Below are 141,867 nucleotides of genomic sequence, written 5' to 3'. Positions count from 1 at the left end.
GGGTTTCAGGCAGAGAAGCTGGGAAAGGAAATTTTCTCACTGTAGGCAACTGAGTGTCTCATACAGCTAATTGACTTCCACTGTTATTTGGTGCTGCCTAGTCGCCTGCTGGTGCTGATACAGGAAAAGCTCCAGGAAGAATCAATCAGCTGCATAGCTGAGCATAAAGAAAAATGTTAGTATGGCCTCAGGGATGTGGAGGAAAACGACCTGAGAAAATAATTGCTGCAAAAGAAGCAATTCTGCCTGCTGCTAAAACAGCCCTGGTAGTAGAGAGAAGTCTGGCTGTATTCAGGGACACCTGAATTTCTACTCAGGGAAGCAATATTTCCAGGTGTCTCACAGCAGTGGTAATAGATGGAAAAAGTGATCTCTGCTTAGCAGAATTATTTCCTTCCTGCTTTCTTTGCCAAGACATAAATCTCTTCCCTGTTCCCTAGGGTATGGTTCTCCTCATGGAAGCAGGGAACCCCTCAATTCAACAGCAACATTCATTTACGTTCGTTTCCATTTGCCTAAGGCTGCAAGAAGCAGAGTCCTCCGGCAGCCACAGCCTGCAGATCCCTGCTCCAGCAATAGTCCCAGGCCACGGTGAGCCCTCCATATCTGCTCTCCCCTCTTCACATCAGAAGATTCACACAGATTTGAGGCACTGCTTCTTCTAAAGGTGATGATTGCCTCTACTCTGCACCATCTCCCTTCATTAAGATGAACAGCTGCTTATCCAGCAGCAAGAGGTAACCAGTTTGGTATCCCACAAAGCTGTGTGAAAAGAGGGAAAGCTGCAAGACACAACCTCAAGACCCTCACATGTGATCCCTTCTCTTCATCCTGTTCTCCAGTCTCCCCGAAAATCCTGCCTACACCTACATAGCATAGAATCATAGAATGGTTCGCGTTGGAAGGGACCTCAAAGATCATCTAGTTACAATCTACAAGCCACCTGCCATGGGCAGGGCACCTTCCAATGGATCACATTGCTCAAAACCTCATCCAGCCTGGCCTTGAACACCTCCAGGGATGGGGTCGCCACGACTTCTCTGGGCAATCTGTGCCAGTGCCTCACCACCCTCACAATAAAGAATTTCTTCCTAATATCTAATCTAAATTTTTCAGCTTAAAGCCATTCCTCCTGCTCCTGTCCCTGCACTCCCTGACCAAGACTCCCTCCCCAGCTTTCCTGTAGCCCCTTTCAGTACTGGAAGGCTGCTAAAATGTCTCCCTGGAGTCTTCTCTTCTCTTGACTGAATAACCCTGGCTCTCTCAGCCTGTCCTCATAGGGAAGGTGCTCGAGGCCTCAGATCATCTTCATGGCCTCCTCTGAATCTCCAACAGCAAATCATTCCCCCAGAGAAAAATGGGATGTTATTTCCCACCAACGTCCAAGGAAGAGGCAGAATCCCTGGCAGCAACAGCTTCTTTCCTCAACCTGTCCTTTAGAGCCTAGAAAGATCATTTGGCTTATGGCCTCTTCGTGGCCAGGCATAACTGCTCTGTCCCCATAGGCACAAGCCCATGGGGTGATTAATTCTCTGGAGGCTTCGTTCGGTCCAGCCAAATCAAAGAGACAACAATTCCTGTGCTGGAATACTGCTCTGAGGAGAAATTAGTGGCGATGGGTAGCTACCTGCGTAAGCGTTGAAGAGTTTGCAGTCCCACACTAACAGCACCAGAGGGGCTGATCGACTCTTTGTTTTTTGCTGGATCAGCTAGTTGATAAATTCAGTGCCAGCCAAAACTTAAATTTAAATAGCAGAGTCCTTTATAAATAAGTAATGCCAAAGAGGCAAGGCTGGATTCTCAGGTGATAAAGCTGTATTGATCTGCTTCAGCTTTCATGGAGCTGGTCTGCATAGCTAGTTGTTGCCTACACTGCATGAGGTGGAAGGGGCAAAGTATCTCAACTCTGCATCCAGAGTTCTGTGGAATTGCTCTTAAGCCAGACCTGTATGTTGTTTTCTGCACAAATATCTGCAAAATCTCTGAAAACATTTGTATATTTTGTTTAAAAAGGCAAATAAATGTAAGATTTATGCGACTACATTACAGACCACTTTCTGACAATGAAAAAGACTCAAACACTTTGGGAGAGTGCTTTAATACCCATCACCGCTGACTTTTAAGAGCAAGTTAGCTGAAACAGCTGAAAAAGAGCTGATGCTGTCTGGAGGCAGGTGGACAGTGAATGATCTCCGGGATCCCCTGCTTTCTGTGATTTATCTGCTACTGGTAATCAGTGCTGATTTTAATGGTCTTTTGCATGAGAGTGATCCACCCGGGCAGGAAAGGGAAAGGCAGGGGTAAAAGGCAAGGAGAGAAAAGTTATGCTTAAATTGTCACAAAGTTGTTCTTTGTCCTCTTATGCAAGTGGGTTTGCCAGGAAAAGTCCTGCCAGGTACATTCTTAGCAGATGGGAGTGTGAACATCGGAAGGGATAACCAACAGCCCAAAGGGAGCACTAAGATTTTAGGTAGACGCTAGGTCTCCTTCTTGAGATGTTTCTCTGTCATCATTGACTGCTAAAGTAGCCCATGGATTCTATAAATGTAGCCAACGTAGCTCGATGTCTCAATCGCAGGGCTCAGGCAGGTGCAGCTCTGTGGGGGTTAAAACCACCACAAGATGATGGTTTCTGTTTGGGGGCTGCTTTGCTCCTAGCTGTCTAGGAATACCATCAGTGTGCTGCAGTGATGGAAGCTGAGAACCCCCCTGCCCAGAAACCCATAGAGCAAAGGTGGCAGCTGAATAAATTGAAAATTTCCTACAGTAAGTCCCCTGGGAACTGCTCTTGCCTTCCAGCATCTGACTTCCCACATTTAAAGTGTGCTTTCAGGCTAGAGGAAAAGGAAATCAGACCACCTTCAACCATTCCACCGCAGCACAAGCCATCAAGAGCATGTTCATCACCTTTGGGCAGACACTTTATTTTTTTCAGACCTGGGAGAGAGTGGGATGGTCAGTGTGCTGCAGTAATAGACCCAATCCATGCAAAGAACAGTGACGTCTGGTTCCAGAGGCAGACTCCCCTCCTCCATGTTTCCTATTTCTGAGTACTGAGCAGTTGTCATTTTTGAAGAGCACCTGGGTAAGAGCAATCCCAAGCACAAACATAAGCTGGTTGAAGAATGGATTGAGAGCAGCCCCCTGAAAAGAAGGACTTGGGGTGCTGGTGGATGAGATGCTCAACATGAGCCAACAACGTGCACTTGCAGCCCAGAAAGCCAAGCGTGCCCGGGGCTGTATCCAAAGCAGGGTGACCAGCAGGGTGAGGGAGGGGATTCTGCCCCTCTGCTCCACTCTCGTGACACCTCACCTGGAGTCCTGCATTCAGTTCTAGAGTCCTCAGTACAGGAAGGACAGCAATCTATTGGAGAGAGCTCAGAGCAGGCCACAAAGATTATCCAAGGGCTCGAGCACCTCTCATTCAAGAACAGGCTAAGAGAGTTGAGGTTGTCCAGCTTGAGAGAAGGCTCCAGGGAGACTTTACAGCAGCATTTCAGTACTGAAAGGGGCTACAGAAAAGCTGTGAAGGGGCTCTTTATCAGGGAGTACAGTGACAGGATGAGTGATAAAGCTTTTAAGATGAAAGAGTAAGCTGAAAGAGGGGAAATTTCAATTAGATATTAGGAAGAAATTCTTTACTGTGAGGGTGGCACTAGCACAGATCGTCCAGAGAAGTCGTGGCTGCCCCATCCCTGGAGGTGTTTGTTGGAGGCCAGGCTGGATGAAGATTTGAGTAACGTGATTCAGTGGGAGGTGTTCCTGCCCGTGGCACAGGGTTTGGTACTGGGTGTTCTTTCAGGTCCCTTCCCACCCAAACCATTCTACAATATTATTTTATGATGTGATATAAGTTTACAAGAGCCACCAGTTGCCCAAATTACGGATTTTGCTATAAAGCCAGGGCAATTCTTTTTTCTTCCAGCACCTGGACTTACTGGTTTTCCAGTGAAGGTAAATTATATTGCTGCCTGGGGACAGGTTTTCAAATTACCGGAAAGATGCCAGCAGAACACAGAGAAGGAAATCCTAACTCTTTTTTTTAGCATTTCCAGATTTCAGTGCATGCCTTCCTCACGCAACTGTATTAGGTGCTTTGGTTGCCCCCAAGGTGAAATCAGCTCTTCTTTTTATAAAAACTTCTAGACTGCCTGTGCAATTTGTTCCAAAGGCATAATGTAGTGTTTTGTTGTCTGTCTTATTCGCCAGTGATGCACCAATTGATCATACTATTCATCAACTTATTTCTTGTTTCAAATGAAGAGAAATAGCATGGGAAATAAGCTGGGATCCATAGATTGCTCATGATTGATTTGATTCAAATATTTGGCAGTTCTGAAACTCAGTCATTTGTTCAGATTGCGAAGTATTTCTCCATACTCACACAACAACTGCTTTATTTTCCTTCCAAAATTACTCCTCTTGAGAGCTTTTTCTCCTAAAGTTTCAGCAAATGGGCACAAAACTTCCTGGAAGTAAATTAGCTGGGTTTTTTTTTTTTTCCCTCTAGACTGTCTTTAAAGACCTGAATTTCTTATTAAATGGGTTTGAGTCTTTGGCCAAGATCTACTTCCCAAAGAAATGTTGTTCTTTGCTCTGTTCTGATGGAGTTTGTTGTTGGGTTAGGGCAGAGGGTTATTAAATTAAAATATTAAATTGAAAATAAATATTAAATTGAAAATAAATCATTAAATTGATTTAATGATTAAATTGAAAATAAATATTAAATATTTATTTTAATATTAAATTGAAAATAAATATTTTTGCTAATGGCTTCCCATTAGAAGTTATAAAAGGGAGCCTGACTTATGTGGGAAATGAGATGCAGTCTCCAAATGATAACACTCATGTGCAACACTGTCATTCTCACCAAATATTCTATTTCCTGATCTTACCACAAATGTAAAATAAAAATTGTAATTTTACCAAAATTCTCCGTTTCTGGACAATTTTCATTTTGACAGTTTCCATTCAAAAAGTGTTCAAGTGGAGATGTCCAAGACCAGGTTGGATAAGGATCTGAACAATCTGAGCAAGTGGAAGATGTCCCTGTCATAGCAGGAGAGTTGGAACTGGATGAGTTTTAAGGTTCCTTCTGACCCAAACTGTTCTATGATTCTAAGTTAACACAGGTTTAGGTAATAATTAAAGGAAGTCATTGCAAGGAAAGGTGTGCTATGTTATGCCCAGCTTCATATCCTTTCTCTAGCTCAGCACTCAGGTATGAAAGTACAAGGCCAGCTCTGGCAAAATGTTCTCCTATTTTGTGATCATAATTTGTAGTCAAGGAGGGCTGAAACTGACGTGCCTTTGAGTTTGCTCCAAAATATGTTAACCAAAACCAGTTATTTGTCCTGGAGCATATTAGCTATACGGTACTTCCATATCCTCTGGATTTGAACGGCAAATTGGAAACTATTTCTCACACACACACACACGCCCTCCCAATTCAGAGCACAGCATTAAACTCAGCATCTACTCTACCTCACATCCATCATCATGGGGGTATTACCTAGCAAGAGCAATCCTGGCCTTTCACACAGAGCTTTTCTCTTTTTTGAAGAAAATAACTTTGGAGCTTTCAATAGAGGGACTATTCCCTCCACTCTCCTCCTCCTTAGAAATGTTTTCAAAGTTGTTTTTCCTCTCCACAATACTCAAAACATAAAAAGGTTGAAAAGTTACAGCCCAGGCTGATAACAGAAGGGAGTAACTACAGCATCTGCTCTCTGAAACGGTTAGAGGCAGAGGTTATTTCTTTCTCCATCTTAATGAAGCAGAACTGGCCAAAAGTGGTTGGATATTAGGAAAAATGTCTTTTTTGAAAGAGTGGTGACGCATTGGCAGAAGCTGCCCAGGGAAGAGGTGGAGTCACCATCCCTGGAGGGGTTAAAAAACCTTGTAGAAGCGGTGCTTTGATACATGGTTTGGCAGTCACAGTGGAGTTGGGCTGACAGTTGGAGTGGATGATCCTAGAGGTCTTTTCCAACCTCAGTGATTCTATTATTCTATGGTTCTACTCCTTCCTGCTTCTTCCTCCCCTTTCCAAAGTAAAAGAGTTTATGAACTATGGGATTCAGTTTGCAACAAAAGTGGCACCTGCAGTTTGTGATCATCTGAAATTGGTAGTTTGAAGGACAACACAATATTCCTTTCAGAATCTAATTAAACAGGAAACATTTATCATTGCAAATCATTCATTTGCACTTAAAACATTGAAGATGCTTTCATTTCAGTGTCTCACTTCAGTTCAGAACAAAAAGCAATTGCAAACCATCTGCCTTTTACTCACAAACCCTGGAAATAACTCCCTGAGGCCTGAAAGGGAAAATACTTTTAAATACATCTCAGCTGACACTGACTCCTCTCTGCACTAGGGAGACTTAAGAATACCATGATCGAAAAGCCTATCATTTTCATTGAGATGAAAATTAAATAACATGAAATTAGTACTGTATCACACAGAATCACAGAATCACCAGGTTGGAAAGGACCCACTGGATCATCGAGTCCAACCATTCCTAACACTCCCTAAACCATGTCCCTAAGCACTTCATCCAACCGTTCCTTAAACACCTCCAGGGAAGGCGACTCGACCACCTCCCTGGGCAGCCTGTTCCAGTACCCAATGACTCTTTCTGTACTGTCAACCTTCTGCCTCCAAGAAGAGTTCTGCCACTTCCAACCTACATCTTACCTGGGATGCACTCCTCAAACATGTCAACTGTACCATGACATCTCTAGCACCAGCTACAGGGGCAACCTTCCCACCAAGAGGTTTAAGAAAATACATACAAGCAGGAAACGTTCCCTCCCCTGCACTGCCAATGCTCCTGAGCTCACACTCATCTGCCCTCTGCCACAGATCCCTCCTATGGAGGGACTCGATCGGTTCTCCACCTGGGCATGGTGATACAGAATCTTCAACCTGAACATCATGAGAGGAACGTCTAGGTTTTCCCCAAGCCAGTAATCCATGATCAGATCTCTCCTGCTGGAGATGCTTTGCTGCATGGGAGTGACATGGACCGAAACAGGATGGGCAAGAGGTGGGCAGATGGCAAGTTTCTGCTCCCATCCACCACCCTGCAAGTATGCAGGAGCATAGCCCAGCTGCATTTTCCAGGAGTCCTGATGGAAAGGTCATTCCTCCCCATAAGCAGGAAGCACAGCCTTTGTGCCGAGAAGGGCATGTTCAGTGGGAAAGTATCAATGCCAAACAGTGGTGGACCACACTGCCATTTTTCAACTTCCTCATTCGGTTGTCTCCAGCATCTGTTGGAAAAAAAAACATTTCAACTTACAGATCTTTTCTGCACGGGCATCTTTAAGATTTCTGCCAACTGTCAGCACGTCTTGCTCATCAAGGAGAAGCAGGGAAACTTCTAAGCAAAGAGATCAAGCGATTCGATTCCCTAATCATTTAACTTCTCTGATTAATCACTCAAGGCTGAGGCTCTGAAGGTTTATTTATCCTGGCGCGAAGCGTCCAATTAAACATCCAATGCTTCTGCAGGCTGTCAGGGAGGTGTCACTCCCAGCCCACCTTGGTTGCCAACATTTGGTGGCAACAAAAGGAATTAATAATGCATTCTTTGAAAAGCAAAGTAGAAAATGTTAGTCGGCTGGAAAGGAAATGATGTGCTGGAAGCAGCCTGTCCTCTATACCTATCTGCACCAGGCTGCTAAAAAACAGGAATAGAGTGACGCTTGCTGTAAGGAGATGGAACACAGAGCAATATGGCCAGCTCTTTGCTTTCCCTGATTTTCGCTCCAGCTTCTTCAAACGAAATGCAGCCAGGCTTGTGGCCTTTGCTGCCACCATCCCTTTGATAGACTGCAGCTCCCATTTGTCTGTATTGCATTTTGCATGCATAGAATCATAGAATGGGTTGGAGGGTACCTTAATGATCAGCCAGTTCCAATCCCCCTGCCATGGGCAGGGACACCTTCCACTGCATCAGGTTGCTCAAAGCTCCATCCTACTTGGCCTTAAACACCTCTAGGGATGGGGCAACCACAATTTCACTGGACAACCTGTGCCAGTGCCTCACCACCCTCACAGGAAAACATTTCTTCCTAATGTCTAACCTAAATCTCTCCTCTTTCAACTTAAAACTGTTCCCTCTCATCCTGCACTCCCTGATAAAGAGTCCCTCCCAGGTTTCCTGTACGCCCCCTTTAAGTACTGCTTTAAGGTTAATTTATAAAGCTTACATTCTAATTATTTTTTAATTCACTGAGAATTGGGAAAGCTTGAATAGGAAAACAAAGCAAGCATCTCAAGACTTTACAGTCTAATATTCATTGAAAATTGTCCAGACATGAGTAGCACTGTCTAACAAAAATGATACTAAAACATTAACACTACAAGTGGGTTCGCTTCAGGGAAACTTAATATCCTTATATCTCAATATTTCTTCCCAGACCTTCATACATAATCATAGCATTTTGTCCACCGGCATAAAAGGGCATAAGCAGAAAGACACCGATGCAGTACAGCACAATTAATTTCTCCAAACAGTAAATTGACCCATGTGTCACGAGGGTCAGATTGAGAGAGTCAGAAAATATTCCTCTGCAAAAACTGAAAATTGGTTGTATTATAAGGTTCTTTATTCTGCAGGCATCGGAACAAATTAAAAATCACAGATTGAGAAAATTGCCCAAACAAATAAGAGCTCAGCTCCTGTGCAATCACAGCAGCGAATGCTTATATATATTCAAATGGATTTGGACCTTTTGAGGGAGAGGGGAACATCACTGTTATCACCATTTTACAAACTAGGGACACTAAGGCACAGAAGGATGAAGCAACTTGCCCAAGATCACCCAAAAAGCCAGCAGCAAAACAAGAAAATGAAACCATGTATCTTAAGATCTATCTCTGGGTTCACGCTGTCTCCAGGAAGCAGTTTAGCTCCCTGTCATCTCCACCAAGGTTCTCTGCCAAGCTGAGAACCACACACAGGCCAATCTGGCCAACATGCAGACCTCAACACCAACAAAGAACCTTGTAAATCTTGCAGTGGACCTACCTGTTCCCTGCAGCAGATGGAGATACATGGACCTTCATGCTTGCCTTTTGGGCAAATGGAGTGAAGTTGGATGTTAGTGACCAGACTATCATCCGGAAGTTCACAAACTCGGAACAGAGCTTCCTCCACCCACCTACCTCCTGGGGAGCAGAAAAGCACAGCAGTCACACAACAGCCTGAAGCCATGAAACATATACAACATATAGGTCTACTGATACTATTCACAAAACATAGCCATTGCCTGCAGGAATACCAGAAAACCCACACCATCAAAGATCACATCCTTGGAAACACAGCATTAGCAGCTGGAGTCACAAAATAATGCAGGCTGGCAAAGACCTTTGGAGATATCTTGTCCCACACCATGCTCAAAGCAAGGACACCTCAAGCAGGTTGCTCATGGACCTGCCTGGTTGGGTTTTGAATGTCTCCAAGGAGGGAGACCCCACAGCCTCTTTGGGCAAGCTGTTGCAGTGCTTAGCTGATAAAACAGAGAAATCCAGACTTATCCTCTCTTGTTTCAGCCTATACACATTGCCCTCTTATCTTCCCAATGTGCAATGCTGTGAAGAGCCCAACCCCATCTCCTAGATGACCTCTTTGAAGAACTGGGGATTCTATGATTCTATCTTTTCTTAGATCCTCAGGTACCATCCCTTCTCTGGACTGAATCTTACAGGGCAAGTGCTCCAGCCCAATCACCTCACTGATATGCATGACCTGGGGCTCTATCAGAGCATAGAGAAATGTGCAGAAGACAGAAATCCTGCTCTGGACAAAATGGGTGGGCCAGGATCCGTCCCGCTCCATGAACATCACTGTGTATGCAATCCATTTTCTCCTGATCCTCCCACCACCCCACTGTCCCAGTTATTCTGCAGCAGACTGATTAATTATTCTGATTCCAGCAGGCTGGAACAAGTTTCCTTCTAGGATCAGCCATTCATCTTTCCTTGGCAGCCCCCAAGATCCCGCCTAAATACTGTGTTCAGGCTTGCAGGGCTGGAAGTTTCAAGAAATTTCATTCAAGCACAGCCCAGTAAATGTGATTTGTGGTGTTGATAGTAAAAGGCCATGAACTTTCTACTGCCCTGATGGTGCAAGATCTCAGGGCATGTCTTGGCCCAAACTAACTTTGGCATTTTTTAGCTGTGACTCTAGATTCGAGCCTAACTGCATGCAAGGGTGATACCTGAGGTCCCAGTCCACGAACACAACCTACAGTGTGTGGGTGGCCACTACTGGAGTGAGCATGTAAGAGCACATAAGTAGACAATGGTAAAATATACAGAAATAAACACACCACTTCTCTGAGAGTCCTCCATGTCAATATTTCATAACTCAATATGAACACCCAGTTTTTCCATGTGACTCAAACAGAAGTCTCAATCAAAGGGCCCAGGAGTGGAAGCACGAATGTGACACCCATGAAAAGGAATGGATAATGGGAAGCTCTTGGATGCAATGTCAACCATTTCTTGGATGAGGCTTTTCTAATTGAGTCAGGGCAAAGCCCATTAATTCAACTAGAAGTGTACTACTATTACTACTACTACTACTACTACTACTAATACTAATAATAATAATATCTTCTTGTGGTATTTTTGTTATTAAGGTTTTACAAAGGACTGCAAATAAGCACAGTTCAGGCAACAATGACTTGTGCATCCTTACAGAAGTGATGGCAGGCAAGCAGGGAGAAAAATCCACGCTGCCACCCGATTCCAACTTCCACCAGATTTGTGTAAACCTCCCCAAAACCGCACTGCTTCCATTTCCATCCCTCATAGCACAATGTCAGGGGCTGAGCTTTAGTCATCCATGGTGGCTGAGAGCATCCCAGATAACAAGAACAAACCCTCACATAAGGTACCATCTGAAAGTCTCCTACAGATAAGCTGTTATTTTAATGCACAGCTTCTTCTGCCTTGGAAACTGCTGGTACCTTCATTGGGGTCTTCTCTGAGCACCACTGTAAAGTTCCACAGGTTCTACCTGCACTGCTGGTCAGAGTTAAAGAACAAAGTAACCAAAAGCCACCCTTAGACATCCTTCATTCCCAGAATGTTTTATTTTTGGTGCAGTCTAGAGGTCTTACCTACTTTTTATGCTGTTTTATAATAATAAAACCAACACATCAGCAAAACTCACCTATGATAACATTAAAGCTATTATTAAGGGCAAAAGAGACAATTCAAGTCAGTTTACTCTGATGCAAACTCAAATTAGTAAACTGAGTGTTCTCTCAGGTCTCTCAATCCTCAAAAAATTGCAGCAGGTGATCAAATCTGAACGGGGACAAAATACAGCATTTGCTGCTCTGGTCTTGGTCTCCAGATGAATCTGAAAAGGCGCTTTCCCTCGGCTCTGGCAATGGCCTCAGAGTCCAGCACTGGCTTTGACCAAGTGTTGAGCCAGATGGGTCTCAAGCAAAAGAAGTCACCTATGTCAGGCACAAAAGGAACTCAGTTACTAAGCACAAAACCCGAAAGGTTTCCTTCAGTTTCACTATAGTGTTTTCTCCTTATATCGAAGAGTAGGTAAAATAATCATCAATCTATCTGCTCTTATAGAAGCTCCCTTTGCAAACCCAGTAACTTACGGTTAAGACGCAGTTGATGACAAGGGAAACATCAATATAAACTTTTGGTGGGTTTTAGGAGCTATTTTGCTTCCAGGGAAGTAAGTGATGAAGTCTTCCACCTCTCCAAGCAGGTGTCAAGTAGAGTAGGACTTTGTGACAGAGCACTCTGCGGATTCCAAAAATGCAAATATTTTTCCCATATGTCCAAGTTCAATGAGGCCAGGTCGGCTGCAGCTTTGAGCAACCTGATCCAGTGGAAAGTGTCCCTGCCCATGGCAAAGGGGTTGAAACTGCATGATCTTTAAGATCCTTTCCACCTCAAACCATTCTATGCTTCTATGATTCTATGACCACAGGAATTCTATGACTATGAGGGCTCAGAGAGGACATCCTTGCTTCCCCATACTCTGCCCTCATAGCACTACAGCCGGTGGTCGGTCTTACTACCAAAAGCCCCTTGTGTCTCACTCAACATCTTGCATTCACTCAAGTACTGCCTCATTAAATCCTGGCTGGCCATTAGCAGCAAATGAGGAATTTAGACATGCTTGACCTGGGCACAGCCAGGACCATCCCCAAGACTCTGAGCCAAGCACTGTCAATTAATTTTTGTACCTTCGTGACCTTTTCCATTTGACACAAGACAATTTACAGTTTTCCAAGTCTCCCCTCAAACAGAGGCCTGTCATCCACACAGGGCAGAAACAAGCTTTTAACTGATGGCACAATATCCCAGCAGAAAGCAAGCAAACAAAAAATTATCCTGATTTGCATGTCTTCTGCACAATGATCCAAATAATACTGTATATCATATCATTGCCACAATGCAGCCTTTTACATCTGCTTGAGTTGCAAACCATTTAATCTCAACCTACCTTTAAAAAAGGCTTGTAGAAAATGAGACACTTGCTTTATGCTGATGCAGTTAAGGGAGTTCATTTCAATTCCAAAGCAAACAAGATTTATGCAAGTTAATAGCCTTCGTGGTCCAGGAGCCAACTAAAGTAAGGCTCTCATCATTCTATTTTAATAATCCATAGGACAATCCTAAGCATTTACATAAGTTGAACCCTCCAAATCTCATCTATTATCCATGCAATAATTTCCTAGGGGGAGAATATTTGCTGCTAATTTTGGAAGAGTGTAATCCCAAGGACAAATATAGGCTGGATGAAGAATGGATCAAGAGCAGCCTTGAAGAGAAGGACTTGGGGATGTTGGTGGATGAGAAGCTCAAGGAGCTGGCAATGTGCACTTGCAGGCAGAAAGCCAACTGTATCCTAGGCTGCATCCAAAGCAGTGTGACCAGCAGGGTGACGGAAGGGATTCTGTCCCTCTACTCCATTCTCGTGAAACCCCACCTGGAGTCCTGCGTTCAGTTCTGGAGTCCTCAGCACAGGAAGGACAGTGATCTGTTGGAGCAAGTCCAGAGGAGGCCACAGAGATGATCCGAGGGCTGGAGCACCTCCCATATGAGGACAGGCTGAGAGAGTTGGGGTTGTTCAGCCTGGAGAAGAGAAGACCTCAGGGAAACCTTATAGCCGGCTTCCAGTACTGAAAGGGGCTACAGGAAAGCTGGGGAAGGGGTCTTTTTCAGGGAGTGCAGGGACAGGACAAGGGGGACTGGTTTTAAGCTGAAAAAGGGAAGATTTAGATGAGATGTTAGGAAGAAGTGTTTTTCTGTCAGGATGGTGAGGCACTGGCACAGGTTGCCCAGAGCTGTCATGGCTGCCCCATCACTGGAGTTATTCAAGGCCAGGTTGGACAGGACTGTGAGCAACCTGATCCAGTGGAAGGTGCCCCTGGCAATCTTCAAGGTCCCTTCCAACCCAAACCATTCTGTGATTCAATGACATGGCTTTTGCTGGCCCAAAACCATGATTGGGATAGCAAAACTACGGTTTCCAACTTGACTCTGATTTCCCAGGATTAAATGTCACTGATATAAAAAAAAAAAGTGGTCTCAGTGTCTTCAGAGTCATTGGTTTACTGCTCTCCACTGCAGGATCTGCCAGTAGAAGCAGCTGGTATTCAGCAGCCTCAATATCTACACGAAATGCAGTCATGTGGCACTGGAGTGAGGCACTGGCCCAGGTTACCCAGGGAAGTTGTGGATGCCCCATCCCTGGAGATGTTCAAGGCCAGGTTGGATGGGACTTTGAGCAACCTGATCTGGTGAGAGGTGTCGCTGCCTCTGACAGGGGAGATTGGAACTGGATATTCTTGAAGGTCCCTTCCAACTCAAACCATTCTATGATTCTATATGTCAGCAATTTTTCTTGGGAAAGCAATGCAAAGTTCTGCAAGAGCATCATAGAGTGCATTTCAATTAGGCCTGAGAGCTGAAGAATCCCTAAATTAATTTAATCTGTCATTAATATAGTATAACTCTTGCAATTCATTGAACGTGCTGGAGAAACATCCTGTTTGTGCCTCTTTTCTTATAGCAACATATTGAAAAACAGCCAATTATTTCACCAACAGAAGGGACTATTTCCTTATGCAGAGCTTGGTTCTCCTGAGGAGCTAGTCCCAATGAGATATCTACAGGGTAACATTTTTATCAGAACTCAAGAAAGTTCATAGCCCTTCCCCACAAACATTCATGTCAGTATCCATCTAAAATTTCTAACAGCCACAAATGCAATTTGTCTGTTTGTTTGCTTCTCTAAGCACCTGCCAAGTATGAGGACAGTGAAGGATCTGCAGTTGAGGATGCACATATTTCAGTGCATTCAGTTACCATGCTTGCTTACACAGCCTCAGGACCTGTGCTTGCAGAGGCACGACCGAAGCTTTGCAATCATTTTTGTCACATCTGAGCTATCTAGCAAAATTCATTTTCTGTTGCAAAATGAATGGAAATCACAAAGAAAAAGAAAAGTTCATAGAAGCATAGCATCATTAAGGGTGGGAAAGACCGCTAAGCTCATCCAGTCCAATTGTCAGCCCAACACCACTGTGTCTACTAAACCATGTCCCAAAGTACCATGTCTACATGTCCTTTTAACCAACAACCCAGCACCAAAACATGAGCACACAAGCTCCTCTCCCACTGAGAAGCAGAGCAGTGCAGGACAAAGCATTTCCATGCTCCGTTTCCCACCTCTCTGTCTGATTCCCACTTGGCATAAGCATTACAACGGCAGCTCATGGCATACAGCCCTTTGCCCCGTGTGGGCTCCGGCCACTGTCACAGCTATAGGTGCTGCTGGAGCTGCTAGAGGTGTTTTAGCAGAACAGGGAAGCCCTATGTTTGCTTCCGGGATGCTTCTGCAGTCTTGATGCATGCTAGAGGTGTTGTTTGCTGGTTGCAGTGGCATTTAATGTCCCTCAGATAAACCATACCTCTGAATCAGAAAGCATGGCTGATTGTGTCTGTCTGGAACGTAGATGGGGAGATGTTTCCTCCTTGCTCCAGACTGAGCAGATGAGCAAGAACGTGCTTATAATACAACACATATTTTTGAGGTCTGCTGCATGTTAAGCTCCAGATCACAAGCACAAAACATTTTTCAGGTTATACATAGCATCAGCTGTGGCTGTGGAGGACAACCATTTTCATACCAATATTCTTCAAAAGACAGGGAGAAAACCCAGAAGCACTGAAGACTCAAGAAGTATCTTATCTTGATCTCAAGGAACGCAATAAAGGAACTTGCCCAACTAGGGGTAGATACATTTGGTTTTGCTCTCCACACTTGCACAAACAGCTCAATTATCCTCAGAAGCAGGACAAGAAGATGGAGTGAAATAACTGTTTTCTTCAGTTTACAGATCACCTGGACACCAGGTGCTGAGAGGTGTCTGTTGGCAATGGAAATATCCAGGCAAAGAGCTGAAAAAGTAGTTGCTGATCTTGCAGTAGAGCACCTATTTGGGACACCCAGGATTTCAAGGGCCTGACTGAGGCAGCAACAGTCCCTCTAGTGCCCTTCTGCCTGGGTGATGAAAGAGAAACGCGGCTCCAGTCAGGCTGTATTCTCAAGGAGGCACCTGGAAGGAGGTGGTCATGTACATGCTGGGACAAAGGACAGGGCTGTGGCAGATGCCTGGCTCTACTTCGCTTTTGCTAAAATAAGAAACCAGCCTGCCTTGTGTCCCCAGCCTGGTCCTGCATCCCCTGTGAGATGGTGACCCCGTGTGGAAAGCTTGTAGGTTACATATATGAGGCTGCAAGAGGTGACAGCCTTAGATCGGCAATGGGGAAAGGAAGGCTTTACTTCACCCGGGGTATCCGGGACCACCTTTCCCTGCTGGAAAAAACATTCTTTACTTTCAATTCCCATGCTCTTCCCTGCTGACCATGCCATGTCACCTGACTATCAGTAGAGACACAAGAGTGGGAAAGGACCACAGCATCAGCATTCACTCACCACCTGTCCCATACAGAGGACAGAGCCACCAAAGTCCCATCCCAGGCTCCCTGCACTCAGCATTCAGCAACACGATGCCAAGCACATCTGAGCAATCACCAGCAGGGAAAGAGTCATGTACAGCCCAGCCCAGGGAGGGCTGCAGCCAAGGACATCCCTGTGTCCCAGTCCCACTCTCCAAAACCAGAGGCTGATGTTGTCTTTTAATGGGCATGAGCAAAGGGAGCCTGAACACTACATCTCCCTGAAGGCAATCTCTTCTGGGTAGACAACTCTGCAAGTAAGGTGTGTCCAGGTGAAGGACTGCTCACAGGCAGCATCCCATCCACAGAACCAAGCACAGACGGCTCTGCAGCCCTGGTGCAGAGCCCAGGCTGGACCACAGAAAGAAGTAAGTGGAGTTTCCTCCAGGCTTCATGCAGCAATAGTGCCTTTTTTTTGCCCCCTCATTCAGTCCTAGGAGACACAAGTGTGATGGTCAGACATCATCTGTATTTCAGAAGTGCTTGTGAGATGACACACACAGTTGCCCCAGGAAAATGCAGATGGTGATGATCAAGCCCAGGAAAGAGTAGCCCGAAGGCCAGCAGAAGGACATTCTGATCACATCTGCAGCTTATGGACTGGTTTCAGATCCTAACACACTGCAGCTTCCTCAAGGGTAGATATTCCTTCAACATTCCCTTTAAAATAAAATTTTTAAAAGTAAAGATATAAATACAAACCTTGCTTGCCTGTGTCAGTATTTCATACCAAGGTCCAGCCCACACCTCTCTCTTGGCTAAAGCAGGGTTTCTGCAGCATCCTGCTCCCTTTAAACTGGTACTTTGGCACCACATGAAAATTTTAAAGGTGCCTGAACAACCAAAGTGCTTCAAGATATCACATCAGGTGATGTACAGCCTATCATATGGGGCATCATCTGGCCCAGTTATGGACAGCAAACACAAGATTCAATGAAAAGCTGAAAACTATCTGTGACTTCAAATTTGGGAGCCCATCTCAGTGCAAGACCCTTTGCTGTCTGCTCTGTCAGTCCCAGGCACTGGACGCCCCACAGGCAGCAAAGCATCCTGCCACAGCTATTGTGTCGGCTGCCTGTGCTTTGGGCAGTGTCAGGGTGAAGAAGCAGACACCAGCCCTGTGACCACCCACTGGGATCACTGTCAGGACCAGTCCCTGCTCTCCAGCTCAGCTGGGTCAGCATGGCTATGCTGATATCAAGTGGGGAAATGATGCTCACTGAGCACCACAGTCCTTTCATGGGTCTCCTCTCAGCAGCGCCCAGGGGGTGTCTTTCCTTTGAAATGCTTGAAGGACAATTGAACCTTTAAAGATTTCTCCAAAACTCTTTAAGAAATAAGAAAAATAACAGCAAGGCTAGAAGGCAGCTTATAGCACAGGCCCCACGGCAGGGTCATTTCCAAGCAAGTCACTTCAGTGCTCAGTGTTGCTTTAGACAGAAAACTGTCTTCCACACCAGACTCCCCCATAAGCATCACTCCCAGGATGGGCAAAGATGCTGGGGAGCGCACCCCTGACCCACAGCCTTGCACCTGCCCAGAGGTTCCCATCCTGTCTCTGTGCAGTACAGTAAGCATCTGTCCTGCCTGGAAGCTCTCCAGATTGCCAACATTTGGGGAGACAACATCATCATCTTCCTTTCTCCCCTCTTAACCCCAGATGTGGTAAAGCAATGAGCGCGTTTCCCCTTCTGAGGACAAACAGGCTAATTTCAGCACGCCCAGTATAATATGTGGTAGGTATCTGAAATGCAACCAGAACACGTCAGTCTGAGGCCGATGTTTACTTTCTCACTCACTCCTCGCTGTTCACTCTCTATATTTCCCATTCAAACTGGCCCCATTGATAGCCAGAGAATGCTGGAGTTTTTCTAATTGTCAGCACTGTAAACTCAACAGCAGCATTTTCCTCCAGACTTCTCCCCCTGCCATCAGTCAAGAAGCTCTGCGGTGTGTACGGAGCTGACAATCTCTATGATGAGGTGGAATAAGCATACAGCTCTTCCCTGATGAATCCTACCCTACCAGATGCAGGCACAGGCCAGCAATTTTCCCTAGGAAACCTGCCTGCACATCAGCCCGTCCCACAACGTGCACAAACCACACTGGCTGCCCTCATGCAGGTACAGGCACCACGGACCACAATGACATCTACTTGGTGGATTCAATGCCAAGCTCTACCCTCCTGTGATGCAGGGTTTCTCTACAGCAGCTGCTTCCGCCAGTGAGTGCAGACATTGGCTTTTTTAAATCCCATTATAGGTGGTACAAAAAGGGTAAAAATGAGATTTATCCAAGAGCTTTCGATTTGTGCCCAGTTGCTGAAAGAACACTTGTGTTCCTTTTCCTCTCACATCTGAACTCTGCTGCTTCTTGCTTTCCCAGCACAACCACCAGCAAGAAGCATTTCTACACTTGAGAGAGAGTAGTTTAAAACAGCATAGAACAAAAAATCTCTTGCCAGTTCTGCAGCTTCCTATCGAACTGAAATAATAGAATCATCATCATAGGGCCATAGAATCAGAATACTTTGAGTTGGAAGGGACCTTAACGATCATTCAGTTCCAACCCCCCTGCCATAGCCAGGGATACCTTCCACTGCATCAGGTTGCTCAAAGCCTCATCCAACCTGACCTTGAACACTTCCAGGGATGGGGCAGCCACAACTTCTCTGGGCAATCCGTGCCAGTGCCTCACCACCCTCACAGGAAAACATTTTTTCCTAAGATTTCATCTATATCTCCCCCCTTTCAGCTTAAAGCCATTCCTCCTCTTAAAACCCAGTGCCAGTTTTGCTCCAAAGCCTGAGCAAGCCAGCTTGGCAAAAAGCACATTGGAGCTGTCAAAACATTACATTTCATTTTCCTCTCAACATTTTGCAGAAGAAATAATTTTCACAGAGCCCCTGGGTTGTGCAGGAGACAGACAGAGTGTCAGATTAAAGAGGAAAAATATTTCCAACTATGCTCTCTGGCCAAGCCAGAAAAAAGTGGAAAGATCACAACTTATGGAGGGAAAATACATAATTAAAAATCTGTAGAATCATAGAATAGTTAGGGTTGGAAGGGACCTTAACGGTCATCCAGTTCCAACCCCCCTGCCATGGGCAGGGATATCCCACTAAATCAGGCTGCCAAGGCCCCATCCAACCTGGCCTTGAACACCTCCAGGGATGGGGCAACCAGAACCTCCCTGGGCAACCTGTTCCAGCGTCTCACCACTCTCATAGTGAAGAAATGCTTCCTAATGTCTAGTTTAAATCTGCCCCTCTCCAGTTTATACCTGTAGTCATCTTAACAAGTCCTACGGGTTTTACCAGGGGAAGGTCAGTGTAATTAGCCAACCTACCCAGCCAAGCCATGCTCAGAGGTCCAAAGCTAAGCTCATTTTATAGGCTCCTGCTCTATAGGGGATTCTGTTCCTGAAGAGTTCCCAGATTTCCCTTCTGGGACCAACCCTGCGGCCCAGAGTTCACTGAAGTGCACCTCTGCTCAGTTGGAGCTCAATACATGTGGCTTCACCCAGACAAGATGCAACACCGCACGCCAAAATCATCTTTTCAAAAGTCTCTGGTGCCCCCTGTCCTTCAGAACTAGTGTGTGGCTGTGTTTGTAAACCAAAAGTCGGTAGTTAGAGACAGCCTACAGAAAACCTGGGGAGGGGCTCTTGATCAGGGAGTGCAGGAACAGGACAAGGGGGAACTGTTTTAAGCTGAAAGAGGGGAGATCTAGATGAAGTCTTAAGAATAAGTGTTTTGCTGTGAGGGTGGTGAGGCACTGGCACAGGTTGCTCAGAGAAGTGGTAGATGCCCCATCCCTGGAGGTGTTTAAGGCCAGGTTGGACGGGGCTTTGAGAACCTGATCCAGTAGAAAGTGTGCCCCGTTGCAGGGGGGGGTGGAACTTTATAATCTTTAAGTTTTCCAACACAAACCTTTCTATGATTCTATGAAAAAGTCCAGATAAACATCTCCAGCCTCTTCATTATCTGCTTAGTTGTCCATCAACAAGCTAACGCCAGGATCATTAGCCATGAAAGCCTCCTGATTGTCCGATATGGGGAAAAAATCACTGTGCTTTTGGTACACAGAGGTAGAAACGTCCCAGAGCAGCTGCTTGAGAAGGGTCCTGGCACAGTTTATCTTGCACCAGGACTGCAACAATGATGGAGCAAAGAGTGGGTGAGTAGAGATGCAGTTCACCACATGACATAGGGTGGCATTTCATTTTCCTCTCTGTCACGCAGCAATCCACAGCCTGGAAGAACTTGTCAGTGCAGCAATTCAAACAGGAGATGACAGGGGGCCAGAGATGTTCAGAGAAAAGCAGTCCATGCCTCCCTCATCACTAGTGAGGGCAGTATGTCCTGCACGGGAATACTTTGAGGGTGACAGCATTAAATCTTATCTCCCACCTGCCGGTGGGTGATATTACTGGAAATTAGGAGGATTCAGGCTTCATTGATGTTAATGCCACAGGTTTTAAACCACTCTTAGCCGTTTATGACATTCCAGGGATGTCAGCATTCCCTCCTCAGCCCCAAAAGTAGGGAAGAAAAACACTGCTCACCTGTACAGATGGAGGGACTTAAAACCGTGGACAAAGCAGAGGGGGATGATTAGTTAACATTACTGCTTAACCTGAAACTACTCTTTTCCTGCTAACTTTTATATCCAAGATACAAAAATCAATTCCCCAGCCAGGCCTGAGACCCAGTTTATTCTCCAGCTGGTGGGAGAGCCCTTTGTTGTACCTGTACTCCATGGGAAGATGAAGAGGATCATCCTGGGTTTGGCTGGTCTATGGGATCATCTTGTAGATGACTACACACTCACATTTACTTCAGAAGAGTCCTTTAGGGAGGAATTTTCACTTTTTAATACTCATAATGGTTCCTATCTGCTCATATGATTTTTATTTTTGATTAATATAATGGTTACATGCCTACATTTTAGTTTAAGCTTCTTTTGTTTTTTCCCCTTTTCAATCTCCAGGTTAAGGAGGGAGGATAAAGTGATGTTGTCACACTGTGTCCCCTACGGACTGCGGCTGTGAACAGAGAGGATGTCTGTTTGCACGGTAAGTGGCAAGAGCCACCTCCAGCACTACCCACCTACAAACACGTCCCAGGAGACAAGTAGAGGCAGGACATGATGATGGCTTCACCCCAGCTGCAGCCAGATCACCCCAGAGTGATTAAGAGAAAAGAGGTGGAGATGGCATGACATGAGGTATGACATTTCTCAGCTGGTGGGACAGAGGAGACAACACCTCCCGGCAAGGCCCAGTTCAATGAGGGCACTGTGAGTCACTGGTGTTTTTTTCTCCAGCTGGAAGCAGAGAAAGGTTTCCCCATCGTCAATCCTATGAATGCACACACCCATCACTCACCCCACACTCATGCATCAGCATGAAAGATGAGGAGCTGATCTTCTCTTCTTCCTCTGTGTTGCAAAGCCTTATGGAAGGAGCCTAACAGTTCATGGAGGTTGAGCAACGCCATGGGAGTGAGTGACAACATGGGAGAGAGGCTTTAGCAAGTGTCATCTCAAGCCCCAGGGTCCACTGCCACACTGAGCTCTGTCCCATGTGAGAGAGGGACAGCGTGGAGATGCCTCACGAGGGATTTGCGCTGTGGAGCCTGCAGGCTGGCTGGTCTAACGCAAGTCAGGGTACCAAGAGTCCTCCTCAGCTGTCCTCGCTAAGCCTGGGACAATGCTGCCTGCAGAGAACCAGGCATTTGCCTTCCCATCTTCTCTCCAGTAGACCACCAACAACACTGGGTTACAGGGGTTGTGGAGAAGCCCAGCAGTGACCTAACTTAGGACATTTTCCTGCTTGATCCTGGTAATCTCCAGATAACCATGGCATTCTGCAAGGAATGGGATCTGAAGTCCTACCTCTCCGGTGTCATCACCAACAGATAAAGCACTATGATTCAAAATGGGATGTGGGCTTGGATCAGTAAATTTTATCTCCTGAAGGATCCACACTATAGTCATTCTGAGGTATTTGATGTTAATAATTAATGCAAACAACCTAGTGTCTTCAAACACTCCATGCCTTAGGCTAAGCATTTTTGTACATCCCAAGTATGTGCACAATGGCAACAGCAGTGGGTGGCCCAACCCTTGGGCTGCAGGGTGACTTGGACACTCACATGGTCATTTGATTTCATGAGTGCAGGAAATTGCAATTTAAGCTGTATGTCCATACCTGACAGGAGTGCAAGTAGCTTCAAGGATCTCAGAAAGACCCTGCAGGGCCACATCCCAGAGAGCAGCTCAAGGAGGGGTGAGACTGGAGCATGGGGGACCCCAGTACTGGCTATGCCCTCTCCAGCAGGGCACAGTTGCACAGGGCCTCAGCACAGCTGGTGGACCTAGAGGTGGGACAGAGTCCATCAACAGCCCCAGACACAGCGAGGGGATGAACTGAGACCAGGATCCCTCCAAAGGGCCACGTCTGGAGCAGGAGGAACTGGAGACAAAGCTATAAGGCAGGTCCAATATCCACACAACAGTCAGGGCTTGAGATAAGGATGTATCAAATGCAGCACAAATAGACCCAGGCTAAAGCTTAAATGGGGTCCTGGCCCGTGGGCAGAGGAGGTGTGGGGGTGCTAAGGCAAAAAAGCCAAAGGCTTCCTGTACCACATTCCTCAACGCAGTCTGGGTTCTTCGGTTCCTGTGGCAAAGCTGCTTTTTGTCACAAATTCTTACATACATACTGTTCGAAAGAAAACAGGTAGGCTGAATGCCGCCAGCCTGGTTAGGTTATCAATACTTCTGCTTATTCACACTGATGAAGAGACAGCCCTGTTGTCTTCAACCAAGCATGTGATAGTTGTGGCACATCCGTAATGTCCACAGGCTCCAAAAACAGCACAGCTATCACAGCTCTGTGTCTCAGTTGCACTTTGCAGAGCCGGGAGTTACAAGTCCATGGGAGTATGGGTCTGCAGGCATGAGCACTGCTAAAGAATGTTACACTTCTCAGCAGGCTGGCCCTAAATCTCTCCCTGAGTCCTGGAGCCAGGAAAAAGCTTCGGGTTCACGAGCTGTAGCAGCAGCTAAGCTCTGACCATGCCTAAGTTTAAGGAACCATGACCCCAGAATTGACCCATTGGATGCAAGCAAAGCACAACAAGAAACAATATGAAATAAGTACTTCCCTGGTCAGTCATTCATGCCTGTCATCCACATTTGAAAATATCAGCTAAAAATGAGGGCTCGACGTTCAACTGATTGAGCTACTGCCACCCAGCCAAGTAGAAAGACAGGCCAGGCAAAATGCTCTAGGCAGGGGATCTTCCACTAATGGTCTTGGCCTGTTGCAAATGCAAAGTAACACAGCCCATAGTTGAAGGTGTTTAAATTAAGTTGGGCTTTTGGGGAATTTGCTCTGAGCGCACAGCACGTAGGGACGATCACCCATGCTGACACACAGCAGCTTGTGAGGATAGAGTAATATGTGCTATTCATTTGTGCCCTTAGTCATTGGCATTTCCCCATGAAAATGCAATTCTTTTGAATTCAGGAGCTCCTAACACCCAAATTCTGATTTTCTCTGGCATAGCCACTTTTCCCCATGTGCTGTTTGGAGCTGCTGGCTAATAAACACAGCTGAAGTGGTGAAAATGCCTGGTTACGCCCACCTGCATCCTCATTTCTTGCCTAGCCACCTTACTAAAGCAACCAGCGTGATTACCCATCCAAGTCTTAAGCCAAGATGACAGAAGGAAATATCAGGCAAACCCACCAAAAGCATAATGGAGCACCTTCACCACTGCATACTGCTCTTATAGACTGGGAAATGGGGAATAAGCATGTACAAATGAAGGGAACAGTTAGAAAAATGACAAGGGAGGGAACGTGTGTAGCTTGGCAGGAGGATTTCCTCAGTCAGCAGGGTTCTGACACAACAACAAGGCAGATGGACACCTCCCCAGTCACTAACCTGGCTGGTAAGAGGAATGGGCCATCTTCCTGCACAACACTCAGACAGAATGATGGTGGAGATAATTCCTATCGTACCTGAGCACATCCTGGATGGAGATCCTTGGTGTCAGGCAACCAGCTCATCCTCTCTGACAACATGAAGGTCTGGCCTTGTGCTCCGTGCAAATTCATCAAACCCTGGCAGCGACTGGAAGGGGCATTTCCCTTCGGAGAAAGAGCAGCCCACAGAAGATGCACTCTAGGAAGCTGCATTTCCCACCAGAAGCTGATTTTCTGGTTACTCTCTTGTTTTGCTCTCCTTCATTAGATCTGAACCCCCCTGTGGCCAAAGACATGATTGTGTCAGCCCTTGTCAAGAGACCAGTTTGTAAGCAAATAACAGCATCCTTATGCTTGTCACCTCAAGCTGCTTTCCCCAGACACCGGATCAATTCTGCAGCTCTTCTCAGCACCTCTCCCACCTTCCTCACAAGACAGGACCAACAGATCTGAAGGCAGCACTCCTAGGCTTCAGGATTTACATATGGCAGAGCACTGGACTTGATCCCCAAGTGAGATTTACATCAAAAAGTGACATTTACTTCAAAACATGGAAAAGCAAAGACACAAGACAAAGAAAGGCACTGTTAGGACTATGCAAAACAAGAAGCATCCTTGTTGATTGCCTCAGCACCTTCATCCACTGCCAAGACTCATTCTCTTGATCTGGCACAGTACTCTGCTAGCTACAGATGAAATTTCATTCAAGGGGATCCTGCTCCTTCCTTCCAGTCTTCTCCCAGGAGTAAAAAACAAACGACTCCTCCTATGCACAATCTCCAGCACCAGCCTCACTTGCCCTCTGCTTAGGGAAGCTTCCTTGCCTCTTTCGCTTGAGTTCTGGGACATCATATTACAGGAGCCAACAGGGTTTCCTGGTGGCCCAGAAGGCCAGCAGCATCCTGGCTTGGATCAGCCACGGTGGGGCAGCAGGAACAGGGAAGTGATTGTGCCCCTGTACTCAGTTCCAGTGAAGCTGCCTCTTAAATCCTATGTCCAGTTTTGGCCCCCTCACTGCAAGAAAGATATTGAGGGTCTGGAGCACAGGATTTATGGGAAGCAGTTGAGGGAACTGGGGCTGTTTAATCTGGAAAAGAGGCTAAGTGGAGACACAATTGCCCTTTACAACTGTCTGAAAAGAAGTTGTTGCCAAGTGGGTGCTTGTCTCTTCTCCCAAGTAACAAGCAATAGGATGAGAGGAGATGAGCTCAAGTTGCACCAGGGGAAGTTTAGGTTGGATATTAGGGAAAACTTCTCTACCAAAAGAGTGGTAAAGCATTGGCACTTGCTCACCAGAGAAGTGGACCTGGAGGTGCTCAAAAGACGTGTAGATGCAGCACTCCAAGACATGGTTTAATAGGCATTGTCACATTGGGCTGACAGCTGGACTGGATTATCTTAGAGGTCTTTTCCAACCTTAATGATTCTACATTTCTCTGAGATATTGAAAAGCTACATTTTTCCCCCTCTAGATCTAGAGCCGTGTCTCTCTGTCATGCTCACACTAACTCCAAACCTAGGACCATACTTAGAATGTCAGCCAAATGCAGGCAAAGTGCAGGAACAACCACAAAGCCACAGATAAAGTGAAAATAATAACTTCATTTCTGTTACCTCACAATTCATGGCAACTCCTGAAGAAAGCACCAAGGCAGAAGAAACACAAGCAGGGACACAGGCACCACAGAATTTGGTCCTTGCTAGCAAGCGTGTGTATCTAAACTGCTGCTTTGCCTATATTTACCAGGGAAAAGCAGAGTCTTTGAGTCTTTCTCACAGCACAGCTGGAATCTCAAGCATGTTGTTCAGCCCTAAGTTTCACAGGCTGATATTATCTAAACACAGAGGTTATACTTGCCAAACACATAAGGCTAAGCAATAATTAGGATTATATGCATTTTTCTTCACCCAGCTGCAGTCGCTTCAGTATGTTTATAATCTTCCTGGTCAATTTCCACACTCACCAAAACCAGCAGCATTGTGCCCCAGTGAAAGACCCCACCAGGCTTGTACACGTGCTTGGATTTAGAGGGTTGCTTCTGGAGAACACTTACACTCACAGGTTTTGTGGACAATACCCATTTGCTATGAAACTACACTGACCTACAAGATCTTTCTTTTTTTTAGTTATACACTTCACATCCATTACTAACCAGTTGTTTTTGCACTAGGCTCCCCTCAGGCTAAGCAGCTTATGGAAATGAGGATCACTTGTCCCTCCCAATGCAGGGACACAAACCCCAATTTCACCACAATATAAAGTCATCATAGTTTGATGGAAAAATCTCAGCCAGTTTTCTTACGAGTTACCATGGAATCTTAGAAAGGTTTGGGTTGGAAGGGACCTTAAAGCCTATCCGGTTACAAACACCCGGCCATGGGCAGGGACACCTTCCATTGGATCAGGTTGCTCAAAGCCTCATCCAAGTTCGCAGGTGCTGATCCTCTCTGCTGATTTAAAGCTATCTGCCTAGTCTAGACATCATTCAAATTCCCCCCAGTCGAAACACAGCCAGAGTATCCATCAGTCTCCCCCTCCCCAGACAGGGTCATCATCAATTCACTCCAGGCACTTCCACACCTACTCCTTGTAAAGGGAGGCTGTGATGGGTCACTCACATGTGACAAAAGTGGCTCCTCCAGCTCCACTAGTCATAATTTAGGTCAAAAATGCAGTGAGCCATGCTACTGCTTGGATTAGAAGGAAAGCCTTGGGGCTTTCCACTCAGAAAACTTAGGGATACAATGGTATAACCTGCTAAGACCAGTCACCACAGGACACAATCATTCCCAAAACACCTGAAAGGCAGCACAGGAAGACACTAGAGTAGTTAATTCTTGGATAAACACATGCAGCCCTGCAACACGACAGCCGAAGAAGCCAGGACCTGAAATTTACTCAGCCTTACCACAAGCTTTGGTTGAAGTGTGTCACATAACACTGAGTACTTCTTCAGTGAAAACAGCTAAGGACTTCCCTGTCTTACTGAAAACCAGAGGCCAGAGATGCACAGTTTGAATCCCTTGTGACCAGAGCCACAAACTCCTTCTCACCTCATTTTTTGGGCATGACAGACTAGGTCACACATAAAAGCAAACACTCCCTCCGTGATGGCAGAAGCTCAAAGAAAACCACAGGTCACAGCAATGACTAATTAAGTTTTTATGTTTACAGTAGTAACCCAAGATCGATACAAAGTTTTTTTTTAAAGGAGAATTATGATGTCACAGTCATTTTATTAGGAAAGCCATGGGAAGACCAAAACAGCCATTCCAAAATGTAATGATAAACAAGAAAAAGTTGAGATTACACTGTGCCTGAAAGGAAAGAAGCACAGTTTAACTTGTACAGCACAAGCATATGTAAGCAGTTAAGCTAACATACACTGATAAAGCCCATCTCAGCTTGCGTTATTGCTTTTTTTCCCCCTTTTAAATCTAAGCAACTGGCTGCTGGTCTCTGTGGGAACCACTCTAGGCATTGTGGCATCTATGCTCCGTTAGTCGCATTTGGTCTTCCCAAGGAACAACGTACACTGTGAAGTTGCAAATGGTGCGCTAAGGAAAGAAAGAAAAAAACAGTTATCAGGTTAAGAGCAAAAACTAGTGTTATTGACCATTGTTCTACACCCATTTATTACCCCATATGATCCAGAATGTATGCCACTTCTGTGGCTCTCTAGGTTTACCCCTGATAAGCTTTCTGGAACACCACTCTTGTTAGTATCTGCTCAGAAAATTGTTTGTTTCAAACAAACACGAACAGAGAAGCTGAGCTGTCAGCACTTCTGAAGGTCAAGTGAATTCCTTCACCCATTCGCACAGAGGGAAGCTTTCTGCAGGGGTAATACTCCAACAGGCACAGGTAATCACACCTGCACAGCTAATTTGTCTGTGCATGTGTTGCAGTGTCATAATGGTACACACAAGCCTCTAGTTAGGTGGCACATGGACCACTCACTTGTGGTGACACTTCTCACATATGCAGGCAGAAGGGGCACGAACACAGAGGAGCTAAACCTGTGATTAATACAAGCAGCAAAGTACATGGAAGAGCTCAGGCCACATCAAGGCAGACTTATTTGGTGCTCTTATGTGAAAAGGTGAAATGCTCCTTGAAGTTCATCGCTATTAGACAAAATTCCCGTGTAATGGTTCAGTGGGCAGGAAGACCACGAGTGATCTTCTTGTGATCAGTACTTCACTCAAAGCACTACTCAGTGATGTTAAGGCCCCTAGGAAAGTGTGTCAAGTTAAGCATATTCATAACACCATGGGACAAGAGAAGCCAAGAATGGTATGGGGATTCAGAACACTGGACTGGGAGCCAGGAGACCTGCAGGGCTGGCAGAGCTTCCTCAACATATCCTTGTGATCCAGACCATGAGCAATTTTTTAAGAGTATTGAGGCACACGCAGTCCTCCATGCATCAAAGTCTCAGATCCTTCCCTTAAAAGCAGGCTAAAAAGTCCAGCCTACTCTGTCATCATCATCTGGCAAGACAAGTTTCACAAGGACAGTATCTTGTTCAATGTAAAGGCATGAGGTCTCTCAGCTTGGTTGAGGCGGACAGGGGACACTGCCTGTACCTCTCCATAAGCCACCCAGAGGGAAGTGGCTGGGAACACTGTGCTTTGGAGCTTACCTTAGACCTTGGCTGGACAGGGCAGCTCTGGAAATTAGATGGTGGCTTTAGGCAAGTTGTTGGGGCAATCTCAACTTTCACTGTGTAGTTGAGCCCAGACACGACCTGCAATGAGACAAGGGGGCAGAAGCTGGTTTAGTTGCAGCACACATGGAAGGGCTCTCTGACAAAAGAAGCCTGGCAAAAAGGCAGAGAGTTTGTGATCGAAACCAGACTCCAGAAGAACAGAGAGGATCGTGCGTGGCAGGCTCCGCTGAAGAGGCACTTGGCACCCTTTCAAAAACAGGAAAGAAAATCAAAAAATAAGAAAGTCTCACAGCACAGCTTCCTCTGTCAGTAAACAGAGACATGTGAAAGCTCGTTAGCAGCATGAGGGAGTCGCTAGCTTACAACAGAATCATGGAATGGATGGGGTTGGAAGAGACCTTAAAGCTGACCCAGTTCCAAGCCCCCTGCCATAGGCAGAGACACCTTCCACCGGATCAGGTTGCTCAAAGCCCTATCCGAACTGGCCTTGAACACCTCCAGGGATGGAGCAGTCACGACTTCTCTGGGCAACCTTTGCCAGTGCCTCACCATCCTCACAGGAAAACATTTCTTCCTAAGATGTCATCTAAATCTACCCTCTTTCAGCTTAAAACTGTTCCCTCTTGTCCTGTCCCTGCACTCTCTGATTAAGAGCCCCTCCCCAGCTTCCCTGTAGCCCCTTTCAGTACTGGAAGGCTGCTATAAGGTCTCCCCACGGCCTTCAACCCCAACTCTCTCAGCCTGTCATCACACAGGAGATGCTCCAGCTCCTGGATCATCTTCGTGGCCACCTCTGCCTTCACTCTAACAGATCCATGTCCTTCCCGTGCTGAGGCTTCTCCAGTAGCACAGAGCACTCGGGAACATTCACTCTAACAGGCCCCAAACTATAGGGAAAAAAAAAGCCTTTTCCTCACTTTCTGCCCACAAAACCATCTTGGACAACCCCTCAAGCTTTTTTCTCCCAATCTACCCCCACTCCCAGCCACCCCCGGGTCCCCGCTGGGTCAGGACCCACCTGCCTGCGGGCGCTGATGATCCGCACCACCTTGCTGGTGAACCTGTCGTTGTTGCCCTCGTTGTACTCCGCCACGGCGAAGCGCAGAGCCTCCTGCAGCCCCTCGTCCTTCTCCGGGTCGAGGATCTCCTCCGGGGCCCCTACCAGGTGCTCCCGGTCCTTGTTGCCCACCGCGGAGCCCACGAGCGTCACCACGGCCGTCAGCAGCAGCAGCATGGCGCACCCCCTCGCCGTGGCCATGGCTGCGGTCCCCGCTCACCTGCCGCCGCTTTAAACCCAACGGGGCGGGGTGGTGACACCCTTCCCTCCCTCCCTCCTTCCCACGCCGTGTCCTCCCCGCTCCTCCAGCCCCGCAGCGCTGCCTGGTGACCCAGCCGGGCAGGAGGATGCCCGGGACAGCCTGTGGATGCCCTGGGACAGGGCTGTGATCCGCACTGGTGCAGCCCCACCTCGGGCAGTGGGTGCAGTTTGGGCACCACGGGATAAAAAGTATCTAAAGCTGTTGAGTGTCCAGAGGAGGACACAAAGTTGGTGAAGGGTTTGTAGGGGAGGCCGTATGACGAGCGGCTGAAGTCACTTGATCTGTTCAGCCTGGAGAAGACTGAGACCTCATCAGTCTGCAGCTTCCTCAGAAGGGGAGGAGGAGGAGCAGGCATGGATCTCTTCTCTCTGGACCCGGGGGAATAGCAGGAAGATGTGCTAGGGAGAATTAGGTTGGATATTAGGAAAAGGTTCTTCACACTGAGGGTGGTGGAACACAAGTTGTCCTATGCACGGATAAGAGTTGGGCTTGATGATCAGAGGGCTGGAGCACCTCCCATACGAGGTCAGGCTGAGAGAGTTGGGCTTGTTCAGCCTGGAGAAGAGAAGGCTCCAGAGAGACCTTATACAGACCTTCCAGTACCAAAAGGGGCTACAGGAAAGCTGGGGAGGGGCTGTTCACAGAGACTTGTACTGATAGGACCAGGGGCAATGGGTATAAACTGGAGAGGGGCAGATTTAGACTAGACATAAAGAATTTCCTCACCATGAGGGTGGTGAGGCACTGGCACAAGCTGCCCAGGGGAACTGTGGATGCTCCATCCCTGGAGGTGTTCAAGGCCAGGCTTTATGGGGCATTGGGCTAGTGGGAGGTGTCCCTGCCCATGGCAGGGGGGTTGGAACTAGATGATCTTTAAGGTCCCTTCCAACCCAAATTATTCTATGATTCTGTGATCTCTTTGGGTTCCTTCCAAAACAGGTCATTCTATGATTCTAACCCCAAAAATCTCTCAGCTCTGTGCCCACACCCATTGGCAAAAATGGGTGTGGACACCCCCCCACAGCTCACCCCACCCCATGGCTCCTGTCCCTCAGGAAGGTACAGGAGGTGGGTACAGAGTTGGCACTGGCATTGTGCTGCCCTTGTCTTCACAGGGCTGTGGCTGGAGAAGGAGGTTTTCCCACACAGCTCTGGGATGCTGGAGCCTTTTTGCCTCCTTGTGGATTATTCTATCACTTATTTCCATCTGCTGCAAAGGGGCACATTCCACTAGACCAGGCTGCCCAAGACCCCATCCACCCTGGCCTTGACCGCCTCCAGGGATGGTGCATCCACAGCTTCTCCAGGCAACCTGGCCCTGGGCCTCGCCACCCTCATTGCAAATAATTTCCATTTTATGTCTAGTCTAAATCTGCCCCTTGGCAGTTTATGGCCATTGCCCCTCATTTCGTCACTAAAAGCCTTTGCAAACAGTCCCTCCCCAGCTTTCCTTTAGCCCCTTTCAGGTACTAGATGGTCGCTAGAAGGTCTCCTTGGAGCCTTCTCCAGGCTGAACTACCCCAACTCTCTCAGCCTGTCCTTGTGTAGGAGGTGCTTCAGCCCTCTGACCATCTTTACAGCCCCCCTCTGGATCCATTCCAACAGTTCGATATTCTTCTTACATTGAGGATTCCAGAACTGGACACAGTATTCCAGATGAGGTCTCACAAGAGTGGAATAGAGGGGCAGAATCACCTACCTCGACCTGCTGGTGCGGTCCCCCTGCGATGCACTCTGGCAGCCCAGAAGGCCAACTGTATCTTGGGCTGCAAGGAAAAAAATTCCTGGTACCTTTCACTACTGCATTAGCTTTTCCCTTTGCCTCTGCATTCTTTGTCTTATGCATTTGTTCACTTCAGCCTGCAGGAGAAATATCTTTACTGCTTGAGATTTGTATTCGTTAGTTCTTATTAGAAGTTCCTTTCTTCCCCAGCAATTGCTTGGTTCGGAGATGACAGGAAAATGAGTTCTGTCCTTTGTCTCCCATCCAATCAGAAGCACAAAGCGCATGTTTAATCTTAGCTTCTGAAGGATGCAAATGACTTCACACTGCTAAAACTAAGCCTAAAATTAAGCATATGTTTGCCTGCTGTGCTGAAACTGGCCCTCCTGCAGCCTGCCAGGGTATTGTCCATTATTGTCTCTTCAGAAGCAAGCTCTGAATTTGGAGAAAAATGGCCAGATGTTTCAAGAGAAGTTATCTTAAGTGGAGAAGAAAAGCCAAGCCATAAAGAAGGGTCATTTCTGCAAGTTTGGGAGACAGCCTGCATACAGCAGAGAAACAAAGTATAGCTGAGAAGCCTGCAAAGACTAGACCTCCTGCCTCACAGGTCCAGGAAGCCCAGAGGGGAAAGAGTTACCTCTACAGCAGTGTAGTGTCTACAGAGTTCCCCAAGCACCCCAGGAGAAGGTGGTTAACAAGCTACACCATATTCATACTCTCTATAAGTTGAATTGCTCTTGTCCACCCTTGACAACAGTCACAACAGTTTGGGGTGGGTTGGGGTTTGGTTCGATTTGTATTTTTTTAAGAGACAACTGTCAAGAGGCGCTGTCAAGTAATTGCATTGGTTTCTCATTGGAAGACAGACTGATGGTGCACAGCCTGGGTGTGTTTACAGTCCCCATACATGTACAACCTCTGTGCTAGGTTTTGAAGTGGTTACGGTTTCTGTCTGCTCAGTGTTTCAGAGCAGCGTATTTTGCCTGGTGAAGACTTTTTTTGGTATAAAGAAGAAAAACTCTGGTTTATGAAACATCTGAGTGCAGAGAACAGCCTGTTCTCCAGGGGGTGACTTGCCAGCATGATTCCTGGCTGTGTCTCATTAGAAAGAACTTAAGCTCTTTTCTATATCGTTGGATTTGAGGCATTTGGAAGGGCCAGAGACATTTATTAACTTTAACAACTACAAGACAGAAATCCTTAGGAAGTCAAGGTAGCTTGCCAACAAAACCTATCACCCATAACAGACAAACTAGGATTATTAGGCCACTGAGACTTTTTCCTCAAGAGGAAAAAGAAATTGTGACAGCCTCAAAATTCACCCAGCCAGCTCTTCACAGGCTGCTTGACACTTGTACATTCAGCAAAACGACCAGCCCTCTCCAAAACATCAAAGGGCCTCCCAGGAAAGTATATATTGTTATACATAAATAAGAGTGACACATCTGCTATCATCAAACAAACTAATACATAGAAAGTCCCCAAAGTTAATCCTTAGACATCCCACGTTTATAGCCAGCCATCCTCCAGGTTTCGGTAAGCTCACGCACACAAGGAAAGACTCACTGTCAGAGCAGTACTTTTATTCAAACAAGAATATGGTTATTTGTGAGTGAGCAAGACTGCTTCATGTCCTGTGGCTCACAGTTGGGTAGCTCGAGTTCCAAAGTTTCAGTCATTCAGTTGAAGCAGGGAGACAGAATGCCTCATCACAGCCTGCAATGCAACAGATGACACAGAGCTGTAAAATGCCACTAGCACAAACCTTGAAGAGAAACTTCAGAGGGAAGCAGGAGATAGCAAAGAATTTGTCTCAGCACTTCGGAGACCAACATTCACCTGTGAAGCTGTTCACAAACCTAACTTGAACAACCTTTTCCCAGCAATCTTTGTTAACGCATACTTCTGTAAAAAAAGGACTGAACATGCTTGGCTGGCTAGCTTACAAGGATTCACTTGGGCAGGAAGAATTAAATTGTGTGAACATGAAGAGGAAGAATTAAATTGTGCAAACTTATCCATTCACACATTGCCAGATGGACAATAATTAGGTTTTTATGAACAGGAATACAGGGCAGGGACAAGGAAGCTTTAGTTTTGCTGTGATTTATTGGCAGGGTTTGGGGGGGGAGGGGGGAAGTGCTTGGCTCCCATAGGAATAGCTGCATGGATCAGGCCTTTCACTTAAAATCTTAAGGACTCAGCTGCAATGCTATGGTGCTGGTGGACCTCAGTTTCACCCTGGCTGAATATTTGGGCATCCTCGCAAACCTCAGCGCACCTTGACACAGTTGCAGTTCTTTGTTCAGCAAATGCTTGTACCAAAATAATTAACATCAGGATTAAGGAGCTTTGGCACAGCTTTGCAAGGAAATGTGCAGAAACCCAATGCAGCATCCCCTTCGTTGTGTCTGGCATGCTGCTGGTTTTATGAATATTAAATCTTTCACAACCATTCAGTAATAAATTAGGTAACGTTTCCCTCATTCTCGACCACTCAGAACATATATTTCTCATACATGAAAGCGTGGCTTTTAGAAGTCTAGCTATTAGGATATCTTTGTATTTGCAGAAAATCCTTCATATAAATGTCCTTTAACTGTTAGCCAAAGATTTTTGCCATCTTTACAGGCACAGAAAATCCTGCAAACTACAGTCAGCCAGACCATTTTCCAGTTAGATAGCTACATGGACTGTTGGATGGAAAGATAAACCCTCAGTTTAATTCAACAGTAAGATCCGGAGGATCGAGGTCATAAAGACACGGACAATAGAAATGGCAGGTGAAAGTACAATGGCACACATCAATTGGCAGTGCTGCTGTGGGCCATATTCCCAAGTTTGCTTTAATAGTATGAAAATAAACACAGGGGCATGTATTCTTTTGGAACAGAATATATTGAAGTGTGGGAGATTTTGTCATCTGCTCTCAGCTTTAGCGATTCCTAATGTGTATGCAGAGCTATTCATCGGGCACAGTGTTTCAGCGTTTGGCTCTTCCAGGAAAATCACCATTACTGAGGTCCCTTGCATGTTATCTAAGTGCCTCCACTCCAGGCCTGTTATCTGCATTTGTCTAAAGATAATAATGTTTAGCACAGCCCCGCTCTGCTTCCTGCAGGATGGGAAAACTGGATTGGAAAGCCAGCCTGCAGAGCTCTAATCTCTGCATGGCACTCAGGATGGAAAACAGGGCCTGCAAGAGGGACAACAGTTTTTGTTGTCACTAAGCAACGAGATAGCAAACCTCAGATGTTGAAAAGTGAGTAATGTTCCCTCAAGCTAGATTACCTTTGAAGTATCATTCAAAACCAATACAATCTAAAGAGATTTTTTTTAATCTGCTTTTTGATTCCTATTATATCAATCATAAGCAAGGGTTAGATTTCTCAGTTTTCCTCCGCCAAACTGACAGCCAGAACCCAATGCAGTGTAACAAATAACAGTGTTTGCGTGCATTCACGTGAGTCCAGGGGCTGCATCTTGGAAAAAAATCCTGCAAATTTTTGCAAGATCTCCAAGAGGAAACCAAATCCATGAGGGTTAGCAAGGCTGTGATAATGCAGCACAGCACCAACACACAGTACTCAGAGATGTTTTTTAGGGAGAAGATGTTTCTTACTGGACTAAGGATAAACGAATAAAACCACACACATATGAACACCCACACACAGACCCTATCCAATAAACAAATACCTGAAAATCCAAGAGCAGCAAGGGGAACAAAAACTATACATGAGCTTATATTCTTGAGACATCACTGTTTTTAAAAGCTAAACTGCCACTCAGATGTTTGCACAGTTACTTCCCCATCAGGCAGGCAGGCTTTTGAAGCATGCACTGACATTATGTGTTCAATCCTTCCTCTTTTCAAATGCCGAGGGCTTCTAAAATCAGCAGGCACATGATAAAGAGAAGTTAGGCAGCTGGATGCAGAATTAATTAACCACAATAACACACGATATTTTTCAGTTATTCTGATCATTTTGTGTCAGGTCGAAGTGTTCCACCAGGCACTTAGACACTGGCTGTTAAACTTCAGGACTCGAGCTGAAGAGGTTTTTTACTAATAGGAAATTACTCAACAACAAAGAGGCCTTATTTACCACGCCTGCACTTCACTACAAAAACTGAGAGCAACTGAGACTGCCTTAGAGCACCCATTACAAGTGCGGCACAATCACTTCAGGATTCTCTGCCTGGAAGTCCCACTGTGCTGAGTCTGTACAAAGCAAGAAGCCTGGAGGGTTTATAGTCCAGCACTCCAATTCTGGTCTTGAAAACACACAGGCAACCAAATAATGTCACTCGGCCAGGTGGAGTAATGCTTTCTTGACACAAACAGCAGAAACAGGACTAAGGCCTAAGACCTTCACTATCTCCCTAACTTTCAAAGATGAGGACATCTCTCAAACCCAAAGAAAAATTCAGTTCTCCTCCAAAATTATTCATCTAAACTGATGACAAAGCCACCTTCACTTTTTTCTCCAAATTCCAGGATGAAACTGCCTTGATGTGAAAAAAAATAAAACAGTGGACAGGAACATAGTGCATTAAAGCCCTGTATTTCTGCTTCTCGGCACTGTGTCCCTCTGCCTAGATCTCACTCTCTATGGTACACTCTGATTTAAAGCTCTGAGGGGTAAGAGCTGCTTCCTTCTCTTATGCTGGTACAGCATCTGCAGACATGAGTGAGGAGTCCTTAAGCGCCTCAATACCACAAATCACTTGGAGTTAACTGAAGTCAGCTTGCACCGGGTGAAGAGCTGTCTTCTATATCATGTATATCATATATCGTTCTGCATCTTTCTTGAAGATCAGATCTTTCCTGGAGAAGTAAACTGTGAATTTGAGGGCAGCTGTCAATATGGCTATTAATTGAACTTACAATACAACCCGCAGCTTGGAAAACCAGCATGAGCAAGGTTGTCACTCAGGAGCACACAACACAGCTGAACAGAATCATAGAATGGTTTGGGTTGGAAGAGACTTTAAAGCCCATCCTGTTCCAAGCCCCTGCCATGGGCAGGGACACCTCCCACCGGATCAGGTTGCTGAAAGCCTCATCCAGCCTGGCTTTGGTGTGCAGGTATGGGGCATCCACCACTTCTCTGGGCAACCTGTGCCAGTGCCTCACCACACTCACAGCAAATAATTTCTTCCTAATATCTCATCTAAATCTCCCCTCTTTCAGAGTAAAACCACTCACCCCTGTCCTGCCCCGGGACTCCTTCATAAAGAAACCCTCCCCAGCTTTCCTGTAGGCATCTCCTAGCCTTAGGAAGCAGAGGGCTCACCTTCTCTCCTTTTCCACAGCACAAACCTTGCAAAAGCTAAGGCTTATAAAGACAATCCAGACAAGGAATGAGGACATAAATGTAAATTTTCCCATAAAGTATTTTCCCAGTATTATACTGGGAAAATACATCATGGCTTTTCACCTGAGCATCTTTGCAGTAAAAACACCCTGCCAAACCATTCAGTAACTCTAAAAAAATATTCTGCAGCCCTTATTGCATTCCCAGGTCAGACAAACTTTCTCCCAGCTAATTAAGTCAGGGATGTCATGTCTCAACGGACAACTGATCACAAACCCCAAAATTCTGTGAACACAGAGAGAGGAGGGCACCACCACGAGACAATCACTCAAGTAAGTGTTTGAAGCACAAACGTGCACACAGATATGCTGGATATGTGCTCACTTTATTCTGGAATGAACTCATGCCTACGAACACTTCAGGAAAAGGCACATCTTGTTCAGATGGGGAGCAGTTTGCCAGAAGAGGGGACAGACTCTGTGATAGTGGACAAACACCTATTACAAAGTTTTGCTTCAGTTAACCCTATATGTAAATGGAAATGAACAAAATGAACACTCGAGGTCTCTTCCACCTTTGATATCTAGTTCTATTTTATCTGTTCTGTCCTACCCGTATTATAACAAGAAATGAGACTTTTTAGTAGATCCCTTATATCCCAAAGCTGAAAAAGTTTCTTACGATACCACAGGACAGATTTTTGCTTTGTCTTTTGTTATTCTTGAATTTATTGGCAAGAATATTTACAGGACCAGCCAATTTCAAGCAAATATTATAGAACATGGCCAAAAATACAGATTTTCCACATGCTCTTACACAGCAAACCTGGTTTTAAAAGAAAAGGAGAAAACAAACTCCTAATAGAGAGCAAGTATCCCATGGGAGACATTTGACAGATAAGAGTATTTCAGCAAGCTGTTCTCAAACAAACCCAGCAAGCTTTTCCCAAACAAACCCAGCAACCAGGCACAGGCACTGGTATCAAAAACACTACTGAGAAACATTGCAGACACTTTGCATCACCACCCAGCTGGGCAAGGAGGAAGGAGAAGGCACTGTAGGCATCAGATCTGTCAGAAACCACTTCTCATACATCCACCACAGCTCAGAGACTTGGGCTCTGATGGTTAAACTCCTGGTCCAGCTCTCTGCTCAAAGCAGATCCTTGCATTGAACTCAGCACATTCAGGGTCATCAGTGGATAATAACACTGGGAAAGGCCTAAATTAAAGGAAATATAGGAGCTTGGAACCTAATTATCCACATGATCTTGAAGCCCCAGGCAGTCATGGGTCTGCTATAGAATGACAGACAAATTCTTAAGCTGTAAAGACAAGGACTCTGACAAATAAGCACTAGCAAGCTTGGCTATGGTTAAGACATTTCTGGCTCACATATATGAGTTGTGGATCATATTCTGTGGGTTTCTAACCTTAACAAAATAATGAAAGACATCTGGGAAAGAAAAGTCACATCAGGGATAGTGATTTGTCTCATCCTAAATACTGGATGGTCCAAGTCTACAAACATTATTTCATCCAGATGAAATTTCCCCAGGGGAGAAATGGCCCCAAATGCTGGGATTCTGACTGCAGGAGAAGCAGAGAGACGGCAGTCTGCAAGGGTTGTTGCAGGATTCAATGCTGTGTGGAAGCACTAATGCCCACCCAGGGTTTCTCCCGTAAATGCAGACACATGGGAAGCAATATGCCTCCCACAATAGCCTTTCCAAAACAGTCCAGGATAAGTTTAGAGGGATAACAGTCCCTGCAAAAGAGTCACTAGCTGTATTGGCTCCAAAGAAATTATTTTGTCTGCAGCTGGGCTATGCAAAGATATAGGAGTTCACACCACCGTCCATTTCTTTCATTCATGCATCCACAGCTGTGGCACACACCTCAGGATCCTCTTCAGATGGGCTGCCAACCTTGGACAGTGCTGTATGCTGGTTCCTTACCACTCCTGGACCAGGACTTTCCCAACACTTGCTCCTGTGCCATGAGCTTCATGTGTGGGTCATGCTCATCCCTCTGTTGTTCCTTTCGACTGTAATAACCAGGGCTTTTTCATTCTGCAAATAGGGAGTACAGTCCACAATAAAAAAAAAAAAATGGAGTCAGGCAGGCAGGTCAGACAGGGAAAGTCTTCTGCAAGACAAAGGGTAAAGCTGAGGCCTGGGACACAACAGGGTTCTGTTCTCATTTCTGGCTGCTAGCTTGAGCTCTAAATATTCATGCTGGGAGGACTAAGCTCAGGCTGCCTGCTGTAGATGGGGGTGTCCCATATCCAGCCAGTTCCTAAGAGCAAAATCACAGCAAGTGTGTTTAGACCTCCATCTTCCAGCTTTAAAAAAGCACCACAACTTGGGCCAAGCCAGCATCCAAGCTTGAATTTGCCCTTTAGCTCTGGAAACAGACTGCAAGAACAGCCTGGTCTGAAGGCTGCAGCACGGATGAAGACACACAATCATTACTGCCTTATCACACAAGGAGGGGATAGGAAAGAAGAGCATCTCTTTGTTTTTAATCCTCCAACTTCTCTCATACCACCCAACAGCTTCACTGGCAGTCTGGCCACAGAGTTTGCCACTATGGACCCTTCTGCCTGGAGAACTGACATTCCGTCTCCATGAATTCCCACATTGTGCATACCTGTAAACAAAAAAACAGTCATCTCTGCCGGAAAAACAAAACAAGTCAGCAGCTTCACCAGTCATGAGAAGATAACCTCAAATGTGGCTTGAGTGGCTGCAGTGAGCCACTCAGAAATATGATGTGCTCAGCTGATGAAGGGCAACATCCAGGTGCAACATCACCCACTACCCAAGGTGGAGTTCTCCAGCAGCTCAAAACAAAGTTGGAAAGCCAAGAACAGGATGAAGAAGCCAAAATAAGAAAAGGAAGAAAACACCAAGTCCAAGGTCAACATTGAAACCAAACCAAATGGAAATCTCTAGAAGGAAACATTAAAGTCAAGTCAAGGGAAAGAAGCCTGATGAAAAAAAGATTCAAGATGAGATTCTCAACGTAGAACAAAACAAAATGAGTTGAGAAAAAAAAAAAAGAGGCAAAATGAGGTTCAAGCAGTGCTCAAGAAAGTTTTGATAAAGAGGTGTTCTCACCAGATAAATATTCAAAAAATATAATATTTACTTTTTATAAAAATCAGTGTTGCCTAACAAAAAAGAGACTAAGCTCTGATTCTGAAATCGCCTGTGCCCTTGTGCCAGCAGTCAGGTCCCAGAAGTCAGATATTGATATGTTTCCAAACTGCAGGATTGCTGAGCCAATCTAAGGCTGTTTATTTGCCATCTGGATTTAAAAGCTATGACCCACGTTTTCCATTGTGTTTGGGTTTTATTTCAATGTGCTATCTGGAACATTCAGCTCGTGCTTCCATGTTTTTCTAAGCAACCTGAAGAGTTAGAAACTTACTTTTATAAAATGAGAAAATTCAGTTCTGGAGTCCTCAGCACAGGAAGGATGTGGATATGTTGAAGAGAGTCCAGAAGAGGCCACAAAAAAGATCCAGGTGCTGGAGCACCTCCATACAAGACAGGCTGAGAGAGTTGGGGTTGTTCAGCCTGGAGAAGAGAAGACTCCAGAGACACTTTATAGCAGCCTTCCAGTACTGAAAGGGGGTCTAAAGGAAAGCTGGGGAGGGGCTCCTGATCAGGAAGTGCAGGGAAGGACAAGAGGGAACAGTTTTAAGCTGAAAGGGGGGAGATTTAGACCTTAAGAAGCAATGTTTTCCTGTGAGGGTGGTGAGGCACTGGCACAGGTTGCCCATAGAAGTCATGGCTGCCCCATCCCTGGAGGTGTTCAAGGCCAGTTCGATTGTGGCTTTGAACAACCTGATCCAGTGGAAGGTGTCCCTGAGCATTGCAAGGTGGGTGTATCTGGATGATCTTTAAGGTCCCTTGCAACCCAAAACATTCTATGTTTTTATTGGTTTAAGCTGCAAAAGTGGCTGCCAGAAAAAAACACCATGTGCTGCTCCCTGTATCTACCTCCACAGCACTGATGTTCCCTCATCCACACAAACTGCTCCGTTGAAGGCCAAAGGGGCATTTGCAGCGGGGATGGTTTGAAAAGACAGGATCTAATATAGCATGAGGGAGCAGCCCCAGTGAGATTTAAGGCTTTGTGGAATTGTTAGGGAGGGTGTTGGAACTGGATGATCTCTAAGGTCCCTTCCAAGCCAAACTATTCTATGATTCTATGAAATCGTCCTTCCAGCAGCTGGAATTCTAAGAAAAAAAATATGTACATCATATATACAACATCCTGAGACTGCTGACAAAACCACAAGACTTGGTAACCACCACAATATGCCGTACAAAAAGCTGTCCATTTCCCTCCATACATAACTCTTACTTGTATAATTCAGCCTCTCTTCTGAAGAGGTGGCTGCAGTGTTTACTGAACCAGTGCACTGAAATGAATTATTTGTAACTTCTTTAAAGCATTTCCATGATAGCATGACTCCAATGGCTCAACAAGCAAACAGCATTGATGCTACACCTGCCACAGACAAACAGCCAACATCTGTGCTTGGATGCGACCGAGACATTGTTTTGTGGGGAAGCAGTGTTCCCAAGACTATCGCAAATCCACATGGTGCCTGCAAGTGCCAGATTTTCTGTTCAGTAAACTCGAAGATGTGGAAAATCACAAGTAAATACTGAGCCCCTTAGTGATTGCATCAACAGCTTAGGTGAGTGCTGTGCTGTGTTTGGTCTGGCAAATACATGAAATACCTAAGTCTCATGAAAACTTAAGTGTCAGAGAATGTAAATAAATAATGAAGCAATTTCTCCCACTCTAGAAGAACCCTGGCCCTTTTTTGCCTATGGAGGTTCACACACAGATGCACCATATGCTGATTTTCCATCGTGTTTGCCCCAAATGCACCCTAAGTTTTGAAGTATCTTTCCTGCCCTGCACCATGTTTACAACTGCAGGTGACTCGCTGCTTACAGGTCAGATAGGCTTCTAGGTTGCCCATCTCCATCCAGGATTTTTGGGCTGTGACTCTCCAGAAACTAAAAACCAGTTGTATTGCAACTCCGTTACAAAAGCAGGTTTCCTCCAGGCTAAGAAGCTGTTCTGGTGATCACTGAAGATCTACATTCTTTATATATAAGTTTCTAGTGAAAATCTGGATAGCACAAATGCTTCGGTCAAAATGAAGCTTATTTCAGCTAAAAGTGGAACTCACTTTGCAGCTGCTGCAGCAGTGAAGCCAATTCTCATTCATGCTAGAGATTCTTTAGCTCAGGACAAAGATGACACACTTCATATGGTACCAGCATTAATTCACATCCCTGCAGGATGGAGTGAGAATCAGGCTCTGCACTCAGAGCATGGAGTGGTTTGCAGATGAGATCTCAGTCTCTGAGCCGACTCTTCAATTCTGCTTGTTTGCCTCTCAGTTGAGATCGAGCTCACTGTATACGTCAGAGAGCACAAGCAGAGCCTCTGGATTGCCTTGGCAATTCTGCCTTACCCAGCACTCTCAAGAATGAATCCAATGCCCCAGGGGCCTCATCCAAACTACCCAAGAGCTGCCACAGTCTATTGTTGCAAGCAGGGAACATACATGACCAATCCTTACTTAGGACTGCTACAAGCTTCTACTTCTAGCTTGGGGCAATCTTCTTTGACGCAATGCTACTGCCCAGTGCAGCCAGAGCTGGTTGTGACCAGAGATGGGATAACATTGCAGAACAGGCTTGTCTCCCCAGGCTAGGGTAATGTTCCTGAACTGCTAACTCCAGCCAGGGTCAGAAGGAAGCTACTTTGGGGTGAAAAGTGCCAGAGATGTGTCCTGAGTTTCCTGGAGTAAATTATCCCTGTAACCACCTAGATTTTGGATAACTTCCTTCTGCTCCTTGGCTAGAATCTCACAGGCTCCAGAACTTCCTCAGGATCTCAGCATGGGTAAGTGGCAGGGAGGAGAGACACAGAAGGAAGGCAAGACATCATATCAGCCCCCAAAACAGGGAGCAGAGTAATTTTTCCCAGCTTGCTGTAGTGTCCTAACTGCTCACCCAGGACTAATTTTTCAGTTATCAGTTTCACATATCAATTAAATAAACCAACTAGTCATCTTTTCCTCCAAGTGTGGAAGACTTGTCTCCTGAGGAAGGCAGAAATGTAGGAGGATGGAATACATCTTTGAAAGTGCCAGGTAAGAGCAGGGAAAGGAGCCAGGCATTGGAAGGGAGACGACTAGATAGAAAAGGCCAGAATTACCTTGTCCAGGGAAGTTAATGCTTCAACCCTGTGATTCAATGGGAAAAGTGGTATCACTAGTGATTACAAACTCTAATTAGTACAAAAGTAAATCCATTACATGTGCCAACAGTATTTCTAGAACCATAAATCATAGATTCAGCCCTGTAATTAAACAGGAAATGTGGTATCACTAGTGATTACAAACTCCATTTAGTAGAAAACAAACCTACCGCATGTGTCAACACTGTTTCTAGAACCATAGGTCACAGGTGCAAGCAGAAGTGCCACATTCTTCTGTAGGACTACTAGCAGGAAGGCTAGTGCTTCAGGCAGACCCTCTTTATTTCATCAGCAAGGCAGTCCAAATCATCAGGGGGAGGAAAACTGTCTTGCTGCCACCAGATTTCCACCTGCTCGCTATGTTATCTTGCATTAGCCAGCCTTAATATTCACAGCCTCAATATTTCCCCTTTCATAAGAAGCCTGCAATGAAGAGGCAGAAGTCGTAGAATCAGAAAATGGTTTTGGTTGAAAGGGACCTTAAATCTTATCCAGCTCTAACCCCCTTGCCATGGACAGGGGCAACTCCCGCCAGATCAGATTGCTCAAAGCCTCATCCAACCTGGCCTTGAACACCTCCGGGGATGGGGCATCCACAACATCTCTGGGAAATCTGCTCCAGTGCCTCACCACCCTCACTGGAAAATATTTCTTCCTAAGATCTCACCTAAATCTCCCCTCTTTCAGCTTAAAACTGCTTCTCCTCGTCCTATCCCTGCACTCCCTGACAGAGTCCCTCTCTACCTCTCCTGTAGCTCCCTTTCAGTACTGGAATTCTGCTGTAAGCCTCCCCAGAGCCTTCTCTTCTCCAGGCTGAACAACCCCAACTCTCTCAGCCTTGTCTGTCAGCCTCATCTAAGCGCTAAACAGACAATATGTTTTTTTAAAAGCAGTGCAAGCATCCCAGAGTCCAGATAGCACAATGAAAGCAGGGATGCCTTTGAGACCAAGAGACTTCTTTGCCATGTTGCCCATTATTTCCTTGCCCTTGCACTGCTATGAAGGATGGGAGCTCTCTGGTGGCAAAATGTGAACTTGCAAAGACGGTATTTGAGTGGGCACACTTCTTTTCCCTGCTTCCCATGGAAGGCACAGGAGAGTCACTGAGAACCAGTCCTGTGTTGCCCTCTCCTAGAGTGCTAGGAGCAGTCAGACCTCAACACTGGATGAGATGCTTCTCAGGGCATAGGTGCCTGTTTCAGACCCCATCACAATTCTGAGCTCACAGCCTGCTCCTCACGCCTCTGCATTCCCTTCTCCACCTCAGGCAGGCAAGCTGTGCTGGGAAACATGTTCACTGGCCAGGAGGCACCTGCATTTGGTTACAGAACAGAAGGAACATCACCAGCCAGATCAGTAGTTTTTAGGGGCTACTGAGGTGCCAGTTCAAAGACAAGAGAGGACGACACTACTCTAGAAACCTGAGATGCTAGTGAGAGAACAGGACAGCTGATGGGATGTCTCATGGGATGTCTTTCAGGACAGAGTTTATTGCTCTCTACAGCTCCCAGAAAGGAAGTTGCAGCCAGGGGTTGTTGGTCTCTTCTCCCAGGTAACAAGTGACAGGATGAAAGAAAATGGCCTCAGGTTGTGCCAGGGGAGGTTTAGATTGGATATTAGAAAAAAAATCTTCACTAAAAGGGTTGTCAAGCACTGGAACAGGCTCCCAGGGAAGTGGTGGAGTAACCATCCCTGGGGGTATTTAAAGACATGGAGATGTGGCACTTAGGGACATGTTTTAGTGGTGCGCTTGGCAGTGTTAGGTTTATGGTTGGACTCAATCTTAAAGGTTTCTCCAACCTAAACAATTCTGTAATTCTATGGGAAGCCAACAGCAAAATGAAAAGGAAGTGTGTGAAACTGGTCTGCATGGAGAAACACCAGCAGCTAACCTGCCAGCCAAGGAGAGAAACACCTGACCACCCAGGTTTCAGGAAACCCCAAAACAGAAGCAAGACCCAGCCAAAAAAACAGGAGAATTTGGGTGAGAAAGAGCTCAGACTGCCATGATTTTCAGAAACAATCGGCCTCCACTTTTCAATACTTGATTTTTGGCACTGCCTTCTTAGAGAACAGTCAAGTTCAAGTGTTCAGTAGCCCTCCAACAGGTGAGGTCTCAGAGGACCTTAAGGAACCAAACCACCACATCTCATACACACAGCTCATGTACAAGGCCCACCTTGACACCTGGTTCTCAGGTGTGTGCAACTGCTCTTCTCTGCTTGAAGATCAGACCCACAATCTGGACACATCTGGCATATCTGGTCCCTTCAAGTGATATGAAAAAGAGAGACAGCAGTGACATGCCACCAAGGATCTTTCTGGCACATGCTATAAGCCACAAGCCCTGGCATGCAGATGAACGATGTTGATGTGGCCTCAGATAGCTGTTCCCACTCCTGCCCAGCTGCCCCTCCACAAGGTGTAGTGGACAAGAGGAGTCTTCATGGGTTCAGACGGTGGTGACTCAAAATCAGGAAGGATGAAACTCACAGAAGGTTATTCAAAATAGAGGCACATGTCAGACTCAAGGCATTCCTGACGTTCCCTCCTCACCATTGGCAGCTAGCAGACCATCAAGCTGATCTCCTGCTGCCAGCTCACTGCCTTTGTCCATCCTTTCTGCGGCACCTGATGTCAGGAAGAGACCAGGCTAGACAGACCTCTGACCTGGCCTTGGGCAGCTGCAATAGAGAGGAGCTGTCACATCCCAGGCCCTAGCAGAGCCTGTCCATGGGCAATTCCCTCCACAGCGTTGTAATACTTCTTCCAGTCTAAGAAATTGCACTGTGCTCTGGGAACAGCCTGGAGCCAGCCAGGTTTGTCAGCTTTAGCCTCTCTGCAAGAAGTGGTCATGGCAGCTGGGGAAAAACAAGTGCATCAGGCAGGAAAGGGAAAAGCCACCAAGGGGCTAAATGCTGGGGAAGGGGGAAAAAAAAGGAGGGGGAGAAAGAAAAGAAAGGAAAAAAAAAAAAAAAAAAGGAGGGGAAGGAGAAAAAATAAAAACAAAAAAAAAGAAAAAAGGCAAAACAGAGGAAACAAGGAAGGGAAGGAAACAGGACGAGATGGGATGAACAGGGGATATGAGGAGTGGGAAAAGGAGAAAAAGGGGGAAAGCAGGAAAGGAGGGAAAGGTGGAGAAAGGGAGATAGGGGAGGAAAGAGGGGAATGGGAAGGAAAGGAAGGGAAGGGTAAAACAGCAGGAAATGGTGGACATGGAAGGAATGTCAGGAAAAGGGGGTCAGGAAAAAGGAGAAAAAAGAGGAAAGAGGGTAGGGGATAAATGGAGGAAAGGGGGGAAGCAGGAAGGGAGGGGAAAGGGGGAACACAGGAGACGGGAGGAAATAGGGGGAAGAGGGGAAAGGGGGAAATGGGAGGAAGGGGGGAGTGGGGGGCTGGAAAAAAAAGGAGGAAAAAAGGAGGAAAGGGGGTGGGAAGCGAGAAGGTGGAAAGGGGAGGAAAGGAAGGCTAAGGGGAAGAAAGGGAAAGGGGAGGAAAGACGAGGGAAGAAGGGGAAAGGAGGGAAGAAGGGAAGGCTGGGAAAGGGGGAAAGAGAAGGGAGGAAGGGGAAAAAGGGGAGGAAGAGAGCATAGGAGGGAAAGGGGAGGAAAAGGGGAGGGAGGGGGCAAAAGAAGGGGGAAGGAGGGAAGAAGGGGAAAGAGGAGGAAAAGGAGGGAAAAGCGGGGAGGAGAAGGGGAAAGAGGGAAGAGGGGCAAGGAGAAGAAAGAGGGGAAGGGGGCAAAAGGAGAGGGAAAGAGGGAGAAACGGGGAGGAAGGAGGAAAAGGGGGAGAAAGGGGAGGGAAATGTGAGGAAAGAGGAAGGAAAAGGGGAGGGAGAGCTAAAAAAGGGGAAACCCAGAGTCGGGAACAGCTGTTTCGCCCCTGGCTAAGGGCAGCCCCGGCCGGGCTTCAGCCGGGCTCCTGTCCGCCAGCAGGTGTCGCGCTGCCCTCGGTCACAGCAGCGCTGGCGGAGGGTTTGGGGCGGGGACGGAGGGTCAGACCCGTGACCGCAGGTTCGAGACCAGCCCCGGCTTCGAGACCAACCCCTCGGAAGTGGCCCTGCTGGGATCGTATGTTTGGAGAAAGACTTGTGTGAAGGGGTCCAACGGGGGAAGCACTGCCCAGGAATTGAGGTTTCATAGAATCATAGAATAGTTTGGGTTGGAAGGGACCTTAAAGATCATCCAGTTCCAACCCCTCTGCGATAGGCCGGGACACCTCCCACTACATCAGGCTGCCCAGGATTTGGTTCCATTCGAGTCTTTCTGGATCAGCAGAAGCCCCAGGGCCCTGGGGAAGGACTGCAGGGCAGCCTGCAAGAGGAAGAAGTTACTCCGGCACACACGTATCAACCGGTGTCCCGTGATTCCCAGCCTCCTTCCAGAATGATGCTGCAGGCATGCTCCTTGCCAGCACCCACGTACAGCTGGTTGGGCGACTGCCCATCAGGAGATCCAAGCTGTGGCTCAGACAGACACCACCGGTTGCTGAAGACTGGCAACACAAAGGCATGGCAAGCTGGTCCATCCCACCAGCCCAGCCAGCCCTTCCCCATCCAGCGTGCCAGTGGAGAGCCAGCTCACCGAGCGTGGGCCGCCACCACCACAGATCCAGGCACAGAACAGATCTAACGAGGGCAGAGGGAAAGGGCTGCTCAGCCCTGTTTGTCAGAGGAGACTTCCCCACAGTTACCTCACTGGAAAAGACCCACCGCAACAGGAATATTTAGCTCATCGTGGGCCAGCTATCAGACCAGGTGGCTAGCAGAGCCACAGCCAGCACGCCACTCTTGACCTCATTCTTGATCTGCCCTTATATGACCACATCCTGTGTGCCAACAGCGCACACAACACAGATAGGAGAGAGGTCGGGAATACTGTCAGAGGTTCCCATCCATGGCAGCGTGTTGTCTGCCTGCACGCTTGTAGACTGACCTCTTTTCCAGCTTGTCTATCCTACTCCTCCACTTCACCTCACACAGTCCAACAGCAGAAGCTGTAGGAATGTTGTTTATCCATGTATGTGGTACATTCACCAGGAAAGCAATGCCCTTTTTAAAACTACTGGATATACTGGAAGGGAATAAACAAGCGAGCGCAACCTGGTGTGCTTGCTGTCCCTAGAGCCCACGCATAATGCCACTGGCATAGCCAGCTCCCACAGCTGGAGCTCTTGGACTCTTCCTGTCCCAGGCTGAAGGCAGGAGATTCATCCTGCTGCCTGCCCCAGTTGTGCTCCACAGTCACAGGCAACACTGTGGCTTCTCACCAGCATCACAGCAGCGAGGGACGAGTGCTTACCTCTCCATACCTACCTCTGCAGCTCTGGTTTCCAGTAACTACCCTAAATACTCCGCGCAGCCTGTTTGTACACCATCACATTCCCAGGAATCACATTCAGTGCTACTTCATTATCTTTGGACTGTTTTGAAGAGGCTTGCGCTACCCTCCAGCTAATCCTTCCCAGCTGCCAGGCTACTGTTGATGAATATCTGTGATGCTGACTAATATGGTCTCATTGCTTCCTTTTTCATTATCCCATGTGTTTCTTTATCTCACGGTCAGACAGTAAGCAGATTAGGGTGGAGATTTTCCAGTCTGTACCTGTACAGCACCTTGCATGATTGGCGATACGTGTGGTAGGGCTAATTTACACACCACCTCATCTTACCCTAGGAACCTTCCTTATAATGAGCCCCCCAATTTTAACCACCGTAGTTACAAGAGCCAAGCTGCCTCCATTCCTAAGAGCTAAACCTAAAACAGGGTCAACCAGTGGTGTCAGCACAACAAACACAAACAGGCCTGCGTAAGAAAGAGCCATCCTGCAGAAGAAAGAACTGTTCTGCAGGAGAAAGAACCACCCTGTGAAAGAAAGCTGTCCTGCAGAAGAAGGAGACATCCTGTGGAATAAAGAGTCATCCAGCAGAAGAAAAAGCTGTTCTGCAGAAGAGCCACCCTGCAGAAGAAAGAGCCACCCCACAGAAAAGCCATCCTGCAGAAGAAAGTGCGGTTCTGCAGGGAAAAAAAAAAGAGCCTGCCCACAGAAGACCCACCTGCAGAATAAAAGGCCGGACTGCAGAGGAAAGAGCTGTCCTGCAGAAGACAGACTGGCCTGTGAGGAAAGAGAGTCTGCAGAAGAAAGAGCCAGCCTGCAGAAGAAAAAGCTGGAGTGCAGAAGGAAGAGATGTCCTGCAGAAGAAAGACAGGCCTGCAGAAGAAAAAGCAAGACTGGCCTGTGGAAGGAAGAACTGGCCTGTGGAAGAAAGATGTCCTGCAGAAGAAAGAACCAGCCTGCAGAAGCCACACACTGCCCAAGGGTTTCTTTGTTATTGTGATGCAGTGAAGCACAAACCCTATCATAAAAAGCCAACCTGCTAAAACCACCTTCTGTCTGGGTCGCAGCATGAGAGGAGAGGGGTTCATTTAGCCAGGAAATAGGAAATTATTAATGGCATTGCAGCAGCAATCAGCAGCAGCCACCTCTGTGCCTGCAACAAAGCCCACATAAGCCACAAGTGCTTAATTGCTAAGAAATGCACACAGACATGACAATGTAGTAGCATTATCATCTTAGATACACAGAGAAGAGATGGCCTCAAGGTTTGGGTGTTCCCCTGTAAAGGCAGTGAAGGCTCCATCAGGCTTACCACAGATTTCCTGCCCCAGGCTGGGAGAGTTGCACAGCTGCCCTCGACCAAGCTCCCTCACTCTATAAAAGCGATTGCATTTACAGCCCTTTCTCATAGCAAAAGCGCGCGAGTGGAACCACACTGAACACTGCAAAGCATTCAGGTAATGCAGCCAGAGATGCTGGCTAAAGCTTTACCCATTGGTTAAGGGGAATTGGAGGCCTTCTCTTCTCAGGCTCACTGGGAGTGCAGTGGTAGGACGAGAGGGAGCAGTTTTAAGCTGAAAGAAGGGAGATTTAGATGAGATCTTAGGAAGAAATATATTCCTGTGAGGTGGAGAGGTGCTGGCACAGATTGCCAAGATAGGTCGTGGCTGCCCTGGAGGTGTTCAAGGCCAGGTTGGATGAGGCTTTGAGCAACCTGATCCATGGCAGGGGCGTGTGAACTGGATAGGCTTTAAGGTCCCTTCCAACCCTAACTATTCCATGATTCTATCAATCTGTGCTTCTGTGACTGAGGAGATCTAAGATCTAATCCACATGTACACAGGGAAGTCAACAAATCTTTGTAAGTTTTGCTTTTTGTCTATTTTGAGGATTTAACAAGAGCTGAGCAGTGGTTGATCCTTGAGCTGATTCTGGGGCAGGATAGGTTTCATTCTTATGATATTGAGTACTTCGGACAGGCACCTTAGTGGTAACAAAAATTAAGGAGAAAACAAATTATACAAGCCAGGCAGAGAGTAGCTCAATGACATTCTTCCATATTTAAATTAAAACAGGGCTGTTCCATTCCTGAGCTGCCTTCTTGTTTTATTTCCTCCTTCTGATGGTGAAAACGCCCCAGGGGTAACGAAGCATAGGGCTGCCTTCTCCATCAGCTCCATCCAGAGTGGTTCGGATGAGACTTATAAAATTAGCCAGGTTTTACAGCAGCAAGCAGGGTCAGATTTTGGTCCAGTTGTTCATTGCCTGCAGAGTTTGTACCGTATGGAAATGAAAAGGACTGCAACCTGCAACAATAGTGAAAGTTGAAAGCAAATTAAAAAGAATATGAGTTCTGGCATTCATACTTAGCAATTTAGGACAGCCTTCCCATTACTGTAAAAATAGCACATATTTATAAGCAACAGCCAGCTCCGGTCTCCACCAAATCTCAAACTGCATTATAGAAAAGGCAACGACAACACTAACACTTCACAAATCAGAAACTAAGCTAAAGGTGGGGGAAACAGCTTGCCCAGTCTCACCCCACAGGGCAGAGGCTTGGACCAGACTCCAGGCTCTTGGTTCCTGCACGCTGCCTACTATGCAACATTGTCATCAGAAAAGGAATGGAGCATCACAGCAATTTCTGGAAATCACCTTTAGGTTCTCCTCCTCCCACTAAAATTTACAGAACCGTAGAATCACAGAGTGGTTTGGGTTGAAAGGGACCTTAAAATCACCCAGTTCCACTCCCCTTTCATGGGCAGGGACACCTCCCACTGCATCAGGTTGCACAACACCTCATCCAACTTGGTCTTGAACAACTCCAGGGATGGGACAGTCATGACTTCTCTAGGCAAGCCATGCCCATGCCTCACCACCCTCACTGGAAAACATTTCTTCCTGATATCTCCCCTGTTTTAGCTTAAAACCAGTCCCCTTCGTACTATCCCTGCACTATCTGACAAAGAGCTCCTTCCCAGCTTTCCTATAGCCCCCTTTAAGTACTGGAAGGCTGCTATATGGTCTCCCCAGAGCCTTCTCTTCTCTACCCTGAACAACCCCACCCTCTCAGCCTGTCCTCATATGGGAGGTGCTCCAGCCCTCACATCATCTTTGTGGCCTCCTCGGGACTCGCTCTAACAGACTCATGTCCTTTCTGTGCTGAGGACTCCAGAACTGAACACAGGACTCCAGGTGGAGTCTCCAAGAGTGGAGCAGAGGAGGAGAATCCCCTCCCTCACCCTGCTGGTCACACTTCTTCGGGTGCAGCCCAGGATATGGTTGGCTTTTGGTTTTGGCTAAATTTCCCTTTACATCTTTACTGCAGTGCATCTCCTAAGCAGAAACATTTCAGCAGTGCACAGCAATGGGCTTCTCGTGGCTTCACTTCTGCCAGTGAAACAGCTCTGACTGTAAGGTTCACAGAGACTTTCTGTTCCTGTCTAAAATTATCTTTGCTGAGCCTTGCAACACCAAGTGTATAGAGCCAATATTCTACAAGTCCTGAGAAAAATAGACTACCTTTCAGACACATTCATCTGGTGTGATTACGGTAGCATCCATCCACCATGACCAAAGCTCAGGGCCAGCACCATATCCCTCTCACAAGGGGACACTGCCTGTTCCTTCGCTTCATGTGGCAGCACATAAAATCAGGGCCTGATCCTGCCATCCAGCTGCTCTGTGGTTGCAGGGTGGTTATCCAGCAAAAGAGGATACTCTGTGATCCCTGCTCCAACTGCAAGATGAGAGTGAAAGGGTATGAAAAGACAGCAGGTGGATGCAGACAGATGGGGGAAGCGGGGACTAACAGGGAGACAACAGCAATTAGCATAAGCACCAGCTCTCTCAGCTTACCAGCTGCTTTGCCGGTTGTCTGCCTCCCTGATTTCCAATAGCAAAGAAGCAATTTGCCTAAGAGCATGGTCAAGAGCTAAAACTGCCCCTCAGAACTGACAGTATTGGGGGGAGAAATCCTCATTTCCACAGTACAAAAGCAAGACTTGCAGGGCTGTCATGTAGGAGTTTGCCTAAGAAAGGCATGGAGCAGGCAGCTCAAAACAGCAACCAAATACTTCAGAGCGAAAGACTAAAAAAGGAAGGTTTTAGAGGAGGAAATGAGTCAGTAGCTTGGAGGACAGGAGGGGGAGTTCAAATAGCTGAAGCATATAAAGTAAGCAAGTAGTCACCGCCTCAAATGCTGGAAAACCAGTGGGGTGGATGTACAGATCTTCATTTTCTGTTGATGCAGGGTCTCATCCACAAACAGGAGCCCACAGGTGACTTTTTATACCAACCATACTAGGTTTTGGAGCAGTCCTTCACTGGACAGATGCTTGTTGGCTGCAGTTCATACTGGTGTTTCAGACGGAGACCACTAGCTCACCACCAGCAACAGGATTGCTGAAATTTCTTGAGCTCCCCCATGGCTGAGGGACAGGGGGTTTGGGTGGGAAATTTCAGGTTAACTGCAAATGCAAAGAGGAAGGGAAATTCACCTTTTAAGATGGTTCATCTAAACATCCAGCTTGAGCTTTCAGCCTTGCTTATTTATAGCACTAACGCTAGGGAAAAAAGGACAAAGCTTACTCAGTGTTGAAAAGCAGCAAAGCAAGACAAAAACCCCTGCATCTCCACAATGCTGCAGCAGTCCACAGCATTCAGTTCTTTCTTCGCAACAGCCTTGCATTGCACCGAAACCCTAGGGTGAAGTGGTGAGTCTCACCCTGAGGAGACTTTAACCATGCTGGCTTATACAGGATGATGGCAGCAGGGCGTGTATTAGCAAAGCAGTGAGCCATGAGAGGGTTAGTGTCAGCGTGGCAATAAGCCACAACTTCCTCACCTCTGCCCCTTGTCCCTGTCCTGTCAAAAGGGCAGGACTGATGAAAAGGGAGCTGGTAAAAAGCAGCAATAAAATTCCCTCCCACTCTCCCCATACAGGGAGCTTCCCCTTGGCTCAGACATGGAGATGAGAGCTACGGAGGAGCCACATGAGGAACCTGCTGCAAGTCCTCTCAGAGGGAAACTACAGCACTGCAAACACTTGGAACAATGGTTAAGGTCATAAGCATGTGAGGAGCAGGCTGTTGAGTTGGGGAGCACCACAGGACTGCAGAAACAGCCTCCCTTTCCCCAGCACAAGCAGCAGCACGGGATTTACACACAGTAGGGGTTCCCGAACCATGACATATGCACTGCTCATCGCCAGCAGGCAGCTCCCAGTGCTGAGCTGGAGCCCCCGGTGCCTGCGCTGGCACAGCATGCAGACACCATGGAGTCCTGTGCTAAGGCAGGCTGGTAGCAAAGCAAACCATGCACTTGTGAATGTATCTCAGTGCAGAGCTCCTGCCTCTGGCCTTTCAGAGCACCACAGCCACTGTGTTTACGGCTCACCAAGCTATGCTGTTTTGTCTTTTGCAGAATGAAACCTTTCAAAAAGCTATCATGGTTGTTGCTATGTGCCCTTCCCAAAGTAAGGGCATCTTTCCTATGAGCCAGAAACAAATGAGAGGGATCCCCCTTACTCTGCTGGAGGAGCTCCTGTCCTTGCTGAGGCTCCTCTGACTAGTTAAGACACCTTCTCCACCCACTGCAGTGTTTCCAAAAACACAACCAGACCTCTTGAAACAGACTGAGCCAATGGGCCAGTCCCAACTCATTTTCCCTTATAAGTATAGAACATGGACCAGCCCCAGCCCTGTCCTCATGGCCTTACATCATTCCTTCCCCTCCTTCCCAGGATGTCTTACTTCTGTACCCCTCTTTCATAGCAAAACCGGTCTACGAAGAGTGATAGATTTAGAGCTATATGTCAAAAAGACAAAACAAACATGTCCTTATTAAATTCTTGTTATTACTTCCAAAGTCACTGAAGGCTTTGGTCCAAATTTAAGCATTCCTTGATTAAATACATCAGAAAAGAGCCTAGGGAAGAACTACTCACCCCAGTTTAAGTCTAAGTCATAATGACAGGTCTTTTGGTAGTTTCACCACAAACCTGATGCTCTTGCAAAAAGGATCTCTGGCCAGCATAAGCCACCAAGAGGAGAACGGATTGAGAGCAGACCTGAGGAGAAGGACTTAGGAGTGCTGGTGGATGACAAGCACAATGTGAGCCAGCAATGTGTGCTTGCAGCTCAGAAAGCCAGCTGTATCCTGAGTTGCATCCAAAGAAATGGGACCAGCAGGGTGAGGTAGGGGATTCTCCCCCTCTGCTCCACTCTCATGAGACCCCATCTGGAGCCCTGCATTCATTTCTGGAGTCCTCAGCACAGGAAGAATATGGATTTGTTGGAGAGTCCAGAAGAGGCCATAAAAATGATCCAAGGGCTGAAGCACCTCCCATACGAGGACAGGCTGAGACTGTTGGGGTCGTTCAGCCTGAGAAGGGAAGACTCTAGGGAGACCTTAGAGCAGCCTTCCGGTACTGACAGGGCCACAGGAAAGCTGGGGAGAGGCTCTTCATCGGGGAGTGCAGAAATAGCATGAGGGATAATGGCTTTAAGCTGAAAGAGGGGAGATCTAGATGAGATCTTAGGAAGAAATGTTTTCCAGTGAGGGTGTTGAGGCACTGGCACAAGTTGCTCAGAGAAGTGGTGACTGCCGCATCCCCAGAGGTGTTCAAGGCCAGGCTGGATGAGGCTTTGAGCAACCTGATCCAGCAGAAGGGTGTCCCTGCCCGTGGCAGGGGGTTTGGAACTGAATGGGCTTTAAAGTCCCTTCCAACCCAAACCATTTCATTCTATAACACAAGAGCCTAACATAACAGGATTTCTTTTCTAACAGACATATCTTTAATATGGGGTATTTCAGCAACTTCTATCTAATGTGAACAGGCAGAACAGGATCTAAAAGGGATCTCCTGGAGTGTGCTGCAAGGAGGGGAAAATGATCAAAACCCAATACCCTCAATTACAACAGCAATGTGGAGAGAAACTGTAAGATATGTCTCACAGCTTTAGTAGCAGAGATTCACGCTGTAACCTGGTATGAAATATTGCTGCCTTACACCTCAGCCCTGGAAACATGCAATCAAGTCTTAGTTTTGTTCTCTGCTTACAAGCAGGCACAAAGACTCAATAAATGAGCTTGATGTCAGGGTCTTCTTGGTCATTGATGCAAATTGGGAACATCCCTGTAGTCCAGACAATAATGAAACTTGCCTATATGTTTTTTAACATTAGGAGGTGCCTCTGTAATCTCATTACAGAAAGCTTGAGCTTCACAGCCCAGAAACTTCAAGGAAATATTTTTGTAGCGTTTCAGAGCACTGCAATAAACGCATAACATCAGCTTATCTGGTCTCAGCACGAGCGTCTTCTCAGCAGTCGTCTTTGTCCTAAGGACAAATCGCTCATTGTTTCAGCCACCTGAAATAGAAGCCGCTTTGATTCGGGCGTGGATGATGCTGGTGCTGGTGTTGGTGCCGCTGTCGATGCTGGGCAGAAATGCACAGGGTTTCCTGCAGCAGCCAGCGAGTGCGCCGGCCTCAGCCAATCAGGAGTGCCTGACTGAGATCGCACCAAAGTAGGTAGTAAAAAAACCCTCACACACACAAAAAAAAAAAAAAAAAAAAAAAAAAAAAAAAAAGCCCCACACTTCCTCCTCGCCAGCTCTTCCCTCCCCCGCCCCCATCCGCTCTTTCAGGCCGCCTCCCGCCACGCCTGCTCTCCTCTTTGCATCAAGACCCTGACCGCCCCTCTGCTCCCTTCAACCACAATTCTGGCACCCCTATTCCTCTTGCCCCTGCTACAGTACCTAAGCCCCTTTAATCCCCCTACATGCAGCCCCAAGCCTCGTTGCCCCACACACACCACCTTCCTCCTTGTTTCAGGGCCATGTCCACCCCACACAGCCGCCCCCCTACCCCCTCACGACCGCCTCAGCCCCTTTTGATCCCCATTCTAGCACTCCCAATCCCCTTTTTGCCCCAGCCCTCCTCCTTGCATCAGGGCAAATATCCCCCCCACAGACACCATCCCTCCTCAGCTGTACCCCCCCGCCCCTTTCCAGTCCCCTTTAATACTCCTCTCAGCAGCCCCCAGACTCCTTTGCCCCTCCCTCACCCCCCCACCCTCCCCGTCAATTCCTGCCCCTCACCACCACCTCAGTCCTCTTAAACCCGCCTCCCAGAAGCTCCAGACCTCTTTCTGCACCTTCCTCCTTGCCTCAGAGGCATGAGCGCTCCCCCCCGCCATCCCACCACTGCGTCAGCTCCCTTTAACCCCCATTCCAGCACCCCTAATCCCCTTTTTGTCCCCTTGCCCTCCTCCTTGCATCAGGGCCAATACCACACCACAGCCAGGCAATTGCTGCCCCCCTGTCCTCTGGGGCTGCCCCAGCCCCCTTTAGCCTTCCTCCCAGCAACCCCAAGACTTCCTTTGCCCCTACGCTTCTTCCTCCCCTCAGGGCCGTGATGGCCCCACAGCTGCCCCCCCACCCCTTAACTCCTGCCCCTCACCACCGCCTCAGTCCCCCTTAAACCCCCTCCCAGCAGCCTCAAGACCTCTTTCTGCACCTTCCTCCTCGCCTCAGGGCCCCGAGTGCCCCCCTGCCCCATCACCACTGCCTCTGCCCCCTTTAACCCACCCTCCTTCTCCCCTCCTCAGGGCAGTGAAGACCCCACAGCCCTTCTCCCCCCAACTGCTGCCCCTCTGCCCCTCACCACCACCTCAGCATCCTTTAACTTCCCTTCTAGCACCACCAGGCCTCTTTCTGCACCCACCTCATCACCTCAGGGTCCTGATAACCCCTGCCCTCTCACCTCTGCCTCCACATCCCAGCACCCCTATTCCTCTGTCATGCCCCCCCCCTCAGGGCGGTGAAGGCCCCACAGCACCTCCCTTCCAAATCCCCCCCAACTGCTGCTCCCCTGCCCCTCACCACCGCCTCAGTCGTCCCTGAACCCACTTCCCACCCCTCTTTTTGTCGTCCCCTCCCAACACCCGCACTCCTCTCCCTGCCCCCCCAGCACTTTCCCGCCCCGCCGCACCTCGGGGCAGGTAGCCCCGCCCCTTCGCAGAGAACCCGCTCTCATTGGTCAGTCGTCTGTCAATCACCCGCCGGTGCGCCCCGTGATTGGACAGCGCTCGGGCCGGGCTGCGTGGGTGTCGTGCCCCCCCTCCGCGGGTGCGCGCATGCGCGCGGGACAGGGCGGGGCTGGAGAGGAGGGGAGGGAGCTCCCACCATAGCAACCGCTTCCTTCTACCGGGCCGTGACGTTGGCAGCGTTTCCGCCCGGCTCGCGCCCTCGCCGCTTCCCTTCCCGCTGCCGGAGCCCGCGCCGCGCCCAGCACCCGACGGGAGCCGCACGCCGCCGCCATGGTGAGGCAGCCGGGCTCCATCCTTTCCCTCTTACCCCCTCTCTCCTACCACTCCTTCATCCCTGGGGAAAGCGGGGGGGGCGGGCGGGCGGTACCGCCGGCCGCGTCGCGCCCCTCTTTCCTTCTCGTTCCATCGGTTCTCTTTCTCCTTCCCTCCACCTGCTCCTTCCCGTTCGCCTTTGAACTTGTGGCGGCGGATCCGTTCTCTTCTCTTCCCCCACCCCCCCATCCCGCCATGAGACGGCGGAAGGTTGCTCTTCCCCCCCTCCCCCCCCGCCGAGGCGATGGAACTGTCCTCTCTCCTGTATCCCCCCTCGATGAGCAGATGGTACTTCCCGCGCCGTGCGCGGGCGCAAGGGGCGGGCGAGCCCATTTATCCGAGGAAGGGGGGATGAGGAGCGCGGCGGGAAGAGCGGGGGGGGGGGGTAGGGGGTGGGTTGGGGATGGTGCCGCCCAGCCCCGTGCCGCAGGGCGCGGCCTTGGCAGGGTCGGGGGAAGGCCTCATCCCCGCCACGCGTGGGCAGCATCCGGGCGGAACGGGCAAGGAGAGCGGGACTGAGCCCACCACGAGGGGCCGGGGGGCTCGGAAGGAAGCGCGGCCTCAGCCGCATCCGCCCCGCCGGGCGGGAGCCATCTTCCCCAAAGACGAGAGGGAAGCGAAGGGGGGTGGGGGGTGGGTCGGGCCTGGCCTAGAAAACGGCGGCGGCGGCTCCTCTTCGGCCGAGCGGGGCGGCTGAGGCAAGAACCCGGCCTTCTGCCGTCCTCGGGCCGCAGCCAGCAGCCCCAGCCGCAGACAAAAGCAGGAACGCAAAACCAGCGAGGAAGCTGACAACGACCACATTTTTTTGCAACAACCGTTCAGAGAAGCTAAAATCTTAAAGTATTTGTTGCAAGGGCTTGAGAGAGTTTCGTTTTTCTCTCTACCTGGGGAAGATAGTGCTGGAAGTGTTCTGGAATCATGGAATGGTTTGAGTTGGAAGAGACCTTAAAGCCTATCCGTTTCCAACCCCCGTGCCATGGGCGAGGACACCTCCCACTCCATCATGTTGCTCATAATCTAAGTTATAGCTGAGATAATGCTAGAAACGGGAAATATAGAAATATATTAAACATACACACCCATTTGGCCATTTTCTCTTGCTTTACAAAAAAATGCCAGGGAACCCCTTTCATAAATGAGGCAAAACAGTCCAAACAGCTGTTATGCTTCATAAGGGTTCATCTTTTCTTGCTTTGCCTATGCTAAAAGTTTGCATCCCTATTTAACACTGTCTACTGAGACTGACAAATTCACTTGCTCTGACAGTTTTAACTGATGGTTTTCATGGAATCATAGAATGATGTAGGTCGGAAGGGACCTTAAAGCCCATCCAGTTCCAACCCCTACCGTGGGCAGGGACACCTTCCACTCCATCAAGTTGATCAAAGCCTCATCCAACCTGGCCTTGAACACCTCCAGGGATGGGGCAGCCACAACTTCTCTGGGAAACCTATGCGAGTACCTCTCCACCTCACAGGAAAATATTTCTTCCTAAGATCTCACCTAACTATGCCCTCTTTCAGCTTAAAACTATTCCCTCTTAACCTATTCCTGAATTCCCTGGTCAAGAGTTCCTCAGCCTCTCGTTTTGTAGAATGGTTTGGGCTGGAAGGGACCTTAAAGATCGTCCAGTTCTCTTTTGCTTGAGTCATGCGCAAACGCTCACCCAGCAACATTTCTGTGTTTTGATGCATTTGCCTTTAATAGAGGACTTACATATTGAGGCCATCCCATGGTATTTACCATGAGTTTTTTGAGCATCTAGTAAATAAACTTCTGTTCTGTATAGACCTGGCAGACAGGATGTGGTGCTCCTCTCCCTGCTTCCTGTAACACCCTTGTTGAAGCATCTCTGCCTTGTCTGCAGCATGGAACAGAGCTAATGAGAGTTGCAGATGAAGCTGCTCAAAGTCTGGCGAGACTTGCAGCTCTTGTTTAAAATAGGCTTGTCTGAACAAGCTAGCTACCACCTCTGCAGTATGCAAACCTAGTTTAGAATGACTACTCAGTGTGTCAGGCTTCGTCTTGCTCCGGAACCAGAGAATTCCCCAGTCAGTCATAACTAGTATTTCTCATAGTGATCTCCTTTTGGGAAAAGGGACTGGGTTGGCTTTTTTTGAGATGCTTTCCAGTTGCTGGGAATGAACTTGCTTTTGGGCAAAAAGCGTGGGCCTTCTGGCAACGGAGAGGAATGCCAGCAGGAGGGCATCGTTTGGTATCTAAAGAGCATTGGATTTTCTGCTTTTGTGTCTCGCCACAAGGTTCAGTTTCTTTGCTGCTGGATTAAATGAGTCCATGGTCTTTGGAGGACCGTGCAAATTATTTTTCTTGCTTGTTAGTCGATGCTATTCCCAAATCTGTGTAATTACAAGGTACATATGCCTCATATACAAGATGACAGCCTCATGACAATTGGTAGCGTGGGTGTCTGGCATGTTCCTGCTCGCCTTGTCAGAGTATCGCTATCAAGAGGCTCCTGCTGGGAGTAAGGGCTGCCCTAAGTGATCTCATGCGGGAGAGCCTGCAGACAGCCAGAACTCGCATGTAAGGCTGTTCAGAGCTTTTTGCTCGCCTGACTATTCAGTATTCACAGTAGTGCCCCAGAAGGATACCTTCAGTAATGAGTATCTGGGATGCCCAAAGCAGGCCCTCAAAGCCTCTTTTTAAGGGTTGCCATAGATGCCTGGAGGGCCACCAGAAAATTCTTAAACACACTTCGGCTCATCATAGCTGATTTCTGTGCCGAATGTCTTTCTAGGAAGCTTTGCTTTCCTGCGAGAGTTCTGTTGCCTGCTCTCTTATACATGTTGCCTTAAAAACATGCATTTTGACACAGGAATGGGTACTACTCAAAACTTCTGCCCTGCTACTGGCTACCATGGTTCCTGTCTTTCAGCGGTGTTGCAGGGATTGCCTTTTGTGGGCATTGCTTGTTCTATCTACCTTGATAATTACATCAGGAGTGAACTTTGTGGTGGCTCGGAGGAGGTGATTTCCTAGTTTGCTGAAAACTGAGGTAATGACCTCCAGGAATTCAGGGGAGGCTTTTTTCTGCCCTTTTTTTATCTCATTGCTTTCTTACTCATCCCTCCTCATCTAGTCTATAACCTTTCTTATGACAGGGAAAAAAACTCCTGAAGGGAGTTTTGGTTCCCCTCCGCTAAAGAGGCCAAATAATGCAAAATAAAAAACCTCATTCAAGCAAGCAAGTCTGCTTACAAGTGATATGGAAATATCTCTGCGTTTCTTGCTGGTTTATGGTGTGCAAATAATGGCCTCTTGCACAACAGCAGTAAAAAGGCAGTTATGCTTCCTATCATGCTTCAGATCTGAATTGAAGCTTAGAACTTTCAGATGCATAGACTGCCTGGCATAAACAGACGTGGCTGGCTGGCTGGCTGTAAGTGGCAAAGGACATGGGCCTCTTGGGATTTGGGAGGTCACAGTGGTGCTGTTCTTCAGGGTGAAGTTAAACTATGCATCCCCTCCTTTCTTGTCCAGTAAAGTAGGGGTAGCAGTGTTAGATGAGTTTTTTGAGTGTTTAAATAACATATGAAAAGCAAAGTGGTATTTGAGATCGACTTTTAACCACCGATATTTTCGGTCAGGCTATCACCTTTTTAGGACCCTAGTGTGGCAAAATGTTCTCCCATTCTGGTAGCTGCAGGCAGGCTGTGTAACTCCCTTCTTGCTAAGTTCTCTCACTACTAACATGGCTCTACTTTCCATTCCAGGTCTTGGTGCTGAGGATGTCCCAGGGTGTTGCCTGCCAGTGTAAGGGACAGCTTTGCGGAGGCCAGTGTCCCAGAACAGTTGGGTGTTCATAGGTTTAACCAAAGAAATATTTGTCACAGAGATGTAGTGTGACACATTAGTGAGTCAGATGGAAAAGCCACGTGGTTACCCAGGCAGTTCTGGCAGCCGCAGGGGTTTGAAGGTGGCTAGAAGGGATAGTAGCCAGGCATAGGGTAAACAAGGTGTTCGCTGAAGAAACTGAACCATATGTGTGGCAGGAATGTAGCTAGCAAACATGGGAGCACAGCCTTTGCAGTTAAACCAGGCATACTTTAGTAAGTTCTTGGTGAAAAATTCGTGATGCTTTTCCAAGAAGCAAAGTTTCCAATTGAGTAGCTGTGGGTAGTCCCTGTTGGTGTATACAATGTGTGTGCGCGGGTTCCCAAGCAAAACAAGGCAAGAACTTGTTGTTGAGACATCATCTCTGTAGATAACATGTGCACAGGCACCGCTGTGGGGGCCTGTTCAGTTCTAATCATGGGAAAGAAAACTCACACTGTAAAAAATGCCAATACTTAAAACCAAATTTAGTCCTTCAAACTTCTCTCGAGGCAATCCAAGTCAGTAATTTAAAGTCTTCTTGACTGTCTTTCAGTTGAAGAGGGAACAAAGACTTCTCTTAAGTAAAGTATTTTAAACATGCAACAAAAATACTTGAGTTCACAGTGCTTCCTAACAAAAGAAAAGGCAAATTTCTGTGTGTCGAAGTTGCATTTCCATGCAGGCTTGCTACAAATCCGGTTTATCAGGTGTCTGTCATCTGTCTCACTCCTGAAATGGCTTACTGTATATGGTGATTTTCTTGAGAAAGCTTTGGATTATTCTTCTGTCTTCCCCTGTTTAGATTAAATTTCAGTTGTAGAGGACTTGCTGATGGAAGCCAAATGTTGGAAACCCTTAGCAGAGGCAGCCAGGGATGGCTCCTGCAGTTGGAAGCCTGCTAGACAGAAGCCTCTCTCTTTGCGTTGCCCTTTGTAGGGACAGCATTCTGCTCTTGTGAGACTTCTGCAGTGCTTTGCACTTAGGGCAGGAAGGATGGCTTTGTGTAGGGAATAAGAGCTGCTGTGTTACTGCAGCGCACGCTGACGAGGCATTTAATGCAACCATTACCTCATGTGCCTACAGCAGCCTATATGGAAATACAATGGGGATACTGGTGCAAGTGCTCCAGCATAATGTATGGGCCACAAGGCATGCTGCCTTTGCAGTGTTAGCATGGAAGTACTGGAGGAGAATTCATTTTTGCTTATTGCCTCAGAGAAAGTTACTTTGTCCATTCTTGCCTGAATGTCTCCCAGAATATGCTGTACTGGCATCAGTTGCAGTAATTAGGTGGCCTGCCTAATCGCTGCTGCCTTGTTTCAGCTGGGTTAACAGTCCCTGTGGTTCATGTCCTCAACGCATAGAAGCAGATTGGCTACTTGAATATAGACTTTTTTCTGCAGTTGTGTCCTGAGAACGGTTTTAAGCTGGTGTTGCCTATGTTGCTTTTGTCCACTGTCACAAAATGTCACTAGGTTGTGTCACCTACCATGTACTGCTCACCCTTACAGAGCTGGGAAACTGCTTTCTGAAAAAAGACCAGAACCAGGCAGGCTGTTGTAGCCCTGCAGCGTTCAAGCCAGAACACAGAAAATCATAATGTGCTGTATTCAATCCTCTGAGCAAAGCGATATTTGGGCCAAAGAGAGAAAATCCAGGCTAACAAATAAAATGTTTATTCTGTCATTACTGGCAGGGTGGAGGCTTCTCCCCAGCTATTCTTCTGGACAGATCAGCAGAGATGCAGTCTGTTGAGGGCACGTATTTATGAGTGTGGCATTTCTCCTTTTCCAGTGCTCTTAAGTCATTCTGTTGCTGCTCTACAGAGAATGGTTGCAAACACCCTACAACAAAAGCTGCCCAGGACTTGGGTTAATTTTTTCTTTTTAAGGATGCTTTTGAAGCCAGTTGTGGCTGGTCTTGGCCCAGGGTTGAACACTGAGTCATGCAGTTCCAAAAGGAGATCGTCTTTTGGGGGAACAGTTGCACCAGGAGTTTATGGGTTCATGTCAACCCATGCTGTGACACAGCTATAGGGTTTCCTCAGATGGAACAAATCTTCATTGTCCCTAGCAACGTAATGGCTGCTCATGTCAGCCTGTGTGACGAATCTAGGGGTTGTATAGCAGCTGTGGAAAGGAGCAGGCCTGGCTGGCTACTAACAGCGTTTTGCCTTGCGCATCTAGAAAAATCCAATTCTTAACTGTTGTCCCTTAAGCTTCTGGTCAGCCTCAGTTATCAGCTGCAGTTTAACAGTCAATTTTGAGTTTCCAGACTAAATACTCTCAACATTTTTGGAATCTGAACTGACTTGCCAGCAGTACTCAGTTTCTTTATAAGGAAACAACTTGTCTCCTGCCTTGGAGACATGTTTCTGGCTGTGCAGTAGGACAAACGTATGTTCCTGGCTGGCAAGTTTGCATATACCTGCAGCTCTGCTGCTGCTTCTGGCTCTCTGCTGAGCATTAACCTCTTCTTTGAAAGTTAGATTCTTCGCAACAGGAATTGGTGCAGGGGAATTAGTTGTGGTCTGAGAGCAAAGATCAAGAATTGACAAAAGTAGAGCTACGTAATGTGAACCACAGTTCTGAGATTCATTCCCATGCTAGTTCAGACTTTCTAAGCATTTTCTGCTTAGAATCTTGTGTTTTTCATGACCGAAATCTGAGTCTTAACACCTGTTGTCAGCTACTGAGGTGCCATTAGTTAGACAAATCTCAGGATAAAACCAGGTTGTGTTGAGTTTACTGTGGATTTGTTCTTAGTGACCGATGCAATAGGTATAGAGGCTGTACTGTTTGCCTTCTTAGGGCAACCTTGTGTTATTTAGAGTCTTCCCAGAGAGCTCTTGCCTGTACCAGCCAAAGGGATGGGAGGAGAAAGACCTTTATTCTTCATTAGTTCAGCCTCACTCTGACGAAGTGTAGTCTCTCTGCATGGAGGAGGTGACACAGGAATGAGTCACTTTGAGTCCATGTTTGCACTTTTGCTCAAATTTATCCTAGAATAGGCTTTCTCCACTTACATTCCTTGCCTTGTTGGAGATATGTAGAAGGGTGACTCCCTGCCAGGCAGTTGAAGCACAATCAGTTACTCCCTATTCTCCTCTCCCAAGGCAAGTGCAGAGATTCTGGATAGATTGCCCCAATACTCCCTTCTTGAGGGAGGTACCCTAAAGTGAACCCCTAAAGAGCACTGTTTTCCATGCACTGTCTCATATTCACTGCTGCATGAGATTGCCTTGGGTTTGTGTGACCAGCACCTGGGAGGTGTGGATGCCAGACTCTGTGGAAATAGGTTCTGCCAGCAGTGCTGCCTCTCCTCACTGGGTTGGCAAAGCTATGGCAGCCATTAGAAGTTACAGAAGGAGAGATGTTGATATGAAAAGGAGAATCTGGGCTTATCTGAGGTCCTCTGGGGTAGGCATTAGTCAGGGCTTCAAAAAAGCCACGCATTAAGGGGTTGTTCAGTCAGTAAACATCTCTCCAGAACAGCCTGTTTGAAAGCTAGCACTGGAGCAGTTCCCTCCTCACCACTGATCTCCCTGGGGTGGCAGCTGAACTGTGCTGTTTCTTTAGAACGTTTCCACTCTTACAGGGTGCGATGTCCTCCCCAAAATGAATCCATCAAGCACATGTTTTGGGTCTGAGCTTAAGGGAAAACAAAATGGAGAGCAACCTTTAGTCTTTTTCAGTTGGTCTGTCTCAACTGATGCTTTACCTGACTGTTCAGTACTGCTGACTGTGCTTCTAACAGTGGCGTGTGGTAGTTTACACAGAGGGAGGAGGGCGATTTCCCTTCCGAGATGTGAATTGCTGAACCTGAGGGTAATGTCATTTGAATTTTTAAGACCAAAAACCTATTGAAGGAAGAAGCAGATTTAGAAAGGAGTCTCACAGTTTACGCTGTATTCTGTGTTTTGAACAGATAGATGAGTGTTGAGCAGGCTTTGGTTCAGGAATGTCCTTCCAGGATGTCTACTGGCCAAGGATAGCTTCCAATATTTGCTGTTGCACAGCTGCTTTTAAGCTCTCCAGCCTTGCTGCACTCTGAGAACAAAACTCAGATACAAATGCTTCTACTCTGCCACCTCCTTTTTCTTCTCATCTCATTTCCAAAAAAGCAGCAGACTGAAAATGCAGTTCAGGCTCTCATTGCTCTTGTTAGGTCTTGTCCTCTTTATTCTGTGCAGCTGCCTTTAACAAAGGATGGGTAACGCTGCATCCACACCTCCTGTTAGAGCTGGCACAGGGGGGATGTCACTGAGGAACTAAATTTCCCATCAGACTTCAAGGCGGGGAAAATGAAGAGTTGAAAAGGCAGGCAGCAGGCTTTAAAAACTGGCAGAGGAACTGCTGGGAAGTAGACACTGTATCTGTTAGACTTCCATGTTCTCCCTTTAAAACACTGAATTCAAAACAGCTTCTGAAAGTTGTTTGTTCAGCTAAAAATTGTACCACTACAGTCCCAGTACCCCACTACAGCTCTCTTGATCTCTAAACCAAATCCATGTTACAACCATGGAATTTGGCTGTGTTTTACCTCTGTCCCTAAAGTTGCTTGCAGGCATGCTAGAAATGGCTGGGAAACTTTGAAATGAAGATCCTCATGGACTTAAATTGTCCAGCCAACCTGAAATGGGGCACAAAATTAAGCTGCAGTAATGCCAAAGGATTTACTGCAACTGAATCTCAGAGGACAGGAGGTGGACGTGTGTGTAAAACTACCCCAAAACAATGTTCCAGTATCAAGTAGGGTTGTGCCTTCTTCGGAATACTTTTGGTTTGTCTGCTGGCTGCGGGCAGCATTGAGACTCCAGATTCTTTACTAGGCCTGGAAAAAGAGGGCCTGCAGCCTTTTCTGATGAGACTCTCAGGCCACTGGTGACTATTCCCAGTACTGGTTGTCATCTAGCCTAGGGTTTAAGGCAGTATAGTAATGCAGTTGTGAAAATTTGTCATGGTAGCCCTAAAGGTATTTGGTTTTGTCTTTGCAGGCATCTGGAGTACAAGTTGCCGATGAGGTATGCCGTATCTTCTATGACATGAAAGTGCGGAAGTGCTCTACACCTGAGGAAATTAAGAAGAGGAAGAAGGCTGTCATCTTCTGCCTCAGTCCAGACAAAAAGTGCATTATCGTGGAAGAAGGCAAAGAGATTCTGGTGGGAGATGTTGGTGTGACGGTTACCGACCCTTTCAAGCACTTTGTGCAGATGCTTCCCGAGAAGGATTGCCGTTATGCCTTGTATGATGCAAGCTTTGAGACCAAGGAATCCAAAAAAGAAGAGCTGATGTTTTTCTTGTGGTAAGCCATCTTCCCAACTCACTCATTCCTAACATGCAGTCCAAGCGCTGTGGGTGAGGTCTCTGAGCATTTGTGTTGCCCAGACTGGCAAGATGGCAGAGGAGAGCCAGGAGAGATTCCACTTGTTCATAATTGGTTGGATACTGCTTCCGTCTATGCTGGATAATAAATGTCACTAATTGCACTCTTTTTTTTTTTTTTTTTTTTTGGTGTGTTCCACTAGGGCCCCAGAACAAGCACCTCTCAAAAGTAAGATGATCTATGCGAGCTCCAAGGATGCAATCAAAAAGAAGTTTCAAGGTACGTTATAGAGCTAACACCTAGCTGTGCCGTGCCCCTGGAGTGATTACACAGCAAGGCTTAACTGTTGGCTGATTGGTTTTAGAGGTTGGGTTTTTTTGAGATACAAGTGAGAGATGAGAACTTCACCAGTGAAATACCCTGTGACAGAGCTAAAGTAAGCTCTGGCTAAAACTGACACTGACTGAATTTGAGAGGCCCTGGGACTGTGCTAGGATGACAGCAGGCTTTGCAGTATGCAACACCATAGCCGTACTGTACAGAGCAGCACATCTGCACCATACAGGCTAGAAACCATTAGGTTATAACACAGAGCTGGATTTTGTGCAGAGCTGCCTCTGTGGCAGAGGACTTTCAGCTCTGTGTCTGCTGAAATGAACAGTCTCATAAACATACTGTCCTTTAGTAGTAATTAACAATTCACTTGATTTAGAAATGCAGTTGTGATTACACTGCTACTCTCTACACACTCGTTGGAGAAGCAAAAGTTCTGTTCAGCCTGTCAGGAGCCATTAATCAGGGAGTAAACACCTTGCTGCAGCATTCAGAAATTTCATGCTAAGTCAGTCATTCCAATGGCTCAGAGCCAGGTAACGCTGCAGCTTTCCCTTCAGTTCTGCGTGGGCCAAAATGTTGCCCTGTGCAAGAGTGACAGAATCATTGTGCAGCAGTGCCAGCCTCCACAGGACAACTCACCAGTGGAGTGGAACCACCCAGAGGGAGTTTTTTGTGCTGCACTTTTGGAAGTTGGAAAAAGAAATCCTGAAGAAAATCTGCTTTTCTCCACATAAGACAGGCTTGGGTCAGGCTCACTGCCCTCCGAAAAAGAAACCACTGTTGATACTTTAGCAAAGCCTTTCTGGTTTCTGATCTCAGGTTCTCACTCTGATTCTTTCACTCACCTCTCCAGAGCTGAGTCAGCTGTCTTAGTGTGCTTCCATGTCGCTCCCTTACCTGCCATATCCAAGGTGGCACTAGGAGTGAGAGGTTCGCTCTTAAGAGAGCCTGCAGTGAAAAGGCTGACAATCTGAGCATTGATCTAGTGAAAGCTTCCTCCCTGATCCTTTTACACTGATATTTGGTGTGTAGCCGGATGTCTCCCATGACAGATAGGGGAAAACCATCTGGATTCCTAAGCTATGGCAGAATTTATCTGTGTGAGTGACCAGATTGCTTCTTCTAACGCTACTACCAAGTATGTTATTTTAATTGATTTACTAGCATGTTAAAATAACTGCATTATTGAGTGTTTTGCCTCTTTTTTTAGGCATAAAGCATGAATGCCAAGCAAATGGGCCAGAGGACCTCAACCGAGCTTGCATTGCTGAGAAACTAGGAGGCTCCCTAGTCGTAGCTTTTGAAGGAAGTCCCGTGTAGATGTCATACAGTGCCACAACTCTACAAGCATTCCATGTTTTAATATATCAGTTATGTAAAGCAACTACTCTAGGCAAGGGTTTCACTAACTGTAGGGAAGCTGTCTTGTAGAATAAAGTAGATTTTGGAGATGTAGCTTGTATGTACAAATGACCCTAAATAAATCAAATCTAAGGATTTATCTTGGTGTATTAATATTTGCATTGGTTGTCCAGCCCAATTCTGTCCCTCATGGATTAACACTAAAGGTCTCCAAAAAATTTGGGTCCAATGCAGCAGTGTATCCTGGGGTGAAAGGTGGGGAAGTGAGAACAATCTGGTTCTTGTTCTTGCTTTTCTAAATTGTTGTAACATGTAAAATTCAGTTGTTTTGAGGCTACTGGCCACATTGCCAAACTGAAAAACTTTACCCCTGTAAAAACTCAAAAACTTTACCCCTGTAACTGTTTAATACGGAACTTCAAAACCTGTAGTTAAAGTTAGGCTACAAGCAACCAGTTGGCACCGAAACTGGGTTAAATTCTTAGTGCTTGCAGTTACAGAGCAGTACTAATAAAGGCTAATTATGAAGTTAAATAGAGAGCAAACACAATTTTTCTGGAGAATTAGTCCTAATCCACTCTCTTATAAACTCACGGTGCAGTAATAATATTTAAAGGTTCACTTGTTCTGTAGGTTCAATTTTCCTGTTATGAAGTGTCTTGAGTTCTCTTCCAGACCAAGTGATTCTATACAAATTGCTTTTCTGTTGATATATTTTCATTTAGAACTGCCTTAGTTTCTGTACTACACACTCACTAGTGGATCGGATGCTTCTGAGGCTTTTACAAAAGCAGATTCTTGTATTGGAGCTCTCCAGTTATGGGCAGAACAGTGAGAAGTAACCATGTCTTAAAACGTGGTATTCTCAGCTCTAGACTTTGGTCACTTGGTCCATTTGTCCGTAATTACTCTTGATTTAACTTAGTAGAACCAATCGGCCAGACTAATATGGCTTGATCTGGGCTTTTTGTCTGTTAGCTTCTTTAATTCTGTAGAAATGCATGGAAATATCACCTACTAGAAAGTTTGACCTGAAATGCCTTTTGTATGGGGGGTAGAGAACATTCCTGTGCCAGCTACAGAGATCTTAAAAGCTTCCATGTTTCACCAGTGGTTGATTAAAGCTGTTTCCTTTGTGTAATGTGTACATGGGAGTTGCATAGAGTTTTCCTGTATGTCTGTAGAGAAAAAGAAAAAGAAAAAACAAAACCCTTAGCCTCCAGTGCGTTACTGTGATCTGTTCTGTGTGTGCCAAATTCAAAGAGCCTAAATAAATGGGGTTTCCTTCCCCTGGGTCAGTGACTGATTCCTCTCCAGCCTCTGGATTAGCCCTCTGCAGCCGGGCTGGCGCTGCTGGCTGGTGCTGGGCACTCAAGGTGCTGGTACACCTTCCACTGCCCATGGGTGAAAAAGGATGGGGGGAACAGGCTTGAAGGAGGAGCTGGTAGAGGCAGAGGGAGTTTGGGGGGGAAAGTAGGTTCATCTGTTGGCCATGTGGTGCCCTCCTTGGCCCTGCACCCACATGTGCTATGCAGGCCGCTGCAGGCTCTACCTCCATAACTGAACCCGGTCTCTTCATTTTAGGCATCGGACCCAATGGGTTCCATGGGTTGGGGAGCTTCTTGGGAAACATCATATTTGCAGTCTGAGCAGAAGCCCAGTGTGTCAGTTTGTCGCTTTCCCTGTCAGAACTGAGGGAGCTTTCTCTGAGGAAGCCTAGGCAGTCACAGAGTGGCCCTTCCTCCACCAGCTCTTGCCAGATGTGCAGGGACAGAAAGCTGTTCTGTCCCTGCAGCTCTGGCAGAGCTGTGTGCTGCACTGGTTTATCTCCGGAGCCAGGGAAATAATGGTCCATTACCTAACACAGCATGTGCCCTCTCTGGCCACACTGCGTAGTTAAAACCTTTAATTAAAGGCAGGCATTGACTGCTTGCTCTAACTTGGCACCCGCATGGGTCACAGGGTTGGGAGCACAAGGTTTTCCAAGAGACCCACTGGAGCGAAGCTTTCAGATTTTGGGAAAAGCAAACCAGCCTGGTTTCTGCTGGTGCCTTGGACCTGTGTTTTAATCAGCTCAGAGCTCGCCCAAGTGGGTAATCATCCCCATAAACAGCTCCTCCTTGCCTGGATGTCTGCAGTACTGGTCTCTGTCCAAAGTCCAGGTTGAGATAAGGAAACTGGAGTGACAACAGTGGGAGTGGTGGTGCCTGGCAAACAAAGGGAACTCCCAGCCAAAATCCAGCTGATAACAAGTGCCTCCCGACTGCAGGCATTTTCTAAGAGATATCTTGCCCAGGTGCAGGTGACACCATGGTAGACGTCTACCTGCGATTGCCTTTGTTGGTTAGAAGATGGAGCAGGAGACTCTGCAAAGCTGAAAGGATGTCAGACTTGGAAGGTAGGAGACCATTTCCCACAATGTGAAAGCCCTCAGATCAGGGACTGGGGTACGAAGTGCCTTAGTCCCAGAACTTCAAGGGATGAGAGGTCTGAGGTGGCACTCTGGACATTGGTGTGGTCTCGCAGCTTAAGCTGTTCTAAGAGGCTTTGGCTGCTTTTACGACCCTTGCAGCAATTCCCTAGGTTTTATACTGGCAGAGTACTCCAGGCAGTAATTCCTAGCCTTCAGAGCTATAAGACTTCAGGGTTGTCTATGCCATGGAGTTAGTGGGCCAGACGTCACCACCTACCAAGGTTGTCCTGTGGTTGAAGGGGTTGAAAAGCATAGGAAGATGCTTCCTCTTCTGACTGTTTCAAATCCTTTCAGTTAACTTTTTTCCTAACTCACCCAGACCTGAAAAGGCAAGGCAGGCAGGAAGAGGTAACATGAGAAATGGTTCCTGTAGCTTGGCCGGTTCCTGAGGAGAGGAATTACTTTCCAATAGGACTACATGAAAAAGAAAAAGGTGAAAGGGTTCAGGTGATGGGTACAGCTTAGAGCCATACAAGTTCAGCTGGACTGCAGCCCTTTTCAAGTCCATTTGCAGGCAAAAGCCATTTTTATCCATTACCCTGGAAAAAGATGGGAATGGGAGATTGAGACTGGTAATTCAGGCCTGAGTGTGAGCAGCAGATGGTGTAAATGCAATTTAGCTGCTCCAACAAAGGTGAACTTGAATGTCCAAGCTACAGCTTGATAAGCTAAAATGCCCAGGCTGGAAGGTAGCTCCAGCCATGGAGTTCAGCAGAAGGATCCAGCATTCCCATCCAAAATCACTCCAGCTGGGCTTGATCTTTATCAAAGTACCTGCCTGCAGCACCCTGGCGCCTGGCTGCCGATCATACCTGCCCTGAATCTCAGGCTGACAAGGAACAAGCCAACAGTGTGGCTTGTTTGGAGGGAAGGAGATAATCCTCAGCAAAGCCCACAGCAGGCAGGCACACAGGGAAATCCTGCTGGCTCTTGGGAGAGCAGGGGCTGGCTGGTCCTCATCCCTGCATGCTGGTGGGCAAGGCTTGGGTTTCTCCTACCCCCTCAGGATGTCCTCCCCCTTCCACCAAGGGAAGGGAAAATCCCAACAGTACCACTGCAGGTATTGAAAAATTAAGCTAAATGTCTTTTTCAAAAGAGATGTAGGGTTTTCAGCTTTGCTTAACATGATAAGCTCCTCTTCCTAAAATGGACAGCTCCACGATATGTCCTGGAAGGACACCAGATCTGCTCCTGTGGGGCTTTTGGAGCCTCGTCAGAGCCTACTTGCCCCATAATGCACTGGGGTTGCCAGCCACCCTCCTTGCATTGGCTGTTTTAGGGACTGTTGCTGCTTGTGTGTTATCTGCTCTGCTTTGCGCAAGAACTCCCAATAACGGAAATCTTGCAAAAGCAGAAAGCTGAAAAACGGAACATCACAGTGGTTGCTGCTCTAGTGCACTTCCTGCCAATGGCTCTCTGGGTGTGATGACCACCCGGATGTGCTCACTCCAGCCTGTGGGTTGGGTGGGGTTTGTTTGCAGCCCTGGTAAAATAGAATTATAGAATGGTTTGGTTTGAAAGGGATCTTAAAGCCTATCCAGTTCCAACCCCCTACCATGGGCAGGGACACCTTCCACTACATCAGGTTGCTCAAAGCCTCATCCAACCTAGCCTTGAACACCTCCAGGGGTGGGGCAGCCACAACTTCTCTGGGCAACCTGTGCCAGCGCCTCACCACCCTCATGGGAAAACATTTCTTTCTAAGATCTCATCTGAATCTCCCTTCTTTCAGCTTAAAACCATTCCACCTCATTCTGTCCCTGCACTCCCTGATAAAGAGCCCCTTCCCAGCTTTTCTGTAGGCCCTTCCAGTACTAGGAAGCTGCTATAAGTTCTCCCCCCAGGCCTTCTCCAGGCTCTCTCAGCCTGTCCTTGTGTGGAAGGTGCTCCAGCCCTCAGATCATCTTTGTGGCCTCGCCTGGACTCGCTCTAATGGATCCATGTCCTTCCCGTGCTGAGGACTCCAGAACTGAACACAGGGCTCTAGGTGAGGTCTCACAAGAGCAGAGCAGAGGGGCAGAATCCTCTCCCCCACGCTGCTGGTCCCATTTCCTTGGATCCAGCCCAGGATACAGTTAGCTTTTTGGGCTGCAAGCACACATTGCTGGCTCATGTTGAACTTCTCATCCACCAACACCTCTTAAGTCCTTCTCTTCAGGGCTGCTTTCAATTCAGCCTCTGCCCAGTCTGTAATTTTGCTTGGGCTTGCCCCAACACAGGTACAGGACCTTGCACTTGGCCTTGTTGAACTTCATGAGGATCACACAGGCCCACCTCTCAAGCCTGTCCAATGGGGGAATCTTCAAAGGTGACAGATCAGGCATGCTGCTTTGTGGCAAGAGGCAATGCAGACAGCACAGACGTCACCATCAGTCCTTGGTTCATGAGGTCCTCCCCATGCACCACGAAGTCCAGGAAGAGAAGCTGAAGGTTGATCACAGTTGCCAGTCAAAGGTCTGCTGGATTTTGTTGTCTCATCATGGAGAGACGGACCAGCTAGAGGCAGAGCACTTGCAGGATCTGCTGCCTATCCACATGCAACAGCCCTCATAGCACTGGGACGGGTTGGCAGCAGCAGGGCTTGTAATGAGGGAGGGGAGTGTCTCAGCTGCTGTGCAAGGGCCTGGGGCCACCACCCCACCTGGAGTCACAGCCCTCCGACCAGGGGCCTAAGCTCCATTCCATGAGTCACTGCAGGCAATGAGCAATGGAGGGGCGTCACCAAGCCACCCACCGAATCTGGGGAGAGAGTCACTGGCAGGGTGGCGCATCTTCCTTTTGGCTCCACACGACCTACCTGAAGGCATGCAGCCCATTTCTGCAAAGACCATTAACAGGCTCAGCACAGATGTGTGCCCCCGCTTCTGTGACCTCAGTCAGCAAAGCTCCAGATAGATGGACCTTGGACAAGGATAGAGGTAGAGGTGGGGGCCTCCTAGGTTGCTGTTACCTGAGCCAGAATTCAGAAGGACCCTCTTTTCCTGCCTAGTGAAAGATCATAGAATCATTAAGGCTGGAAAAGACCTCTAAGATCATCCAGCCCAACACCACCATGCTTACTAAACTGTGTCCCAGATTGCCACGTCTTCATGCTTTTTGAACACCTCCAAGGGACAGTGACTCCACCACTGCCCTGGGCAAAGATGGCCCACACATCCGTCCCACCCACCCACCCACCCAACTGTGATTTGCACATCCCTTCTCCATCACCACCCCAAAACCACAGTGCTGGTGTGGGACAGGACACATGTCCACACAGTCCCGCCCATGTGGAGTCTCTGTTGTCTAATAAAGAAGTTGAACACACACTGCCTTCCTCAGGAACAAAGTGGAGGCATTCCCTCACCCCCCTTCCTGGCCATGGCTCTTCGCACACCCCAGAGAGACCAAGCATTTCAGGAGCCTCTTCCTCCCCTCTCTCAAATCCTGCTGATGTCAGCACCAGGCTCAGCAGCTTTATTGTGGGGAGACAGGCACCAAGCCGTCATGTGGCCTCTGCCATTTCCTAAGAAACCAGCTTGGGGGAAAAAAAAAAAAAAAAAGAGAAAGGTTAAAAAAAACAAAACAAAACAAAGAGGGAGGGGAAAAGGTTAAAAAAATTAAAATGGAAAGCCACAAGAAAGGGAGGGCAGAGGGCTGAAATGCCTGGCAGGGACTAAGGACCACTACTACACAGCACCCACAGGGACAAAATTACAGAGGAGCACTGAAGTTGCAGCCAGCAGAAAGGATGATCCCTGTGGGGCTGGCATGGCTCACCCCACTGTGCCCAATCCCTGTCCCCATGCTCAGTGGGGCCCTGCAGCACGGGAGCAGCGAACCCCACCACAACACCCTGCCCCAGCTGTCATTGTGTCCTCCCTGCCACAGCGCATGGGGTGCTTGGGGTGCACCACCAGCTGGAAGGAAGAGTTTCTCTCCTTTCCTTATGTTTGAGAAAAAGAGTGAAAGCCCCACCCTTGCAGGTGTTCAAGGCCAGGTTGGATGAGGCTTTGAGCAACCTGATCCAGTGGAAGGTGTCTCTGCCCATCGCAGCAGCATTTGGAACTGGATGAGCCTTAAGGTCCCTTCCAGCCCAAACTAGTCTGTGATTCTATGAAAAAAAAATAGAGGGGATGGTTTTTGTAGCACAGTGAGCAAAGAGGATGCTAAAGGATCTGCTCCTGGCTAAAGCAAGATCATAAAATCATAGAGGTCTTTTACAACTTTTTCCAAGATCATCCAGTCCAACCGTCGGCCCAACACCACCCTGCCTACTAAACCGTGTCCCAAAGTGCCACATTTTCACGCACTTGAACACCTCCAGGGATGGAGACTCCACCACTTCCCTGGGCAGCCTGTGCCAATGCTTCACTACTCTTTCAGTAGAGACATTTTTCCTAATACCCAATCTAAACCTTCCCAGGTGCAACTTGAGGTCATTTCCTTTCATCCTATCACTTGTTACTTGGGAGAAGAGACCTGCACCCACCTCACTACAACCTCTTTCAGGGAGCTGTAAAGGGCAATGAGGTCTCCCCTCAGCCTCCTCTAGGATAAACAATCCCAGGTGCCTCAGCCACTCCTCACAATCCCGGTGCTCCAGCCCCTTCACCAGCTCCATTGCCCTTCTCTGGACATGATCCAGAGCTCAATGTCTCCTTCAATGACCTTAAATATCTACAAATTTAAAGAAAAAACCACCTAAACACCCCCAAAGCAAACAAAAAACTCAATCAAGGCCAAGATCTTTTCACTACATCTTTTTAATTGCATCAACACCCAGAAAAACACAAAAGGATACGTGCCAAGAGCCACCCATCAGAGAGAGGCTTCCTTCCATGGTTGGGTCTTACTTTCACACTTCTCTCACTCAAAAAAAAACCAAAAAAAGGAAAAAAAATATATAATAAGAATTGCACTGGTCGATGTACAAACACTGCCTTCCCTTTTCACACATTCGTGGGTTCTACCATGACAGGAGGGTGACACCCCAGAGCTTACCCTGACATGGCTGGAGCGGCTCCTTAGAGAACAAACAGTTGTACAAAACAGTATGAAGATTTTTTTTCTTACAAACCTACATCTCCTGGTTGAGGTTTTTTGGGTCTTTTTGTATTTAAAGTTTCAAAACTAGGGTTTGGGTCACTAATGGCTTATATCTTTTATCTACAGTAAATTCAGCATATATTTGTATTTTTAGGAATGTGTAAGGCATTTTGGTAAGTTGAGCAGTAAGGTCTAAGTCACAGACTCATCAAACGGAAGTCCCTTCCTTCGAACTGTCCTCTTCCCCCTGGAGAAGGAAAACAGAAGTGGGTTACTCAGCTGGGTCTCTTATGGCAGATCAAGCATCAAAGCATTTGAAGGAGGGCAACGAGGCTGGGGAAGGGTCTGGAGAACAAGACCTATGAGGAACAGCTGAGGGAACTGGGATTGTTTGGCTTGGAGAAGAGGAGGCTGAGGGGAGACCTCAGTGCTCTCCACAGCTCCCTGAAAGGAGGTTGTTGTAAGGTAGATGCTGGTCTCTTCTCCCAATTAACAAGTGATGGGACCAGAGGAAATGCCCTCAAGCTGTGCCAGGGGAGATTTTGATTGGATGTTAGGAAAAATTTCTTTACTGATAGAGTGATGAAGCACTGGAACACACTGCTGGGACAGACTGGAACAGGGAAGCCGTGGAGTCCTTGAGGGACTGGGTCCTGCCTTCTGGGCAGAGAGAACCATGACCATCACCTAGCGTGAAACCAAGGTTCCCCAAAAGCCACCCCAGATGGTTTCTGGCAGCATCTTGCCTCTGGTTTTAAATCACCAATCGCCATACGCTTCCCAGCAGCCAGTGCCAAGGGGAAGGATGGCTGTGGCCACAAGTACCGTTTCATGAAGCTGTTCTTTCAACTTCTTAACCGTTTCTCTCTCTTTGGCCAGTTGGTCCTGGGTAACCTTCAGTAGCTCCTGTAGTTTGGTTGCTGCCTGGCCCAGGTCCTTTGTTAATCTTTTTTCTTTTTCAAGTCTTTCCTGCATGGGAATCAAAACAAGGCATCTGCCTGAGCCTCCCTTTGCCATCTAGAGACCGTCGCCCTCCAAAACACCTCAGCTCTGCACAGAGCCACCTCAGTGGCCACAAGCCAGAGAAGCACCTGGCTCCCTCCTTGTCAGAGGGACCAAGCATCACCACACCAGCTACAGCTCACTCTGGCTCCCTGGAGATGCCACGGGTTTAGACAACCTCATGGGAGCAGAACCTTTTCCCAGCCTGTGAGAGCATTTGCTTAGAGCATCGCGCTTATCATGACGAGCACAGAAGAAGTGGCTGCGACTTGCAGTCAGTCCCAGGCAGGGAGCTACCTGCAGAAACCATTTACCTTGCCGCATGATTCCAGAACAATAAATCATAGAATCAGTTATAGAATGGTTTGGGTTGAAAGGGACCATAAAGAACACCCAGTTCCAACTCCCCTGCCATAGGCAGGGACACCTTCCACTGGATTAGGTTGCTCAAAGCCTCATCCAACCTGGCCTTGAACACCCTCCAGGGATAGGGTGGACTTCTCTGGGCAACCTGCGCCAGTGTGTCACCACCCTCACAGGAAAACATTTCTTCCTAAAATCTCATCTAAATCTCCTCTCTTTCAGCTTGCAACTGTTCCCTCTTGTCCTATCCCTGCACTCCCTGATAATGAGCCCCTCTCCAGCTTTTCATCTGTCCCCTGTACTGGAAGGCTGTTATAAGGTCTCCCCAGAGCCTTCTCTTCTTCAGGCTGAAAAACCCCAATTCTCTCAGCCTGTGCTCATATGGGAGGTGCTCCAGCTCTAGGATCATCTTTGTGGCCTCCTCTGGACTCACTCTAATAGATCCATGTCCTTAGTCCTGCTCAGACATGGGCTTTTGTTATCATGGCTGCACACCAAGGACAAAAGAACAGGGCAGCCAAATCACCTTGAGATGCTGGGCCTCCTCTGTGTCTGAAGCTGCTGTATTCTCAGCCAATCTTAGTTTTTCCAGCTCTTCTTGCAAACTGCGTGCTGAGCTCTGGGCCTGGAAGAGAGAGAGAGACTCAATAAGCACACAACCTAACAGTGGCGCAACCCCTGGTCGCTGGTGGGTCTGCCTTTGGCAGTCAGGTTATACAGCCACTGTTGGACACTAAACGTCACGCATTGCTTCTGCTGATGCAGCTTCCACCAGGAAGGTGGAATTTCTCACCAGAAGCAGCATGAAACCCAGCTAAAGCCATTACTCCTCAAGAGAAAGAGCTCGAAAAAACCCAGAGAGACTGTGAAAGGCATAATTCAAGGGGCCAGCAACACCACATGGCTTTAGCACAGCTGCTGTAAGATGTCCTCCAAATGTTTGAGGGGTCTGAGATGCAGACAGGGATGGGGAAAAACCTTCAAATTAGTTCTTCAAATTAATTCTTGGGCCTCATTAGCAGCCAAAAGCCCATAAAGGCTGTGCAAATTCTCCTTGCCCGCACCAACCTCCTCCAGCTCCAGTGCCAGCTTTTGCCGCAGCACTTGCTCCTTCTCCACCAGTGTTTCATTCTGCTCCAGCTGGGTTTTCAACTGTGTTCAGAAAAGGAGAAAAACGCCCAGAAATACAATTAGAAAAAAGACCCAAGTGATGAACTAGTGTCACCAAGAAAGCTGGGCTAGGCAGAAGAAATGAAAACTGAGGCTTTCCCAGAGCACCAAAGGGCAATAAATGCTGGCATCCTCTCTCTGGACAAAAACTGAGAGGATGATGGTGGTGAGAACGGGGCTTGGCTTTGTGCTGCCAAATGTTGCCCGCTCCTCAGGCAGCGCCAGCTGTGAGGGGCCCCTCATAGCAGAGAGCGTGCCTGGCAGGGTCCTGTGCGTGGAAGAAGGCTCCACACCTAACAGGATTAAAAGGGAGAGACAGAGCCCAGCTCATGGCAGCACTGCCACCAGCAAGAGACATTAGCCTGAAAGGGAATACCCACTGCTAATACCCTCAGCCCGGCTCTGGTAGATCTACGGAGCCTCTGTAACGCTAATCCCCACCGGGTGGGAAGGGCGCAGCTCTGCTGGGGTGTCCCCTTCCTCCGAGGAGACCCAAGCCCCAAACCCAACAGCACATCATTGCATGGCAATGTTGGCCCAAGGGCTTGTAATATCCCATCTGACCCAAAATCCTGCCAGCCTGATGCCATGATGGAGGGCTCCCAAGAGCAACAACCTCACTGGTGACATGTTCCCAGCGGGAATAGGGCACATGGTTGAAGGGACTGGCTTCCCCCAGCACACAGGACAGGAGACGACACAGCTGCGACAGCCCTGAGCAAAGCCATGTGTGGTTCTCCATGCAGTTAGAGATGGTGAGACAGGACACTGGACAGGGTTAAGAGTTGGTGCCTCCGCGGGCAGCAGTCTCACCACCCTAACCTCGAGGGGCGCAGGCTTGTTTGGGTCAGCTTGTAACCCCACTACTTCTCCATCCTGCACATGGCTCTTCATCTCCCTCAACTGCTGCCTGACCTGGAACGAGGACCAGCAAGCCTGGCTCAGTTACACATGCCCACACTACAGCCATTAAAAGACGCAGAAAGACAAAGTTTGACAGTTTTTTTCCTTACACATGAGCTGAAACATTTGGACAGTCACCTCCATTTCTGCTAGAGGCAGGATGGTGATATCTAACCTGGCCAGTGTGAGGCGTGACAGCTCCTGGGGGTGTGGAGCACACACTCATGACTCATCCGCCCCCCTCTGATCACTTGGCACCTTGGCTTAAAGCAGCTGCTGAGTGTCACTAACATATTTGAGGTGTTAAATAAAGCCATTGAGGCAGGGTGATAGGTCTCATTTTGCCATAACAGCTGGGATGGGTAGAGAGGCAGCAACTTGAACACTGCCCTGTCCCAATTAAACCCCCCTCGCCGTCTACCTCCAAGCTAACAATGTGCACCTTGGTCAGAAGAAAGGGAAGGTCGCTGGATGAACACAAATGCGTTACACGCTTACAACCTCCTGCTCATCTAATGCGATCAAGTCTAACGATAACCCCGTGCCACATTCCCTTAACTGTAAGGGACTGTGCCATTGGCTTGCTGAGCAACCTGGATGGTAGTGGCTGCAAGGCTGGGAAGCATCACAGCACCCAAGGGAAACTGTACTCCTGACTCGCTTTGCTCTGAGCAGCTCTGCAAGCCAATGGTACTGCTGAGGATTTTAAAATCTATCTCCTGAGACTCTCACAATCAAAGTATGGATTTAAAAACAAAAGCCCTCATGGTTTTGGCAGGTCTGTGAGCTCTCCTGGCCCTATATCTGTCCTACCCTGACTTACCTGCAGAAACCCAGCGCCATCCTTCAGGTCCCCAGGTGGCCCCTACACATGGGCTGCATAGCCTCAGTCCTCTGGTCCAGAGTTAGAGGGGTGGATGCTTAAGGCACCCAAGCCTCTACCCCAGGGTGGTATTGGGGTAACCAGTGTCCAGTGGTGGGGTAGCTGGGTTTTTCTGCTACATATCAGCTTGTGTAAACCTTGCTGCTCTCCCTTCCTTTCCACTCCCAAGAAGGTAGGAAAGACAGGCAATAAAAATCTCCTCCTGGGTCTCAACCTTCCCCTCTGGATCAGTCTGGTGCCAAACAGCAAGGAGTTTTCCCATGCACTGGCCGTGCCTTTCTTCCCTCTCCGAACTCACAGGGAGGATGCCCGCCCCACAGCTGGATTTGCAAACCACAGGCAGAGCAACAAAGGGTAGGGCAGCTCAAGGGGTCCCCCCTTACCAGGGCCAGCTCCTTGCTCTGCTTCTGTGTTTCCGTCTTTGCTGCCTCCAGCTGCTGCTGAGACTCTGATAAGAGCTGCCTCAACTGTCCAGGAGAAACAGAAAGAAAAGAAAAGTCCATTTATGCACTTGGTTTTGGAGCCCTTTGGCCCAAGGAAGCACTTTCATGTTGCAACATCTTCTCAAAGAAGCCATGGTGGGATCACTTGCTAACCTGCTTGCTGAAACCTGCTCAGAGAGAGAGACAGAGACAGAGAGAGACAGAGAGAGGCATGGCTGTGAGACAACTCTGTCTCACCTGAGCCACAGCAATCTCACAGGCCACTGAGGAGCAGTGGACAGCATCTCCACACATATCTCGCTGTCCCATCACCTTCAGAAATGGATCTCCTGACTTTAGGTGTCTACAACCCAGACTGGAGCAAACACCTCCATCAGTGCTCAGGGATATGGTTTAGTAGAGAAGAGGTATGGTTGGACTTGATGATCTCAAAGGTCTTTTCCAACCAAACAATTCTATGACTCTATAATCTGGTTTTTCATGCTTTGTAAAGCTGTGGATCCCTACCAAATCCCCAGATGGCAGATGGGTGGTGAATCAGGCTTAGAAGAGAGAAGCATTTAAGAAGGTAATGGCTGCCACACTTACGACTCCAACTTCTTTTGTGTAGTTTTGGCGTTCAGAGCTGGCTGTCTGCAAGTGATTTTCCAGTTGTGTTTCCAGAAGAGAGGTGTATTCCTTTAACTGGATTAAAAGAGAGGAAAGCAGGAAGGGATTGATTGTTTGAGGTCCACCACATCCCAAACACGCCATGGTTCAAGACTGTCTTCCCCAAGGCAAGCCATGAGATGGGTCGTGACTCAGCCCAAGCGCAGCATGCCTCCATCTGCCACCTGCGCAAGGAACTTCTCCCATACCTGAAAACCTTACCTGATCTGTGCTCTGCAGATTTGCTTTCAACTTCTCCACCATGTCTTCAAGGGATTTCAGTTGGAGTTGCGACTAAGCCGGAAAGGATCAAAGGTCAGTGACAGCGCCTCACATGGACATTGAGCATCTTTTGTTAAACCAAAAACTGGCCAGTGTTTCACTCCCACCTCTCCCATGTCATCCTATACCCAAGTGTGGGAGAGACCCAACAACAAAGCAAGAGCTTCACAGTCTCCTCTTCCCAGGAAGGACAAGTCCAACACACCCAGGCTGTAAATCGTGAAGCAAGGTAACAGCTTTTGCCTGCAGGACTTCAGCTGGCTGCAGGCAGCTCTCAACACCCGAGAAACTGGCACCAGCCTCGGTGCAAGTTTCCTACTGAAAGCGCCTTTGGTTTGGAAGCAGCAAGGCAGACTTTCCAATGAGGTGTTGTGGGCTTTGCTATTAAGAGAAGCCAAGATCTCAGGAAAAGCATGGGGTTTGTATTTAAACCTGGACTGACTTTTGAAGAGGACTGTATGGTTGCTGAATTGTTTGGAAAGGAGGAATTCACGTCTTCTCCACAGAGAGGCAGGACTGCTCCGGGACCTGCCCTAACCACCAGACGTTCATCCCATCACGCACACCCTGCTGCCAGCACACCACCAGCAGCCACGTCATCCCCTCACAATCCTACACCAGTGCCAGCGCTGCAGGAGCCAGCGACCAGCTGAGAAATCAAAGATCTCTTGTACAAGAGCTCCCCCAGCTCCTCTCTGCAGCCTCAGTTACCTTCCAAAACCTATGTGATGGATGGGGAGCAGCCAGACCATGGAAAGTCAGCTTCATGCCAGTTCTGTGTTGAAGAGGGAGGAGATAACTTAAGCCTGCTTTGCAGAAAAGGCACAGACAGCCAAGTTCTCCTAAACTCCAGCTAAGTCACGAGACCTCATGAAACACTCTCCTCACTGAATTCCTAGGCGACAACAGCTCTCTGGCAGCTGCTGGGCGGCTTTTCAACTAGGAAGAGTGGTACCCAGAGCTACACAGACAGCTGGACCCAAAACTATGTGCAGTACGTGGCTTGGACCTCAGCTCTTTTCTGAAGGCTCAACGAACGTCAAGGTCAACCCAGGTTTTGAGAGCAAGCCAAGTTCTGAAAATGGGAGTCCAAGAGCCCTGCATATGCTGTCCTCCCATCAAACCAGCTTCCACCAGGAGGGCTCAGACCGATTCCCAAGCATCAGAGCCTAATTACTGAAGCAGTGATGTGGCTTCCCAACTACCAAGTCCAAACTGGGCAGCTGTAAGCATTCCTTCAGCTTCACCAGCACGGTGGAGGCACACAGCAAGCAGGGAAGTAGGATCCAGGAGGAAGAGGCTTAGCTCCTACGTGAGGTAGGCTTCTTGTCTGCTGGTTTGGTGACAGGAAGGGTAGATTTGGGGAGAAGAGAAAGTTCCCGTGTCTCAAGAGTTCAGGGCTGGCAGGAATAGTTAGTCATCATCCAATTTATAGTCAACAGCCCCTCTGCTCCTGTAAGCCCACCGACAAACCCAGGCGTGCCCCAAACACACACCTTTTGGAGTTCCTCTTCAGACGCCGTGAGCTTTGCTTTCCACACCTGCTCCTCCTCCTCCACGCTCTTCTGCAGGTCTCTCAGCATCCCTTCCTGTTGGCAAAGCCTCAGCTGAGCCCAAAAGTCCCTCAGCCCTCCCAAGCCGAGCAGTGTGAAGGTTGGAAGCCCTAGTACCCCCAACACCTCTCCAAGGACTTGGGCCAAAGAACTGATGACAGAATTAGGTGCCCTAGGTGAGACCAGGGGTTCCCAGCTCCTCAGCTGGCTCATCAGACCCCTTGCTTTGCCACATCCCACCACCACCAAGAAGATTTCCAACACAATAGGCTGAAGAAGAGCTCTAGAAATTCACGTTTCTCCTATTCCCCTGTCTCACTGGCAAATAGTCTTCCACACAGCAGCCTCCCAGCCTACGAAGAGATGCCTACCACTAGCCCATAGGCAGCCTGGGGCTGCCAGGAGACCTCTCAAGAGGTATTTCTAGTAGAAGACCAGAGAGCACAAAGGGCTGTGGCTTACCGTCTCTGCAAGGATAGCTCTATACTGCTCACATTCTGCTTGTAAAGTGCTTTGTGCTTCCTCTGCCTCTTTTAATTTCAGTGCTGAATCCTGAAAAGAGAGGGAAGGGATGGAGAGAGAGGTGAGGAAAAGAAAGGAGTGACCCTCAGGCATTCTCTCTGTCCACCTTCCAGGCCCTTCACTTACTGGGGCTTCTGTTGTAACTCTCTGCTGCTTTAGCACATCCATTGCCTTCTCCTTAAACTCCTGTAGCCATGTGTCATAATCCTGAGTCGTGAAAAAGAGAGGACAAGGAAGAAAAAGGACTTAAACATCTGTTCTTCCCACGTGATGGAGGCTTGAGGGGATCTGAGAGACCCCATACCCACCTGCTGCGAGGACACAGTGACCCCAGGGAGGGCAGAGAGCAGCGTCTGCATGGTTCGCGTCTGGAGCGCATCCAGTTGTTGGGCCAGCTCTTCCTGTAGGAGAAACAAACTAGCATGGGATGATGCTCTTGAGTGCCTGCTGGCCAGGCTGCCAATACTGGCCCTACATATCTGTGCCTACAGGGGTGAGCTGGCAGGGGGAAAACAGCCAAGAGGGAAAACTGCTGCTGCTGAAAACCAGAAATCATCCCTTCCAGTTCAACCATCTTCCCAGTTCTTTGACCATAACCTGTACAGGGACACACAGCCCTCAGGACTGACTTTGGAGAAGCTGGCAGGAGGGCTGGGCCAGGACTGCTCCTAAGAGAAGGCAGGGAACCCAGGACAAGCATCTTTGGTGGCTTGGGGAGGACAAATGTTTCCCTTACACCACCAGTATCACCACTAAACGTAATGCTGGGTTCACCTTTGCTTTTGTGACAGCAAGTAGTTTCTCCTCGCATGCCTTCTCCACTGTGGTCAACGCTTCCATTGCTTTCCAGTTCTTCTCACGAAGGTCCTGCCAAGATCACACACAGCAGGTAATAAGCTACACATCCCACCAAAGGCCACCAAGCTGCTTGTTGGCACCGTAGAGGATTTCAAAGCTCTTGCTCAGGAGAATGGGCAGCAGCCCATTGCTTTTGTCATTGGTCTTCCATCCCACTGCCCACGTGTGCTTCTTTTCCCTCCATCCTTGCAGTGGCCCAACACACCACATCACCCCAGTGGTGGCCTTGAGGGAGCAGAACAGAGCTAGATGGAGCCAGGACCTCCAGAAGCAGCCCTTGGGATGCCCAGAGCTGCCTGGACAGGAGAAGCAGAGGGCTGTGTGGTTGCCTCCACAGAAGTGACACCACCTTGGAGCAGAGGAACAATGAGGTGTGAGCAACCTCTGCTAAGGGATTGCCTCAACCCTGCCAGGGTAGGATTTCCCTGGCTTTCAAGTCCTAAACCTCCTGAGAGAACAAGGGACATACACTTCCAACCAGAGAGCTCATCATCTCAAACTGCACAGCCTGCCAAGGGGGATTCTTGCTCTCTGGCAGGCAAGGCAATGCCTCTAGTGCTCCATGGGGCTAGAAAAGCCTCTGGCTGCACCATGGAGCCATCAGTGGCTGACTATGACGGCTTGTCATTCCCCAGAGACATGGGTTTTGAGGAAAAAAATGTGAGCAGGAAAAGCTCGGTTCATTCACGTACATTGTTTTTCGTCTTCTGCTGCTCCACCACCTCGCGCAGCTCTGTGGCTTCCCTTTCCAAAGAAGAGAGCTGGTCCATCTTCTCCTGGAGCCTGGAAGGGCAGGATTCAGGAGTGAGTCTCAGCATCCACCTCCCTCCCAGGTAGCAAGCTGTCAAGAAGGGGACCACAGCCTTTCCTGTGCCTGTCTGCTCTGGGATCTTCACACAGTAGGAGGAAGAGGGAGCAGGACTAAAAAGTATGGCCATGTCAATGCTGGAGTGGGATCTACTTTCTACCAGCTTATCAATAATAACAATCAAGTAGCTGGCTGGCTGCACACCCAGGACAAGAGGAAGAAGTAACCTGATCCAAAGGCCACGTATTCTGCCTTATGCAACTGGAATTGCTTCCAACACACTCCTGTCCACGGCTTGTTAGGCTGAGATAGCCCACAGCTCTGCATTTTGAGAGCACCATCCTACTGCCTTGAGTAACCATAAATGTGGGCTACTAACCAGATGCCTCGACTTCCCTCCACACCCTCAGATCCATCAACTGCCCTGAAGGGAGCCTCAGTTCAAGTAGACCTTCCTTGACAAAAGCCACCCAATTCTCCTGGGGTCCCAGGACAACTGAACAGCTGCTCTCTTTTAGAGGAATACTTGATGCCCACTGGCAGTGAGGGCATCTGAAAAATCCTCCACCTGTGCAGAGCCTGAGCCTTTCTGGAGGCATCCAGCACATAGGCAAGGGCAGCAGGAACAAGTTGGGACACAAGAAACTCCTGTTAGATGCCAGGAAACCTCTCTGCACCAGCGGGAGAGATTGTCAAACACTGGGACAGGGACCCAGAGAGGTGGTGAATCTCCCTTGGAGACATCTGGAAACAGTTCCAAAAAGCCTGCTCTAGTTCACCCAGCTTTGAGCAGAGGTTTGGATCAGAGACATCCCACTCCCAGTACAAACATCATCATAATGATGCAGGACCAGGCAGCCTCCATGTGCCTGCCAGCAATCAAAGTCTCGCTCCAGAATGGATTGGCTGTTATTTGGGACCAGATCTGGAGCCAATTAGTATTTTAAACAGCTGTGTCGGCCAGGATTGACCTTGTCTTCTCTGATTCCCAGTCCCCAAGCCTGCCTAATGGAGAGAGCAGGAAGCCCACACCCACTGGGCTCAGCGCCCAGGGAGGCCTAGAACACACGAACAGCAAGCTGGAGTTGCTGTAGCAGCCTCTGTGTCCACCTAAACCCACCTTGACTGCAGCTGCTTCATCTCTGCTTCATTGGCTGCCTGGAAGAGAGAAGGCACTTTTGTTACTCGTCCTAGGCAAGAGATGTGTGTCAGCCCTTTCTGTGGCAACCCAGAGGGTATTCCAGAGCAAAGACAACACAGCTATTGTGTTAACATGGTGCAAAATCACCTGTCTGAGTGGTGTTACCCCCTCTCCTCCCACCCCAATTAAATGAACATGGGACCTGCAAGTCTCTATTTTTTTCTGCCTCCCTCATCTGGCCTGCCTCCAGCAGAGCTTCAATGGATTTGATCCTCTCCAGAAGCTTTGTGTTCTCCGAGCTGGCATCCTGCAGTTTCCCCTTCACATTGTCCAGCTCCAGTAACTTGGTTTTAACCTCTGCTTCAGAGCTCAGCAGCTTGGCCTGCAGTTCTGTTGGAAGAAGGGATAAGAAACACAGTAAGGTACAGGCAAACAAATCTGGAGGCTCCCCACCCTGCCCTGCTCATCCAGGATCCTTGGACAGAGAAGCTTAGCCGTGGATGCCTTCAGAAGGCACAGAGAGGGAAGGCAGGGATGCAGGACAGCATGAGAGAGGCACTCGGGTGGCATCATAAGGAAGAGACCTTAAAGATCTTCCAATTCCAACCCCCTGCCATGGGCAAGGCCACCTTCCACTAGATCAGGTTGCTCAAAGCCTCATCTAATCTGGCTTTGAACACCTCCACGGATGGGGCAGCCACGACTTCTCTGGGAAGCCCGTTCCTAGAAGAGGACCATAGAACAGCCCCACATCTTGCTGGCACCAACACTGTGCAGCCCAACTCATCCCTGGGTCTAATTGTCCTGCCCCAACCATCCCCACCAAGGACCTGGCCCTGAAAGGTCCAAGTTCACATAACAGCTCTCCCCGTCCTGATCCGAGGTCCTCACCAGCAATGCTCTGCTGCTGTCCTTTGGCTTTTTCCGCATCTGCTAACAGGCTTTTGTAGCTGCTCTGAGTTTTGCGGAGCTCATCGCTTACTTCCTCCAGCCTCTTCTGCAGTGTTGCTTCCATCTCCCTTTGGGAAATCTGCAGGGCATGAAGAGATGGCTTTCTGTAGTGTGCCAGGCACCCTGGCCAATTTGAAGCAAAGCTCCGTGTGTCACATAATGTTATTTTTAAGCAGTGGTTTGGGGGCTGCAAGTCATCCTTCCTCCATGCTCCCCCTGTGCATGAAGGGTTTTGCCTCATGCTTGCGTTTTATCATTTGCCAGCCCTCAAGTGGGAAGCAGACGACACTCAAATGCCTCAGTTCTGGGCCAAGACCACAGCCATCCTCCTTCTCCAGAGAGCTATGCTCTGAAAAAACTCTCAGATCCCTGGTCCTAACACAGAGCCTCAGCCCAGGAGGGAGAGGTACTGCCACGGTGCTTAGCGGGATGGAGACACTCAGCCACATGTTTCCACACATGGAGGAATTTTCTGTGCGGTTTGGGCCAGGGAAGACTTTTTTTTGTTCTTCCATCTTAGAAAGCAGCAGGGAAGAGGCCAGAGCAAGGCAGGCGCTTGGAGAGGGAAGGCAGAGGAGGAGTATACAGAGCATGCTGCAAACCAGCAGCTCTACAGGTACGAGTCGCACCCTTGCAGATGGAGACATCGCTTTGCATGGAGGGGACAGAAGGAGGTAAACCAGCAGCTCTGTCTGAGTGGTGCTTCCAGAACAACCAAGAAAGCTGGACTTTTGATTTTTTAAGGATTTGACCCCATACCCTCAGCTCAGAGCTCCACAGGTGACTACAGAGCACATTCTTCCCACAGGCACTCTAAACACATCACTGGCTTTACAGTCCTCCAGCTAGTGTGACTTATTTAATTAGTATTAAGGCCTGCAGCAAGCTAACAGTCCCGGAGAAGTTCTAAAAGCATGCCTAGAAGGTGATGTTTCGAGCCAGGAAACCTCCTATGTTTTGCCCATGTCACCTCCTTGCTCCGCACCTGCAAAAGCGGCAGAGGTCAAAACCAGCCCATCAAAAAGAGATGTGCGTCCCCGGGTACCCAAAAATTAAGACCAAGGATATCGAAAGCCCCTTGCTCAAGGGGCACCTCTACAAAACCTTCTTGGCATGTGCAGATAAAGGTGTCCACCATGACTGTCCCTTCATAAAGAGCAATTCATAGACCACAGCACATGTGGGAGGGACGCATCACATCCCTCACCCTGTCTGCCAGCCCTAGGCGAAAGAACTGCAAGTTCCTGGGTCAGGGATACCTGGGATCAATGCTCCCAGCTCCTGGCTTAGCTGAAGCCCAGCAGGAGTGTTTCCTCCCAGCCCAGGAAGATGCTCTTCCCTGTGTGGGAACAGCCTGCCTGCAGACAACATGCCACTGTTCCTTCACTGACAGTGTGCTCAGAAGCTTCACTTGGGAGTGTTCACACCAAAACACCCCAAAACCCCCAAACCCAGCCACACCCTGGTGACAACAAAAAAAGCCACAAGCTCTACCTCCTGCACCATGAAAGGAGAAGAACAGGCTTAACAGCTTAGTCAAGAGAGAGCACTCATGTCCACATAAGCATAGGCTGAGGGGGCCAGCAGGCTTCCTCCCTTGCCTCAGAGTATACCCAGCAACGTGCACCATCCAAGTCCCCTCCCCACCTTCACACCAGGCTCATGAGCCTCAGAACTGAGCGAGCACAGTTTCTACCTGGGCATTGTGCTCAATGGGCTTTGCTGGTGGTGCTGCAAGATGAGTATATTGCACGTGACAAACTAACGAACAAGAGGAAATTAAGAGGTTTGCAAGGCAGCTTGTTTTCCAGCCATGGATATTCTCCCTCCAAGCTCTTCCCATGGCCAAGTCCACAGATCCCATGTAATTTAGCCACCCACCCCATCTCTAAGATGGGAACAGGTTTGTGGGCGCCTGCCTGACCTGCAGCTGCTCAATCTGCTTCTCCGAGGCCACCACTTTGATCTCCCAGCTCTTCTTCTGCTGCTCCTCTTGCTGAAGCATCTCTGATTTCTCAGACAGCTCTTTCATCAGCTTGTTGCACTCCTGTCGTAACTTGGCCAGCTCAGCGTTTTGCCTGCACCAACAAAAGCAGGGTTATTTTAGCCAGTAAAGCATCTCAGATGTTACTAAGGGGGGAATCACATCCTCTTGTGGGGCTGATATGAGACTTGAAACATCTCAATGGTTGCATTCGCCTCTTTTAGGACACGCATGGTCCTTCAGGGAGGGGGTGGAAATCACTTTTGAAAAGCTGCGTTTCAATCACAGAAGACATTCCTTTCTCATGAAGTAGAGGACGCAAAGATCTCTATTTCCAGACACAAGAGGAAGCGCTCTAATCAGCTGGAGTCAGGTCTGTAATTATTTTACCGCTGTTAATCACCAGCCATTTCAGACTTCCTATCAAAAGGACTGTGAAATTCTTTTACCTGGCTCCACCACACAGGTTTCGGATCTTTGCAGCGCTACTCCCATCAAACAGCCAGCTGCATTTCTGAAGTTTGAGAGTATGCGCTCCCCTGAGGGGGGAATTGCCACAGCACCTTCTGGTCTCCTCTAGCCCCCGCCAGTGCCTGTTTGCTCTAGCATCAGCATTGATGACCCCAAAGCAGACAAGGTTTCCCCTCCTCCTGGCTTAGGTACAGACATCCTCATTTCCAGCCCTCTAAAGCCCTTTGGCAAGCTCCTCCTCACTGCCACCTCCACATCCAGCTAGATGGGGTGCCTGTGGAGACCCCAGCTTATGGAAAGCCAACCCCCAGGGTCTCCCAGAGGGAAGCCCCAGCCTCTGTCCCCAGCCTCAGCATTACTTGCTCTCCATCTGGCTGGTGGCTTGGTTGAGGGCATCCCTCAGAATGGAGTTCTCCTGCTGCAGGCGAGCCAGCTGCGTGTTAGGGCCGTTCTCCAGCTGCTCCTGCAGGGTCCGGATCTAGAAAGGCCCAAAAGAAGTTAATGCTGCTGCCAGCTCCTTTGGTCTCCCTGTGAAACCCATGTGATGAGCAAAAGAGGCGGGCAACACTGTGGAATGTCTACGGATGCCAAGAGCCCCCAGAGATCACAGAATCAAAAAGGCTGGAAAAGACCTCCAAGATCATCCAGTCCAACTATCAGCCCAAAACCACCGTGCCTACTAAACCGTGTCCTGAAGCACCACGGTCCAGAAGCACCACGGGGCCTTCCCCCTCCCCAAGGATCTGGTCCCCTCGCACACAGAATCACAGAATGGTATGGTTGGAAGAGACCATGAAGGTCATCTAGTCCAACCCCCCATCTCAGTCCTCTCCAAAAGAACACGCCTATGCCACCAAAAGCCACCCAGTAGCCAGAGAAAGGAAGATGCAGAGCACATTGAGAGGCTCACCTTGCCCTGGAGCTGCTGTGTTTCACTGACGTGGTCCTGGTAGCTGGCCTGCATGCGTGCCTGCACTGCCACAATCTCCCGCTCACGGGCTAACAGCTGCTCCTTCAGTTTGCCCTCCACAGCTGCCGCTTTGGCTCGCTCGGCCGCCAGTTCCTTCGAGGAGAAGTCACCCCCTTAGTCCTCAGTGTGTGAGTTTCCCCGCTTTAGGGGGATGCGAAACCGGTGGCCTCCTAGCTCAGAAGACTTAAAAGTCCAGCCCTTTCGGAGCTGCCCCCATGTCCAGCTATGCCGTTTAGCACTTACATTTCCTCCTGCATTTTGTTTTGGGCTCTGTGGCCACTCGATGCCACTGTTGTTCCACATTGGGCCAGCTAAGAGAAAGGAGTAAGACAGCCTGGAATTTATTTCCCCCCTGCCTGCCGCCCCAGGATCAATAACATCACACAAAGTTTGGAGCAAAGCGGCAAAATTAAAAATAAATGAATAAATTAAACACCCTAAGCTCCCATGCCAAGGAAGGGATGCTCTGTGGCTGGCTGGGCGATGCCCGGTGTGGTTTGCACAGGCAAGGGTTTAGCACAGTAGCCCATGGGATGGCTTTGCCCTCTTCTCTCCTGCAGGCAGGGAGTCAGGATTGCTACTACCAGGTCCTGCCAGCTGCAAGGCAAGAAGTGTTGTGCCCATCGTGGTGGGGTTCTGTTCCAACTCAACACCCAAGTAGAGGTGGAGGCAGGGGGCTGAGGCAGGAAAAGAGGGTGTAAATAGGATCAAGTTTCTTAAAAAGGGACTGATCAGCTCCTTCTCAGCTTAGGGGATCCATGCAAAGACCAGAAGGGATTTATTTGCCTTCCTAAAGCAGCACAAAGCTGTCATCAGGACTTCTCTCTGCTTTTTCTGCAGCTGCCAACGGGCCCCACCCCGTGGTTCTTTGGGCTGTTGCTTCCCTGAGCTGGATCAGGCTCGGGAGAGGTCAGGCAGGGATCTTCTACCCTTTTCAGGGAAAACAGCAAACAGGTGAAGGACCCAAAGAGCCCCTAGGCTTCACCTCCGAGGGGGATGAGATGCGGGTACCATGAGGTGCACCAGCATGACCACCATAAGCAGAGCTCACACCAGGGATGCTGGGAGGGCTGCACAGTACCTACCTTGCTCAGCTCCCGCAGCTTGTTTCTTGCAGCGGCTGCATCCTCCTGCTCAGTGGTGAGCTGCTTCTCCTTCTCTTCCAGCTGGCGTTTCAGGACAGTGATAGGGTCACCCTTCTGTGTGGCCTGCCAGCACAGGGTGGCACATTAGTGGGGACCACAACCCCCTGACCCATCCCCTCCACCCACACGCGCTGGATCCTGCCCTCTACTCCAAAGGAAAATTCAGCTCCAGTCTCCAAGACGAACTTTTAGGGACAGCCTGCCTGAACACAGGGATGTCCTCCCTCCACACCTCCTGAGGCTCCTGGCAAAGCCCCGGCAGTGGGTAGTCAAAACAATGCTGGCAGCCCTACCGTGTGCCAAGTGTCCTGGACGATGCCTGCTTTCTCCGACAGGATCTCAATGAGCTGCTGGGCCTCCCCCTCACTGAACACCGTGCTGCTCACAGTGGAAACGAGTGTCTTGTAGGGCAGGTAAAGGGGCCCATCCGTATCTGTGGGTGCTACGGAGGAGAGAAGGAGGGGTTAGGACTGCTTATGCCAACAGCAGAACTGAGTAGCACCATCTCAGTTGGCTTCAGCCCTGCAATTGCCATTTCAAACCAGCACCCACCTGGAATTCCTCAGTCAGGTTTGATACCTCTCTGAGACACCACTCTGCTAAATCAGGAAAGCCAAGGAGCATCAGGGACCATGATGCTGCTGTAGGACCACAGTACACATAGTCATGATGGATAGGGCATGGTGGGCAAGGGGGTTTAGGAGTTCCTGCACTGTTATCTATGGCCCAGTGGGCTAATTTTCCTAAAAAATCCCAGGGAAAAAAAGCAGTTTGGACTCCAGTAGCTCCAGAGTATGTAAAGCCATGAACACCAGGGCCTCCTGAACACAGACCTCAGAACCCCCAAGCAGCAAGGTCAGAGAAGGAGGAGGAGGTGCTGCTGGCATCAGAGCAGATTCTCCCTGGAGAGGAGCCTGTGCTGGAGCAGTTTCATCCTAAAGGACTGCAGCCCACAGAAGGCCCCACGCTGGAGCAAGGGAAAGGTGTGTGGAGGAAGGACCAGCAGAGAGAAGCTGTTGTGGACTGCCCACAGCTCCCATCCCCTTGCACTTCTCCAGGAGAGGAGGTAGAGGAGTTGAGAGGGAAGGAGCAAAGTTCAGCGTGGAAAGAAGGTCAGCGGAGGAAGGTTTTGTTTTAATTTTGTCTCAGTTCCTCATCTATTTTAATTGGAAATAAATTCATAGAATCTTAGAATGGTTTTGGCTGAAAGGGACCATTATGGATCATCCAATTCCACCTCCCTATCACGAGCAAGGAAAACCTCCCACTGCATCAGGTTGCTCAAAGCCCCATTCAATCTGGGCTTGAACACCTCCAGGGATGGGGCAGCCACAACTTTTCTGGGCAACCTGTGCCAGTGCCTGATCACCCTCATCGCAAAGAATTTCTTCCTAATGTCTACTCTGAATCTTCCTCCTTCCAAGCCATTCCCCCGTCTCTCCCCAGCTTTCCTGTAGCCCCTTTCAGTACTGGAAGGCTGCTATAAGGTCTCTCTGGAGCCTTTTCTTCTCCAGGCTGAACAAGCCTAACTCTCTCAGCCTGTTCTTAAATGGGATGTGCTCGGATCAATTTGTGGCCTCCTCTGGACTCACTCTAACAGATCCGCGTCCTTCCTGCACTGAGGACTCTAGAACTGAATGCAGGACTCCAAGTGAGGTCTCATGAGAGCAGAGTAAAGGGGCAGAATCCCCTCCTTTGTCCTGCTGGTGACATTATTAAATAAAACTAGTTTTCTCCAAGTTGAGTCTGTTTTTCCTGTGATAGTAACTGCTAAGAAATCACTCTATCTTGACCCATGGGCTTCCCCATCTTATTTTCTACTCCGTGAGTGAGAAAGCGGCTGAGTGGGTGTTTGGCTGTCAGCTGCAGTCAAGCCACCACAGAAAGAGAGTGGTAAAGAGGGAATGCCAAGAAGCTCCAGCATTCACTGTTTCCTCCTGGCTTCTGGTAGACCCATTTGGGATGGCACCACTAAGCCCTGGCAGTAGCAGAGTGTCTCACCAGCAGCAGCCACTTCCTAGCAGCGCAGCAGGGGCAGCTTGTGCAACCAGGGCCCTAGATCTTGGCTCACACTTCACTCACACCAACAACAGCAAGGATGCAGGATGGCTCATCACATCCTCTGCCCCAGTCCCGTGGGGTGGAGGGACCCACCAAGAGAAATTTTGCCCATCTCTCACTGGTGTTGCGCAAGTGAGCCTTGCACAAGGCGGGCACAATGCAAACTCCACCTTGCAGCTGGCAAACGGAGCCAGGGCAGCCTGCCAAGCCGCAGCAACAAGAAGCCTATGTTGTAGATGAGGCCACTTGCAGAATCAGAAACCCCGCACCTTGCTGAAGGAAGTCGCGAAATAAGAAGCAACCATATGGCAAAGCCGCCATGGGAAAGCACAGCAGGAACAAGGGGTCTGAAGAGACGCTTCTCAAACCCAAAGGGATATAGGAGACACAGACGGCCCCTGCGTGGTGCCCCACACCTGGCAGGCTGCAGCCCACACAAGGCACCAGCAGGTATTCCATGGGAGAGCATGACTCCTGCTGTCACAGTGAATGAGCTTGGATCTGAGTACACACCAACCACTTGCAAGTTTTTGTGCAATGAGTAGGCTAAAAATGAACAACACATGAGAAAAATACCCCAAGCTTATCTTAGAACCATAGAATCATAGAATGGATGGGGTTGGAAGGGACCTTAAAGATCACCCAGTTCTAGTCTCCCTGCCATAGTCAGGGACATTTCTTACTGGATCAGGTTGCACACAGCCCCATCCAACCTGGCCTTGAACATCTCCAGGGATGGGGCAGCCACAACTTCTCTGGGCAACCTGTGCCAGTGTCTCACCACCCTCACAGGAAAATATTTCTTCCTAAGATCTCATCTAAATCTCCCCTCTTTCAGCTTAAAACCATTCTCCCTCATCCTTTCAGTGCACTTCCTGATAAAAGTCCCCTTCCCAGCCTTCCTGTAGCCCCCGCAGGCAGCAGTGGTTGCTCAAATCATTTCAAACCTCACCATTGTGTGGAGATGGCCTTTAGTAATACCCTGTCCTCAGAGGAGCAAGTACAAGGATTTTAACCCAACTTTGGAGACCAGCAGGTTCAAAACATCCCGTTTAGTAGCCTCTTCCAAAACATGTGTGTGGAAAATGACAGTTTACACAGCAGCTTATGTTTGGGTGTCCTGGAGAAGGCTGGCAAGTAGGGGTGTCTTTGGTTGGGTTTTTTTTTAGATAAATAAATGAAATCTCTGTGCATCACATCACTTCCGTGAGAACACCTAAGAGATTTCTCCCACATATCCATATGGGAACACTTCAACAGGTCTGAATACACTCACATCTTTAGTGCCTGTAACTATCACTTAACCAAAAATAAATGCCAAATTGCCCACACTGCTGCAATGAGAGGCAAGAATCCAGCTACAGAGCTATTCGTCTCCTCCAGACACCTATTTAGATGCTGAGGAGATTCGGGACCACCTTCTTTAACCTCTTCCACCTCTGAGTCAATCATGTGAGGCATGAATGATGATGGGCAAAGTTTTCCCTTTGATATGACATATCCAAAGTCGCTTCCTGCTAACTATCCCATGATCAATCCCACACCTTCAGTACACTACCCTCCAACAAGTTGCTTTTCACCTTCACTTAACTAGGAGGAAACTCTAGCGGTGACCCATATTCCCATAGAAGAAAAGCTCCAGTGTGCTTTTAATCATAGAATCGTGGAATAGTTTGGGTTGGAAGTGACCTTAAAGCCCATCCAGTTCCAACCACTCTGCCTTGGGCAGGGACACCTTCCACTCAATCAGGTTGCTCAAAGCCTCATCCAACCTTGGTCTGGGTGGAGGGGCAAAACATGTCATCTTGACTTTTCACCCAGATGTCCAGCGCCTTGGCAGACACTCCCCTCCTGCAGGACCTCACAGCTCCCAATCATTCTCAGTGTGCAGAGCCAAGAGGAACCTGTAGCTCTCCCACATCCGTGTGCTGGGCCAAGGAGCCAAGCACCAAACAGGGGTACCAGATGCAAAAGGCAACACATTAAAGAGTGAAAACAATTCAATAAGCTTTTGACCTCAACTCTATTTCTAGCCTGGAGAAGAGGAGGCTGAGGGAAGACCTTATTGCTCTCTACAACTACCTGAAAGGAGGTTGTGGAGAGGAGGGAGCTGGCCTGTTCTCCCAAGTGACGGGGGCAGGACAAGGGGGAATGGCCTCAAGCTCCGCCAGAGGAGGTTCAGGCTTGACATCAGGAAAAAATTTTTCATGGAAAGGGTCATTGGGCACTGGCAGAGGCTGCCCAGGGAGGCGTTTGAGTCGCCTTCCCTGGAAGTGTTTGAGTCGCCTTCCCTGGAGGTGTTTGAGGGACGGGTGGACAAGGTGCTGAGCAGCATGGTTTAGGGAATGTTAGGAATGGTTGGACTCGATGACCCAGTGGGTCCCTCCCAACCTAGTGATTCTATGATTTTATGATTCTATTTCCCCCCCAAGAGAATTACAGTCCAGTACAGGTGTTTTCCACCCACCTTCCCGTTGGCACACATGATACATGTCACCAGAAACAGCCTTTCTACAGCTGCCTTTTCCAACAGTGAAGAAGAACAAAGATCTCAGAATGGGATAACTCCATTTCAACAGTACCAAGATCTAACAGCACTGAGATGCCCTGCTGGCTGACTCAACGGGGATATATAGAGAAGAATTTGGCCTTACCTGCCTCAGTCTTCTTCTTGGATGCAGCCTTCTTCTTGATAGGCCCATCATGTTTCTGCTCCTCGTGAGTAGGAGGAGCATCAGTTTTCTTAGTGGTGGTGGAGTTGACGACTGGAGCACTTTGCTGTGTGCCAACTGGTAGCACGGCTACAACGGGCACCTCCTTAAGGGTCACCTCCAAGATGGGAGCACTTTTGGGGACACTGACAGGAGGTGAAGACAATACCGGGCTAGGAGCAGGCTCTACCTTTAACACCTTCTTCTCCTTCTTCCTCTTCTCTTTAGGTGACGAAGCAGGTTTCTCCTTTTTCTCCTTTTCCTGGGGAGCCACTGACACTGCTGCAATCGGAGGCTCAACAGTTACAGGCTCAGACATCACAGTAGGCTCAAGAACCACATCCTTGGGAGAGTCTGTCACTTCCTGAGTCAGCTGCTGCTCTGGGATCTTTCCATTAGGTTTATCTTCCTTTTTCTTTGCTTTACCCTTTTTCTCAACAGGTTTCTCTTTCTTCTTTTTCTCCGTTTTCTGCTGTTGGGTCTTCTCAAGCTCTTTGCGTTGCTTGGCCAAGGCTTCCTCGTAAGATGTCTCCTTCATGGAGAAGGTGGATACTAGGAGGATCCCAATGGCTGAGATCACCATAAAACCTCCAAAGACCATAACACCCAATGTCTGAGGGTCATACACATCCATCCTGCCTTATTCTTCTGTGCCTGCAAGACACCAGAACAACAGTTAGTAGGGGGGAAAAAACAAAGATGCAACAGCCTCTCTGAGCAGGGAGTTTCATACGGACACTTGTCTCTCCAAACAGCACCATGTAGTGAAGAGACAAATGTTCAAGATTCATACACCCTTGGTAAAGGCCAAGTGTCCACACAACCCCTAGTTTGTCCTCCTCTGCTTCGTTGCCTATGCATAGTGGTCTCGTCGTACAACAGTGACTCATTTCACCAGCTGGAGCATCTCCAGGAGAACCACAGGAGGGGAAGAAAAAGACAGGGGTGAGGTCAGAGACAGACATTACGTGTCCAGTAGAATGGTTTTCCATGACCCTTGCATGGTGCGGCCTCGCAGCAGTAACAGAGCCCCTTCTCAGACTGGTGCAGATTAACCAAGATCTGGGCTCTCCTTGGAGCACCTGGCCTTTTCATTGCACCCAAGCATATATCCAGGTCTCAACTTTGGAATAAAACATCCTCCTGGAAGAAGAAAGCATGTACAGGAGAGCTTTCTCCAACTTTGCAGCAGCCCTGGCCTTCTCCTTTCCCACCTGCACCCTGTGGCACTCCTGGTTTCTGTCCAGACTGGCAGGGAGGATATGCAGTGACTGCATCTCACTGGGTAGCTCCCAATGATGAGAGACAACCCACCAGCAATTCTGCATCCACAGACACCACACAGAGAACCAAGTCACAACTATTTCCTCGAGGTGCTAATACCTATAGAAGTCATAAGTTCAAGATAGAAAACAAAAGGAAAAGAGCACGATCATTAATTATCTCACCCCCAACAGATATCCACAGGAAGAAGTGAGACTTGTAAAGGGAACACTGGATGTGGCACTTCTCTTTCCACCTCTACCATTAGCTGGTGGGCAAACTGTGCACAGGGTCCTTCCTGCCTTCCTCTCCAGCCTCAGCTTCTACACCCATAACACAAGAAGCAGCAACCATACTGTGTGGTCTTGAGATCTGGCAGGCAGGGTGCAGCCACACATGAAGAATCAGAGAATCATAGAATCATAAGATGGTTTGGGTTGGAAGGGACCTTAAACATCATCCAGTTCCACGGGCAGGTGCTCCTTCCACTGGACCAGGCTGCCCAAGGCCCCATCCAACCTGGCCTCAAACACTTCCAGGGATGGGGCATCCATGACTTCTCCGGGAAACCTGCGTCAGTGCCTCATCATTCTCACAGGAAAACATTTCTCCCTAAGATCTCATCTAAATCTTCCCTCTTTCAGTTTAAAACTGTTCCCTCTTGTCCTGTCCCTGCACTCGGTGATAAAGAGCCCCTCCCCTGCTTTCCTGTAGGCTCCCTTTAAGTACTGCAAGGATGCTATAAGGCTGCTAAGAAAGGTACTGCTATCTCTGCTCTTCTTAATTGGTAACTGAACTCTGAACTGAGTTTCGAAGTCAATCTCCTCTCTGCTGTCCTACTCACATGGCCCCAAGGTGGCTCACAAACCCCCAGAAGCTGAAGTCAGGCAGTTAAACTGTGAAGGGGCACTTCCCAGGAGGGGCCAGGCAGCAGTTTCTCATCATTCCACCTCAAAACATAATCAGGAAAATGCTGAAAGTCCTCAGCTCTCAGAAGTTCCCATCCCCACACTTACTGCAAACACAATCAAATTTCCTCCTTAAAAGATTGTGGGTTGAGAAGGGAGGGAGGAGCTGGAAGGGGAGGAGGCAAAAATAAGAATAAAACTAAGGAGCTCAGCATCTTTTCAAAACCTCAGCGCTAGTGGGAGAGAGACCTCAGCCTTTTCCTTTTTAACAGACAGAGCAGCGAAATCGCAGCTGAATCTGCAGCTCAAAGCTGCTCATACAGTGAGGAGGTGACAGCACAATGAAAAACTCTGCTCCAACAACTGAGCAAGGGGTGCAGAGCTGAGAGGACCTGCAAAGCGACTGTATACCACAGGAGATACCCACCTGCCCAGGGAGGGATGTTTCACCCAGCAGCCCTGCCCACCTCTCCAAGCACCCTAGGTGAAGCAGGAGAGAGCTGGCAGGCAGAACGACTGCCAATGCCAGCTGGAACCAGCCTCCCCTGGCAGAGCCAACTTTCTACCCCAGGGCACCACTCGAGATCCCAGCTGATAATCCTGGCATCGCTATTTCACATCTGTCCTGGTTTTTTCAGATTTAAACGCTGTCAGACCACTCTATCCCAGCATATTTAGCACTGCATCCAAACAGGTAGCAAAGCAAGTGCTTTGGCATCATCCCCAACAGGACAGAGAGATTATCCCTAACCGCCAGGATGAAAAGGGCTGGATTTCCTCTCCTTGGCAGAAAATAAAAAGTAGGGCTGGAGACCACATACTCATGACCTTGTGCTGGTTTTAGGGCCACACCACAGCATCCAGGATCTGCTTTAGGGACAGAACAAGGTGACCTGTGTTCCTCACCCCAACACATCAGTAAAAGGAAACCTTTCCTGACCTCACACCACCATAGCTTCATATTTAGGTAAAAATCATAGAATTATTAAGGTTGGAAAAGCTCTCCAAGATCATCCACTCCAACCGTCAGCCCAACACCACCATACCTACTAAACCATGTCCCAAAGTGCCACATCTATGCGCTTTTTGAACACCTGTGGGGATGGTGACCTCACCACTACCCTGGGCAGCCTGCTCCAACGCTTCACCACTCTTTCCATAAAGAAATTTGTCCTAATAGCCAACTTAAACCTCCCCTGGCAAAACTTGAGGCCATCTCATCTTGTCCTACCACTTGTTACTTGAGAGAAGGGCAATGGCATCACCGAGCATTGCCAAATGCACTCCAACCCCACCAGCTGCTACTGCCACCTCCAAAAGCAGCTGGATGGAGCCCAAAGAGGATGAGAACAGCGCAAAAAAACCAAAACCTTGCTAACAGAGGCACCAGCATGCACAGGATGAATGTGAGGGGACAGTGTTCTTACGCAGAGACCTGGATTGTGAAGTTGATGAGATGGCAGTGCAAGATGCAGTGCCGTGCAATCGGGGCCCTCTGTCTGCCCCACATCCCACCCCACACTGTTGTCCCCCGCAAAGCACTTACAGGCAGCGTGTCTGAGCCCCACGCTCCCTCTCCCTTGCAGGTAGCCTCACCCAGCCCCACTGCAGTAAAAGCTGCCCGTACCTTGCCTTCTCTCAGGCTTTACAGCCGGGGTGAGATAACAATGCAGATTAGCATTAAAGTCCTTCCTCGGTAAACAAAACCAAACAAACAACCACCTCCCCAAAAAATAAAATCCATACAAGAAAAAAAAGCATCCCAGAGGACCTGTGGATTCTCATACCCACTGGAAAAGCCATGTCAGCAGCTAGAGCTTGTGAAAGCATCCACGATGCTCACACAGGCCACTCACAAGCTCCCACCAGTGGACCAGAGAAACTCTGCGCTGTTCCCAAGGACAAGCATGCTGGAAGACAATCCAAAATGAAGAACGGGAGATACCAACCAGGTAGCAATGACTCCTAGCAGTGCTATCCCAGCAAAGGGAAACTTTGGTCCTGTCTCAATGCTTATGCATCACAGCCCACAGCTCGTCCCAGCTGACTCGGCACTGGTTCCAAGGAGCAAGTTCTACCAGTAGCGTTCCTCCTATGGTCAAATCTTGGCACACATCAGCCTAACACCTAGTTCAGGGACGAGCCCATCACTCCGGCAACATAAAGACGGTGGCAGGCTGTACACACTAACACACACGCTTAAGTCAAACCAGGCTAGCTTTGGCATCTGGGGGACAAGGAAAAGTCTTCCTCCAGGAACTTCCTGATGCATAAATGCAAGACACAATGCACTGCAGCCTTAGCATCAGGGGCTACTTTGGCATTTCCTGACCTCACTGCCTTCTCCCTTTGAAGGGCTAAAACTTTACCCTGGATTTGCAGAGCAAGATACAGTCCCCACCACAAGTGCAGTAGCCGGAGCATGCAAGCCTTGCTCTTTGGCAGGAAAGCCCTCCATGCTTCCCACCTGCAAAAAGCCTTAGCCAGGCTATGGAAAAATAGGGCACTAAAAGTACCACTGCTTGTCTGCTCATGGATGCCTAGAGGATAGTTTCACATGTATAGGTTCAGCTGGCCAGCCAGGCTTTGAAGAGGCTTGAAGACTTCAACATCATCCACTCTGTACCTTCTGGTCCTCCACGAGACTTTGGTCCTACAATGGCACATTTCAATCTGATGCCCAGGCTGTTTTGGGAGAGGGTTGTGTGCATAAGTGCTGCATAGACGCCATCAGCTATTGGAGTCCACGTTCAAAAAATCAAGTTCAAGTGCAACACTGAGCATATTTACCTGTGTAAAGTTTCCTAAGAAGGATCACCCTCCACTTCTCACTCAGCCAAAACAGTGGAAATCATCAAATACACCCATATGCAAACTCCTTTCCCAAAACAGACTGTTCGATAAAGCTTTACACCACCACCAGAACAGGAATAAGGTGGACAACTGGTATTTCTCTTGGCTTTCCCATGTAAAAGAGCCAGCTGAAACACTGTGCTCAGACTCTTCCATTCCTACCGCTTTTTCTTGTTATCCATCAAACTTCTCAACATTCCAGATAACCGCTCAGAAGACCTGATCTCCCTCGCCACCCTGCACGTGCAGTCACATCTGTTTGCCCTGAGCAAAGTTCAACTCACCCTAAGGAAACAAAACCAGTAAACCACTCAGCCTTGCTGGATTTTCCAATGCCAAAAGATTTCCAGGGTGAACCAAGCCACATACAAACAGCAGATGGGAAAAGATGCTCTTTGCAAGCAGGACACTGTTCTCACTGCAATCCAAGGCTTTGCCATAGTGTCAGGGCAGCGTCTCAGGTTAGAGCAATGGAGAAGAGGTGATGGGGTATTGGAGGGCAGAGAAAGAGTGAACTGAGTTTGCACACAGGCCACAGCAACGACTGCCTGCGAGGCACCTGCAGCTCCCTTTCCTCCACAGCATTTCCGAGCAGGTTAAAAAAGGCAGCTAGAAAGCTCTTCCCTCCTTGTAACAAGAGGGCAGAGACATGGCCAGGGACAGTGTTCCTCCAGCACTTAGGAGGATGAGGGAGAGGGAACCAGGAGGCCTGATGCTGCCTGTAGCAGGGCAGCCTGGCAGTGGGAGAAGGCAGCAACACCACTAGCAGATAAAAGACAATCTCCAGATACTTCTGGAGTTCCTCTCTCAGCCCTGCTAAAATAGAGAGAGACAAAAATTAAAACCAAACAAGAAAAGCCCGTGTGTGGCAAGCAGCTCCTGCCCGCAGCCTCTGTTTAAATACACTTTCTGAGTAAGTGACTGTGCATTTCCAGCCTCCCGGCGGCATGTGTTACTCCACACAGCAACTCCAGATCAGCTGCTGTGCCGATCGTCAAGAGTTATAGCTCGACTTAATTGAACGTGTCTTAGCGCTCCATTAGCTCTTGTAGCACGGCAGCAGCAGCCAAGGCCTTTGGCAGTGCTGCCAGCTCCCTTCCTAAGCCTTGGAGTGGGAAAAAAGGCAGAAAAAACATATACATACACACAACGAGAGCATAAGAGCACCATAACCCAGCTTATTGGTTAATCGCTGCAGCAGCTATTACAAATCATAGAAAGGTTTGAGTTGGAAGGGATCTTAAAGCCCACCCAGTTCCAACTTCCTGCCATGGGCAGCGACACCTTCCACTGGACCAGGCTGCTCAAAGCCTCATCCAACGTGGTCTTGAACACCCTCAGGGATGGGGCAGCCACAACTTCTAGGCAACCTGTGCCAGTGCTTCAGCACCCTCACAGTCAATAATTTCTTCCTAAAATAGAACTTAAGTCTCCCCTCTTTCAGCTTAACAAATTTTCTCTCCCCTCCTCAGCCTTCATCAGCTTCTGCTTGGGGTTCACGTCTTAGGTAGCACCCCACTTTGCTCCAATCTTTCCATCTGTTTCCTGGTGATGTGGGCAACGGGAGGGGAACGAGAGAAAGAGAAGCAGAAAGGAAACGAGGAGAGCGGAGAGGAAAGCTGACATTTGGGGTGAGGAGGCTGCTCTCTCGCGCATGGCCACGTGTGCAGGCGCACACTCTTCCCACTGGATCACTTCCCCCAGCTGGGGTGAAGAGCAGAATATCCTGCCAGCAAACCCTCTTGGAGAGCTGGTGACATCCAGTTGGGAAAGACACCGTGGTTTTTTAGAGTCTCTGCCTCTCTCCAAACGCTTTGAGCAACACTGCACCCCACGCTGCTGGGGGGTCTCCCAGGGCAAGGAGAGATATTTTGGGGGGTGCATGGGGGCTCAGTTAAAGGGAAATAAATAAATAAATAAATAAATAAGGAGCGACCGCTTGTGACCTTTTGCAAATGTGCTTAATCAGCTTAATTAGTTTCATTAAGGCAAGGGGAATGGGGTTTGAGCGCTGCGGGGCTGGGACCGAGGAAAGTGGGGGACTGAGAGTGGGGATGCGGGAGCCTACGGGGCTGGGACAGTGGGGAAACAGAGGAGCTGGGACCGGGACGGGGATGGGAGCGGGGGGACCCGCGGGACCGGGATCGGGATGGAGGGGGGGGGGGGGCGGTGGCGATGCGGGGCCCCTCCCTCCTCTTCCCCCCCTCTTTTCCCGGCCGTCCCCGCCGCCATTCCGCACCGCCTTCACCATTCATCCACCCGACGCCCCCCTTTCCCCTAAATCCTGAATCCCACCCTTTCTCTTTTCCCCCATTCCCACGCAGCCCCTTCCCCGCTCCACATCTGCTGACACCGGGGGGGGGTGGGGGGAGGGGGGGAGAGGAGGGGGGGCGGGATGTTGGGAGGTCCCCTCGCAGCGTGTGGGAGGAGGTGGAGAGGGATCCCGTGGGGAAAAGGAGGGCGGCCGGTGCCTACCCACCCGTGCCGGGTCGCGGTCCCTCCTCGCCGGCGCGGCCCGTGTGGAGTCGTGGCACTTTTCCGCCGCCGCTGATCTCGGCCGCTCCCGCCCCGCCCCGTCCCGCCCCGCAGCCCCGCGGCGGGACCAGTCAGAGCACGGGGAGGGACGGGACGGGACGGGACGGGATGGGATGGGTTGGAATGGGAGGGGAAGAGGCTGTGAGGCGTGTAGTCCCCGCTGGTGGGGGTTCCCCACCGCCGCGGCGCTGGAGCTGGGGTGGGGTACCAAGTAGCACCGGGATGCGGGGACCTCGCAGAGCTTTATCCCAGCGTTTTTCCCTGTGGATTGAGTCAGAGAATCGGAGAATCGCTGGGTTGGAAAAGATCTTTGAGATCATCAATCCCAACTCTACCTGTCCAGTACTAAATCATGTCCCTAAGCACTTCAGGGCAGCCTGATCTAGTGGGATGTCTCTGCCCAGGGCAGGGGGAGTGGAACTGGATGGGCCTTAAGGTCCCTTCCAACACTAACTATCCTATGATTCTATGATTCATCTACTCATCTTTCAAATCACTCCAGGGATGGGGACTCCAGCACCTCCCTACGCAGCCTGGTCCATTGCCCGATAACCCAACCAAGTTGCCACGGATTGGTGCGAGTCGCGTGTGGGTGAGGGTGTCAGCACAAGCCCTAAGGCAGGGCTGGGAGAGGATGGGATGTGGAACCTGTGGGGGTCCCTGTAAGGAATGGGGATGCAGGAGTTGGAATTGGGACCAGTGTTTAAAATCGTTGTCGGAGACGTGGACAGGGGGATAGAGGTGCTCAGGGATGTGGTTTAGTAATGGACAGGTATGGTTGGACACGATGATCTCAAAGCTCTTTTCCAACCAAACAATTCTATGATTCTGTCCTTGAGGGCACCCTCAGCAAGTGAAGCTGGGGAAGGGTCTGGAGCACAGCTGATCTGTGAGCACAGAACATGATCATCCTCCTGTACTCAGCACTGGTGAGGCGGCACCTCTAATCCTGTGTTCGGTTTTGGGCCCCTCACAACAAGAAGGACATTGGGGGTCTGGAGTGTGTCCAGAGGAGGGGAACAGAGCTGGAGAAGGGTCTGGAGCACAGGGATCATGAGAGAAACAGAGGGCACTGAGGTTGCTTAGCCTGGAAAAGAGGAGGCTGAGAGGAGACCTCATTGTTCTCTACAGCTCCTTCAAACGAGGTTGTAGCAAGAGGGTCTCTTCTCCCAAGTAACAAGTCATAGGATGAGAGGAAATGGCCTCAAGTTGCGCCAGTGGAGATTTAGATTGGCTATTAGGACAAATTTCTTTACTGAAAGAATGGTGAAGCATTGGAACAGGCTGCACAGGGAAGTGGTGGAGTCTCTATACCTGAAGGTATTCAAAAAGCACGTAGATGTGACACTTTGGGACATGGTTTAGCAGACACGGTGGTGTTCGGCTGACAGTTGAACTGGATGATCTTAGGGGGCTTTTCCAACCTTAATGATGCTATGATTCTAAGTTCACCAACAACACCAAGCTGCGTGGCACAGTTGACACGCTGGAGGGAAGGGATGCCATCCAGAAGGACCTAGGCAGGCTTGAGAGCTGGGCCCCTAAGAACCTCATGAAGTTCAAAAAGGACAAGTGCAAGGTCCTGTAGCTGGGTCAGGGTGAGCACAAGCACTATGACAGGCTGGGCAGAGAATGAATTGAGCGCAGTCCTGAAGAGTCCTGAAGGATTTGGGGGTATTGGTGGATGAGAAGCTCTACAGGAGCCAACAATGTGTGCTTTCAACCCAGAAAGTCAACCGTATCCTAGGCTGCATCCAAAGTGTGACCATCATGTCAAGGGAGGGGATCCTCCCCCTTTACTCCACTCTCGTGAAATCTCATCAGGAGCCTTGTGTTCAGTTCTGGAGTCCTCAGCATGGGAAGGACATGGGTCTGTTAGAGCGAGTCCAGAGGAGGCCTCAAAGATGATCCAAGGGCTGGAGCACCTCCCATTTGAGGACAGGCTGAGAGAGTTGGGCTTGTTCAGCCTAGAGAAGAGAAGGCTTTTGGTAGACCTTATAGCAGCCTTCCAGTACTGAAAGGGGCTACAGGAAAGCTGAAGAAGGGCTCTTTATCAGAGATAGCATGAGGTGGGATGGTTTTAAACTGAAATACACAGATTGCACCAACTACATTTTTCATCCAAAGTTTCTGGGCTGGGGTTGGAATATGTCTCCCATTCCTCCACATCTTCAACCAAGCTCAAAGCCATTTCTCTCCCTTTCCTGCTTCTGCCTGGCCGTGCTGTAGTGCACACTCTACTTTTGGCACTTGCTAGACTCTGACTGTGGAGTGAGAAATGGATTTATTATAAAAGTGGCTGGGAGGAAGCGATAATTCAACATCACAGGACAGGCTGTCAGGATCTTCCAGCCTCCTGCCAGCTTTCTCCTTGCAGCACCTTCCTTGGGGCACCTATGTTATCACGTTTCAGTGACCAGACCTTCTCAGGGACAGCAATCAGGGCTGCTGTCCCTGTGATCCCTGGGATTTACAGCAGCTGCCACCACAGTGTTGCCCCTTGCGCAGAGAACAAGCCATGCTATTGAGGCTGGGTTGCAGACAGGCAGCAGGTCCTGCCCGCAGCCTGGTACATCTCGACACAACAGCAAGGAGAATAAATGACTGTTTCAGGAAGGCTGATGTGATGGAAGAAAAGAAAAAACGTGCTAAAGGAGAAACTTTTTGGCTAACTACTGTAATACAGCTTGTGCAGAGGGATCTGAAATAGGCACAAACACTTCTATTCTCACATTTATGAGAACTTGGAGACTTTTGGGGGCTTTCTACATGCTGCAGGCAAACTGGGCAGAGCAGGTCTTCCCACCACAAGCAGGATGGGACTGGGAAGTCCCATGGATGCAAAGGTTGGCCATAGGCAGAGAGTAGTCCAAAATTCAGCCCTTCAGACAAAAGCACAAATGTTTGGGATCCAGCCCTGCCCTAGTGCTCTGAGATCATCAGCTCCTTTAACCCACTAAGGATCTTCTCCAAACTAAATTGCTTGGAAGCAGGGATGCAGAGTCTGAACAGCATTGAGGTCTCAAGCCTCACAGGTCTCCATTTCCCCAGCTGCAGCCATGGTGGAACAGGCAGCTGGGCACCCTGCTCAGCCACCCACCTTGCCTTGAACATCCCTGTGGAGTTATCTCATGCCAGCTGCATGTGGGAGATGCGGGCCTGGGCTGTCTCAAGCTCTCTCAGCAAAGCACTGTGTACTTCATTATTCTCTGGGGCAAGGACTGGCATGCACGGCCCCAGCCAAGCACCCAGGGCTTGGTGACATGAGCTCACTCTTACTGTCTCTGGCCAAATGTACAACTGAGTGTCTGCTTTATCATGGAACAATGAGGGCAGAGTGAGGGACGTGTGTGGGGAAATGCATAGTGTGGGGTGAAACCCTGGGCAGGCAGAGCTGAGATGTGAACCTCTTCCACCATGGCATGGAAGTGCTCAGAGGATGGTTTCATCTGCTCCTTCCCCAGCTGTGTTTCAGATCTGTAGATGGTTGTCTGAAACCCTTGTTTACTCACTGCTCACTCTCACCTATGCATCTCAAAGCTGTTCACCCCACAGCACTCCTCCCAGCATCCACTGTCACCACTCCCCACTTCTCAAGACATCAAGCATACACCTCCCACCATGGTGTTTCCATCTGATTCTGTCACCATGCTGCTGATTCAGGCCACTGGGACATAGAATCATGGAATGGTTAGGGTTGAGAGGGACCTTAAAGCCTTTCCAGTTCCATATCCCTCTTTTGTTGAGGGTTCCAGAACTGGACATCGCACTCCAGGTGGTGTCTCACGGAAGTGGGCCCTATATTATCAGTATAATTTACTTTCAGCCCATATCGAAGGAGTTCTCCCTAACTACCAGTTCTCCCAACTGCTGCCCAGAGGCAGCGTCCAGCTCAGATCCAGAGGTCTGTGTACCCTGCTGTTAAAGCAACCAAAGTGCTGGCAATTTTCCATGGTCATCTTCACCACTAGAAAGTTTTTCTTGGGTTCAATATGAAAATCCCTTGCTCCAGCTCAAGTTTTTCAGTTCCTAGTTATTTTCGCATCCACAAGTCTTTGGCTGTTGGTGAAGAAGCTGTTGTTTAGCCCTGGAATGGCTCCAAATCTTTCCACTGGAGGTATTAGTTATCCTAAATTCATAACCATCGCTGGGGTATTTTTAGCTCTGTGCAGCAGTCGTCAAACAAACCCTGCCACAAGGTCTGCAGTACTCCCTGACGTACCTCATAGTCCTGCTTCTGCAGAAGGTCCAGGCTCAATCACACTGAGACAACCATGAAATCCTACCTGAGGAGCAGCCAGGACTGCAACCAAGCACCTTGTCCCATCCCAATGCAATCTGCGTCCAGGCTGCAGCTAAGCATGCAGACAGACACTTCTGTTTTCTTACAGGAGAGCAGCCAGCTCTGCACAGACTCAGTGGTGCATTTCGATCCTGAGCCCTTGGGGAGGTGGAGAGGCTCCTGCCACCCTCACTCTGACCATGGAATACTTACTGCTACAGAAATACATCAAAAAATGGCACGAACGAGAGCAGAGGAATCCTTTACTCCAGATTTGGCTGCTGCCTGTACTATGGACATTGTCTACTAGCTGGGTTGATCCTCCGAGCAGCCCCACATCCACACTTGATCCCTTTGGAGACTCTGGAAGCAGCATATCCTTTTTTATAACAGCAGGGATCAGTACATTTGGCCTCCCCTCAGCCCCCTGGCTGTCCCTCCCAGCCCACATGCCTTGCGAAGTGCTTGCTTGTCTGGGTTTAATAAGCAGCAGCTCTGCTCCAGCAGTGGAAACTGGAGGTGAATGCTACAGTGAAGCATGGAGCAGGGTCATAATATGACCACTGGGAGGTGGAGGTAACAGATTCTGGGTCATTCCTCTCCTTCCTCGCCCATGTTTCTGTAGCACTGCTGAGGTTTGGATTAGACTGTGCACCACACCACAGCTTTGCCTGCATCTGGAGCAAGGTATGCCCTGGCCTTCCTCCTTTTTCAACCCAACTCCAGATGGGCTTGGGAAGTACCACCTAAAAATGAGCTATGGACATGCAAGAGACTCCCACTTCAGTGGGCTGGCAGCCAGAGACCAGCGGGACAGTCCAGACCGCAGGGAGTACTAAACTCACTAAACTCACGGTGTTCAAATGTCAGATCCCTACTCTGCTGCTTCCCCATCCCCTCAGCTCCACTCTGCGAGATGCTTCAAACACTGATGGGAGGACTGCTAGCTGGGGAGTTATGGGGTGGGAGGCAGCAGTGCCCCTCGGGAAGTCCACACAGCTCCCAAAAGCCTCTGTCATTCCCTAGTGGGGAATTCACCACTGGGCTACTAACCTCTAAGCAGCTGGTAGCCACTGAGCCAAGGACATGCACCTACCCAGCCTGCCTTTCAGGTGAAAAACCTTAGTTGCACAGCTGCTGAAGGTCATAGAATCATAGAATCGTTTGGGTTGGAAGGGACCTTAAAGATCACCCAGCTCCTACCCCCCTGCCATGGGCAGGGAAACCTCCCACTGGATCAGGTTGCACAAAGCCCCATCCAACCTGACCCTGAGCACCTCCAGGGATGGGGCAGCCACAGCTTCTCTGGGCAACCTGTGCCAGTGCCTCACCACCCTCACGATAATAGGTTTCTTCCTAATTTCTTCCCTGGAGTCAAGGGTGGGTTTTGGCAGAAGCCAAGTTCCACAGATGGCTCCCAGTTTGGAGATCTCTCATGGGTTGATGAAAAGTGTTGCTATGACACATGTGAACCTCAGAGGTGAGGCCACAGCAGTTGGCAGTAAAGTCCTGCAACTTGCAAAGTGACTTTAGGGCTGGACAGGAACCTTTTCCCTCCAAGGCAGGAGTGACAGTTACATTGGAAAATTGCTCCTCGTCAGCTGGGTTGTTATGCAGGTCCTGGGGATGGCCATCTTTCTCCTAAGTCAGAGAAAGGGTAGATATCTCATGAGCAGAGCAGGCAGACCTTGAGCACGAGGTGAAATTCAGTAGTCCCAAGGGCAAGATTGCGTAGCTGGAGACAGTGGACCCACTCTGCAAGCAGTTCCTGCTCTCCACAACACTCAGGAGTCCCTGATTAATCACTCTGTGTGTCTGCCTCGTTGGTACTTGGAAAATATTTCACATTCTAGTCTTAATTTTCTCACAGAACTTCGTGTTGTTTCAGTTGAATCAGAATGATTCTGGGTGGCAGGAAAGTCTAGACAAACTCAGACCCATCTGGCCATGATGGCTTGAGATACCAGAGCTGTGCACCTTAGCCTGTCACAGAAGTTTACATTCCCTCTGCCATGATGACAGGGAAGGAGATGCACCACTATCCTGGCTGCTCCTGGTCTCGGTTCAGCACATGCCATGGTCCCCCAAACCTTGCATGAAAGCTTGGGCTGTTTGGGAGTTTCCACACAACTGTCGCAGGCACCAGATAGCTGCAGGGCTGGAGGACCAGCTCTCTGAAGTCTCAGCATCAGCCTGAGGTCACTCAAGAAGCGCAGCTACATCCCACAATAAGGGATCCATCCTGACATAAGCTGCTCCTGCGATGCTGCTTCGTGGAGAGCTGGATCTCTGTGCCAGAGCAGGCTTGGAACAGGAAAAGCCAGCCTCAGGGCAAAGCCAGGAACACAAGCTAATTTGGGAACACAATGATTATGCTAATCAAAACACCTTCCAGAGGAGAAGGGAAGGAAATTACCTAATCCTTGACTGTGAAACATAGCTTCCCTGTGCCCAGTCTGCAGGAGAAGGGCTGTATAGAGTTTGGAAGAAAAGGCATTCCCATCTGGGCAAGGAAGAAGCGCAGGGACCTCTTTCATCCAGGCTCTCTTCAACCACACTAGATGCAGGAGAGTCCCATTCTTCCCATCCCCAAACTGGCTTTGGGTCCAGACAACTTTACGCCTCTCTTGAAAGCTTGTCTGGACACAAACTCATGTGACTGTAGGACCTGGGGCTTAATAAGAAGCTTCTTCAGGACTTAGAAATTCCAGCAAGATGGGGTGCAGGGATTCAGGATGTGCAGCTTGTCTTGCCCCCCTGCCAACAGATTGCAATGGGAAGGGAATTCTTCTCACTTACCATGTGTAACCTTAGCAGGGTTCATGCTCGTTGCCTGACTCCACATCTGGAAATTGTAATCCAACTGAAAACAGCCCAGGAAGGACCTCCTAACATGCCAGGAACGAACACAGCTCCCAGCTTTGAGAAATCCCAGGGTATGGCCCTGGATGCAGAATTTAAGGTGTTTTTGGGGCTGCTGCTGCTGCAGAGCACAAGAGGACACAAACGCGCTTGCAGGATTAATTAAAAAGCCACAAAGTACCTCTGGCTGAAAAGAAACAAGCCTCTTCTGAGGGTAGGCTTCTCTGGTTGAAGCTCTCCCATATTCACAAGCCTCCTCTACCTATTGCCACCACACATCAGATGTGAAACTGATGCAACACTACTCCTCTTCTGGTTTGAAGCACCTTTTTGTGGAGAGCAGAGATATTTGCTGTCTGCAGGTACGTTTTGCCAGGTGCAACCGGCATAAAGCACAGGAGTAGGGAGGCAGTCCAGTGATAAAATGAGGTGGCATGGTTTTAAGCTGAAAGAGGGGAGATTTAGAGGAGGTATTAGGAAGAAATTCTGTGCTGTGAGTGTGTTGAGAGACTGGCACAGGTTTCCCAGAAAAGTCATTTGAAGCCCCTTTCCCTCCACACCCTCCTTAGGATGAATTCCTCTCACTGTGCACAAGTGTCCAACGTCTGCTCACTATTGCAAGGGAGGCTTTGCAAAGAGCTGGCAGCAGCTTTCTGTCTCTGATGGAAAAACCTTGCTGTAGATATCCTGGGATCTGCCACATCAGCATTGGAATGTACCAGAAGGTCTCAAAACCAGAAACACCTTGGGATGGTTATTTACCTAGAGAAGATGAGCTGGTGTGAAGAGAGTGCTCCGAATATACTGACTCTGTAACAGTACCAGCGAACCAGATCCTGAGGAGAAGAAGAAGGAGAAGGAGAAGGAGAAGGAGAAGGAGAAGGAGAAGGAGAAGGAGAAGGAGGAGAAGAAAGAAAGGAGAAAAGAAAATGAAGAAAAAAAAAAAAAAGGAAAGTAATGTTTTAAGCACTTTTCTTTAAAAAAAAATACAGCAGGAAACCTCTGGCTTGCAGAGAGGTTAAATCCGTGCATGAAGCAGCACTGAATAATGCCAAGGTAAATCCTAACTCTGAATTACTCTTCTTAGGGCAGAGCTGTGTACCTGCAAGCCGCTGGCTGAGAACACACTGTGCTCGCTGCCTGCAAAAAACACTTTGTACTCCAGAGTCTCTTAGCAGAGCAGGGATTTTTGTATTAGCAAATAAAAAACAGACCTCTCTGAGTAAGTATATGATTACACCCCGGTGCGAGGTGAGGGGTCTGACCCAATGTGTGGGTCAGCAGGGGCACAGTATGATAGATGTTGGGGTGTTAAGACATCAGGAGTCTGGGGCTTTGGGAGGTTTTCAGGTCTGTGAGAAGGAGCTCGGAGTGGTAGAAGAAATTCCAAGTCCTGTTTCAAGTTTGCCAGAGGTATCTCACTTGTCCCCACATCATTGTACATTGGTGGGGATCCCCAAGGAAGTCACCATCCCTGGAGGTATTTAAAAGACATGGAGATGTGGTGCTTAGGGACGTGATTTAGTGGTGAACTTGTCATTGCTAGGTTTACGGTTGGACTTGATGACTTTAAAGGTCTTTTCCAACCTGAACAATTCTGTGATTGGTATTGAATTAACACACCAGGATGTCTGCTTGTGCCAGACCCGTGATAGTAGCATTGAACTCTGACCATAGCAAGGCACCCCAAAATCCTCAAATGCCCTGCTAGGTTTTGCCTGGTGTCTCCCAGGGGAGCTCTAAGGGCTGCTTACATCGTGCATCCCCTGTTGTTTGCCTGGCTCACCTGCTCACAATTTAGGTTCCCCGGGTATTCATGCGCCACCTAACACACCAATGACTTCAAGCTGGGCTGACACCTCAGTGCTATCACTTTGTCTTCCAGGTGGGCTGAAACAGAAAATGCTCCCGAGGGGGAGGCACATCCCCAGCCACCTGCCCTTTAGGTCTGCTCTGCTGGTGCTGCTGCGAGTGCTTGGGAGATGTTGCCTGCAGTTTGCATTAAAGGAGGACTTTTGGCCAGCAATCACCTTGGCAAGCAGCAGCGTTATTCAGTATTTGACAAATCTTTAAAAACAAAGGTAGATTGAATAGGAGAAGGCTGGGGAATAAGGTCATGGCGACATTGGTCAGTTTGAAGCACTCTGACACAGCGGAGCCGTCCCACGGGCGATGGCCTTTGGTGTGCTTGCACCTCCCAGGGAATAAAGCACCCGAAACAGCCGAGCATGCAGATGCAGCGCAGATCCGTCCCAGCCAGCAGAAGCTGTTCCCATTTCCACTGCCAGGGGCTGTAACTCTTGTAGAGTTAATTAATTTCTTCATACAGCATAATTAACCTGTGGGAATTGCTTCTAAAGAACAACACGTTGTAAACAGCAGGCGCTAAGGTGTGACATACATGCCAAGATTATCTTAAAGAAAAAACATTGAATCCCTTCAAACAATCCATTTTGGGGTCTTTCTGACTCATCAGCACATGCTTAAAACTTAACAGAGGGCAGGGGGTCATGCTCTCTGAACCTTTTCCTGGTTAGGAATGAACACACACGCACTTTCTGACAGCAGCTGTTATTCCACGTGTCCACACGCTGCTGGAAGAGCAGCCTTCAAGCAGAGCTTCCCAGCAGCAGCTGCCTGCGCTAGAGCTGTGAGATGTCCCAGCAGCAAGGCAGAAGAGGACAGAGACCCAGAATGAAACCACTGGAAAGCTGCAGTTTGTCCCCCTACAGACTAGGGGAAGAGTGTCTAGAAAGGTCCCTGGAGGAGAAGGACCTGGGGGTGTTGGTTGACAGCCGACTGAACGTGAGCCAGCAGTGTGCCCAGGTGGCCAAGAAGGCCAATGGCATCTTGGCTTGTATCAGAAACAGCGTGACCAGCAGGTCCAGGGAGGTTATTCTGCCCCTGTACTCAGCACTGGTGAGACTGCACCTTGAGTACTGTGTTCAGTTCTGGGCCCCTCACCACAAGAAGGATGTTGAGGCTCTGGAGCGTGTCCAGAGAAGAGCAACGAAGCTGGTGAGGGGGCTGGAGAACAACTCTTATGAGAAGCAGCTGAGAGAGCTGGGGTTGTTTAGCCTGGAGAAGAGGAGGCTGAGGGGAGACCTTATTGCTTTCTACAACTACCTGAAAGGAGGGAGCTGGCCTCTTCTCCCAAATGACAGGTGACAGGACAAGAGGGAATAGCCTCAAGCTGTGCCAGGGGAGGTTCAGGCTGGATATAAGAAAAAAATTTTTCACAGAAAGGGTCACTGGGCACTGGCAGAGGCTGCCCAGGGAGGTGGTGGAGTCACCACTCCTGGAGGTATTTAAAAGACAGGTAGATGAGGTGCTCAGGGACGTGGTTTAGTGGTTGATAGGAATGGTTGGACTCAATGATCCTAGTGGTCTTTTCCAACCTAGTGATTCTATGATTCTATATGTTGCAAGTTGTACTTTGACTCTGTGTACTCATGGGAAATATTTACCTTGAGAGCGACGATTTAAAGCTTGTCCATAGAGCTACCTCTGTTTCTAATTGTACCAAACCTCATCAACCTTTGAAATGCAAACACACACACACAAACATCTTTTCCAGGTGACAATTACCTAAGCAAAAGGGTTGTCCCTCACATGGGAGTGCAGGGTTGCTTGGAGGCCTCAAAAACACTGAAGGGGGAGAGGTAGATTGTTTAAAAACTGGGTTTTTTTGCATAGTATAATAGAATCGTTTGGTTGGAAAAGATCTTTGAGATCATCAAGTCCAACCATACCTGTCCACTACTAAACCACATCCCTGACCACCTGGTCTACTCATCTTTTAAATCCAGGGATGGTGACTCCACCACTGCCCCAGGCAGCCTGTTTCAGTGCCTGATAACACTTTCGGTGAAGAAATTTTTCCTAATACCTAATCTAAACCTCAGCAGGCACAATTTAAGGCCATTTCCTCTCATCCTTTCACTTGCTACTTGGGAGAAGAGACCAACACCACCTCACTAGAACCTCCTTTCAGGGATCTATAGAGGGCAATAAGATCTCCTCTCAGCCTCTTCTCCCTCAGGCTAAACTGCCCAGCTGCCTCAGCCTCTCCTCATAAACCTCATTCTACAGACCCCTCCCCAACTCCATTACCCTCCTCTGGATGTGCTCCAGCACCTCTGCTAAAACAGACAACAGACAGGTCTCCATGCCTGCATTGCTGCTGAAAAACACAGTATCAAGGTCACAGAGGGCCCAACATGAACTGCCCCATCTCCCAGCCCAAAGGGCAGGTTTGTGACCACAAGTCTACACTTCCTCACTGGCCCCTTAGAGAAAACACACTGCCACCCCAAAACTTATCTGCATCACTTGCAGTAATTCAAGTAAATGCTAGCTGAGCCAATCAGAATGTTTGATTTATACGCTCTCAATTGAGTGCATTGATGAAGCCATATTCATCAATCCAGCCAATTAGATGTTCTGCCCAGCCACTGCTCAGGAACAAGGGGGTTTGTGCTCCATCATTATCATCTTCCCAGGACACATATGGCCCATTATTCAGGATTTGGCAAGGCTCATGTGGAGATCAACTGGTAATTATAGGTGCAGGCAGGGGTCAGGCACAGGCTGCTGGTGCTGTGACAGACTGCAACCAAGTGAAGGCTCAAAAAGAGAAGAAAAACATTAATAGTACTGCCTGACACTCCTGAATCTTCTTCAGCTGCTCCGAATGGTTTGCAAGAGGTGAGCTCATAGTGGATCATGCGATGCTTTTAGGAATTACACAGGGCCAGCTGGAGAAAGGGACACCCAGGAACGTGCACGGCTGATTTTGAGAGTGCAACACTGCTCCTGTAAGCAGCAGCTGCCAGGAACTTTTTGCAATCAAATGGCGGGAGCTAAAGAAAAAAGCAACCTGGCGGTAAATATACTTAGCAAATTCAAACAGTGAATAGGTTCCAGGAAATTGAGATAACCCTGTAGGCACAAAAACCCTGATCCAAAGCCCACGGAAGTCAGTGGAAAAGAGAATCAGCTTTTAGCAGGCCTTGGATGAGGCCCAAGGAAAGTCAAATAAGTAATCCAGTCCCAATGACTCTAATTCTTCCTAATTAAATAACCACCCAAATCTTGCACACCTTCCCTGGCAGCTCCTTTGGCGTTTGCCCTTGAGCCTCCAGCAGTTACAAGGATATCTGAAGATTTTTAAAGGCAGCAAATGAAAACTGAGCAGCCCCAAAAGCAGTAAATTTCCACGTAACCTCACAGTGGTCAAACCCAGGGTGAGGGATCCACGAGTCACTCAACAGGGACCAGCCCAGAATCACAGAATCATTTAGTTGGAAAAGACTTTTGAAATCATTGAGTCCAACCATGCCTATCCTCTTCTAAACTATATCCCTGAGAACCTCCTCTACCTGTCTTGTACATACCTTCAGGGATGGCGACTCAACAACTTCCCTGGCATCCTACGACATGAAGAGGACACAGGACAGGAGCTGCCAGCCATTTGCCAGGCTGAAGAAGATGTACTTCCATCACCCTGCACCCATCATGGGGTGGAAGCCCCAAGCCACCTGCAGGCATATGGTTCCCAAGTGAAGATAGGCCCAGTGAGAGGCAGCAAAAGTCAGCTCTTCGTAGACCCGAGCTCTGCCAACAAACTTTGCCTCGTGCTTGCTGGGAAGGCCATCACATGCTGTCTGGCCACTATCCAGATGTCCACAATCCAGCAGGCAAAGGAGAAGACCCAACATATCTCCTTTTCCAAAAACATTTAACCAGTTTCTAAGCCCTCTGGCCCTGACTCAACTACATTGAATGCAAGTGGTTAATGACAGTGAACCATTTTATGACATGCACCTTCCAAGATAACAACATGGTCATTGAACTAGATCCTGAGCTGAAGTGAGAGCCTGCATCTGCAGAACTCTACCCTTTGCCATGCTGGATCTGGCCTGGGGCGTCACCTCGGCTTCAGCCATCCCAAAATGCTGCATCTCTGATCTAACCCTGTCTGTTCCTGACAGGCAGATACCAACTCCTCCAAATGAAGGCTTCTTCTCTGTAGGGAAGATCTTACTATCAGATTTTACACAGCCTCATGGCAAATGAGGCTCAACTGGTGGCTTAGCCATCCCTTCTAATTCACCTGCAAAGCAAAAATTTATATAGATACGCCCTATGGAAAGTTTTGCTGATACAGCTTACATTGCCTACAACTTTCCCTGCCGAAACTGGTCACTAGTGGCATGCCCCAGCCTACGTTCACTATGCATGGTGCAGAAACATCTCCGCTGGATCAACCACCTCTATGAATATTGGAATGACTCACAAGAGTAGGAATAAATCACAACCCCTCCTCCTCCTAGGAATACTCCCAGCTGATGAACACAGCAATATCTGTAAGCGCCTGCCTTCTCTTGGAGGTACAACCTCAGCTACTACTCACTGGTATGGACATTATGGGTTGAGTTGTGCTCTCCTTCCACAGGCTCAGGCAATTCTGGCATGGTCAGACCCTGAAGAACTTCACAATTGGCTGGATGTGTTGCAGATGCCTGACACGCTTACTGTGAGGTGATTGGATTTTTCTTTCTCCTCCATTCTCTTCATTTATTTAGGAGACAAAATCCAAAGAGGCTAGGTAAACCCTCCCTATTAAAGAGGATAGCCTCAGTTTTTCCAGTGGGTGAGCAATTCAGTATCTCTCTCTGTTTTGGTGCAACACCCTGGTTTAACCAGGATCCTTGTTTTTCTGCTCAGCAGCATCTGGACCTGGCCTGAGCATTTTACTTTTAAAATACAATGTGAGTTTTTCCTTTGCTCCCTTCAACTCTGATTGGATAAAAAAAAAGCAGTTGTTATACAGTGCCTGCTCCAGAAACCACTGACATCAACAGCAAACCACTCCTGCCTTCAGTGGGGCTTTGAATCAGATCCTAAAAATGCAGCCCAGCCCATCCACATCAGCAATCCCACAGTCAGAAAGGAGTTCAAACATCCTAGAAATCCAGAGAGCCAGAGGGGGCAGGGGAGCAGGGGCGGGAGCGAAATAACCCCAAGGTGATATCTAAGAAAATGTGCCACAAATTAGCGGCTATGTTAGAGCTGGAAGGGGGAATCACTTGGCACTACTAGGAGGACAATTGCCCTGTTAATATGAGTGCTATCCCACTCTAGCCAGGCCACTCGGTTTCTCACTCATGCTGACAAGTTTTACTGTCCCTGGGCTGGGCAAAACAACCGTTTTCCAACAGAAAGACCCTTGTCAAAGAAGCAAATATCTCCCTGAGAATGAGATGTTTATATGAGAAAATACAGATGTTTTATTTTTAAGTGCTCCCTTCCCCCACTGAATTTATAACATAAAAAAATGAATTGGAGAAAAAAATAAGACCGTTGGGGTTTTAATTGCAATATTTATCAAAGAGCAGCTTTCATGATACTGGGAAGGTATTCAAGTCAAGACTTTGGAAAACTTTTCCTGGAAACAACTCCTTGCTTTTTAACGTGGTTTTGGTATGGTTTCTCAAGGCCATAAAACTTAAGCAAGAATTGCATCTGCTCATCATTTCCCCCCTTAACATTTTAACCCACTGAGCCCTTTCAAACAGATTTGACAGAGGGTGAGAACTTCTAAAGATAGCGAGTTACCGAGAGTTTTTGAGGAAAGGAGAAGAGCTGGATGAGAGGCTCCCATGAAGCCCTTCCTCCCCTCCAAGAGAATGGAGCATGAGCTGAACCATGGTTAGACAGTAGAGAAGTCAACCCAAGGCACAAATCCATAGACCCCGGCATCGAACTGGCACAACCAAAACCCTCCAGGCTCATGTCCCTTATAACAAGGAGGGTTTTGGTGGATTATTTTCTGGAAGTAAATGGGAGACAGCTTGGCTGCAAGGGTACCCAGTGTTGTAACACTGTGCAGCTTTGCCACTCACAAGACCAGTGGCCAGCATCTGCCTGTGGGCAAGGAAGAAAAGTTAAGGCTGGGTGACACAGCCTGCTTCAAGGCAGAGATGCTTTGGGCTTTCCATGCCAGCCATTTGTGCCCCAGATGTCATGTCCTCAGTGAATGAGGCAGGTAATGGTTTGCAACTCACATGTTCCCCACCGACCATGCCAGTTAAAGCCCAGGTCCAGAGCTTACACCAAATATCAGCTGTGCTGGTAGTGAAATGCACCCCACCAGTGTGGCAGTGACCTCTGTGGACATCTGACAAGGGATGGACCATGCTCTCTGTCCTCTCTCCCCCGGAAGGTTTTGCACTTGGGCCAAGTCTTTGGGCAACGGCATGAAGGTCTAGACTGGATTCTGTAAATGATGCCCTTGCCCCACCATTGTGGGGGTGACCTCTGTGGACATCTGACAGTGGGTGGACCACACCCTGTTCTATCGATCCTGGAAGTGGTTGGGCTTAGGCCAGGACTTTATGCATCAGCATGAAAGTCTAGACTGGGTTCTGCTAATGATGCAGGCTTAGCTGTTAACTCCAGAGGAACATCTCTTCATTATGGTCCTCTACAGGTGTCACACAGGAAAACCACACAGCAGATCAGACACAAATGTTTTCACCCCACAGCAGAGCCTTCCTGCTTGCTTACATTTGCCCATCATGGAAACTACTTGGCTGGTAGCAGGGAGAGCCCCAGCAGATGCACCGCCTGGCTGAGGGCAGCCACTCTTGGCTGCTAACACTGAGAGGATGTGGGTTATAGCTGTTTCTCTTTCATATCCACAGGTTTTGCCCCACCACAGCTTGCTTCTCACCAAATCAAAGGCAGATGATCAGATCATTCTCAGTCTGGCCAGGTCTGCTTTACAGAAGATGGTGGTTACATGCATAAAGTGAAACTCCTCTTCTGTCCCATCCTTCGACCCAGCACCTGACAGCACTAAACCTACTCCGAGAGTCAGCCTGAAAGGCACAGTGTTCAGATTTTCTTCTCATTCAAGCTGAGTGACTTCAGGGTCATTTTTTTCTTCTTCCATTACTGAGGCAAATTATGATTTTCTGGCATTTGTTGATGCCACAGATGATGTTCCTATTGACTTCCCCATTCATAAGTGCAGTTTGTGACTCTGCCAGGGAAGGCTGGGGCACACATACAAAGGGACTAGGGGTATCTCCCATCCCACCCATTCCCAAACCAAGAGATGCCCAGCTTTTGCTAGAGGAGGATTCAGTTCATTTCCCAAGCTGTCAGTTGGGTTTTTTGTCTAAGGATTAAAGGCACAGAGCTGGCCTAATAGTCTCATCAAAGCAAAGCAACTTACGATATTTGATAAAGGCAAGTTAAGATTTAAGAGTTACCTGGAGCCCTGCATTCAGTTCTGGAGTCCTCAGCACAGGAAGAACATGGATCTGTTCGAGTGAGTCCAGAGGAGGCCACAGAGGCTATCTGAGGACTGGAGCACCTCCCATACGATGACAGACTGAAGGAGCTAGGATTGTTGAGCCTGGAGAAGAGAAGGCTCAGGGGAGACCTTAGAGCAACCTTGCAGTACTGAAAGGGCTTACAGGAAGACTGGGGAGTGCCTCTTTATCAGGGAGTGCAGAGACAGGACGAGGAGAAATGGTTTTAAGCTGAAATAGGACACATTTAGATGAGATCTTGGAAATAAATGTTTTCACTGTCAGGGTGGGGAGCCACTGGAACAGGTTGCCCAGAGAAGTCATGGCTGCCCCACCCCTGGAGATGTTCAAGGCCAGGTTGGATGAGGCTTTGAGTAGCCTGACGCAGCGGAAGGTGTCCCTGTTGATGGAAGGGGCGTTGGATCTGGATGATTTTTAAGTTCCCTTCCAACCCAAACCATTCTACGATTCCATTATTCTAAGTTCCAACTATATTGATGCAGACAGAAACAGGCAGAGAAATGCAAGATCCCCACCTAAAACTAAAGAAAATGGCTCAGAATAAATAGAGAGCCATCTTCTCCGTTAGAGAGCAGATGAACACCGAGTTAAAACAGCCGTCTCCCAGGCTTGTTTTCAATATTTCCCAGCCAAAGACAGCTCTCCACTGACTCAGGTGGGTGTCAGAAAGACTGCTATGAATACCCCGTCTCAGGAGTGGATCATATCAGGCTTGCCAAAACTTAACTTTTCTGGAGGTCGAGATCAAAGGACCCCATCACTTCTTCCCTTGAAGAAAGTTACAACAATCACTTGCCAGAAGAGCTGAGCATGGCATCTCCTGCAGCTTCTCAGGCTTATATTTGCTGCTGTAACCAGCTGTAGACACAGCTTAGATTTACAGGTTCTCATCTTCGACTCTCCCTGTACCTGCATGGTAGAGTCTTGGGCTCCCACTGATGATGAGGACCTGAGCAAGAGCGCTTCTCATTGAGTGAAAGCTTTAGTTCTCTGCAGCACATGACCCCAGCAAGTGCAAATGTCCTGCTGAGACAGGAAGGACATGCTGTCACCCACTGTCTCTAAAGTGTTTAAAAGGAAAAGTGGAAGAAATCACCCCCACACCAAAGCAACCAATGCCTTGGGAAGTGGGCAGCAAGAACTCAAGTCTCAAGCCTGGTTCCATCAGGCCAGATTTTGGAGCTCGTGAATGTACCACCACCATAATCACCACGTTCTCAGCTCTGCGGTGGGTATGCACCCACCCTCTTTAGACAAAGAACCCATCCTTCATCCAATTGAATTCTGTATTCCCAGGAAAATTTGGCTGCTGATTAAAGCATCCACAGGCAAAGGTGTTCCTGCAAAGTCTCTGTGTGCCTCCCCTCCCAGTGAGGGCTGGATGGCAGGTCTAACAGAAGAGGGGGGGAACAATACTGTATAGTTTCCATGGCTTGCTTTTTTAGCACAATGCTGCCTGAAGACAAAGGTTTCCAGTTCCTTACTGTGTTACAGGGTGCCACACCAGTAGCTGTGGAAAAGCCAGCTATACCTCTGCCACGCCGAAAGCTGATGTGCTTCTGCTCATCCACCAGATCACAGAGGAAGACCTGGTCTGCTTTATTTTCTTATATTTACTTCCTCTTTACCACACTGTTTTGAAATACCAGGAGGTTTCCACTACATACCTGCCCATGGCAGAGGAATTGGAACTGGATGAGTTTTAAGGTCCCTTTCAAACCAAACTACTTTGTGATTCTATCATATACGAAAAAAAAAGCTTTTTTCCCCCATACTTGGGCAGCCCAACACCTATGAGTAATACTTTTACAGAAGCCTAGTGGTTTAAATTACATCATGTCTGTTTGGATTGTCATTAATAATATTGTATTAGCTGCTCTGCAGCCAGACCTGTAGCAAGAAGGAGGTCCCATCATGCCTGGTGCCATCTAGGTGCATGGGCGGACACAGGCCCCTTCACATTTTGCTCCTTGGGAAGCTGATCTGAACCAGGACCTGTCCCCAACTGCTGTTAATAATGTCCAAAGCAGCAGAGGCTGTATCCCCCCCAGCTCCAGCCAGGGCGGTTTGCATCCTCTAGCAGCTGAATTATTATGGCTGAAGGTGCCGATCTTCAGACAGAGCAGAGGCTTCATTCACATCCCTGCTCCTTCCAGCGATGTTGGGAGAGAGTTGACTAAATAACACAAGCTACGTCTCAGCATCACTATTCTGAAGATGGATGGCAGAATCCAAAGCAGATGATGTATAGGAGTGCGCTGGAGACCAATTCATTAATTTTTCCAGCACAGATCTCATGATATCAACATCTCCAGGGGCTTTCCCGGCAATCCTGGAAGGTCTGCATGCTGATGTGTGTTAGTCAGCACATGCTCTGGGGTTTGATGCAGGGCAGCAGGTAACTGGGGCTTGTCCCTCTGACGCCACAGGCTTTTCTGTCTCCCACAGGTGTCCAGGGTACGCAACAGCAGCTGTGCCAGATTCAGGAGCTTCCGCTGATTGGGCAGCATCTGTTAATATTTTTGGTGTTGGTTTTTCCCAGAAGATTTTAGGGACTCATGCCAGTGGTATAAGACACCTCCTCCTTCCCGCATGGATTGCTTGGATCAGCTCCTGCTGCCTTAGCTATGACAACCAGAGCAGAGTGGCTGTAAACAGGATGACATTGGGGCCCATAGGAAAGATGGGGACAGACTTTTTAGCAAGGCCTGTTGTGTCAGGACAAGCACTAATGGTTTTAAACAAAGGGAGAGGAGATTTAGGCTGAATATAAGGAAGAAATTTTTCATAATGAGGGAGGTGAAACACTGGCACAGGTTGCCCAGGGAGGTGGTGGAGGTTCCATCCCTGGAAACATTCAAGATCAGGTTGGATGAGGCTCTGAGCAACCTGATCTAGTTAAAGATGTCCCTGCTTCTGCAGGGGGAATTGGGCTGGATGACTTGTAAAGGTCCCTTCCAACACAAGGCATACTACGATTCCATGATTCTATGCTGTAGAGAGTGCAATGACTTGTGGGGCCCAAATCTCATCCACCTTTTCCAGTCACAGCAGCCAACTGGAGGAGAGTTATTGTCTCTCCCTGCTTGATTCTGGCAGTGCATTTGGTAGTGAACTCACCAATTTTTTGCTGCCTGGATTCCTACAGCCATGGGCAGCACATCCCTTCCTCACTCCTGGCTACTCATCACAGCTCACCCTTTCCCTGATGATGCAGACAGGCTGATCAGGGAATGGATCCAGCTAAAAAAATTAGTCAATGCTGGGGAGAGACAAGGAGCAGGGATTACTTTCGGAGGCACAAACTGCCCTGAGACATGATGCTGCAGTGGCATAAATCCCAATCCACCTGCTGAGCTGGGAGGTGGGGAAAGACAGTCCTGGGTTGAGAGGAGGGGAAGGAATTTGGTGAAGCAGCAGAGCAATGTCAAGTGCATGGTGAGTACATGCACGTCCTGCTCTGGCAGCCAGCTTCACACCCTGCCAGCCACATGCCGCTCCAGAGATTCCCGTTCCCCCAGGCTCTCCTTAACTCATGTGCTCACAATTTCCTATCGTTAAAAAAAAAAAAAAAAAGAGAGAGGGAGGTGTAAAGTAGGTCTGACAGAAACATCCCCTCCTCCTTGCTGACTAGTCAAGAAGAGCTGGCAATAAAAGGCCACTTCTGCCTGTTCCCCAGTGCTCCGTTTTATTTGCCTTTCCAACATGTGGAGACTTTTGGCTGGCATGGCAGTATTTTGGCAGGCTGAACGTTTCCTAGCTTTCCAGAGAGGGGAATGCTCAACTCATCCCTAGCATAGAATTGTTTGGGGCACAGAATCGTCCAGTTCCAAACACCTTCCACTGCATCAGGTTGCAAAAAGCCCCATCCAACCTGGCCTTGAACACCTCCAGGGACAGGGCAGCCACCACTTCTCTGGGCAACCTGGGCCAGTGCCTCAACACCCTCACAGGAAAACTTTTCTTCATAAGATCTCATCTAAATCTTCCCTCTTTCAGCTTAAAACCGTTCCTCCCTGCAGCCGCTGATAAAGAGCCCCTCCCCAGCTTTCCTGTAGCTCCTTTCAGTACTAGAAGGCTGCTAGGTCTCCCTGGAGCCTTCTCTTCTCCAGGCTAAACAAGCCAAATTCTCTCAGCTTGTCCTCATGTCAGGGGTTCTTTGGCCCTCAGATCATCTTTGTGGCCTCCTCTGGACTCGCTCTAACAGATCCATGTCCTTCCTGTGCTGAGGACTCAGAGCGGAATGCAAGACTCCACGTGAGGTCTCAACACGGATGGCCAAGCCTGGATCACTTAAGCTCAGAGTTTCCCCTGGCACCACCTTTGCTCAGGAAAAACCTTCTGAAAACAAGAATGCTGGTGCAAGCCTTGCCCCCAAGGCAGTGGTGAGCTTTGCCAGGGCCTGGTACTGGCTACAGCTGGAATTAAATCCTCCAAGAGTAACATTGCCCTCAAAGATCTTGCCTGTCCTGTCCTGCTCACATGCCCATCCTGAAATTCCAAGTGGCTGCCAGCACACCTGCAGCAGAAATCACCCCTATGATGGGAAAGTCTGAAGGTCACAAATGCAGACAAATATTTGATGAATTGATTATAGGGCAGCCTTGAACACTGCACCTCCAGCGCCAGGAAGGACATCCCTCCACCATGTCTGCCTTTCCGCATACCACCCACGCTGCATTTGAGCCGCCTCGCTGTGCACACTGCTTGCTTTGTTAATGTTTAGACTTTCCCTGGTAGACTTGTCTGGGCTCAGCAAGTGGGAATCAGTGACATGAATTAGCTGGAGACAAAGTGTTTGCTCAAATACTGCTGTCATCTCTCTTTGCTGTAAGTAGAAGAGCCATGTTCCTCCTGGTCTTCTCTACACAACCCTTCCTCCCCAGCTCACCTATTCCTGGAAATGTGTGACCTACATCTCACTTGCTCTGGCGATGGCCACCAGAAACCCACCTTATCATGCTCCTTCCAACCCTCCCTCTGAGCCCAACCCAGGCTCAGCCCATGTCCTTAAAATGTCAAAACGGCATTGAGGAGCAAACGCATTGTCTTGCTAGTGCTCTCACAGGGAGCAAAGGACCAGCTGAGTGAAAGCCTCTGGGTGACATCCCTGGTCCATATGGCATCAGCACATGAGGTTGCTCATGGGATATGCTTTGCTGGACCTGTTCTGCTGATGCACGTGTGACTTTGCTCTCAGGATGCATCTCATGGGAGCACAAGGAACCAGAGCAGTCTCAGGGTTGTAGTTAAACTGCTGTTGCTGATAAACCATGAATATTGTCCCTGTAAAATCACGGGAGGCTTGTACAGGATGACAGGAAACACAATTTTGACATGCGCTATATCCTGTTCAGTATCTCAAACAGCCTCTCCTGGTACCCAGCTCCCTGTCTCTCTCCATCTTCCCTTTGCCCCTTCCCTCCCTGTCTCCTTCCAAGTTCAGCTCCAAGAAAAGCCAGCAGCCTTGGGCCCCAGTGCAGGAATATCATCAATTTGTGTGCAGACCTTTCGCTCTATCATGACCCATGAAATGAGGGGGGGGATGGATTTTTCCTCCCCTCTAAATTTTGTTGTGGGAGGCCTGCAAATTGCATGGCATGGTGCTCTCACCTGAGGGAAACGTCCTTCATAGCATGAAGAAGAACAAAGTGTTTTACGGAAAGCTAAGACTTGGTGGGATGGAGGTATGTCTTGTGTCCTGACTCAGCCAACCTGGGTGGACCATATAGAATCATAGAATGCTTTGGGTTGGAAGGGACCTTAAAGATCATCCAGCTCCTACCCCCCTGCCATGGGCAGGGAAACCTCCCACTGGATCAGGTTGCACAAAGCCCCATCCAGCCTGGTCTTGAACACCTCCAGGGATGGGACACCCACGATTTCTCTGGGCAACCTGTGCCAGTGCCTCACCAGTTCATACGCCCCAAGAGACTGCTTGATCTGCTGGCCGTTTAGTGGAAAGCTGGAAGACAAAAGAAGTTCTAAGATTGCTTCCCACCCTCTCATTCATTTTCCATATAGAGATATAAGCCTGGCCATCCCCCAGGCCCTCCAGCCAAATTAAGTGCCCCACTACAGCATGGCAGTAGAGCATGAGCCCTACCAGCCCTGCCAGCTCCCTAGCCAGAACCTCAGCACAGTTCATCCAGTTGGCATGGATTCAGGGCTCTGCTGCGGCTATCCCAGGGAAAGTCCGGTTTAAAAGGAATTAAGAGGATATTGAAGCATTTTTACCGGATTAGTTTAACTGAGATCTGGGCCGCAGACAGTGATGAGACTCAATACCACTCCTCAGGAAGAGAAACCTGTAAGATAGACATGCTAACAAATCTTTCTGTCATCCAAAAGTCATTTTTTGCCCCCAAATAGATTTGCGAAGGCAAGCTGTTTCATGGTGCTGGATTAAAAACTCCCTCCTTTCTCAAGAGCTCATCTTTCACCACTCCAACTCAAAGTAGCACCAAATTTAGAGCCACCAGAGAGTATTTGTCCTGGTAAGCTGTGAGCTCCCTTGGTGCAGGAGCTGGGCATTTATTCTCACTAAATCCTCTCAAACCCTCTTCAACATAGAGATGTAAGAGATGCAAAATGCCCCATTAACCACTTTTTCCCTGGCCTTGCCTCATCTTCCCAAGCAAACAAGGTTTCCAGTAGGTTTTGTTTGAATTCTCCAGCTACGTGGCTTTTTCTTTTTGAATGCCTGGCTGCTCAAGCACAACAGCAGGGCTCAGTGAAGCAGGTTTGACTTTCAACCTTTAGGGTGGTTTCAGACCTAAACCACCTAAATTTCTCATGCTAAAAATAGACCCTGCCACTTTTCAGAACTAGAAAAGAGCCTATTAGTTGTGTTAATTTACCTGTCAACCACATATGTGCCATATCCCGCTGTAAAGAAACATGTTATCTTACATCTCCTTTCGCTTTAAGTCTTAGCTTACAATCTGTGATGAAGGGACCATTCAAAAAACAGCACCATGCTCTTCTGCAAAGTTTCAGGTGCTTTGGTTCTTCCCAGCACTACAGCTGCAGCTCTGTAGGTTTCTGGGCAGAGGCTCCAATATAATAGCTATTCCTCTCAAAAATGCCAAGGGGTGCCCAGCACCAGAATTTCCAGGCCTGTAAATGGATATAATTCCTGCCAGCCTTGAGTGCTCTGCTCTCTCCCACCAGGGCTTGGGGCAAACCCTTTGGCTACAGACTTTACCTGGTCCAGAAACACCAGGACTAACCCAAGACAGAAGGAAGTCTCAGGAGTCCTCAGCACAAGAAGGACATGGATCTGTTAGAGTGAGTCCAGAGGAGGCCACAAAGATGAGCCCAGGGCTGGAGCAGCTCCCATCTGAGGACAGATTGAGAGAGTTGGGCTTGTTCATCCTGGAGAAGGACCCAAGAAAACTGTATAGCAGCCTTCCAGTACTGAAGGGGCTACAAGAAAGCTGGGAAGGGGCTCTTTATCAGGAAGTGCAGGGATAGGACAAGGGGGAACGGTGTTAAACTGAAAGAGGGGAGATTTAGATGAGATTTTGGGAAGAAATGTTTTCACTGTAAGGGTGGTGAGGCACTGGCACAGGTTGCCCAGAGAAGTAGTGGATGGCCCGTCCCTGGAGGTGTTCAAGGCCAGGTTGGATGGGGCTTTGAGCAACCTGATGCAGTGGAGAGTGTTTGGAACTGGACGATCTTTAGGGTCCCTACCAACCCAAACCATTCTGTGATTCTATGCATGTTTAGATCCATGTATTTTGCCACTTAAGGCTTTTTGCCATAAAAATGCACAGCAGTTACTGAGGTGACAAGGCAGAAGTGACAGAGCACTAAAACTGGAATAACGCAGGGAGGGCAGCAAGCCAGTTGTGAAAAGCACTTTAAAAGTCTTTATTTGAGCTCCTTGTCTGGGAATTGTTGTGGAGCTCAGTGGAATTCCAGCAAGATCAGACAAAATATGCAAAAGGAGCGTCTCCAGCACATCTGTTGCAATAAGCCCCATTAACAAGCAGCTATCACCCTGGCATGGTGTCATCCAGCCCTTGAGGAAGGAGAGGAGTCAATTAACAACAATGTGGAGTTACTCCTCTCCTGGAGACTCCCTGGCACTGTGTAACATGCGTTGCATGGTGGGTTTCAGTGTTTGTTACCTCCAAAACACCCCTGTGGTGGTGGGCTTAGTGTCTTATGTGGTCTTAAGAGGCAGCTTAGTTGTAGAGGCAGCTTCTGTGCTTTATCACGCTGGCATGATGTGGTCTGGAAAAACAGCAGCAGATGTCTGCTTGGTGAGGCTGAAGGAGAGATTAGCATGCTCACAGCCAACAGGGGAGGACACGGAGGACACTCTGGCTGTTGGGCTTCCCAACAAGACGCCTTGCACAAACACGTGAGATCTGCCACCCATGCAGGGACATCAGGAGGAGACATGGGAGAACATCTCCTGCTCTTCTTACCCGCATAAGTAAATTATCTAGGAAGGAGTAAAAAAATAATCTCCAGAAATTGTTTAGTTCATGCAAACCAAAAATCGATATTTCAGTATGAGCACCAAACTGCAAATATAATTGTTTATAGCTGTTCGTGGAACTGACAGAGAAAGCAGCTGCAGAGGGCTTGGTGGGTTTTTTTTAGTGTGAAACTGAGGCATGGAAGTGTGAACGAAAACCTTGTAGAACCCAAGATTTCACATATTTTGATGCAATTAGGAGACTCTTGGGAAGGAACCTGTTACTAAGTATTCTTCCATCATTTCTGGGACCTCTGATGTCAGCTTGCAAGAGTTGCAGTCTTCAGCACCTAATGATGGGTCCAGTGGCTCTGAGGGGTTGTTCGGGGACCACCGTGCACTCAGGACTGAGCCAGATCCACCACTTGGACCCACCTACCTCCCTTTGGATGCGAGGAGAACTAAGCACCCTGGGGAGTTCACTTCTCCATCCCGGTTTTCACCCTCTCCTAGTTTCAATCCCTTCATGGGACCCTGCCAGGAGGGCTGTTCTCCACCTCCCAACCAGCTTCGCTAGCACCACGTCACACCTCCCACAAAGAGGGTCCTGTGCAGGAGCTGCAGCTCACGCTGTGCTGAGAGGAGTCATAAAGCTCCTTTTAAGCTGGCCAGCACAAAGCCAAGCCTGTTCGGCCGCAGGTTGGGGGCCCCCGCCTGCCCTCCCTGTCTCTGCCAGGCACTGAGTCATCACCCTGACATGGGACTGCCAGCCCAGCACCAGCGAGAGAGGGAAACCTGCCCTGCTGACTGCTTCTACAGCCAGAACTTGTGCCTGCAAGTGTTGCTTTTTCCCAGGGATGCAAATAGGAAATAGAGTGGAAAAGACCAGGGTCTGCTAGGGAAAGGGGCAGCCATGTGGAAGGTGTCATGTGCAGCCCTCCTTAGGCTTTTATCTCCTGCTACAGGTTCCTTTCAAATCTTGTTGGCACAAAAGGCAATGGCCAAGGTTGCCCAGAGAAGTCGTGGCTGCCCTAGCCCTGGAGGTGTTCAGGGCCAGGCTGGATGACGCTTTGAACAACCTGATGCAGTAGAAGGTGTCCCTGCCCACAGGAGGGGTTTGGAACTGGATGGGCTTTGAAGTCCCTTCCAACTCTAACCATTCTATGATTCTACGATTCTGTGATTATATGATTCTATGACAAAGACAAAGCAAAGGTTTCCACCACCTTCCATTTACAAGACAAAGGAGGGAGAAAGGCAAATATTTGCTAGCTTGCAGTTGTGAGGACTCTTGCAGTGGGTGCTTCTCCCTCCAAGACTCAGCACTCAGAATCAACACTGCAAAGAAATTTCCTCTGCTGACTAAAGCAGCTAGATGACCTGTGACGGTCTCTGCCAACCCAAATCTTTCTATGACTCTAGGAACTACAAGAGACAGCGACCTCTGCCCACAGAGGAAAAAGAACTGTAAGAAGCTGATCTTGACACTTTTTCCAAGTTTTTAAAGTGCTTTTATCATTTTGAGTCCCTCCTTTTTTTTGACATACTGAGCTGGCAGCTAAGTAATGTTGACAGGGCAGGAGATTTACTAGAATCGAGTTGTTGGTTCTTCTTAGGTCCCTTGAAAAGTACAGCCCAATTCCCTAAGGATAAATGGAGATGCAAGACTCATGTAGAGATTTGATGCATATCATTAGCAGACAGGGAGGAGAGCTAGACATTATGATTTCAGTCTCCCATCTCTTAAGTCATAGCAATACAAAAATTAAATAAAAGGCAGGATAAAAGCATGGAAAGCATCCTATGAAGAGCCAGGGATATGGAATGGGTTGCAGAAACGCACTCACAACTCCTTTACCCTGCCCATGCCCACAATCCAGGTACACACTCCCTTAAAAAGGCCAGTTAGCACCGGCAGGAAAGAGCAGCAGCCAATATAAAATTGAGGGAAATAGGAGACTTGGAGCCAAAACCAGAAAGCCCTTGAGCACCTCACCTGCACCCAGCTGTGCAGTTCAGCAGCTGGGAGCCCTGGGCACTCACTGTTGCAAAGGCTGAGTCACACTCCTAAATACGTCCCAAACGGCTGGTTTCACTCACTAATTGCCATTTTAGACCAAAAAAAAAAAAGAAAAGAAAAAAAAAAGTAGGGTGAGAGGGAAGACAGACAAACTGAACTGTTTAGAAGTCTGCAAGCTGAGAAAAAAGTAACTTCAGCACAGGAAAACAAGACTGCATGCAGGCAGAAGATTCATCCTCTCCACTTCTTTTTTGTCTTCCTAACTCTGCTCTTCCTCTCCCTTTCACAAGTCTTATAAGGGGCGGCTGAGGGAACTGGGTTCGTTTAGTCTGGAGAAGAGGAGGCTGAGGGAAGACCTCATCACTCTCTACAACTGCCTAAAAGGAGATTTTAGCGAGGTAGTGTTGGTCTCTTCTCACAAGTAACAAGGGATAGGACGAGAGAAAATGGCCTCAAGTTGCAACAGGGGAGGTTTAGACTGGATATTAGGAAAAAACTCTTTACTACAAGAATGGTGAAGCACTGGATCAGGCTGCCTAGGGAACTGGTGGAGTCTCCATCCCTGAAAGTGTTTAAAAAGCGTGTAGACATGGCGCTTTGGGACATGGTTTAGTAGGCATGATGATCTATGATACTATGATTCACCTCCAGGTTATCCAAGGCACACAGACAGCAGAACCTCAGCCCTGATGTCCTGCCGAGAGTCTAAACCCAGGGCAAGCACCAAGGACCAATTTGTGCATTGGCATTAGTGCTGCACAGGTCAACAAAGGCTTCCCACATCTCCACCCTGTGCTGAAGCCAAAATCATCCCTTTTCTGTCTCCATCGTGGGCATTCTCCAACAAATAAATGGTTTTTGTCTGACACACTGGCTAACTGTTCCATGATCCTACCTAGTCTTACTCCACAGGTCCTGTTCTTCTTACAAGGTCACAACAGGCAGAGCCGCTCCAGTTTTATATGCATGCTGAGCTGAACAATGTATATTTTCTCTTCAAAGAAATCCTGTGGTCTTGACCACAAGCAGAAGGCGTTGAAGGGATGAGCAGGTGTTATTAGTGCTTGAAATGGCTTTCAACTCAGCCACTTGCACCAGCTTATAGCAGTGTAGCACATATCAGCTATGCCAACCCAAAAGCTCCAAACTTCCAAAGGGAAGAGGTCAGACTCCTTAAAAAAAAAAAAAATAAAAAAAAATAAAAATCAAAGACCTATAGCTACTGCTGACAAGTGGAGAGAAGAGGCACTGCCTCTCCAAGGCCAGACCAGTGACCACAGGGCATCCCTGAGCCTCTGCACACCCTCAGGTCTGGGGAACCAGGCCTTCACACACACACACTCTTATTTTTCCTTAACTGAATTAGCTGATTTTGCAGGGATGCAGGCTGGAATGGGTCTCACCCACAAAGCTATTTTAAACCAGGCTTCCCATTGCTTTCCAAAGGCCAGCAATTCCCTCCTCCCAGTAGGATGCTCTGCCCACATAGCCCACAATGCACCCGAGCAGTGAAGGACAATGGAGAGGAAGTGCTGCAAAGCCGCTGGGACGGACTCGCGGCATGGCTCCTCTGGCTCAGCCACTCCACCCTGGCTCCCAGATCCACTGTTTGCTCTGAGCCCTGGGAATGCTGGTCCTGGCAGGGCATCTCCAGCTGCAAGCATGCCAGCAACCCTGCTTGAAGCTCCTTTAGCCCCTCCATCTCAGCCAGGAGCAGTGGAAAGTGTGCCTTTCTATTCTATAATTCTATGATTTTGTTCCCATCCCTACACTTGCACCATCCTTCAGACCCCAGATCACCTCTGTGATGCCTTGCTGCATGGCAAAGGTGCTTTGCGGGGGCGGGGGAGGGATATGAAGGTGATGGAGAAGTGACTTTTCCCTGTGTGAAGGTGTTTTTGCAGAACAGCCTTCACACGTTTCACAACAGGCAGGCTGCCACCAGCAAATGTCATAGTAAGCACCTGCAATCCTGGCCTGGAGAAGACAGCACAGTCTGTTTGGCAGCAGAAGGATCACAAGAGCTTATTAAAGTCACTTTGGTCACACTCCAAAGTGCACTGAAGGTTGGGGAAGAGTCTCCCATTGATATGAAGGAGGTTTGGGTCAGGGTCGATACCATTAACCCATGTGCTCAGGAGCTGCTCCAAACCAAGCTGAGCCCTGTGGTTATTACTGTGCATGTAAGCCGTCCCTAATAAAATAAAAAAGACAAACTGGCCTCCTGTGTTTAATAATCTGTGACGACTAATGGATCAGCTGTGTTTGTTAATAAGCGTGTCTTACACAGTCTCGTCTTTCTCTCCATCGTTACCGAAACCACAGCCAGCCTTTCTCCAAAAGGTGAATTCCTTTTGGAGTCACATTTAATTTGCTGCAAGCTACCCCTTTAAATCCCTGCTTTTACATCCAGTTACTCCAGAGAATATGAGGAATGCCTCTGCTGGTTTTTCACTGAGTCCATTTAGCCTTTTTTGGATAGAAGGAAGCATTGGAGAGGGAGGGCACATTTTTCCCCCTTTGAATCACAGAAGGAACACCACAGCTCATTCCTCATGTCCAGGCTACTTAACCCTTCCTATATCCAAGCAGCCCTCAGCCACTCCTCTGGTGGCTTTGGAGCCTCTTGCTATCACATTGCCTGCTGGTCTGAAAGCCCAGGACGTGTAGTAGGTCCCCTGAGAAAAAAAGGTGTGAGATTTTACATCCTTTCATGACTATAGCCAGGACAATTGCTCCCACCTTGATCCCATGATACAAACCACAGCCTGACACGCAGCCTCACAACCCCTCGCACAGCAAGGCTCTACACAGAAAGCCTATAGAGATTCTTCTCTCTCCAAAACAAGGAAAGAGTGGAGTTTGCTTCCCACTCATTTATTGGCTGCCACAACAGCTGGTCTCCATGGACTTACTGCACAGCCCTCCAGCTCAGCTCGGTTTTCAAGCACACTAAATTTGCATCCACGTCACATGACCCGGTCATTAAACTTACCCACACCACTAGCAAAGAGCTTTATGATATGAGTTTGGCTGCAGAGACTGACTTTATGATGAGCGTAACAGTGCTAAGAGGTTCCCCTGCCCTCTCCTCCTCCTCCTCATGTTCCCATGGGATGATGTGGCATGCCAGATCACTGAGCTGGAAAGTACAAGGAAGGTCAGAGCATGAGCTGTGGCACTCAAGTTTTATGTATACACAGAAGGTGTCCTAAGTCACAGAATCATAGACTCACAGCATGATTTGGGTTGGAAAGGATCTTATGATCAGTCAGTTCCAATCCCCCTGCCTTGGGCAGGGACACCTTCCACTGCATCAGGTTGTTCAAAGTCCTGTCCAACCCAGCCTTGAACACCTCCAGGGATGGGGCAGCCACCACTTCTCTGGGCAACCTGTGCCAGTGTCTCACCATTCTCACAGTGAAACCATTTCTTCCCAATATCTCATCTAAATCTGTCCTCTTTCACCTTAGAAGTATTCCTCCACATCCTATCCCTGCACTCCCTGATAAAGAGCCCCTCCCCAGCTTTCCTGTAGCCCCTTTCAGTACTGAAGGCTGCTTTAAGGTCTCCCCAGAGCCTTCACTTCTCTAGGCTGAACAAGCCCAGCTCTCTCAGCCTGTCCTCATAGGGGAGGTGCTCCATTCCTTGGATCTTCATTTTTTTCTAGCATTTTAATGCAGGTTAAATTATCCATGCAGGCAGAGCCAAAGATGAAAGCAAAGCAGATCACAGCTTCTCTCTGCCATGGCCTAGAGAATGGCAAATGCTGGTCACATTTTTACAGTCACAGATGCTGGGGTTTGATGTGCTATCCTTAAATTAAAACATTCCCCAAGATGACTTCAGGTTTTTGTATTCTTTTAACTGAAATGTGTTTGAGATGCTTGTTTGGTAAAAGTCCCACTCTTAATAAGAAAATCCCACATAGCAAAACACTAAAAGACCTCAAAATCTGACAGATGTGCACCTTTGGAAGGCTCCAAAGTGAAATTATGTAGCAATAATTTTACTGCTAAAGAAACAGTTGGTTTCAGATGCCACAGAGTGTGGGGACTTGGGGAATTATCACATCTCAGCTGAGCCACATCAGCATCTGCACCTGCACCCCCAGCAGTGGAGAAGATCCAGTGATGCAGCAGCATTGCCTACTCTGAGACAGGATTAGAGCTGGTCTCCTGTCCCGGCAGGCTGTTCTGAGCCACAGGGAGAGTATCTAGGTGCTCAGGCTGCACACCCACCACCAGTAACGCAGCATTTGTGCACCAGACCATGGCACAACATACATTTCATCTCAGTTTTGTATGAGCAGAAGATCTAATTTCAACCCAATTAGCCATAGCAATGGAGTTTATGCTGTCTTTGTGCAGGAAAACAGGCAGTACACAGTCCAACATGTGGTTAGCAGGGCAGGGAGACAGACAGGTCCTGATGTGGCACAAGACTCTCCAGCCAGCCTGTCGAAAACACTTAACAACTCCAAACCAGAAAACTGAGTTTGCATGGGTCGTTAGTGCCTTGTGTCACGGGTCTGGGATATTTCTTGATGTGGTTACAGGAGCCCTGAAACCACAGCCTCCAGTCCAGGTCATGAAAATCATGGAGGAGAGGAAACAGCGTAGAATTCACCATTTGATGAGAAGCACCATTACCCTGGCTTCGTTATGGAGAGCAGAGCCTTGAAATTTGGTTATGTGAGGACCACACAGACGAACAGACAAACCTCAGCTCCACAAACACGCTTCCAGAAGAGTGGAAGAGCTTAAGAAACTTAAAATGTGACAGTAAAAGAAACCAGCACGAAAAAAGACCTACATGTTTTAACGGTACCCACGACACAAAGACAGCAGCTGTGCAAGGGGATAGCAAAACACTTTTAAACCCACCAGTCACACTTCTGCAGTTGCGATGGTTTCTGCACGTGATTGAAAGGACAAGAATATTCTATTTCCCTTGACAGCTTCATCAGCCTACAGGTGCAGCAGGACTCACAGCCACTTCACCAGGAGTTTAGTGTTCTTGTCATCGTGCCCAAGGCCAGGACCCCTCTCTGCAGCACTGTTCAAGCACGCACAGCAAAGACAGCCCCCATCTCAAACAGCTTACAGGCTGCAAACAGATGGATTGTGTTGCAGGGAATTAATTGGTGGCCTTCAGAGGATAGCAACAGCTGTGGACACAAGGTTTCTTGAAACTGAAATACTTTTCCCTCCGGGGAGGAGCATGGCAGCTGCTTCTGTAGCAATCTTCAGTGCAGCTATGGCTGGAGCAAGTGGTGGCAGCTCATAAGAAGATGCCACAAAACCCCAAGAAACTGAGGACACCTCTGCCCAGACACCAGCCGTGGTTTGTGTGTCACGGAATCATAGAAAAGTTTGGTTGGAAAAGACCTTTGAGATCATCAAGTCAGACCATACCTGTCCACTACTAAACTGTATCTCTGAGCACCTCATCTACCCATCTTTTAAACATCTTCAGGGACGGTGACTCAACCACTTCCCTGGGCAAATTCCAGTTTGATGAGAAGCACATATTCAGATGTTTGCCAAACAGCTACTAGGGCAGAAAATACATAGCAACTTAGTGCTTACCAGTAACCGATGCAGGGAATATGTTTCTAGTGGGTCGCTTGGCCATGTGCAAAGCTCACAGAGCTCAGGAGTGGATTTCCATCCATGCTGCAAGCCTGGTTTTCCAGATTTATCATTGAATGGATGAGCGTGAAACAGGCCAGCAGCAGGCAGACACTATGTCCCAATTGGTGAGGCTCAGGCACCTGTGTTCCTTGAGAAATCCCAGCTCTCTCCTCTGAAGACATGCAGGGACACTCGTGCAGTGTGGAGAGGGAAGGGGCTTCCCCAGCACTTTCTCTTTCAGGAGTAAAAGAAGGTTTCCCGTGAAAGTTGAAGCACTGACATGAAATGCAAGTAGCCAAGAGGTTCATACCTTCCCAGTTCCCTACTACTTTTAGGGGCTGAGAAAGTAACAAGGCAAATAAACACAATGAACAAGCACAGTCCTTGTCCACATCAAACTGCAACATCCTTTGGTGGGTCTGGCCCACTCCAAGGTGGCTACGCTGGGCAGCAGATACACAGGGCCTGGGGAGGGGCAATTGATTAATTCAGCTCAATCATACTATAAGATGTTGCCCAGCATGAATGGAAATTATCATGCTTTCCTACTGGAGAACAAGAAATGAAAAGGTTACCACCTCCAGCATACTCTGGAAACTCCTCTAGAAGAAGAGAACCTGCTAGAAAATGGCAATATCACTTCCAGCTCTTCCCAGGGGTTCCCATGTTTCCTTTGATCGTAAATAAATCAAGGCTGAGGACCAACCTCTAGTCACAGCAGAGACATAGCATCACACAGAGGCCAGTCCATCCTTCCTCAGATTCAGGCAAGGAAGAAGAGTCAATTCCTCACTCAGGTCCCGCCAGGTCAAATCCACAAGGAAGGTGGGAAATGGAGTGCCTCAAAACGGGCAGCAAATGTGGGCAGAGTGTGGCTGGACTTGTCAAAATAGAGCTGTCATTTGTCCTGTACTGAGCCAGAAGAGCGTCAGCCCATTTCTGAAGGACCAGTCCCCTCCTTTCAACCCAGAAAAGACCTTAATGAATCTGCTGTTACAGTCAAGCGACCGAGCACTTCCTGAGGAAGTGGGAATACAGAGCATGAAAATGCACGACTGGAGGATGCAGGGACTTACTGATAAAAACACCAGCTGCCTCCTGCCTCTTCAGGGGCTAACGCTAGCTAATCCCCTTCTGCTTCTTCCTTCCCTTTCACTAGGTCAAAATAAAGAGTCACAGATCTGTGCCAGTGTTGCATCCCTATAACAAGGGCAAACATCTCCCCAACAAGTCAATCAGAAAATGGAACATCATCAGAGTTTGGCTGGTGTGTCTTTCACAATCATTTTCATAGAATCATAGAATCCCAGTATGGTTTGGGCTGCAAGGGACCATGAAGGTCATCTAGTCCAAGCCCCCTCCAGTAAACAGGGACATTTTCAACTGGATCAGGTCATTCAGAGCCCCATGCAACCTGACCTTGAATACTTCCAGGGATGGGGCACCTGACTGGGCAACCTGTTTCCGCCAGTTCTGGGTATGAATGAGGGTTTGCAGCTGTCTTGCTCTGAAATATAGCGTTATTCTCTTCAAAAGCTGGCATGCTAAAAAAAGCAGCAGCATATTTCTCAAAACCCTTCTCCGACATCAGCTATAGATTATCAGACAAAACATGCCTGTACTCAAAAATTGAGAATACTTCTCAGAAAGCTCACCTAACTTCTCTGATCACGGTCACAGTTTCGCAAGTAGCGTCAGCACCACCTGAGCCATCAGTTTTGCTGGGTTATTTTTAGCCTGGGTCAGCCCCCTACTCTGTTTGACTCCTGGAGAAGGTTTCCCAAAAAGCTTCTTTTGTTTAAGCAGAGTGGATATTCCTGAACATCATCAGGAACAAGGCTAGGAACAGAACAAGCAGATCCTAGCAGGAGTTAGTGGCACATTAACACCCAGGAACAGAAGCAGGAATGCTTCCCTTTGGTTTACAGAGATGCAGTAAAAGAGCATTCCTCTCAACAGCAGCGCCAGAGCAGCCAGCCAGCTTGGGATGCTTGACATGCTCTGGGCTACTGCAAGGGTGGTATTAGCAGTCTGCACATCAGTCTGTTTCAAACCATCTTTCTCCAAAGGTTGGAACATTGACAGATCCTTAAGCTGTTTGTTATCCTTTGCACAGTGATTGCAGCAGTTTAGAGACAAATTAGCTAATTACCTTTGCACCTGGCTTATGTCCCTTTTTCTCTCCTTTAACACCTCTGAGAGCAGAATTCAGGAGACCGCCACAGCCCCTAAACTCTCAGACACTTTTTGGTAGGGTGAAACAAGGTATGTCTGGGTCTTTGGGAATGATGGCAGGTCCATCAGGAGGGAAGAGAGCTTTAAGCATAGAATCACAGAATGGTTTGGGTTGGAAGGGACCTTAAAGATCATCTAGTTCCAACCCCCATGGGCAGGCAGCCCTTCCACTAGATCAGGTTGCACAAAGCCTCATTCAACCCGGCCTTGAACACCTCCAGGAATGGGGCATCCATAACTTCTCTGGGCAACCTGTGCCAGCATCTCACCACCCTCACAGGAAAGAATTTCTTTCTAAAGTCTCATATAATCTCCCTTCTTTCAGCTTAAAACCATTCCCCCTTGTCCTATCTCTGCACTCACTGATACAGAGCCCCTCCCCAGCTTTCCTGTAGCCCCTTTTAGTAACGGAAGGCTGTTTTAAGTTCTCTACAGTCTTCTCCAGACTGAACAAGCTGAGCTCTCCCAGCCTGTCCTTGCATGGGATGTGCTCCAGCCCTTAGATCATCTTTGTGGCCTCCTCTGGACTTGCTTTAACACATGCACGTCCTTCCCATGCTGAGGGAGTATTGTCCAGGAGGTGGTGGTAGGGGGTTCCTGTGGCTGCTCGTCTGTCCTACAGCAGTGCCAGCCTTTCTTGCTGGGCTCATCATGGCATTGATGCCTGGTACAGGCTGTTGTGAACTGGAAGTCCTGTGGCCAGGCTGGTGTGCTGGAGAACCTTGTGTAGCTAAGAAGGGCCTGTGATTTCTTGGCAGGTTTATGGGATTGCTTCCCCACTCTCAGCTGTGTCCAGATCAGCATCTCCGCTTTAAACCAAATGCTTTGCCGCTGAATCCAGGATTGCTGTGTCTGTTCCTGCAGAAGGCACGTACCACAGGCACCCCAGCAGCTCCGTGTGCTGCCCGGCAGCACCCACAAGCAAATGCCTGGCAGAGCTCCCACCTTCACCTTGTCTGTAAATATTTGCACCCTTCCCTTGTCCATCAGCAGGCTGGTGTTTGTGCAAGGAGAAGGTAACAAATGTTGGAGGAATTAATTTTCATTGCAGCCTGTTCACAAGAGCCATGTAGGAAGGCTTCTAGGTGGAACGTGGTATAGCAAAGCAGAGGAAGCAGCAGCGATTCCTGCTGCTGTGTAATGCCGCCAAGGGACATGGTCTCAGCAACGTTCATCTGGGGATTTATGGGACATTAATTTTATCTAGCAACTGCCCACAAAACAAGAGGTGCTTTTGGCTTGAAGCACTGGTGTTTGTAGGCTGCTACAAACTAAAGGGCTCTTCATAAACAATGTGTCTAACCTCTCCTGTTTTAAGGCTTTCCTGAGTGGAAGCCAGTTCCAGCGGTTACAGATCTCAATGTTTCTTTTTTCTAAGACTAACCGGTAGCTGGAGACAAGTGGGCAGGTACCCTTCATCTCCTGGACGAGCCATGGCCCCTCCAGGATTGGCAACATGCTGCTTTTCCTTTCACCCCTAGTCCAACAGGTGGGTTTCTGCTGCCACATGCAGCTAAGGGAGATAGTGGGGCTCTGATTCAAGGGTCCTTCTGGGGTCTCAGCAGCTTTAACTTCTTGGGGGCCTCCCTAGCTGTCCCTGCCTGAAAGCCACCTTCCTCTCCACCATGTGCCTTTCAGGGCTGGAGAACCTCCCGTAAGAGGACAGGCTGAGAGAGTTGGGCTTATTCACCTCAGAGAATAGAAGGCTCTGGGGAGACTTCAAAGCAACCATCCAGTACTGAAAGGGGCTGCAGGAAAGCTGGGGAGGGTCTCTTGATCAGAGAATGCAGAGATAGGATGAGAGGGAACAGTTTTAAGCTTAAAAAGGAAAGATTGAGATGAAATATTAGAAAGAAATATTTTCCTGTAAGGGTGGTGAGGCAATGGCACAGGCTGGTCAGAGAAGTCATGCCTAACTGATTCCTAGCGGTGTTCAAGGCCAGGCTGGACAAGGCTTTGAGCAATCTGATCCACTAGAAGGTGTCCCTGCCCATGGCAGCAGAGTTGGAACTGGCTGATCTTTAAGATCCCTCCCAACCTAAGCCATTCCATGATTCTATGATTATAACACAAAAGCCCCAACCACCATCCTTTAGATATATTCAGTCTCTTCCTTGTCCAGCAAAACATGGAGCTGGAATATCCCCCTGCCCTCATACAGACTGATCCAGTGGGAGGCTAGTTGAAGGAAGGAGAAGGCAGTTTCTGGGTTG

At 48.5% G+C, this 141,867-nt stretch overlaps 3 protein-coding genes and 2 long non-coding RNA genes across 6 annotated transcripts; 1 reads left to right on the top strand and 4 right to left on the bottom strand.

The window, feature by feature from the left end:
• Nucleotides 1-27,166: 27,166 nt before the first annotated feature.
• LOC104060751 (cystatin) lies at nucleotides 27,167-29,967 on the bottom strand. Its single transcript, XM_009562585.2, has 3 exons — nucleotides 29,710-29,967; nucleotides 28,665-28,769; nucleotides 27,167-27,576 (listed from the first exon to the last, which is right to left on the bottom strand). The coding sequence occupies exons 1-3, from the start codon at nucleotides 29,947-29,949 to the stop codon at nucleotides 27,493-27,495; spliced, it is 429 nt and encodes a 142-aa protein (XP_009560880.1). The 5' UTR covers nucleotides 29,950-29,967; the 3' UTR covers nucleotides 27,167-27,492.
• A 13,340-nt stretch (nucleotides 29,968-43,307) lies between these two features.
• On the bottom strand, nucleotides 43,308-46,171 carry LOC128851595 (uncharacterized). Its single transcript, XR_008448923.1, has 3 exons — nucleotides 45,530-46,171; nucleotides 43,521-43,773; nucleotides 43,308-43,336 (listed from the first exon to the last, which is right to left on the bottom strand). It is a non-coding gene; the product is annotated as an uncharacterized LOC128851595 (long non-coding RNA).
• Nucleotides 46,172-50,563: 4,392 nt separating this feature from the next.
• Nucleotides 50,564-53,554, bottom strand: LOC128851807 (uncharacterized). The gene is made up of 3 exons (XR_008449282.1): nucleotides 53,537-53,554; nucleotides 52,213-53,159; nucleotides 50,564-50,993 (listed from the first exon to the last, which is right to left on the bottom strand). It is a non-coding gene; the product is annotated as an uncharacterized LOC128851807 (long non-coding RNA).
• Nucleotides 53,555-57,856: 4,302 nt separating this feature from the next.
• Nucleotides 57,857-70,201, top strand: DSTN (destrin, actin depolymerizing factor). The gene is made up of 4 exons (XM_054063415.1): nucleotides 57,857-58,016; nucleotides 66,889-67,196; nucleotides 67,420-67,496; nucleotides 68,764-70,201. Exons 1-4 carry the CDS (start codon nucleotides 58,014-58,016, stop codon nucleotides 68,871-68,873), a joined length of 498 nt encoding a protein of 165 aa, XP_053919390.1. The 5' UTR covers nucleotides 57,857-58,013; the 3' UTR covers nucleotides 68,874-70,201.
• Nucleotides 70,202-76,259: 6,058 nt separating this feature from the next.
• RRBP1 (ribosome binding protein 1) lies at nucleotides 76,260-104,937 on the bottom strand. Of its 2 annotated transcripts, XM_054062498.1 has the most exons (24): nucleotides 104,789-104,937; nucleotides 97,229-97,939; nucleotides 92,807-92,955; nucleotides 92,454-92,576; nucleotides 91,309-91,461; nucleotides 90,758-90,876; nucleotides 89,868-90,021; nucleotides 87,884-88,022; nucleotides 87,195-87,382; nucleotides 86,972-87,009; nucleotides 85,736-85,826; nucleotides 84,960-85,052; nucleotides 84,494-84,586; nucleotides 84,312-84,392; nucleotides 84,126-84,215; nucleotides 83,607-83,699; nucleotides 82,051-82,122; nucleotides 81,769-81,864; nucleotides 81,121-81,204; nucleotides 79,774-79,866; nucleotides 78,850-78,933; nucleotides 78,308-78,406; nucleotides 77,242-77,385; nucleotides 76,260-76,663 (listed from the first exon to the last, which is right to left on the bottom strand). In XM_054062498.1, exons 2-24 carry the CDS (start codon nucleotides 97,917-97,919, stop codon nucleotides 76,625-76,627), a joined length of 3,006 nt encoding a protein of 1,001 aa, XP_053918473.1. In that variant the 5' UTR covers nucleotides 97,920-97,939; nucleotides 104,789-104,937; the 3' UTR covers nucleotides 76,260-76,624. The 2 variants fall into 2 exon arrangements, with proteins under 2 accessions (XP_053918473.1, XP_053918474.1); XM_054062499.1 differs by lacking the exon at nucleotides 79,774-79,866 and having other exon boundaries at nucleotides 104,789-104,936.
• Between the last annotated feature and the right edge of the window lie 36,930 nt (nucleotides 104,938-141,867).

This window comes from Cuculus canorus, chromosome 3 (assembly GCF_017976375.1).
Source record: "Cuculus canorus isolate bCucCan1 chromosome 3, bCucCan1.pri, whole genome shotgun sequence".
Classification (NCBI taxonomy): domain Eukaryota; kingdom Metazoa; phylum Chordata; class Aves; order Cuculiformes; family Cuculidae; genus Cuculus; species Cuculus canorus.
Note: the sequence above shows the minus strand (reverse complement) of the source record. Positions and strands in the feature narration are given on the sequence as shown.

Bases quoted from the DNA above. Each gene is read 5' to 3' on its own strand.
- RRBP1 (XM_054062498.1), bottom strand. From the start codon at position 97,919: ATGGATGTGTATGACCCTCAGACATTGGGTGTTATGGTCTTTGGAGGT. The intron at 84,216-84,311 runs GTAAGTGAAGGG...CTCTCTTTTCAG, and splicing joins GAGTTACAACAGAAGCCCCA to GATTCAGCACTGAAATTAAA. The intron at 78,407-78,849 runs GTTGGTGCGGGC...TCTCTCTTCCAG, and splicing joins TGGCACTGGAGCTGGAGGAG to GCCCAGAGCTCAGCACGCAG.
- DSTN (XM_054063415.1), top strand. The intron at 67,197-67,419 runs GTAAGCCATCTT...GTGTTCCACTAG, and splicing joins GAGCTGATGTTTTTCTTGTG to GGCCCCAGAACAAGCACCTC. The intron at 67,497-68,763 runs GTACGTTATAGA...CTCTTTTTTTAG, and splicing joins AATCAAAAAGAAGTTTCAAG to GCATAAAGCATGAATGCCAA.
- LOC104060751 (XM_009562585.2), bottom strand. From the start codon at position 29,949: ATGGCCACGGCGAGGGGGTGCGCCATGCTGCTGCTGCTGACGGCCGTG. The intron at 28,770-29,709 runs GTGGGTCCTGAC...GTCTCATTGCAG, and splicing joins TCATCAGCGCCCGCAGGCAG to GTCGTGTCTGGGCTCAACTA. The intron at 27,577-28,664 runs GTAAGCTCCAAA...TTCTTTCCTTAG, and splicing joins CTGTCCAGCCAAGGTCTAAG to CGCACCATTTGCAACTTCAC.